The following is a 107,240-nucleotide window of genomic DNA, read 5'->3' on the forward strand; positions in this document are numbered from 1 at the left end:
CATGTCTATTTGTTGGTATTTCAATAGCCATTTTCATGGAAATTATAACTCTTAGAATAACAAAAGTAATTTGAGATCATCTAAGTGAAGAATATGCAAGAGATAAAAATAAATGAAAACATACATGTGTTGAATTTTTAAAAGAATTTGAGTAGTAAAAAATGGTTTTGATCAATTAAAGAATAGTTAGAGTACTACTAGAAAAAGATTATTCTAAATTGGTTAAAACACACTTTTTACAATGGTGATTAACCTTCATCGTAGACAATGTCGTAAAAAGTCTTCACTTTCTACGATGATTTCATAAAAAATTGTCTTAGAAGAAGGTATATTTCTAAGACGGTTGTTAGTTAAAAACCGTCTTAGAATGATATCTTTCTAAGACGATTCTTAGTTAAAAATCGTCTTAGAAAGATAAATTTTCTAAAATGGTTTTCCAGATAATCGACTAAGAATGTATTTTTTAAAAAAATAAATTAAAATATATTTGAGAATTCTAAGACAGTTTTGAGAAAATTGTCTTAGAATATCTACATTCTAAGGAATGTATTTTTTTTTAAAAAAATTAAAATATATTTGAGGATTTTAAGACAATTTTTTAAAAGAACCATCTTAGAATATTTACATTCTAAGACAGTTGTTTTTCAGAAAATCATCTTAGAATGTATTTTTTTTATAAAATAAAATAAAATATTTTGAGGTGCTTTACTTGGTTTATTTTCTCTTGTTGTTCAAAGAAATGAAATTTCTTCATCTCTGTCACAAAATCATCTTAATTAATTAGTCTAAAGACAAATATAAGGTTGATCATCTGTTTTGTATCTAACCATAAAATATTTTGTATCTAACCATAAAATAACATCTGTTTAAGTTAAAAAGTTTTATTAAAATCACCTCAATTTTTGTCCAATTAATATATGTTTTTTTGTAAAAAAATGTTTAATAATGCAAAATTTTGTATTGCAGAGATATGTTTTCTTTTCTCTCTCTTTTTTTTCCTTTCTAATTTTTGGAAATCATCCTTACATTTATCCTTAAGGATATTCATGCTGTTGATAATGAGATTGTGAGGCTGATTCTCAGTTTGGTTGGCTGAGTTGAGTTCGTCTTGTAGTGCCTACAATATGCAGGATTCACAAGTCACAACACTCATTAAACGGGGGAAGTAGACTATGCAAACTTGTGACAAAAATGTTGTTCTCATGCAATATTCCACTTCAAAATTCTCCCTTAACCTAAGTCACGTAGGGTCTGCAAGCTTCATACTTAACTGGTAACCTTTCCGATCGATGAAGAGATTTAGGTTCTTAGGGAAATTTATTTGCATGGTCAAACCATCACATATTAATAGTCTCCATCAATTTTCACGTACACGACATGTTTAATATTTTAATTTACCCAATTACATTAAATTTGATCAAAATCATAGACACACGAACATATAGTAATTTATATATCTTCTCTTATCAAGTAATCAGTGGAGTTAGCAAAAGAGATTTCACCGACCATGTGATTCACAGATTCACCGAAATATGATATTGAGTTCGATCGGAACTTTTAAAAAAGTAGCAAGCAGTGTACGTAATATTTTAGTATCTGATTATTTTAACGTTTAAAAATTGTTTGAGAAGGAATTCTATTATTTTAACATTCAAAAATTACATCAAATGTACTATTATATTATTTTAATTTATTTTAATCATTTTTTTATATATTCATCGTAAAAATATTTTTTTAACTTAGAGAATAATATTTTAATATTTATAAAATACTTAACGAAGAAGTCTCCTGATTATATCTTCTCGGTCAATGAACTTAAAAAGTTGAATTTTGAAAGAAAAAATTAAATGAATTCGAATATACATACTAGTATACTGGTGTTCCTAATTCTCAATGATATCATATATAATCTCTTGGTGAACTAGGATGTTACGTGATTTGGCATCTGCCAAGTTTGATTATGAGATAAACTTGAGATGTCATGTGATATATAATCTTGCATTTACAAGTTAACGTTTACAAAACTATTTTTAGGGAAAAAGAAGGAAATATAAAAATAAAATAAAAAATTTACTAGCAACGAATAATTATAATTTGTTTTATGCAGAAGTTAATATTTATATTAATTTGTGTGAAGTAACGAAAAAAATGTTTAATTTGGGAAAAGAAGCAAACAATATAAAAAAATATGCAATCTTTATATGTTTGGCCTTGATAGAATTTGAAGATAGACCTTTTCAAAAGTTTATAACTATTAACTAGTTTGGTCCTTGGAGAACTTAAGAAAATATGCTAAAAATATCTTATGGACCAGTCATAAGATATTTTATAAGTTCTTCCAAACACTAGAGCATAAGTTCAAATAAGTTATTTAGAAGCTGTTCCAATGGAACATAAGTGTTGTTCAAGCTAGAGAAGACCTTTAGAGAACAATTTGAAAACTGTTTATCCATGTCCACTCAAGTTGTGTTATGTGTGTGACTGCTTTTAGTGTGGGAAAGGCTTGTGGGTCTTCCACATGGGAAACAAATGTGGTGCATAGGATACAAATTATTTTTGAATGTGTTTGAATGATAAAATTTAAAATTTTGAGAAATTTAAAATTTTAAAAATACTTCAATTGAGATTCTTTTATTTTCAAGATTTTGTGTTTGAATAAAAAAAGTTAAAATTACGAGGGTGAAAGAAAATGAGTCGCGAGTTCGAGAACGAGATTTTGAAAAATTTTAGATGGAAGAGAGGATGAATGTTGAAAATACAAGAATGTTTTGGGAAGTTCTTTTGTCAAGAAGAAAATTTCAATTTCTCACATTTTAGAAGAAAATTAAAATTTCACATTTTTAGTTATTTAAAATTTTATTTTAAAATTTCAAAAATTTAAATTTTTCATTAAAAAAAATCCAAACAAAAATTTTAAATTAAAGAAATTTAAATTTTCTGAGTTTGAGATTTGTGTGAGAGCATAGTAGGGATAGTCACAAATCTATAACATCTGATTTAAATACAACCAATTAAAATTTTGCACATCATTTAAAATAAAAAATAAAAAGAAATATTTTTTCCCTCTCCAATCCTTCCCGTCTCTCTCGCATGCGCTCTCCTCTCACCACTTACTTCCACCATGAAAGCAAAAGAGAAAAATTGTGGTTGAGGCATTTTTTTTAAGGCCAAAAGGCTTCAATGATTATAAATAATTGTACATCAAATATGAGGTCCAAGTATAAGAAGAAACATATTCTCAAATATTCTTCGTGGTCGGCACACACTGCTTCAGTGATATCTCAATAAAAGTTTCTATCCTATGTATGCATCACGTTCGTTTGAGAGACCCACGAGCCTTTCCCACGCTAGAAATAATCTACGTTTGTTTTTGTGGTGTAAAAGATTAATACTCGCTGCAAGAGATGGTTTTCTCCATCATGGGTGACTCCATGAATGGTCGGTCATTCCTTTCTCCTTTAGCCATCTCCAATCTAGCTACCAAATCATACTTTGAGCATGATACTAGAGTATTTAGGCCTTATTTGACCAAGAAGTAATATTTTTAGGACACAAAGTTACTCTAAATTCATAAGAGAGAGTCTCATATGAGATTAGAGTTTTCTTATGAATTGAAATTAGTCAATGTGTAAAAGATTATAAATATATATCTTTTCGTAAAAAAATTATTAGAAGATCCTAAATTATCATATATCTATGATTATGACCAATTCTTACATAATATGCAAGTTTTTTTTTTCAATTTATTAGAAATAATTAATAATATTTAATTGCATGTTATATGGAAGATTAGTAGTTCATGTTATATGGATGATTTCTGCCTTTTATAATCCTTTTTTGTTTGGGTTAATCTAATAATTTCTGTCTTTTATAATCCTTTTTTGTTTGTCTAACATGCTTTTTTCTACCTTTCCTGTTGCATTGGCAAAGCGTGACTACCCCTAAACAAGTTATTATCGCTTGCACTTTGGATCAATCACATCTTGTTCTTATCACTACTACAAAAAGAGTTATTTACGATGTTGTTTCTAAGACGATTCTTAAGGACCGTCTTAGAACAGTAGGCAGTGACAATTTTATAATTCGGAGAATAAATAACATTTTTTACGTCACACATTCTAAGGTAAGAACCATCTTAGAATGTAACTTGGTGGCAATCTCATAATTATCATAAATGAGACAACGACGGGTATAGGCTAAGCCCGTCTTCGTATACACTATACTAATTTGCGTCCCCAGCCCTGGCCCACGTAGCTACGTCAACTTTCAAAACACTCTAGTTGCAGTTCCACTGTGTTGTGCCCTAGGTTACGCCGTTAGCTATCTTCTCCCTCAAACTCTGCTCTCGTCGTGAAGCACTATAGTCCCGAGGCCTCTGTCCCTGAAACCCCTCTCTCTCATTGAAACTCGTTAGCACTGTCTCCGTCAAAGTGAGGTCGTGTCGTGAGCCACTGGGCCCATTTATGTGGTTCTCAATCACTGCCCTAGGTGTGCTTCTCTTTCTCCCCTCTTAGCTAATTAGATTTTGGATTCATTTAAAAGGAAAAAAAATGGTCATGGCCATTCCGTTGTGGAATTTGGAATGGCTTAATGAGGTTGTTTACCAGTATTTGGTACATGAGTTGTCAGATTTCTTATATTGAGATTTTGTTTTGATTTTGTATTTAGTTTCTTTAGTTTTTCCACTGATTTCTCACGATATAGTTAGACCCTAAATAATCTCAAATGTCAAGTATAATGTGCAATGCATAATGTAACATGTTATAGTTATGTGAAATGTAAATGTGATTGCCTACATGATAACTTGGTTGTATAGTGTGCAACAAGTATGATTGCGTACATTGCCAAGTGAATTGTGAAGCCACAAAACTTAGCTATATATTTTGTAATTAAAATTAACTTTTTACTTCACTAATTTACTCCAATTATTAATATTAAACTTTTATTTTTTGAATCATCCTTAAAGTTATAATATATTGACCAAAATATATAGCTATGAGAAGTTTTATCATTTTTAATTCATTTAGTCCTAGTTTTAGTGGTTTATACGTGATTTAATTTATAATATTTGTTTAAACTCTCAACTAGCAGATATATTAAAATATATAGCTATGATTTAATTTATAATAAATTGTACATTAAGTCTCGTGAGAACTAAGAAGATTAATGTAGACAGACAGCCAAAGACCTTGTTACCCTTGGATAATGGTGTATGTTTTTAAAAATAATTTACATAACTAAATATGAAGAGCAGTACGTATTATATGTCGACATTGACATATTTGCCAATTCCAGTTATAAAGAAAGCATTTGCGCATCCTCCTTTCCATGCTGTTGCACTCAGAAAAATATTTAGTTATCTGAAATCAGAATTATACACACCTCTAATTTCAAGCTAAACTTCTATTAATATTTTTTTATTTTCAATGTTTTTATCTATTTTTCTAGTAGAGATCACATAGAAACACAATCTTAATTATTTGAGTATGATAAGATTGTTATGAACTATCAAAACTCTATTCCTAAATATTTAACATATGCTACTCTCCTTAACACTCTATTTGTCATTTACTAATTTATTGAATCTCATATCTAAGTAGATTTCATTAATTAATGATTTTCAATAAATTTAAATCAATAACAAAAAATATATTAAAGAAAATATGTTAACATTTCTCTATTTAACATACTATATACTAATATCATACTCGAACTCGATACCCACGTCAATTATGTTAATTAGTTCTTTCTCTACTTACCCACGATAACCATCGTCCTCATCTATAGTAGTCACCTTTGCAGGAGATGACGGTGACTTTGTTTTGAGTTGTGACTCATGTCACCAACTAATAACCATGTGTTTTTACACTTTGATTCACGTATAGGAAATTTCTTACAAAAATTTTTAAAACAATTTATTATTATTTTTTAATAAAAAAAGCTAATATTATTCTACATTTATTTATAAAATGGAGAGAATCTGAAAATTGCTATGAGATAATCTTACAAAGGCCATAAATACAAAGAAAGAATTAATGTTGACAAAATACTATTTGACATATATTGTATAAGGTAACGTTATATCTTTCTATTAATTCTTCTAATACTTTATAAATATAGTATTAAATAAAAAAATATTTGGATTTAATATTTTAAAAGTACAAAAAAATATTTGTTTCTCATCTCATAAATAAGGAGATTATTTTTTTATAAGACATTATATAAGAATGCTTATTTTTTTCAATATATATATATATATATATATATTATTTACGTGAATGAATTTTGTGTAAAACTTATTAAACTAGACAAGTTTTATTTCTTATAAAAAAATTTACCAAATTGAATATTAATAAAAATATATTAAAAAAATGAAGCTTTAGACAACAGTTACACCCAATTTATGTGATGTGGGTTCCTTTCTTAGGAAATGTTGTTCTTTTCTCACACTGAAAGTATTTACACATCCACATGGCACTAACCATTAAATTAAATAGGTAAAATTATAAATTTGATTCCTTAGTTATCTTCAATTTTGATTTTGATTCCTCTTTAAAATTATTTATGCATTTAGTTCTCCTTTTATATTCAATCATGTAATTTTGGTTTCCCAGTTCATATTTAGACGTTGACCGTTACAAACAAATGTTGATTGTCATGTGTCACGTTCTAATTTGTTCGTTAATGGGTGCACCATTTTAACTAAGCGTGGCAATTTTTTTTACCCTAACCCTGAAAAGAGAAACAAATAAACAAAAGTCCATCAATGGTGAAACTCTTGCAAGAGATGAGAACCAAGACTTAGATGTTCTTAAACGATTTGGCGATGAGTTTTAAGCATTCGTTGGAGATAACCATCCTCTTGAGCTTGATCTCCTAAATCCAGGGGTAGGCAACAACCATGGCCTTGATCTAAGGGCCCACATAAATGCCCCAACCCTCAGGGACCAAATTGAAGTCAGCGAAGTGCAGCTTCCCCTTGATGGTGATGGATCTAACCTTGGGGAAGCGGTTGACAATGGTGGCCGGAGAGATTATGTAGCAGTTTTCAACAAAGACTCTCCGGCGACACCAACGCTCGATCTCGTACCAGGACTTGCAGACGAGGGAGATCAAACTTCAATCCTTGTCACAATCGATGAAGGAGAACATGTGCTCCAGCACCTCCTCAGGGAACGAGTAATTTACTCTCGACCGCATGTCCAATGGAATACAACAACCCTACCCAAAACGTTATCGTTTTCTGAATGAAGCAGTAGTGAAACTTGGCAGTATAGTAGTAACGCTTAGATAATTTGATATGAGAAGACGACATTAGAAGAGCGACGAGGTTGTGTTTGTGTTGTGAAGTAGTTGTTGTTGTAAAAAAAAAAAATACCACACTCGATTAAAATGGCACGCCCATTAATGGACGAATCAAAACGTAATATGTGACCGTCAACGTTCATTTGTAATAGTCAACGTCTAAATCTGAATTGGGGGATCCAAATTGCGGGATTGGATATAAAAGGAGAACTAAATGCGCGAATAATTTTAAAGAGAGATCAAAATCAAAATTAAAAAAAATTAAGAAGACCAAATTTATAATTTTATCAATTAAATATATCTTGTGAGGTTCACTAGAGACGAATCATGCTAAAAAAAAAAAAAGCCGTAAGCCTTTTATAATCCTTTCCATGCTAACCATCGTCCTCATCTATAGTAGTCACCTTTGCAGGAGATGACGGTGACTTTGTTTTGAGTTGTGACTCATGTCACCAACTAATAATCATGTGTTTTTACACTTTGCTTCACGTATAGGAAATTTCTTACAAAACTTTTTAAAACAATTTATTATTATTTTCCAATAAAAAAAAGCTAATATTATTCTACATTTATTTATAAAATGGAGAGAATGTGAAAATTGCTATGAGATAATCTTACAAAGGCCATAAATACAAAGAAATAATTAATGTTGACAAAATACTATTTGACATATATTGTATAAAGTAACGTTATATCTTTCTATTAATTCTTCTAATACTTTATAAATATAGTATTAAATAAAAAAATATTTGGATTTAATATTTTAAAAATACAAAAAAATATTTTTTTCTCATCGCATAAATAAGGAGATTATTTTTTTATAAGACATTATATAAGAATGCTTATTTTTTTTTCAAAAAATATATATTATTTACGTGAATGAATTTTGTGTAAAACTTATTAAACTAGACAAGTTTTATTTCTTATAAAAAATTTAAAAAATTGAATATTAATAAAAATATATTAAAAAAATGAAGCTTTAGACAACAGTTACACCCAATTTATGTGATGTGGGTTCCTTTTTTAGGAAATGTTATTCTTTTTATATCCAATCACGTAATTTTGGTTTTCCAGTTCAAATTTGGACGTTGACCGTTACAAACAAACGTTGACTGTCATGTGTCACGTTCTAATTTGTTCGTTAATGGGTGCACCATTTTAACTAAGTGTGACAATTTTTTTTACCCTAACCCTGAAAAGAGAAACAAATAAACAAAAGAATGAGTGGTGAAACTTGCAATTGGTGGCAATGGCAGCAAGTCCACCAGTGGTGAAACTCTTGCAAGAGATGAGAACTAGGAGTGAGAATAGGACAGGCCAGCCTACAGGGACCTACGACCTGACTTACATAAAGTCTGACCTGAATTGGCCTATTTAATTAAAATGGTAGGCTCAAGCTTTTTTAAAAGCCTATTAAATTAAATAGACTAGGCTTAGGCTTATTAAAAAGCCTTATAAGCCTGATAGGCCTATATATATATAATATTTATATTATTTTTTGGGTACCAATATATAATATTATTTTTTGGATACAATTAATTTTTTTTTGAAACTATCAGACTTTGATTACACATTATTGCTCCATAACTTTTATTCCTATAATCAAGGACTTTAATTACAATTTAGGTGTAAGTCATGTGTCTTTTTATATTCTTCATTATTTTGATTGACTTTCCTTTTTCTTTAACTTTCCTATTACGTTCCTACTCCATAAAATATTAAATATTTATTATGAAGAAGACTTTTAAAAAGGCTATCAGGCCAGACCAAACTTTTAAAAAGGTCAGGCCGAGTCAAAATAAAAGTTTTTGATAGGCTATAGGCCAGACTCAGACCTCAAAGATTCATCGCAGGCTAGACTCAGGCCTTTCAAAACCTGGCTTGACCTATTCCCACCCGTAATGAGAACCAAGACTTAGATGTTCTTAAACGATTTGGCGATGAGTTTTAAGCATTCGTTGGAGATAACCATCCTCTTGAGCCTGATCTCCTAAATCCAGGGGTAGGCAACTGCCATGGCCTTGATCTAAGGGCCCACATAAACGCCCCAACCCTCAGGGACCAAATTGAAGTCAGCGAAGTGCAACTTCCCCTTGACGACGATGGATCTAACCTTGGGGAAGCGGTTGACAATGGTGGCCGGAGAGACGATGTAGCAGTTTTCAACAAAGACTCTCCGGCGACACCAACACTCGATCTCGTACTAGGACTTGTAGATGAGGGAGATCAAACTTTGGTCCTTGTCACAATCGATGAAGGAGAACACGTGCTCCAGCACCTCCTCAGGGAACGAGTAATTTACTCTCGATCGCATGTCCAATGAAATACAACAACCCTACCCAAAACATTATCGTTTTCTGAATGAAGCAGTAGTGAAACCTGGCAGTATAGCAACAATGCTTAGATAATTTGATATGAGAAGACGACATTAGAAGAGCAACAAGGTTGTGTTTGTGTTGTGAAGTAGTTGTTGTTGTAAAAAAAAAATACCACACTCGGTTAAAATGACGCACCCATTAATGGACGAATCAAAACATGATATGTGACCATCAACGTTCATTTGTAACCGTCAACGTCTAAATCTGGGTTGGGGGATCCAAATTGCGGGATTGGATATAAAAGAAGAACTAAATGCATGAATAATTTTAAAAAAAGATCAAAATGAAAATTAAAAATAACTAAGAAGACCAAATTTATAATTTTATCGATTAAATATATCTTGTGAGGTTCACTAGAGACGAATCATGCTAAAAAAAAAAAAAGCCGTAAGCCTTTTTGAATTATTCACAGCAAAATCTGATGTTGACATCAACCATAGTATAACACACATATATATATTTAACATACATATACAACTTCGCCTTAAAATTCAATTCCACGGACCACATTCAACAAAAATTATTAGCCATCTCTGTTCTCTACCCTGTAGGCCTGTACGAAGTGAGGCTGCGGAGAGAAAAATCTAGAAAGTATACAGCATTCAACTAAATTTTGTCAACCAGGGCGAGCCAATAAATACGATTAATGACAGCTACAAGAGATGCATATTTTCTTCTTCACAAACTATATAAAATGGAAACAAATAAAAAAAAAAAGCAAGATACCAAACCGCAGATAGAGGAAAGATTCAAGAGAATTATAAAGTAGAAACTGGCTAAACTAAACACAGCTCTGCATTAAAATAAAAATAAAAAGTAAACACGGCTCAATTATTAGACGAATTTTATAATATACCGCATGAATGAATTGATTCCAAATTATTCTAGATTAATCAGTGGTTCTAATCTCAAGTTAGAATGGATACGCAATTGCGACAGAAAATTTTGTGACTCGGGTCTTATTCAATTTGAGCAAATTTATTTCTGGTAAAAAAAATACTTATGCTCTAAAACAAAAACAAAAACAAATTTTATATGAGACTCTATAAGCCCTAGTTGATCTTATCTATGTTGTGGGAGAAATTTGGGTCTAAATTCTCCGGGCATCTCTAACACTAACCTCCACCATAACTGCCAGTGCCAACTATATATGATTCGCAATTGTTTATAATAAGATAGTGAGAACAGTTTTAACTTGAAACAATTTTCTGTGCCCATCTCCACCGAGAATCTAACTTGCTTCTTCTCCCTTGTATAGTTTGCAGAAAAGATAAAACGCTTACTTAACATGAAAGAACTTCACTCCATGCAAACGTGCCATTTTCATTATAATTGGCCCAACAAACAAATAAAAGTGCCGCAAACTTGAATAGAGACCATGTGAGCGGTTGGAGAATTTGATGTCTACATTTATTAGTTCAGTATGATAGTCCTTAGAGTTATTATCATAATGACACCTCCCTCTATATATTTTACCCATTGACTATGCTTAATAATTAAATTTAATACAGCAAAGGAATGCCAGATAACGAGACCAATAAATTTATCATTTTAGATTCATCCATCATCTCTATATATACGCATATACAAGTTTGGCTCAAGGCAGCTTCAATTTCCATCATCTCTATATTCACACACAGAATTGTAATTTAGAAGAATGGAGTTAAAGGGTGCTTCATTGAGGAGAGGGTATGAGTTGTTGAAAGGTCAGAAGCAAAAGAAGAATAGATTAGCAAAGGAAAGCAATATTGTTCCAAAGGGAAAGGGAAATGGAGTAGTTTCATGCACAGAGGAAGTTGGAGGGGTTGTGAGGATGAAGATTGTGGTGAGAAAGAGCGAGTTAAAGCAGCTGGTGGAAGTGATGAATGGTGGTGTCAAGTCAACTATGCATGTGTCTTCAGTGGAACAACGATTGAATCTGTTGTGGAAGAAAAAATATTTGTCCAGAGCCAAAGGAAACCCCCAAAAGTGCTGGAGTCCTGTCCTACAAAGCATCCCTGAAGAGAAATTAGTGTAACTGTGTGTGTGGATTTTTCATTATTATTCATTCTAGTTTTGATTTGATTGGCTAATGTATAAACTCCAGTCCTTTTCGCAACTCCAAGCAAAATAAGCAAGTTTAGGTTATGCATTTTTTTTTTCTTTTTTGGTGGTCATGCAATGTTACCAAAAGAGTTTGATTTTGATAGTAAAGGTCTTCATAGTGTGATTAAGTTATATGTGTATCTATAGTCGGATTTTTTTTTTTTTTTTATCAGCATTGATCTACAATTGAATGATAGTTCTATCATTTTTTTTAATGAGATAGTACTATCATTTGGAACATAGACTGTAATTATTATAAAAATAATAATTATATGTGTATCTATAATCGAATGATACTATCAATTATATTATAAGTACTTTTTAATTAAATTTTTAAGGGGAAAAATTGCCTAACTTTAACATAATGTACATATGCGAGGAAGTGGATCGACATTGAACATTTGCACTTAATTCTTAGTGTAGACAGTCGAGACCCGTATGTATTTGGTTACATTTACAGGGGAACTTGATTTTTATCCCCCGAGTTTTTACATATTTACTTACAAGAAGTACAAAAAGGCGTCACAACAAGTACAAAAAGGGTTATGGGATTAAGACGAACAAGGAACAACATAATGATGATTGTAACCAAAGAATCATTTTCTAACGACTCTATATGAACTTGTGCAGCTCATTTGAAGGAAAGTTAATTATAAAAAGCCAGGTCATATATAAAGTCACAAATAATGAATTTAGTTGAGTTGTATTATACCAATAATATACTTTTATAGCTATTTTTTAAGGCGATGGGTTTGGTTGATTCGATTACCTAATTAATTTGAATCAAATTAAAGAGAGAAATTTGAATTAGTGTGGAATCTCGTTTGTACATGGAGAGACTCACTTTATATGTGCAGAAATTCACTTTCCTTTTTACAAGTTAATTTGTATATTGTTAGATGATAAATAATAATAAAAAAAAGGCTTAGAGGGTGTCTATAGTGTGTAACATATAACAACAGAAAAGTAAGTGTGTGTTTGAATTACAGTTTAAAAAGTAATTTTTTTTAGAGTTAAAAAGTGGAGTTTAATTGAACTTAAATTTAGTTAAAAGTATGTTTAATGTAACTCTCTACGTTTTGAATTTTCTATGTTCTTCAATAGAAAAATAAGAGAATAGATTTGGACTCAATCTCAGTTTAGATGTAAATCACATTTAACTCAATCAGAAAAAATATTTGTCAAACATACAGGTAGAACTTTTAATGAATGTCAAACCTTAGTTTCAATGTCCAAATATCAAACCAAACACACCCAATGGTTAGTTTAGTTGAGTTGGGAGAGAACCTGTATTCAAGTAATCAAACAAGTTTTCCTTTTGTGTGTTGTGTACTACTACTTGATCAATAAAAGAGGTTTTCTGCCTATCAGGAAAAAAAAAAAAAGTTGCTGTAGTTTTCTTTTGTTTTCTGTTTTTTTTTTCTTGCGGTAAATATTATACTAATACATTAATGTGTTTGATAAAAGATGGAAGAAAAACTCAAATTCAGTTCAATAGGGGCCAAATTATTTTTAGGATTTGAATTTGAACTATAAGGAACAGTTGAATAGAAGTAATAAGTAAAATTATTTGCAATTTGTACAATAATCTTATAGGTCTGACAGTCTCAACATAGTTATGTTTGAAAACTCATCCCCATATCTCTAAAAATACCTTCAATCTAAAAGTTACAAAAGAGTTGCTTCGATAAATATTGGTTGAACATCCCATGAATGGAGACCCAAACATATGAAGCATAAATGTCATTGATGCCTTTTGTCTCGTAATACCCTTTTACAAACAAAAAATCTACTTAAATTTAATTTTAAAATTATGGCCAGGTTTTATTTTTCTCAGATTAATCATTGTTGAAGATAAATTATATACTAGCTCACTCTCAGATTACTTAATCGACTGATCAGCAGAATCGTACAGAGTTGATATTGAAAAACAAAACCAAAAAACCTTTAAAGTCTTTGAATATTTATCTTCTAAATAAATTAATCTTCATGTTACAGATGATGAGGACTAATTTCACTAAACTTAGTCATAAAGTAAAGAACCATCATAAATTCAAAGATTGATGATATGAGCTAATTAACTTGCATATATGCTTCTGAATTAATTTGACTGTTTATGTAAAAAGAATGTATTTACAATTTACAACAGATTGAATAAAGTAAAAACTGAACTCATGATCTGGTATATACTGGTCAGACCAAGCAAAAGTGTGTTTTCTTGTTGTCAGTCAAACTAATCTTCTTCTTGTTTCTGTTGCTGATGAGTGGATTTTGTTAGAGAAAAGAAGGCAAGAAAAGCGTGGAAAAGGGTGGCAGCGTTGAGGCAGAAGCAGTTTTGTTGATGTTTGAGAAGGGGATTCTTGATGTTCCACATCTCATTATCACTGTTAGCTTCCAATCCCATGATGTCCCTCAGACTCGTGTACGACACCCTCACACTTCCCATCTCCAATTCTTTTAATTTGGATTTCTATTCTATTTAATTCACCACCTAATCTCTAATATTCAGTTGATGTGGATAGTTATGCTCGTGTCTTATCTCACACTCTCTAATCCAATCTTTCTTGGTAGGTAGATAAAAATCAATCCAAATAACTAACTTTATAAGATTCAGAATCAGAATCAAGAGGGTACAAAGATTCTGGTGGCTAACGATTCTCGGTTGAAGTAGAAATTTTAGAGGGGGACATGTGAGTGTTTGGTGGTATTTTGAGAGGTGTGTGGATTGCCTGCAGCAGTGATTTTGACCATTGGATTTGAATCTAATGATTATTAAAAATAAGAGTACAAAAATATATTTATATGTTTAATTATGAAAGGTTAATATGCTGCTGTAGGACCTGCAGGAGGTTGTTGTGCTGTAGAGAATCTAAGTCCATTTTGAAGTAACCATATTTTTATTGTTTTTTCTACTGATCTTTTTCAATAGCAGAAGAATAACTTTAGTTAATTATCGAGATTAATGGCTTAACTTATATCAAGTTTAAGCCAAGTTAATTTTACTAATTAAAATTAAGTTAAGTTTTTTTTCCCTTTAAAGGATACCATTCTACGAAAAGTTGTCTATGACTTATAAGTCATTTTATTGTAAATAGAAAAGGATAATTAGTGAATTAAAAAAAATTACTAGAAGATAATTTCTAAAATTATTAGGAAACTTTCATTTTTATTAATCTAAATTTTTTAAAAATATTTTTAATATATTTATCACAATTAAAATTATTAATAAATAAGTAATTTTAACTTATAAATCATATTTTCGACTTAAGATAAATAATTTATTTTTTGTTATTGTTAATTTCTTGAAAAAAAATATTAAAATTCAATTAAAAAAATAAAGAAATAATTAAAGACGTCTTACTTTCATTCTTTTATTTATTTATTTTTTCTTAAATTTAAATGGCTTGAGATATGGGCATTCCACAAGTGGTGGTAGTAGAAGTTGGTAACAAGCAAAAGAGAAGAATTGATGAGAAAATGAACAAAAGTGAAAGAGCGAGTACAAGTACAACCTCAACGCCACGCTAATCAAACGCGACAAAAGTTGGTAATAAGATATAATTAATTTAAATTTATTTATATTTGAGAGAAAAAATACGACATTTTGTTGTTTATATTCACAACTGAAGGAAGTATTGTTATATTTCCTCTAATCAATTCAAAGTATGACTTTACCATGTTATAAGGTTCGATCTAAATGTTTCATGCTTTAATTATTTTTACAAAAATATATTTAATTAAAAGTCAGTTTTAGAATGATATTGCAATGAGACTCATTAATTAATTATTTTGCTAGAGTATCAAGATCCATTTGATTCCACATTATATGAGACACTTTTTGTGTTTATGTCTTGCGGGAAGTTAATGAAGTAGCCAATAGAATCATTAATTATGATTTGTCGTTAGATGGTCAGCTTAGAGTTTTTTTTTTTTTTTTTTATGTTATTCCATCTTGTATTTCCTATGTTATTATTTTGACATGTTTATTCAACGTGTTTTCTGGCAGGTCTCAAAAAAAAAAACTATTGAGACACTTCTTATTAATGAAATGATATAAATATTTTTTCTAAAAAAAAATAGTTTTGTTTACCGGAATAATTTTAAAGTAACATTAATCAATTTTCTTAATGTTAATGAATTAATTAATTAAACCTTTAAGAAATAGAGGAAGTCATAATTTTTTTTTACCAAACTCCACGATTTTATAATATAATTTTAATCTAAACTTGCTCTTACAAACTTCAATCAATCCAAGTATTATAATTAAGATAGAACTCACTTTGGTGGATTGAGGAAAAAGACAGAAAAGTTGTTCTGATCTTCAAAGCAAAGCAGAAACGTGTTTGGCTTACTCAGACACACTCTAGTGCACATTTTGACACGTAATTAGTTAGTTTAGTCATTAGTCACTACACTAACCTCTATACAATCGCTTCTTATTCTCCCTTTCTTCTTTCACTCTTTCTGATACACATTGTTGCTACTAATTCCTCAGACAGGTAAAATGCATTCACTCTTATTTTCTTTTTTATTTCATACAATGTTCTTCGTTACACGCTTTCAAGTTTCAACATTTTATGTTCTGGCTTTGGCTCTCCTTAGATGCTCATATTGTTCTGTTTCATTCAATTGTATCACATGAAGCTATTAAAGGTTTTCTTTTCTTTTTTTTCAAATGAAATTTGCGTGAGGAATTTAAAGTGGTGAATAAGCTTGTTTAAAGATTGAAGGAGCTGAGCTAGCTTGAATTCAATGGGCATTGAGGTGGCAATGATTTTTGGGTTGATTGATGCCGTGGTGCTCTGTCCTGAGAATGGACGAACGATTAGGACATAGGAAAGGAAGGAAGAAAATTCAATTTATTGGAAAATGAAAATGTGAGGAAGACTTTTATTTTAAAAAATAAAGAGGATATGCTTGGTCATAATTTCAACATTAATTAAGTATAAACTGAATACATTTTCGCTGAAAGCCTTTTTTCTAAAAAAAATTAAAGTCTTATTTGTTCGTTGTTTTAAAAACAGTTTTTGTTATATTTCTGATTTTTAAAAAGTTGTTCTCCGAACACTTGAACATACTGTGACACTAATAAAAATTCAAAACTTAATAGATTGTGGAAAATGAATTAATTGATGAGTTGTGTAAAATTACTTTCAGAAAAAGTGAGAAAAAATCTAACTGCTATAATTTGTTTTTCATTATTACGATTTGTGGTGATGTGACTTCACTTATACAGATAGCACCCATACGCAAACGTATGAATTCTAAACCAAATTTGAATCAACATCGTGGTTAAGAGATGTTTTGTTTAAAAACACTACTCCTTTTTTTAGAATTGGGTTTGGTAAATAGCACAAAAATATACACTTTAAAGTCTACAGCAGTAGACAAAATACACAGACATAAAGATAAACTGATAAACACCTAAAAGAATCATAAAATATAAAAATATCAACAGGCTTTTTAGTTGTTTGAGGGCGGTGCGGTTAAATTTGGATTTGTTGCACTTTTGTCTTCTTCAGTTTATTTTCTTCATACTTGTGTTAGTTGATATGTTTGTTACTTGTTTCATTTAATCTTTTGAATATTTTAATTAATTAACTTCAATTTTATATAATAAAAAAAGTGACTTAACTTGCACGGGATAAGAACGTGAATTTAAGTGATCAATAATTTGCATGATTAAAAGTAACCAATTTAAAAATAGATGTATCAGGGTGCAGTAGGTTAAGTTTATATCATTCTATATTCATAATTGGAATCTCAAACCAGTTTTTTAAAAGTTTTCTAATTTTAAAAAATTAATAGCAATTCCATGATAATGGTCTTTTGGCAAATTTCTCTGTGAAGTTGTAAGCTGACAAATCTCCATACTTGATGAATTGAAGTTGAAATGCAGAGTCACTGAGAATTATATAGCAAATGCCAAGTGAAATGGAGTCCAATAATGCTGAATATGTGACACTGGGAGGAGAAGGTTCAACTCCAAAGTTAGAGAAGATGAGCAAGGTTTCAATTATGCCTCTGATGTTCTTGATCTTTTATGAGGTCTCGGGAGGACCTTTTGGTGTGGAAGACACTGTGAGAGCAGCTGGTCCATTGTTGGCTCTCCTTGGTTTCTTGCTTTTCCCATTCATTTGGAGTGTTCCAGAGGCACTCCTAACTGCAGAAATGGGTACTATGTTCCCTGAGAATGGTGGCTATGTGGTTTGGGTTTCATCTGCACTGGGTCCTAACTGGGGTTTCCAACTAGGTTGGATGAAATGGCTCAGTGGAGTCATTGACAATGCTTTATATCCAGTTCTATTTTTGGATTACCTTAAGTCAGCTATTCCAGCTTTAGGAGGTGGTTTTCCAAGGATAATAGCAGTGATAGTTTTAGTTTTAGCTCTCACTTACATGAACTATAGGGGGCTAACCATAGTGGGGTGGGCTGCAATATTGTTGGGAATCTTTTCATTACTTCCTTTCATGGTTATGGGAGTTATAGCAATACCTAGAATAAAACCAACTAGGTGGATCATGGTTGATTTGAAGAAAGTGAACTGGGGTTTATACTTGAACACTCTCTTCTGGAATTTGAACTACTGGGACTCAATTAGTACCCTTGCTGGAGAAGTGGATAATCCTGGTAAAACCCTCCCAAAAGCTCTTTTATATGCTGTTATGTTGGTTGTTTTGGGGTACTTTTTGCCTCTTCTGATAGGAACTGGAGCTATGCCGGTTAACCGTGAGCTATGGTATGATGGTTACTTCTCAGAAGTTGCTAGAGTGATTGGAGGGGTTTGGTTAAGGAGTTGGGTTCAAGCAGCATCTGCTTTGTCAAATATGGGGATGTTTATGGCTGAGATGAGCAGTGACTCCTTCCAACTTTTGGGGATGGCAGAAAGAGGCATGGTTCCTGAGTTCTTTGCGAAAAGGTCACGTTATGGGACCCCTCTTGTTGGCATTTTGTTCTCTGCATCTGGGGTGGTCTTGCTTTCATGGTTGAGCTTTCAAGAGATAGTTGCTGCTGAGAACTTCTTGTACTGTTTTGGGATGCTTATGGAGTTCGTGGCATTTGTCAAGTTAAGGAGGAAACTCCCATATGCCGAGAGGCCTTATAAAGTGCCTGTTGGGAAAACGGGAGCTATATTGATGTGTGTGCTTCCAACACTGCTGATATTTGTGGTCTTAGCTCTTGCTTCTTTCAAGGTCTTCATTGTAAGCTTCTCAGCTGTGATCATAGGGCTTGTATTAAGGCCTTGTTTGAAATATATGGAGCAGAGAAGATGGCTTAGATTCTCTGTTAATCCTGATCTTCCAGATATTCGTGCTACTTAGAACTTGTAGTTGTATTTATCATAAAGCTTTTGTAAGAACTGAATGCAAGCTAACCTTTCTCTTTACCTCCCCCTCATGCATCTTTCCTGTTTTTCTGTTCAATTGTATCTCTGATGCTGCTATGTCTATGCCCCTAATACGAGTAGTTTAATTTCTAGACACCGTGTAAGAAATTTTATATTGTCAAAATTCCTAAATTTTTTTTGTTATCACTTTTAATCCTTGATGTCAAGTATCAATGTTAGTTGATGACTTAACAAGGACATTAACAATTTTAAGGACTTGTCGAATTTGACAAAATAACTAGGTGTAATTTTTTTTGTAATTTTTTTTTTAAATTTTTTATCAACTAATCTAACATCATTTACTACTCATAGAGTTAATTTTGATTAGCAACTTTTTACATTATTAAAGAATTTCGCAGGATATTCAAATGTAATTTTTTTATAAACTTTTTTAATTATTCATGAATTAGTGATAACAACTCTTAATAGTTAGTTTTGATTAATACATGAATCCTGATAGATATTTATGCTACCTAGAACTAGTGGTTTTGTATTTATCATAAAGCTTATCATTATTTCTTTATAAAATTAGCAAGAAAGACAAACAAGTACGATTTGTGGGCATAACTCTGGAAATGGAAAGGATCATGGTTCCAATACAAGATTTGTTTTTTGTCCTTTGCCATCCAAACACAACATTATCATGTGTTCAAGGAAAAAAATTTTACTCAAATCAAATCTCTTTATTCTCAAACATAATCCATACTGGTGGCCGGTGAGGCACATGCAAGACACATAAAATAATAGAACTAAAAAAAAGTGTTCCTAACTACAAATGAATATGCCGAACATTGCACGTGGCAAAATCCAAATGGAAATATCAGAAACAATGAGGATAGATACCTTCATAACACAAGAATGTGACAGTTCTAATGATTTTGACAATAGATCGGCATTCCAACGCTTCTTGTGCAAAGGCATCGCCGCTTTTGGCTTTTGTATGAACCAAAACAGACGTGTTACTTACTATAGAACAATATTTCCATATTTTCTCCATCACCATAGCTTTATGGTGGAAAAGATATAACCAGAACAACGTTGTGAAACAACCCTACGAGAGAAAGCAGCAGGTTTGGTTCGTCGGTAACAGCGAAATTTCTTGTAGTGAAAAAAAAAATGGTCAGCCAGAAAGTGTCACCAACACCTTCAACAAGCAGCCCAAAGAAAAACCCAAAAACACTCCATGAAATGTTTTTGCAGGAGAGTCCTCATTTCACCATCCCATCTTCTCCTTCAGGAAATGAAGAGCTTCTCTCCACCATTTCTTACTGCACCTTTGTTTTCACCTTCACTGACCCTTCAGAATCTCCTGCACAAAGAGACTCAAAGAGGCTTCAACTCACAAGATTAGTGTCTATATTGAAGTCCTCCAAGAAGCCAGTGCATGAAAAAGTTTTGGGGGCCTCTAGTGGCCATGATCTCAGCCAACCTCTTCAGGCCACTCCCTCCACCTTCCAACCCTTCTTCTTCCCTCACAGAATTGCCAGAAAAAGAAGACCCCATCTCTATATTCTCATCCCTATGGTCACATCTCCAAATAGTTTATGAGATACTTCTCAAGCTTGTTAACAGCACCACAGGAGACATAACAACTACAGACCAATAAGGAACCACACTAAGCCCACTTACCGGAATGACTATGCATTAGAGGGGACAGCATTTGTGCTCACCATTCTGTTAGGGGACAGCCATAGTGCTCCCTCAATTCTGTTACAACAGAATTGTTATAGTTTGTTAAGTACCAATAGCAATGTAAGCCTATAAATATCAAGCAATGAATGAGAAGAAGGCAGATAAGAATTATCAAATATATGTTAGTGTAGTTAGCATAGTATAATTAGTCCTCTGTTCTTAACAAAAGGATACTAAGAGAGGGAATTGATCATTCTTTCCTCTGCAACCTCCAAGCACTTTTCCAGCCTGAGGATCCAATGGAACGCGAGAGTTTGAAAAACGTGTACCACAAGATATACTCCGAGTTCATTTCTGATCGTTCCTTCATGAGGAAATCGATGACCAAGGTGCTCTTGAACTATGTGTTTGAGACAGAGAAGCATCTGGGGATTGCGGACTTGCTTGAGATATAGGGAACCATAATCAATGGCTTTACCGTGCCACTCAAGGAAGAGCACAAGCTGTTTCTCATGAGAGTGCTCATTCCTCTACACAAGACCAAAGGGATGCAAGTGTACAATAGGCAATTGGCTTATTGCGTGTCATAGTTTGTGCAGAAGGAGCCTATGCTTGGAGGGGTTGTTAGAGGAATTTTGACGTACTGGCCTGTCATAAACTGTCAAAAAGAAATCTTACTAATTGGGGAATTGGAAGATCTGGTCGAGAATTTAGACCCTGACCAGTATCATAAGTAGGCCTTGTCCTTATGTACCCAGATCACAAAATGCATAAACAGTTGGAATTCCCAGGTATAATAACTCTTAATAATGTCCATAATTTTACTCTACTGAAAATTATATATGTTCATCATGCTTTGTGCTCTTTATTCAACTGCTAGGTATTTGTATTTTACTAGTTAAGCTCACAATTTACTTGACTGTATATACCATCATGTCTTTATTATTCCATTGTCAGTTTTCTGAATTTTGGATTTGATAAACAGAGATTTCATTTTATGATACATAAATTTGGTTTAGGTAGCCGAGCGTGCACTCTATGTGTGGAACAATGAGCAGTTCGTGAAAATGGCATTAATAGGAACGGTAGAAGTATTTACTGTGATTGTAGAAGGCATGGAAAAGAACCTGAAGTCGCATTGGAGCAAGAGTGTGAGGCAACTAACAGAGTGTGAAAGTGATGCTGGAAGACATTGATCCAGATATGTATTCAAAGAGTCTCATGGACATGGAAGCTAAAGAATCAATGGCACATCAAGAAGATATCAAGAGAAAAAAGAGATGGGAAAGAATAGAATTGGAAGCTGCCAAGAATCAGTTTCTCAATCCACAACGTTATATACGTGTCTCCTACTAAACACTTATGTTAGCAAATTTGTGCTGGCAATACCAACTTTCCCACCTACGAACAATAATAACTGCAAGGTCAATTGTTTAAAACTTGCTTAGTTGTTAACAATGACAAACATCAATATATCAAACCAGAAAATGGCAGCTGGTGTTCCTGATATATTCAATAGAAGACCAAAATATAAAGAAACATAGAATCCTAATAAACCCATGTGAACAACTGCTGTGAATTAGCCTCTATCTTATGACTAGATTATATTAATACAAAAATATGATCATATTATACTAAATACTATCAATTAAAAGTGTATGTCGAATAATTTTGAATGAGTAAATTTGTAAAATCATTAGGGGATAAAAGGAATCTCCCTTGCTGCTCAACAGAAGTAAGGAACTAAACACCTTTCTAACCTTTAACTTGGTCAATTGGTGGACGTGCTCACGTATTTTATATATCAATTTTAGGTCTCAAAAATGACGTATTGCCAGCACAAATTTGCATACATAATTCACTATCATTATATCACTAAACAATTTGTGTCATGGTTTTTTTTAAATATGAACTACATGATAAAACAAAGTACTTATCTTATAGTAAAAACAACCATATCAATCGCATAACCGTAAAATTTTAGACCTACAGTAAATCAAAATTACACTGAAAACTATATATCACAGATTTTTATTTTATTCATTTTTCTAATGAAAGCCACTGTAGATATGAGCTATTGTTAAGGGGCACCGACAGCATAAAACATTTTTTACTCTGGGCCGAAAGTAAAAAAAAAAAAAAGCCAATAAGCATACATAAGTTTAACTAATTATTGTCTCAATCAAAATTTAAATGATGCGCTGCCTGAGGCAACACAGTTGAAATTGATTTTCAAGTTACGGCTCACAAACAATTTAACAACTAAATACGCTGGAAAATACAAGTCAGATCATACCCCCCCCCCCCCCCCCCCCTTCTCTCTCTCTCTCTCTGGTGGTACAAAACTGTGTAACCAAGACACAACCTATCAACTTGTAAAAATATTGGAAAACTGTGACGACGAACACAAGGGTCGAATAAAACTCCTAGCTTTTAATTAAGGCTTCAACTATTAAGACAAAAAAGAATCAAGCATTTCTAAAGGCTGAAAGTCATTCCCCTGTACATTTCTCATGGGAAACTCCATCAAGTGAGATCTTCAAGGCTTGTGGAACTTCCTGTAATCATCAAGCTCAAACGAATTGTTTAAGTACTGGTACCCTGTCTGAAAACTTGGACCGAGACTCAGCTCCCACTTAATATGAATCGTGACTCCAATATTGCTTGACAACACACAAAATGATTAACAAGATCAATGCAGATACAATGCTCACGCAATTGAATTATACTTGATATTTCGAAAGCTTTTCTTTTACTGGAGGCTCCAAAGCAGACATACACTGGTCCCACGCTCCATTGCGCAGCATCTAAAGCAAAAACATGGGATTATAGTTTCATTTCCATGAGGAACGTATTACAGCTATAACATAAACATGTAATTCCCTAGGCAGATGCACACCCGAAAGTGAAGCAACACTAACCTGCTTATACCCATGTAAGACCTGGCAGACTTCATTGTGTAAATCTTCACTCCTTATTTCCTATAGACATTAATAAAAGCAGTTATATTACAGAAACCTTAAAGCACTTCTAACTTTTAAGATGGACAATGATGATTGCAAAACATACATGCCAACTTGCAATGGCTTTGCACATGTAAACAAGCGAGCTTAGAGCTCCAGAAGGATTAGCCTTAACCTGAAAACAAATGTAAAATACAAATTACTTTACAAGTCTACATGTAAAAAAAATTACAGAGTGAATAGGAGCATACCATAGCACATAGACCTCTAAAAGCATCCTCTTTCTCAACATCATCTCGTATCCTGCAAAAAATCATCAAAGAGAAATTAATATACAAGATAACCAGCAATGAAACAGTGGACATCTAATATTATGATCAATTTGTAAAGTGAAGAGGTTGAGATATTGCTTTACTCTCCTTTATGTGTTACTATGCATGAATTCCAAATATTTAAATAAATACAGAATTACAGGCACTACTATTGACTATTCTAAGTTCTCAGAAGGCATTATCTAAGATTTTATTACAAGGCAGAGGACTCTCAGCTTCTTAAGAGAGTAAATGCCTTGAACACAAAACACATTTTTTGTGTGATTAATACCATTTAGACTCCCAAGGAGATCTCAACTGCTAACATCTAATGTAAAAATGTCAATATTAAGATATTAAATGGGGATCCTCAATGTACGAATTTCAAAGTAAAAAATTACCACAATACGTCTTGAATTGAGCCTAACCTTTAACTAAACCCAAAAAGCTATTGCCTAAAACTTTATAAGCTCTACTTTAGTCATATCTATAATGGATATGGGATTTCAACAGCAATTAATGGTTGCAGTATATTGCACTGTTTTATTGTAAAGTCTGTTCAACATGACCCAAAGTCAAGTTTCAGAGAAACAGAACGCAAAACCAACCATATTTTCATTTCGTAAAAGCAAAGCAATGTCATTATGAATCTAAAATGCTTTTTAGGCCACTCAATCAAATATTCACCATCTTTTTTTTCGAAAGAAAAACATCCATCTCTTATCTCAGCCACCACCATTGAAACTGAACTGATTACACTCCCAAGGAAACAACACTAAAACCAATTTCTCATCTTATGTTGAAGACAAACTTCTATAATGATGAGTAATTTATTCACAAAATTTATCATGCACCAAAAATTGCAAAATCATCTATGAATTTCAAAACATTTTCTTATAGCAGCAAACTAAAGAGAACCAAATATATTTGTTATGTGCTCATTGTGGAAGTCATTACTATATAAAACACATAAGTGGTACAACTTACATTGACAAAGCAGTGCACCAAGATTGCATGAAATGCTCCATATGTGGTGATACAAGCTCCGGACAGACCCATGCAAGCCTCCCCAATGTTATTGCACTATTTTCTATAAGTGACTTGTTGAGTCCCTATAAACAGCAAGACAATCAGCAACTGAACATGACCAAAATTATAATTCAAGAATGTGACGTGATAATGACCTCTGCATGCTGAAGAATTGGGACCAGGCATGAAATTACAGTTAAAACAATGGGAGAAATTTCTTGACGAACCTGAAATTCAAAATTCATAATTCACAGTGACTGATTTTATATAAAAATGAATAAAATGTGACACGGAATAGTTAATGTCAGAAGATATTCACACTAATAACACATCCAATACTCAGTCAGAGGTGGAGAAAAAATGAATTGTGCTAGAACATCCAAAGCCTTAATTTAGATTTCTCCATTTCAACTCTGGTGTTGGTGAAATTAAGACTGAAAAACATGTATTCAAAATTTAATGTGGAAGCCATCAAACAAAAGCATCAATGAATCAATATATAAAGCTGTAATAATATATTATTAGCATATCCAAAAAATTATCTGTCAACAACCTATCCTAAGTATTTCAACTAGGAGTGTTTTTGGGACAGTTTTATCTGCCCCTACTGTAAAAGTTAAAACATTATTTTAGTATTTTACAACTTTTTAGCATTTTTTTTACATGATTGGAGGGAAAGTGACACAATGACAATAGAAACCAAACAGAACACGGCATGGCAAGCTAGAGTTACAGTGCTGAATCTTTAAGATGAAGGGCGTGGTTGTCAACAACAGTATACCATCCCAAGACCCAATATAAAGCATCTAGCTTAAAACAAAAGATCAATAAATGTCAAAAACCTGAACCATACAATACATCTGTTACTACACAAACAAAACAAGCACTTGTAGGGGTAAGCATGCTTGAAGGAAGACAAGAGTGCACTATAATGAGCCATGATTTACAGTGTGTTTGGACACACGTCTATGATCCATGTCTTGCTCATTTTCACGTCAGTTTTAAAGAAATGTAGAAGCTCATGAGTGTTGCTTCTGCGTCAGACGTGGTGAGAGAGAATTATACATGCATTATAAAATCTTTTCCAAACATGCACTTGAATTGGTTGGACCAGCCAGATGCACTTGGTCCAAACATTGAGTATGGTAGTTAAAGATTTATAATCAAAAAGAGGATTTAATACTAATGATTATTATAATCCTAGCGTACCCCATTGCCCAGAGGCTCTTCGCTATGCGAAGGTATGGGGGAGGGATATTGTACGCAGCCTTACCCTTGCATATGCAAAGAGGCTGTTTCCGGATTCGAACCCATGACCAACAGGTCACCAAGGCACAACTTTACCGCTGCACCTTATTATAATATTTTATAAAAAAATATTTAGGCATTTAATATTTTTAAAATAATAAACAAATTAATTTGAAGACTTTTTATATTTTTAAGTAGTTATACAGTTGAATTTGAGCAGTCACTTTTTGTTATTGTCATTGATATGAGCTGTATATTGGTCTATTTGAAGTTTATCTTTCAATTCAATAGCCATACAGAGCTATTCACAGAATTGTTAAATTCACAATTCAGAAAATATGCCTTTTGATTCACAATTCAAATCAGGATTTGATAACCAAGGTTGTTACATGTTAGTTATAGCCTGATTTCATTTGTGTCTCAGCTAGGCATAGTTAGTTGCGGTTAGTTTCCGTCACTAATAACAGAATCAAATCAGTCTAACTCTGTAACGGAGTTCAATTGGGACAGTTGTCTCGGCTTGAGTCTGTAAATAGTAAAATCTATTAACAGAGTTCTTTCAGTAATGAAAATATATAGATTAATAGATTCACTCTGATATCTTCCTACTCTCATTTTCTCTTCCAATCAAAGATTACAATATGGTATCTAGAGCTTGAATTTGACCTGAACTATTGCCTCACCATTCAGTCCTTTCCAAATCCCGGGTGATTCTCACCTTCCAACTTCATCTGTTCAAACATCAATCCCAGTTTCCAGAATGCCACTCAGTTTCCGTTTCTTTGGATGAAAAAGTTTCTCATCTGAAACAGCAAGTTGAAGCTGATACCGAGGGACGTTATCTTCATCACTTTGTGGTCAATCCAGAGATTCAAAACCAGTTTCTCACTAAAGATGACCGAGACAGCAGGCAAAATTAGTGATGACTACCTTCATTATGAGCAGAAAGACTAACTGATCTTTCCGTGGCTTCTCTACCACATATACATCATTTTTAGCATATGGATGGCTATCATTTAACCATCACAGTATTCATTACTGTCTAACACAGCTTTTGAAATTGAAAGTATCCTAATTCTTAATTATGACAGTATCCATCAATGCATATTAGTTTCTAGCTTCCATACATTTCTATTATTTTATCAGAAAGCATCATTAAAAATTGCATACCTTAACTGCTAATTCTCCAATTGCCCAGCATGCATTATTTGCTACTGAAATAGCCTCCTTTACCTTAGAAATCTCCTGTACACCAGACACAGTATAAGAATAAAATGACCAAATAAATGCAACCCTTATGGATAAGTTTATATCAGGCACACACATACCAGTTGCTTGGCTGCAGCCTCAAGAAACTCAGACAAACGAGGGTGCAAATGAACCGGGCACACCTAGCCAAATTACCATTGTTAGAATCCCATCAACTAAGATACAGTCCACAGAACAATCCCTGCTCCTCTACAAAAGATGTAAAAATAACATGTTTGGGTAGACCCAAACTTATTTTCACCCAGTCCCCACCCTCGCCAACCCCAAATAAATAAATTTTTGCTTTCAAAAGGTGGATTTACTTTCAAAAGACACCAGGGGCAAGGAACAACTAATGGCTACATGGTCTTAGGTATAATGTATGCAGTATTACATGCAACTTACTCGCGCAAGGTCTCCAAGTAAGGCAAAGGCACTTTGTCTAACATCAGGAGCATCATCCACACAACAATGCAGAAGTAGGTCCCTCAAAGAACATTGTGCAACCTGCCAAATAGTGTATATCAAGATCAATCACAAGAAATCATACAATTTCTGGTTTAATTAATCTCAAGCAGATATCAAGATCTCAAATAACAAAGGGAAGTTCAGAAGATGCAGAATTGCTGTCCATTTCAAGTTTTAAGTACACAAAAAAGAATTGAAGGTTTGGAGACAAGGTAAAAATAAAAGGGAAATATGCCTTTTAGGAATAGCATTAGATACAATAATTTTTTAAAACTAAAGAAATTAAAATAAAATCCAAATTAAGGACTTGTCTGCCATTAAAAAAATTTATAACAGCTTTAGTCATGGTTGATTTTAGAAAGAATTCACTGACCTCTCTTACAAGGTTTGAAAAATTAGTTTATCAATGATTTCTCCACTAAAGAAGTAAATCTTGTAGAGAAAAAGGATAATATCATGTTGGAACCTAAGAAATAATCTAGGGTTGATGCCTCCAATCTTGCAGATGAAACCACCAACATGAATTCACAAATATGCTAATTACTGAAAGGCAAACATTATGGTCACATTTAATATTATAGATAATCCACAAAACCAACTTCTATCCCCAAAATATATTAACTCCTTAATTTTAGAAAACTGAGCATAATGTTGACAAATATGCATCAATATAAAAATAGATCTTTCTAATGTTGACAAGCATATGCCTGAACACAAGCCAACATATCTAGCAAAACAAGAAGGAAAAAGGTGGAATAACAGTCAACCACAAGACTATTTCAGTATTAAAATTTACAGAAACAGTTCAACAAATACTGCACTTATTTCTTGATGTAAATAAGAATATCAGACAGATTTGCACAATGATCTATGCTTAAAAAAACTCCCATTTTGTAAATGAACACATATTTCAGGGAAAATAACATCAGAGATGTCAAATAATTTGCTAACAGAGAAGCATGATCTCATATCTAAAAAATACAAATTTTGGATGAGTACCAAACTCTCTATTCCACTGCCAAGACCCTCTGCTAGTCCAGAAAGCAAATCAAGAGAGCATACAATAAACTCCTTGTCATACTGAACCCCTGTGGTGGCGGCAGGATCAGCCTGAAATAGAATGACACTCAACTTGTTGGAAGATAAAATAAAATCTCAAAAACAGCCCCTATTGGTAAGTGGAAAGCGGTAATACAGTAGTCTGTTAGACAAATCATAAATGATGCTAACATAGTGGTCATGGAAATGAACCTTTTAATTCCAAATAGGATGTGCGGACATTAATAATTCGATAGACAGATAGTAATAAAAACAAGCACATACAAAGCATAATAACACTTGATATTTTTTTAGGCTTTTACGTATTTCAGAGATCCACTTACAGATATAGCATGACTGTAGCACTTAGTGATCAATAAAAGATAAATATACAGAAGAGATGACAGTACATTCTAGCAGTATTCATTTGATTAGTTCACACTGTTAGAATATCATGTAATATCAATATCATATCCTAGAATAATTTAGAGTATCTTGGAAATTAATTTAGGACTAGTTTCTCCCTATTTTGTCAGTTTCCATGTTTCTTGATATCTAATGATTTGTTGCCTTATTTAGTTAGGATTATTAGTGTAATTAAGGCCTAACACTTTAGGCTTTATCATCGTACTGTACTACAACACCTCGTAACAAGTCTATCAATTCTCTAATATTCAGTCTCTATTCTCTCCATACTAAGTATGTATACTAATAGTCTAATACTAATCAGAAAACACATAGTAGACAGTCGTTTGAATGTAAGATAAAAGGAGAAAACTTGTAGCACTAACAAGCTGAGTGATGCTACAAAGGTACATTCTAAACCCTTAATGATTCTTGTGTAATGTGTGGTCCATGGGATGGGGTTTTTTCTGCTCATGGTCTCTTAGAAAATTCTAAAATTATAGACCATGAAACCCCAAAATGAAATATTAGGCAATACCTAGGAAACAACCAAAAATTCGAGTTTTCTAAGAGGATATAGTGCAAACTAAATTTTGAAAGATCATTGAGTAAAAGTAACCAGAACCTTAGCAAATTGTTGGGTCTGGATTATATTTATGCACCTCCTAAATACAGGTTCAGCAAATTGAGCAAAACCAGTACCCAGAGCCTGTATCAAATGGAACACCATCAGGAGCAAGAAAATAGATATGATGTACAGTTACAGTCCATACAAAAATTTCAAATTATATAGATCATTGCCCCCAAATTCCATGCATATATTAACATATAGTCTGTTGGAAAAACAGATATCCGTACATGTGCTATAGATGTAAAGCATTCCAGGAGCGGAAAAAGATCTTTGTCTGAATTTGAAAGTTGCTGCCACTTCTCAATTAATGGTGGCATGAGAATGTCAAGATAAACAGGCTGCAAAACAAAGAGAGATACAGTAGGTGAAGAAAATAAAATTTTAGTTCGAGGATATTGATAATAAATCATGAAAAATAACTTGGGAAAAAAATAAAAGTTTAGTTTGAGGAAGAAGGATGATTGTTCTACCATGCAATGGATTAGTAATAAAAATAGCATACCTGATTCAGCTCTCCTCCAACAGCTTCAGCTAGAGTTCCAATAGCATCATATACAATTCTGAGGTTTCGCCTCTGAAATTAAGAACAAAAGACTACAATTAAAGATGTCTGAGCATACAAGTAATGACAGGAAATGAAGCACAATATCATAACAATAGAGGTCATCCAAACATGATTCATTTTACAGGAAACAAAAAACATATATTATGTATTAACTATTAAGGTCAGAAAATCACCTGATATTTCCCAAATGCAGTCATCAGGTGCTTCAGTATAATTTCCAAGCGTGGAGCCAACTCTTCAGCAGCCTCCTATAATAAAAGTTTAGTAAACCAAAATTGAGATTTATATAAATTTAAAATAAATCGAGTAATTGAATCAATTCACTAAGGGTAAATGAACAAAAATTGTAGTCAGAACCTCTTCCAGAGTTGCAAAGGCTGAACAAGCAGCCTCTTGGACCCGCTTATTATCATCCAAAATTCTTCGTAGAAGACCCATAAGAACATTATCAAATTGTTCATAGCCTTTAGGATGCCCAATACCCTAAGACACACAAATTCAAAGAAGACAGCCTTGAAATGACAATTATACAGCAAGTTCTCTTTATTTAACTATGAATTACTAAACTTAGATATCAGTCCATATAGGTGTTGTATATAATATTTGCTCCAGGTTGTCATTTTCCAATAATCTGGACAACATACAATATTCCAATAGATCAAGATCCTTTGAGACTGATGCAAGATTTGGCAACTATCTATGAACTCCTCATATAAAGTGATTTTGATCAATCAACTATTTAATTATAACTAATTATCAAGCGGATCATCCATGCCAAATTTTATAAGCACAGTATGCATTAGGGAGGCAAGGCAAGCCTGCAACCCATTCATGATTTCAGTGAAATATTCACCCTGTGAAGCTTTTATTGGTAAAAGATTATTTTCTATTTTCACCTAGGTTAACAGATTGTCAGTCTGTGATGCATATGCATTCTTTAGTTATATTATAATTTATAACATCTATAAGCTCAAACTTGAGTGTTAAATACTCTAATATAAAAGTGATGGAGAATATTAAAATAATTAGTTAAAATAATATCAATTATCAGGAATAGAGAATATAACGTATTTATATACATTAAGAATATATATTAAATATTAATAAGATATTATTAAATTTAATAATTTGGAATTTCAAAATAATTGAGATTTAATATTGCCATAACTTTGCAGGGATCAAAATCTTATAGAACTGTAAAACAATCGGTAGTGCAAAAATAAACACCCGTGCAATAGCAGATGAGGGGACAAAATACATTCATACCTGAACAATAAATTTGCTAAATCGTGATAGTGTCCAGCATGAAATACTTCGTATCAGAGGAAACTTATCATCAAGAAGAGGGATAAGAAATGCCACAATCTATAAATGCAAAACAATGAATTGTTTAATATTCTGAATTAGTAAGAAGCAAGGGCCACATAATGTAGATCACAAAACCAGACTCAGTAAAATAAGAATGACAGTGACTAAGGTTAACAAAATGTTGTCAAAGAAACATTTTCCTTCTTTTAATATGAACAATGTTGTCAAGATCGAGATCCTACTTGAGATTGGTAGGGGAGTCCAAGATCATAAAACGTAGGATTGTAACAATGTTCATAAGATCCTACCAAAATGTAAAATTATACTAATATATACATGCAGTCAAGCACATAGAAAATAGGAGCAAAAACCTATAATTAACAATATTAAAGCAAACTCAAAACTGAAGTTTCATCACCATAACATCCAAAACAACTCATAATTAGCGCATAAATAACCACCAGCCCCTGCCTCACTATCACGTTGCCCAGCAGAAATCATTTTTCAGTGATTACAAAGCAAACTAAAACATTAAACCGAAACCAGAGATAGGGAAGATGTGTGAAGATGTACAGGGAATCAGCAAGGCAGCAAAAGAGAAGGTCAAGAGAGATGGGGAAGGAGGCTTCAAGACAGCAAAGGCAGATGTGCAAGAGAGATAGCATAGATGAACAGAGGTTCAGAAGAGATGCTGTCACCTGCAACAGGCTTGGGCACAGATGTGAAGGGCTTGATTGAGAGATGGAGTCTGTTATGGAGGGGGAAGTCACAATTTTGGGCACAAATATGGGTTTGTGTGAATCAGGTTGTGCAACCTTACCCAAAAATCTCTAATTTCAGGATTGACAAACTCAAACAATCTCACTATGATCCTACCTGCTTGCGATTTCAGGTGCAGTCCAGATCAGGACAGGGCAGAAGGATTGTAAGATCATGCAATCTTACAATCTAGATCACAATTTTAACAACATATAGCATGAATTTCAAATTTCAACTCGTCCAGAAAGAATCATATGTAACAGTGATCGACTAACTGAACATTAGCAAGAATAGATCAGTACAAAAAGAGATGTGTGTGTGTGTGTCTTGTGTGGTGGGGGTGGGGGGTTGAGCAACATTTACAAAGTATAAATGGATGATTCTAGAAGTAATCATATATAAATGAAATTAACAAGAAATTGTGTAGCCAGAGAAGAAAGACACAAACATGCACAAATCTATAGGGGTTTAGGTATAAAGGGAGTGAATGCAGAGAAAATATACTTTGGATAACATTTATTTGTGTACTATGATGTATGCCAAACTTAGAACACTAACCCTAATTTTGGTCCTAACTATAATAAGGAAAAAATAATGACATATAATGTGGAAACTAAGAAAATAGAGAAACTGGTCATAAGTGATAAATATTCTAGGATACAATTTAGATATATTGGATAATCTAATTATTTCTACAATACAATATCGATAATTATGAGATATAGCAACACTACGTTATAAAATCATTCAAGCGCACTTTAATCAAATTTTAAAACAAATTAAACTATTTTTCCCACAATTAGGCCATTTGCTTTTGGATTAAATTCACCAGAACCAAAGAACAGAAAATACCTCCAACAGATGCGGATAAAGACCATTGATGCAACCTTCGCCTATAGCACCAAGAGCCAAGACAGCAGCTTCCCTATCTTTCCAAGCATCATCCCCACCAGCAGATAACTTAGCCTGCAGAAATTTTAGAATGGCCTCATAAAAAGAAAGGCTTGCAGAGAAATTAGCGTCATAATATAGTTTTCATAGATGTCTTACATATATACACCTATGTTAGATCCACTATCATTATGCATGGTCTGCCTTTAATAAACAGAGTACCATTTCAGCGTGTACTCATCCTTAGCCACTATGATAATTAAAACGGAACATCATCACAAAATGACCACAAGAAGCTTAAGTTAAATCACCTCAACAATAGGCATAAGAGTTGGAAGGATCTCATCTCCAAACACATTTGAAAGAATATCAAGAGCAGCTGCACTGCATTTCCGTAAATTCCATGTGTTGACAACATCATCATCCTGTAAATATGAAAAATAAAATTTGACTTCAAATTAGCAAAGCATATTTTTATCATTTCATCTTTCAAAAGCTACACAAACCCTATTAAATAAGGGCAGGAAAATTAATCAAATAATTAGAATAAGCAATCAATAGAGTAAGTACAACATACATCGTCTTCTACTTCATCTGATCCATGAAACCTTGATACGTGAAATCGAGGTTTAAGATCCTGTGGTGCAAAACACACAAAATTAGAAATATGATGGTCTCAAATTAAAGAAAACCCATTAAGTCAACTTAAAAACAATCAGACCTGATCTCGATCAGGCTGAGAACCATCTTCCTGGGAAAAAACATTGCACAAACAAATGAAATCATATAAACAAGAAGTAATTGAAATCCAACTATAACTACTAATCAATCCAAGAGACAACCTCAGCTTCAATAACTGATTCATCATCATCTGCATAAGCCATGTTTGACAGCAATACCTACATAGATGCAACAAATAAACCTCAAATTCCAAATCGTAAATGGTAAAACAATTATAGAAGAAAAATCATATAATTTGATTTACTGGAATAAGACGGGGCAAGAATTCTCTTAAGTTTTCAGGTGGCAGTTGAGCATCACAATAAGCAGACCTGCAATAGAAATTATTAAAAAAGAGAAAGATGCTAAATAGCCAGGATATAAGAAAGACAAAGTTTAAGTACAGTGTAAACTTTAAATACACTTAACAAGAAATATGTCATCACTGTGTAATAGAAATATCAAACTCCTATTTGCATCAGCATGATAATTGTAGAAATGGGAAATTGATAATGCATATACCATCCTAGTAACTAACGACAAACAAAATGAACCCCATTATCAATCTCAGTCAGAAGTATAAAATTAATATACATAGCTGGACAATAGTATGGCTTGGAACTTGGGTGTTAGAATAATTCATCAGGCAGGCTATACCAGAGCAAATTTGGGGACAAAGGTGATTTGAAACAAGTACCTGATCAAGTTCAAAACTAAATGAACTTGACACGATGGTCTAAAATTCTATACATCCTGGGGAGAGATATTTCTCGAATTAGAATATATTACAACAACCTAAAACCCCCCTCCTTAACAGAAAGTGACACAATAAAACAAAATACACATAACTAAGTTTATTATTTTCCTTGTGATTCAATAACAATATCTAGAAGCTAAATGATGCACTCCAGCTACTAGTTGTAACATTAAGAAAATAACATCCCAAACAAATAGTACCAAAATTCACAAGCTTCAAGGGCTACTTCATCATCTGTATCCTTGTTGACTTGTAACATGTATTCAATAACATTCCGTAAATGTGGCTGCAGCGTGTTAACAATTACAATAGATAAGAAAGAGAAGATAGAAATAACATTAATTTTTAAGAAAGCACATCAGCAAGAGATTTAGTGCTTGCTGATATAAGTAGTTGGAAAATTAGAAATGCAGATAGATATAATAAAATGCAAGATATTCTGATTTTAATGTTTCCAAATGAATTTTACTTACTCAAATAAGTAAGCGCCTATAGTGTGATGGAAAGAATAAAATAGATCAACCACCTCAATGTGCAACATTCCAAAAACAATAAGCATATTCAATTAACTTAAAAAACTCCAAAGAACCAGAACAAGGCGCGCACCTCCAAGAAAGATGGGCGAACTTCAATTAGCTGAACAAATGCTGCACAAACCTGGTCATCAATAGCAACTAGGATGGTATCAATTGATTCCAACATTAATAAGAAATAGTAATAGCTAATTTCAGTAAAAAGCAGTTAATAAAATTCCTTGTTGTGAAATATCAGAAATTAAAAGATAGAATACACAGCGAGCAGAGGGCAGGGTCAAAAGACCAAAGCCTTCAACTACTAGCAATTCAAACCAGCAAAAATAAGCTTGATTTGGAAAAGAAGCATTAAGTAATTCAGCAATAAAGCAATATTGGGAAACATTCCATTGGAGTTATACATCAAATACATGCACATAGTTCATTAAGAACTCACCAACTTCCGCACTTCAGCAGCAGCGTCATTAGCGAGAATAAACAGACCTTGAAGATATTGATCCATGGATACGTATAAGGCCTGTACAAAACCAATGAGACTATTACTATCAATTCCAAAACTTCAGTAATACTTTAATAACCAGACAACTGAGATGATAGAGTCCCATGATACACTTACAGAAGGCATTAACATAATGTATTGATTTACAGAACCCAGTGATAATTTTCTCAATGAAGCATGAGGAGATTGGAAAAACTGAAACAAAAATAAAAGAGGAAAAATAAACAGTTGAGGATACAGTTACAAGAAATGAAAGAAAACAATTATAAAAAGAAAATACTGATGTTACCCGAAATAATCTGGGAAGAAATATGTTAATAGGGCGTTCTGCTAACCCTGGTACATCAGAGTCAAGATATTGGGGAATATCCTCACAGATCTGCATGCACAGTCAAACATGAAGTGTTAAAAAGGTATTACTGGAAACAAATGTATGAAATATTAAGTATCAGTTGCTGAGACTAATGTTTCCAGCCAGTTAAAATAATAGTACATATATGACTTTAACTTTTCAATTGTATGTGTTATATATCAGACTTAACCAAATCAGAGATCAAAGTCATGAAATTATTTGCATGAAAAAATCAACAAAGGAGATTTAGCATCATGGGAAGAAGGAAGAGAGATGATCAGCAAAAGGAGATCGGGAATGAAATATATGTCACTTTTTTTAATTTTTTGGCTTAATTACACTTTTGATCTCATTAATTTTAGTAGAGTTCACTTTTGGTCCCCCCTTAGTTTCAATTGCAACAATGTCATTCTTATAGTTTCCAAAATACAATTTAAGTCCCCTATCCCTATCAGATTGATATTGATGTGGCACACTCTTTGGCCAAGGTGGCATTGGGTGGGCCACATCACTCTCAATTTAGCGAAATCATAAAGAAGAGGTGTCACATCTTCACATTTTATGTCTTGCAAGCATCAGATTGACAAGGAATTTCATTGAATCAATTCGAGAAGTATGAGGATAACATTGCTGCAAAAGAAACAAGGGATACCAAAATCAAATTTCAGTAAAAACTAAGACAACCAAAAGTATAATTAAGCCTTTTTATTTTTCGGCACCCCTGATGACAATGTTTTCTGGAATTCCATAAAAGATAGTATACATGCTAAATCCACTGTATCAAAGCTCCCATCAAACCCGAAAAAAAGAATGGATTTGGTACAGAAACACAGACAAAGGATTCCCACAAAAGCACCCAAAAAATTTCACTTTCAGTATCATATATTTTTCTTCCTCATAGATGTGTGCTCATTTTCTCATAACATGTAGACAAGAGATGTTTTGGGAAATGGGGAGATACACCAAAATGGATCAAACAGAAGCTGAAAAGAGGGAGGGGATGTTGAAAACATCAACCGTTCTACTACCAAACAGTACATGAGAGTTGCAGCATTAATGACCCAACCATTCGGTCACTCTTTGAGAAAAATCCAAATCACTGCATTTGGTATTTTGTGTGGGTCCATGTTGATGTGTAATTTGTGTTGATTTGAATAGTTCTGTTGCCATCATCTAATCCCCCTTAGTCCTTGCCTCTTTCTATTCTTTCATTTCTACTAAAAAAAATCTTCTTTATCAAATAATAATAAACTTCTCTTCTTTCTCTACAAGGGTTCTGAGTAGCACCAATCCATATAATGAAAGTACTTTCATTTTCTTTGAAGATTTGATTTTAGCCAGAACTACAATTTAAAAACATTATTGACTCTAAAATGGAGAACATACCTTGGATAACGCATCCATTGCACCTTCCATGTGATTTAGATCATTACTATCCAAGCAATTTACAAGGGCTTGCAACAATTCAGGCCACCCAACAACTCCTCCTATTTGAACAACAACACTAATAATAGTTCCTGCTGTAGACCTTATGTGCTTATCTGTTGCACCAAGACAAGGCAGCAACTCTGATTTCACATACTGTTGGTATGCAGGCTGCATAGATTTGAACGTGTTTCTGAGGTTATTCTTCAGATATAACCCTGCAGCCTGCCGAACCTCCACCGACTTTCCCTGTTCAATATAAATCACCACAGCAGCATTAGTATCAATGCAACATCAGTATCACTTGAACCATAACCGCCACAACTGATGCACTTTTGAAAATAAATAAACAAATAGAAGTCTCAAAATGTTATTCCAGGCAAAACCATCCAGGTTAAACTTATTTCCATGGACCACTAGAATAATTCAAGACATCTGAGAGACGCTAAACTTTTTAGATGTTATTCCAAACACTAAATATTATGTTTGGTTTCGCATTGAAAACACAACTCGCGTAAAACACGTTGATAAGTGAAAGCTACATGAAGTTGCTTAGCTATGAACGTGATGCGATTTTCCAAAAACTTGACACGAAACCAAACACACTATATAACCTATCTCAAAACAAGTTAGAGGAAACTAAAAACAAATCAAAACAATAGAGTTGACTAGTGCCATATTATCATTAACCTGTTGGTGCAAATTGATGAAGTAACGGTAACAGACAAAATACCAGAATCAAAAACAGAGAATAATAAAACATAGTCGCTTTCTCGCTTGAGCAGCATTACCTTCATCAAGTTGATTAGATTTCATTCAGAACAACAAATCAAGCACAAATACACTACGACAAGTGTTCCGCATCATACAGACTTAAATCAAACCAAAAAAACGCAAGGCGATCGTCACTATTCTAGATAGAAGTAGCAGTAGCAGAAGAAAGTGGGAATTGGCGAATGAATACCTCGGCGCGGGAGAAGATGAAGGCGAGGTAATTGTTGAAGTCAGGGAGATGCGAGTAGCGCTGAAGGTGTTGCCAAATCTGAGCCTTATCGGCGGAAGAAGAATGCGAAATCTGCTGCTCAAGTAGGCCGCAGATCTCCTTGAACCCTTGCTCCTGAGGCTGCCACGATGGAGTAGTCGCCGCTGCCGCCGCCATCGTCACCGGATTCCAGCCACGCGAACTGGGTTTGTGCGGTGCTTGCGAGAGGGAGGGGGTTTTGGAATATTTGTGGGCGCAACACAGAAGAGAGAGAGAGAGAGAAACGACACCGCTTTTAAATGAAACGCGACGCAACGCAACGCAACAGGTTCAATCAAGGTTCCGCTCTCGAATACACTCGCAAGCAAAACAATACAAATAACTTTTTGTTCTGCCAGCAATGAAATGAAACAACCCTCGCCTCACTCACTCACTCTTCACAAACATCAATTATCTATCAAAACACTGTTCGCCGCTTGCGTTGCGTTTAGGTTAGGCCTTTGCTTCGTTGGGCTATAAAAGGAAACTAAAATAAAATAAGTTCAGAAATAATAATTCAAAAATCATATTCACCTTCTCATCATCGTTTTTTCACTTTAGTCCACCACTTATGGGACCGTCCAATTATAATTTTACGCCATGTTTTGAAAATATATATATATTATCATTAATGTTAATGCGCATTAGTGAAGCTTCGTAATACAAAAATAAGCCAATCCCTTGGGGCAGTGATTGACTCCACGATCTGGCTGTAATTGTAGATAGATAGTATGGTCATTAGGTGAATAAGAAAAAGGCGTGTTTTGCAAAATATACTTTGGACCCATACAGATTGGGTCCTTGCTAGTTGCTGTGTTGGGGGAAGCAATAAATCAAATCTAATATGCCCTAATTGATGTTTTATGTATTTTTTTATCATAATATTACAAGACTTAAATATTAAATTTTACTTAAAAATTAAATTCTAGATCACCCATATTAACATTAACGAGGTTTGGTTGAAGTTTTATGTCCTTAAGCAAAGAGTCATGGAGGGTGGTAACTTTCATCCGTCAAAAACATACCGCTTAGGTTTCTTATGTTTGGGGAAAAAAATAAAAAATTAATTTGCTGGTCCCCGTAACATTTTCCTGTAAAATTAATGTATCGCCATCTTACCTTTTGGTTGGCAATACAAGATAATTAATTGTTAAGTCATACTTTTAAATTAATTATTGCATAATGGAAAACTGATTTTTTTTTTTAATGTAGACTACATGAATATGGCAGGTTGAAAAAATCAATATGGCAGGATTACTCTTTTTTGACCAAAGTCTTTCGTATTTACCTTTTTTTTAAGAAGAATGGAATAATATATACAACCTGAACTAATCACCCGTGAATTGTGATTAGAAAAAATCGCATTTTTAATTAATAAATGGGGCATAAAGGCCGAAAAAAATAACAAATCGCCATATTCCATAGGAAAACATTAAATGCCATAGAATCTGAAAGAGCTTCAATAGGTTTAGCATATACACCATATTATTGAGAAGATCCACGCATCTATTAGCCCTCTAAAATATGATTAACATTAATGAACATCCTATTTTGTAACATAACGCATGGTGAGAAGAATCACACAATCTGAATTTGTAAGATGAATTTTAATATTTGAATCCAATTCAATAATCTACCTATGAAGCTTCATGTCCCTTAACTTATAAGACGCAAGCTGGCAAGAGAGCCCACAATTCTGCTTTTACAGATGAGCAATTTCCCAAATTACCTATAAAACATGCTATAAGAACATCTTAAGACTCATGGACAAGACCACCCACCACATGCATGCAGTAACATCACTAGGCTTGTAAGCAGGCCTAACTACAATAAGTTTAAGGTAGTTATCCCGTTTGAGGCTTCAAGGCAATGAAAGCTTCATTCCAAGACGATTCTTTAGATGAGGACATAAAGTTATAGGTGATCATATTCCCGTAACGCAAAATGTGATGGGTAACAGTCTCTGGCATCTCTAATTTAGATTTATATTGCAAAATAAAGGAATTTCTATCTTTCAATAACATTCAGACAGTAACACAAAAAAAAATTCTCCAATAAACAGAACCTTGATCCACATTTTCAAAAACCATATTAGAAAAAAATTCTAAGTTCCACGTTAACCAGAAAAAATGCCAAAATATATCAAAATCTTAGTAAATATTTGACATTTAATTTCATCAATTTTTTTTATCAACAAATATTAGTTGTTAATTTTTATTAACCAAAAAATTTAAATCCATGATCTCTCCTCAGTTTTCTTCTCCCTTCACCACTAGATTAACTTTAAATTTCCTACTCATCAAGTTTTTTAGCCTCTACATTTTTACCATTGTTATGACATGAATTTCTCTTTTGAACGCACAATGACCAAACTCACGCTTTGTCTCTAGCTTCTACCTCAACTAGGATTAAATATTTGTAAACATTTAACCAGGCAATATTCTTATCAATGTGAGTAGCATAAGAATATTGCTTGTTTACTTTTTTTTTTTGTTGAAAAAAAAAGATCGCATGTTTACTTTGGAGACATGAATTAGATAAGGACCAATATTATAAGTTACCTAAAAACCCAATGCATTACTTAGAAAGCTATGTCTGTCCTGATCCACATTTTCAAGAAAAAGAAATAAAGTTTGGATTTATTATTATTAACTTTTTGTCCAGATATAGAAGGAATGAAGCATATCCTTAAATTAATCACACCCACATGATGCTCAAAGCCTCTGCCACCAATATTTTAGCATCAACAAAAAAATAAAAGAGATCTTTGGTCCATTTCTACCCATAGATATCGGAATCCAATTACATGTATTCCCCTTAGCCAACATGCAATGTGCAAATCTTTCAATACAAAGCACTTGTTTAGTACACTTTTATCAAGTCTTGTAAGACTTCAAACCACTCTTTTAAAAATCAGATTGATCGTTGAATAATAGGTGAAATACTAATTTCCCTTACATTGGTTTAATTGCAATTCAACTCACAAAAATTAAACATTTTTAATATTAATTATATAATAGGCTGGCATAAAAAAAAGATATAGGTGAAATCTTCAAATAATGATATTAAATTAATATTATTAATATACTATAATGTCATGTAAGTAACAAAAATAATCTAAATAACAAAAATTCATGTGTGTATTTATAAATTATAAATTAGCATTAAGCATTATGTGATCTAAAAAAAATATTTCTAGGTTAAACATATAATTTAATCCCAATACATGCCGCAGATTTTCAATTTGGCCTCTGTACATAAAAATTGAAAATTTATGACACGTAAGAGAAATTATAATTTTAATCATATTTTATTAAATTAAAATTTATTGAAAAACCATGTCCAATTAATTATCTACTTGGACTAAAAAAGAACTAGTTTTCTCCAAATGAATTTATACATGTCTTACAAATTGAAATGAACTAATTACCTGATTTGTTCACCCGTTCGTTCACCAAATGCTTCAAACAAACATCGATACTTATCACTGGTTCCTGGTCAATATCAACGCCTAAAGATCTAGACACGTACGATTTTAGTAATTGATTGACTGAAGTGTAATTCCCTCCGTTATGTCCATTTTTGCTTTAGTTTCTTGGTTCCAATTCCAAAGGTTATTGATTTGGTATTGCACCTTTCAGGTTTGTCTTTCACTCGTCAATCCATGGATTATTTGATATGTAAACCAGAAAAAAAAAAATAATGATGATGATACAGAGTCATAATCACCAGTATAAATGGCACTTTTAGAAAGCCTCGCAGCCGACACAGATGATCGAACAAGAATGAGTAGTGACGATAATTCTACAACCATGATACTTGACACACGTTCTAAAGCTATATATACAACTATTTATTGTTCTTGCAAAATGCCAAATATTCCTGTGTCCAATTAATAGTTACTATCGTAATTGCACTATATAGCGCATCGTCCAGCACATTGAGAGTGAGCTTAGCCAAATGCGTGTTCTTAGAATTTGGGCTTAATCCGAGTTCCATTCCCATTTAAGTGCTGCATGCTGATAGCAGAACGAATTCCAAACTAATAAGCAAGCACACAGGACTTGACTGAGACTAAAATTTAAGCAATCGTGGGAATCAATGGTCTCTGACTTTCCATCTGCTTGCACAGTAGTATTGGTTTTCTCTGTTAATAACCCAACAGCATTTGGCATAGACCCCGGATGACATTAAAACCAAACAACTGATTCAATTTTCAGTTTATGGTTTTCATCAAAAGGAAATTTCCTTCAATTATATCACCAGAGGTTGTAGACTCCTGAGAATAAATCAAGTAGAACAAATCAGCTAAAGATCAGTTAGTACTAACATATATAATCCTTGTCAAACCTGTGACACCCTCACTAATACAGCGGATTATTAAATGACCATTTTATTGATTCCAAGGCATGCGTTTTTTAAGCAGTAGCATTCGTACATAGATTGTAATTAAATGGAGTTAATCTTTTGGTCATTAACTCTAATAACAATCATTATTTCCTAAAAGAGAATTGGTTAAAGTTTATTGGAAATTACAGAATTGTGGGTCTCACATCTTATTTAATGAATTACTTGCAATTTGTTAATTGTTAAATACAATGTGTTACTAGCACTCCTCAATCTAACCTATTCCTACAATTCAACTCTACCTCTCTCTCCTGCCTATTTGGAATTGAAAATGTTTTACAAGGCTTTTATACTTTTATTAGTCAGATTTGATTTATAGACCCCACCATTTGATTTCACATAGCAAGAGTTATAAACAGTCTCCTAAGCAGTCAAACCTGAGAATCATACCAATAAACACTACTAATCAATTGTCCTACTCCTAAGGTAACAGTACCACAATTGAAACCAGTGTTATGACTTAAAACATTACAAATGTTCATTCTTAACATCATGCAGAAACTTAATAAAAATTTTCTCATTCTTACAAGTTATGACTAGAGAAGGATTAAAATAATTCTAATAAATAGAAAGCTGAAATCCCGAATCCACAGGACTCAGTCTTCTAACCATTCTACATCATAGTTAAATCAAATTTCTATAAGCCCTACTTCTATTAGCATTCAATATAGCAGGAAACTCATATTTATGCTGCAATTTCATTCATATCCACATTGAGAAATTGGAACGAGAACTTTCCAAGACTTAGTTAAAATGGAGGACTAATCCAACTGTAATAACCTCAATTTTCAGCCAACTTAACTTTTTCATTGATCTTTAACAAGAACTTTCCCAAGACTTAGTTAAAATGATGGACTAATCTAACTATAATAACTCAATTTTCAGCCACCTTTTTCATTGATCTTTAACAGTCTAGCTAGAGAATTAAAAAAAGATACATTATAAACACCAATTCGTGCATATGAAACAAGACCACTCAAGAACATGTCAACCCTTTTCAACCAAGTTCACAACTTTATTACTATCATGATTTATGGCCAAACCAAGTTCCTTAGCTTAAAAAAAAAACAATAAGATTCATAAATATAGATTCTGCAGTACAAAAAATAATACTTTCTGTCAAACAACAAATTATTTCACCTACTGAGTAATGAATTTTGAAGCTCCAGCTATTCTATAGAGACACTTTAATATCTTTCTATTCATTCTCACACAGCATCATCAGATCTTCAATTAATTTTTTTCACCTTGAAAAACCATGCTTGCAGTGTAGCAAAAAAACATTTTAATGCAGATCTTACTAAATTTCAAGTTTTCAACCAATTAACACAACAAAAAATACAGATAAGATCATATCAAACTTCAGCCTTAGGCCAGAGAATGTACAGTACTTGAAATTTTGGATTGTTTAGTAAACTTCTGCACCCATGAACCATTTACAGTTCTGCAAGAGAATCATAAAGTTTGTACCATAAAATATTATTTCATTGAGCAAGGTGGCCAAGAACAACTAAAAGATGACTTAAAAAATCCACAGTAAACATACATTCTCTAGTATACTACCCCTCAATTAGTATATCTGGATACAAAGACTCCGGTTGACAGATCACTAATGATGAATCATTAATGACAATGGTAATTTCAGTACCTAATAAATAGAACTGGGGATGACCATGCCAAACAATTGAATCTTATGATTATCATTCTGACAGCATCATCTTTGCTTTTCCGCAGCCTGCACAGAGAAATAAGTCAAGAAAACAGGTACGATATCAGTGACAGGTGTCAAAAAATGTTGGGAGGCATAGGAACACAGATTATACAGAGAACAGTTTATTCATCAAAACTAAAGGAAAAACATTCGGAACTGATCTCTGCCAAGTTCTTAAGCTTAGAGAATAACTCATTTTAAGTTGTTACTCTCCTTTGCACTTATCAGGGTCCAATTATGCCTTTCTTAGGTTCAATTGAACTTCATTACAAAAGAATGGCAACAACTAATAAAACTAAATTAGAAAAGTAGAGATATAGGATTTTATCCGTGAGTAGTTCCATCATCCAAACATCATAAGTACTAGTGTTTCAGATTTGGACTGATATAGGCTTCAGGTAATAAAATTGAAGACATGGCGTCCATTTCTGCAGTGGTCACAGATCCGAGGAATTTCGCAATGCAATAGCACTGTAGCGGCTATTTGACAGTATTGAATGAGTCAACAAGATAATTACCTAAAAGAGTTTAAATTTGATGCATTGTTAGTGTGAAAGAGTTTCAAAAATAAATTTAACTAAATGATGTGGCAACATTAAATGACAGCGTAAAACTGTCTTGCACTGACGGTGCATTAAATTGAACTTAAAAAAACTATTAGAAAATCACAACACAAGATACTTGGATAACCATTTCACTATACAAGTAACAGAAAAGACAAAAAAGTTATGTAACAGGAAGCTGAAATCCAACTGCAGTAAAAAGATACCAAACCATAACTTTTCACATCATAAAACTATGTTGAAGCAATTAACTCAATAAAAGAAACAACGGAGCAACATCTTAAAACAATTAAAACCGTGAAAATGGAACAAGCAAACGACAAACCTTTTGCAGTTTCTTCAGAACAGAATCCTCAAAAGCTTGATACCCAGCACCAACCAGATTACTCATCCTGGTGGTTTCAGCAGATTTTGGAACGCTCGAAGAATCAGCCACAGATGCTGGTTTAAGAGGTACAACCAGCAACGGATTGGCAAGATGACCAATCACACTCCCAGTAGCAGCAACCTGGATAAGGACACAATTACAAATTATATGCCACAGATAATTGAATGAATCAACACAATTGGAATAAGCTCTGTTTTCAATTATTTCTCCTAAAAATTCCATCTCTAAAAAAAACGTTTAAATTGCGGACGCGATTTAGCCACGATTTTTTACAATGTGGGAAACTACAGTACAGACAAATACAGCCCCAATTGTGGATGCAAACACCCTAGAAAACTTGATATTGCTATCCAAATTGTGGCCACGGACGGTTTTCTAAAACCTTATGAAATAAAGATTGAAAGATAGAAACTTACAGCTCCTTCTTTAATGGCCATAACAACGAGAGCAGAACCCTTCTTCTTACTCCCCTTGATGACAACATCTTCCACTTCACCAAACTTGGAGAACAATTCCCTCAACTTATCAGCCGAATAATCCTCACCCACCTTCTCCCACGAAACCTTCAGAACCTTCTCTTGATCCACTCCACTACTACCGCCACTATCCTTCTCCTTCGCCGGCGCCGCCGCCGGTGCCTCCTCCTTCTTCCCGTGCATAGCACGAATCCTCGCGATCTCCTCCTTGAGTTGCCTCGCAATCCTGGCCTCCTCTTCGCGCTCCTTCGCGGCGGGGTCGGGGGCGTTGGCGTCGCGCTCCCGGCGCTCGAGATCGGAGACCATCTTGCGGCGCTTTCCGTCGCGCTGCAAATTGCGGAGCTGGCGCTCTCGCTTGACGCGCAAGAGGTCGTCGAACAACTTGCGGGCCTTGTCGTCCCTGAGGATGTCGTACGAGGTGCGGAGCTGTTGGAAGTTGGCGGCGGCGTTGGGGTCGTCGGGCCTCTTGTCGGGGTGCAATTCGAGAGCTTTCCATCGGTAGGCCTTGTTGATTTCTTTCTCCGTTAGTTTCGCGCCTTCTTCGCCGGACGGTAACCCTAGCACCGCGTAATGATCCATCTCTGCCTCCATTTTGACCACAATCGATGCGTCAAAACCCTAACCCTAACCCTAACCCTATGTTGCTGGTGCTACGACGCCGATTTTTAAATTAAACACCAGCGTGGCAATCGTAGCCGGAATGGGATTTTGGGTTTTGGAACACAGAGAGAGGGAGAGACACGACACCGTTTTCTAAATCAAATGAGTCATATCATCTCTTCTTGGGATCGGGAAAACAATTTTTAAAAACAATTTCAGGAATGCATAGATTTTTATATGTGTTGTTTTTTTGTTAGTTCAAGTTCAGACCGAGTTTGATTTGGATAAATTTGTGCTATATAGTATTTGAGGTTTGATGTTTTGTTATTGGGTTTGAATTGAGAAGCACACGAGTTTGATTTCTGTTGTGTTTCAATTCTTTGCTGCTTTTAACTCTCATAAAATGATTTTTATAGGGTGTGATTCACGTTTTTATTAGACAAAAATTAAATTGATTTTGAAAGAAATTAACTTTTTACTTTCTCCATCATCTATTATTATATTTGTCAATCTTCGTTCCCAATATCCTAAAGGAAGCCTTAGTTTTGTTTTTATCTTGTTATACCGTAACTCTGAGTTTTTATATATTGAATAATATTTTCAAAATCGGATTAATTATTGAACCGAATACGACACGGGTTCTAAGTTTAATGATTCAAGTGATATCGATATTAATTAAATAGTAATTTATTAATTTTATATAATATATTAAATAAGATTTATAAAAAGAATAATATTTATATAAAAAACAAGAGATCATTTTAAATTATCGCCTCATTCAATTTATATGTAACATTTTCAAATGAAATGCCAATATAATTGATAATTTATTTCTCAAAAAGCATTAAGTGCATGTTTGGATTAGTGGTCATAAAATTAAATTGATTTTGAATGAAATTAATTACATAATTGATTGATTATATGGTAATGTGATTTTTGTTTAGGTAACAAATATTATAAAATTGATTTTTTTTAAATGTTGTTTGGATACTTTGAATCAAAATTGATTTTAACTATGTAATTATTAAAATGGATTTTAGTTATTTGTACATGCTTGGTATATTCTTATTTATTATTTATTGTTATATTGACATGTTGCTTATTAATTTAAAATAAATAGGTAGGTTTATAATAAGTTTTTATAATAAAATTAATAATTAAAATATTAGCTTGTGAAATAAAATGCATCTCCTAAATAAAAACTTACAATCTAAATTAACATAACAATAAAAAAATATAAAAATATATCAATAATTCTTACTATAATATAACTTTGTTTGACCACAATAATACTAATTTTGATTTAAGATTTGTATAATTTTATCTAATATGAATCTCAAACACAACCATTTGAGGTGAAGAAATGGTGTTTACAACTTGGGTTTGGTCAAGTTAATTGCACTCTAGTAATTATCACCTTAGTCAAGACTTATGCTTTCATCTTCATAACTGTAAAATCAATATTACTCTCAACATTCCTTCTAATAAATTTATGTATAGTCATCGTTGCACAAACTATTTGCACTTTTGTTTCAAATTTGTACTTAAGCATGCATTACAAGATTGCAAATATGTTCTTCCATGCTCAAAAAGTTCTTTCAATTGTGCACCTTAAATTGGAGTGATAATAATTGAAAAATTCATTATTATTTACAAACCTAGATCTACGTCTAAAATCAGGAAGGTGGTAGCATTCACATCCGTAAGGACCAACAGATCCCATTGGTGTTGGATAGCCAACATCTACCAAATAATATTTACATGTTGAGAAAGATAAAAATCTGTATAAAAAAAATTAAATGAGAATAAAATTCAATTACAGTGATACAAAAAAATAATACCTTGAGGAGGATGTAGAATATTCATGTTAAAAGTCGTGAGAGCATGATCAAAGAATCAAGCATCGTGGGCAGTACCTTCCCATCCAGCTAATACAAAAGTAAAACACATGTTTCAATCACATACAACCATTATATTTTGTGTTGGAATACCCTTTTTTCCAATAAATCTAGCTTGACATTCATAAAAAATAGTCAATATCATGTATCATTTTCTATTTTGGCATGACTGTCACGAAACAAAGGATATAGTGGCCTAATATATTCCATAAACAACTTAAGGAAAGCAGGTAATACCTTATGGAGATGTCTGCTTACAGTTTCTCCAGAGTATCGAAACCTATCTTGAAGGTTCCTATTTCCTTCCGCATGGCCAACCATGTGTTAAAAACATTGCATGTGATTACTTGGCTTTAAACCATGATCAACCAATTTTGAGGAAAGCTTGTAAAAAAGATGTTTTTCCATATGAAACATCTCATAACAACAAATATGATGACTTTGTAATACTTCTTTCCCCCATGCTTGGCATGTTTGTTTACTGGTTCTACATGGCTATTTACATAGATGTTTTATTGCATATTCACCAATAAACATAGCCACATAAGATGCTTGCTCCATAAGTTTATCATCTTCATTGGTATTTGATTCAAATTGTTCAAGCAAGTCAATCATTTTTTACTTGTATAGAAACAATATTACAAAATATATAATATATCAAGATACACATGATAAAACATAAGTTCATTACCAAACATTATGTGGTTTGTTACAAGCCAACTAAGAAACATAACCAAATTTGATAGCAAAACATAACATGAGTTCAATAGAACATGACTCATACCACCACAAGCAAACATCCAAGCACTAGTACATAATAGTAAGGGGGTTTTAATTGCATCCCTAATACACACATCTAGTTAGTAATCTTGAATGGTAAATGGTTTTTAACTGCAATCCTAAGTCAATGCATCCTTTGCCCATCTAAACCTCGCATGACAATAAACATTTCTCTTGATGACTTTAACATCATCAGGTTACAACATTGTGTATGAAGTAGTAAATCCTTTTGTAATTCAGGTAGTGTCTTAAGCTCATTCATCACTTCCCGAATAGATGCATTTGCCCCAACTTCATTGCGTGACTTACATGGTTCGACAATCACACTAACTGCATTTGGTATTCTTAAAGAGGTAATTTCCTTCTTCTTGTTTAACTTTGCAGTGTGATTAATTATCTTTCTTTTTGCCCTACTCATTTGGCTACCAATTCCTTGGCTAACAGTTCTTTGTGAATCATTCAAATGAATTCCCCCAAAAGTATACGTTGCACCAACACATGCATTTTCACTATCACATAGTCTTTCTCTAAATCTAGGCCAATGCCCTTAAGACTTGATGATACCCATCATCCATATCAACCTTAACACCAGCAGGCAATATCCCAAACGAGAGAGCCCATTGGAACTTTCCATTAGCAACTACATCCTTAAAAAGTTTAGTCAACTTGTGAGCAAATGGAAGTCCTTTGATCTTAAATTTTCCATATAAAGGATTTTCCTACACATTCAGAATTTATCATAGGATAAATACACTAAACAAAAAACTTAGACTTACAACAATACACATTTATGTAACACATACCAATTGTTTTTTCTCCCTTTATTCATCACTTTCATCAACAATATTTTTGGCATTATCCCCTCCAAGACTAGTTTCTTTACCAAATAGTTTATATCATCCGCATGATTCTCTTCTAAGGTTATCAAACATGTTCCTAAACTTTGGTTTGCATAATTTTTTCCAGTCAACTCCTTAAACCTGGATGCAATTCCATTCCACCCATTCTTGGTAAAACTTGTACCGAGTGGTTCTCCTTTGGACACTTATTCCTAGCATGCTATGATAAAGCCTTCAAGTGTTTTAAGGTCCCAAGAAGATTTTTATTTCTCAGAACTTATAATTCTACATTAAAGAATTTTCTTGATGCATGTTTAACAAAACTTTAACATGCAGAATTAATAAGAGATAAATGTCAATGCAACAATACTATTTGGTACATTCTTAGTATGATCACCCCTCCAAAACCATAAAGATTGTTAATAACAAGCCAATCATCACACTAACCAAATGAAGCTACTCCATTATTAATTGTTAATAATATGGGTATATTCTTTATTAGTGGAACAAGTATGAAATCCATTCATCAATAAAAAAAGGCAGAATTGATAATATCATTTTCGTGACTTTAAGGTTGCTAGTGAAGCATTCACCGACCACCATAATGCCTGAACTGAATGAAATGCAATGCATCATTTTTCATCTGTTTAGGATTTGAAACTATAATTTGCTAAAAGTATCAATATACAAACCTAGCTTGTTTATTATGAAAAGCGTTAGCGATGTTGGTATTTAATTGTGTTTGTGTCTTTAGTGATTAATTTATTTTAAAAAAATGAAAATGATTGCTATTAATTTATTTGAGGTTAACATGTATGGCCTTCGAGACAATACAATCTCAGAACACTGGAATGCTATTAATTTATATAGTCCACTAAACTTTAGCCAAAATGATTGCATTGTTTCAAGTGCATGAGCGCTAGTATACTAATAAAAAAGTCATATCCAATTCTATATTATCTCTTTCTCCTATAGCACTATACAAAATACCAAATGATATTCTTTATACACTAATAAAAAACCACATCTTTAAAATTCACATCTACATTAAAGAATATATAACAAAAGCCATATCTTTAAATGTCACCGCTTCATGTTTAAAAGCCATTGAATCTTCTTGGAGGCTAAATGCACGGTAGCACTTTTGGTTCATAATAAAAAAAAAACATTTCTATAAAAGTGACGTCTTTTTATACATAAAATCATCACCAAATTTTTTGGTTAAAAACAAAAACGGCCAGCCACACTATCAATGACAACAATAATTCAACATCATAGTATAACAACACAAACTAGTCAACTAAAACAAAAACCAAAGTTGCTAGTGTCATATATATAGTATCGATGATACTATCAGAGATATGGGTCAATGCTTGTGACAACACAAAATAGAAACCATGTATATATTTATCAAAATAAACTTACATTGTAATAGTTTTTAACTTACTTTTTTTTCTCAACCTCAACAACCTCTACACCAAGTTGAACCTAGGTAACAAGTTGAAACCAATGCAATAAAATGACACTCACAGAACCATAAAAATTTAGGAAACACTAGAAAATAACAAAAAATATCAAAGCAAAGAACTACTAAAGAGTCAAGAGAAAATGAGAGTCTTTTGTAGAGACAAATGAACATAAGCAAAGTTAAATAGACTCTAAGACAAATGGTAGTTGGTTACCTATAAATTGCAACATGAACAATCTGTTTTGATTCAAATCATTCGAACAAAAATATTTAACCATTTTTTCTCTCCCAAATGTAACAAAACACGTTGCAACAACTAAGATAGGTTGCAATCCATGCTACAAAAGGAATTATCAACATTAATTGAAACAAATTTTCTTAACACTGTCCAATACGAAAGGAACTAAACTAAAATTTAATGTCCATTAGATGCGCAAGTTTGCAATGGTGGCAAAACACAGACACACAACATCAAATGCCCATCAACATTAATCGGTGGGTGAAAAGTTTAATTTGAATGAATGATAGAGATTCGTTTAGACAAAGGTTAGGTGAAGAGCAAATAAGAGAAATTAGAGACCCAAATATAGAAATCGATTTTACCTTTATGTAGAAGCAATCATGACCCTACTTCGCTTCAAAATCGACGAGGTGAATCACGTACAACGGAGAAGCCAAAAATCCCGATCAACTTACCTTCCCATGTTTGACCATAAAATACGTGCATCCAAGGGCCTTCAATGCATATCCAAACATGCTCTAAGATGGATACATCATAAAGGTTACATAAATTTTAAAAGAAAATCAATTTTTCAATTATAAAACATATCTTCCAACTTCCAAGGTGTGCTTGGTTGAATGCACATCCAAGAAAAAGGCAAAAGCAATGAAGTATAACATATTTCAAGGTGATGCATGACATGACATTTCAATCAATTCTCAAGCAATAAAGTATCCCATTTCAATTTATAATAATGAAAACCAATAAAAGTAACAAACTAACAGGGATTGAGACTCTTAATCTTTGAAGAGAAGCAATAGGTATCTTTGCAAATGACTAGAGAATTCTCAAGTAGTTGGTTGGCAAACACTTAAGTATCTGGACAACGACTTTGTGGTGGAGGCAAGACAAACCAATGAATAAAAGGAAAGATTTTGAGGGCAAAGATAATAATAATGAATAAAAGAAAGAGAGCATCATATTTGTCACATTTTTTTACGTGTTTGAGAGAATTTTTTCCCAATAATACAAAAAAAAAATCAAATAATACAAACTAAAAAATGTTTACACAAATGATATATTTTATTGTATTAGGAAATTGGTTTAATTTCATACCCAAGAACCGATTTCTTAATTCATTTTTTTAAATTCATAATTTTTTGTTTTGATTTTTTTTAATTATTTTTTATTTCCTTTATTAGTTATTCTTTGTATTTTTTTTCTTAACTCTTTTTTTTAAATTGATAATTGTTTTTGTTATTGTTTTGTAATTATTTTTTTATTTCATTTATTAGTTATTCCTTTGTATTTTTTGTCTTTCTAAAAAAGAAAAACTAATTTATTGTTAATAAAATTTGTATTTAATCCACAAATTTAGTAGAACTACAAAAGGATTTAAGTTAACATGAATTAGAATAGAATTACAAGCAATACAATAATTTGTTTTTAATTGATTTTGTTTTTTGTTTTGTAATTTTTTTTATGTCTTTTATTAGTTATTCCTTTGTATTTTTTGTGCCTTTATAAAAAAATTAATTTGTTGTTAATAAAATTTGTACTTACCCCAAAAATTTACTTGAACTAAAAAAGGATTTAAGTTAACATGAATTAGAATAGAATTACAAACAATACAATAATTTGTTTTTAACGTTGTTGGCTTGAGCTTCCAAACGATGAGGACATTTATTTTTTTAGTGACCTAGGTTGCGACACATAAAACATCTTTTTGCCTAACTAAGTTCTTTGATATCCATTTTGGTGTGTATATGAGAGGATACTGGACAACCTTTAGAATTTTTTAACATTGTTTGGTCGGGCTAGATTAGTGGTTTGTGACATTGTGGCCAATACGTTTCATTGCACAATTTGTCAAACAATGCTCAGTACACATTTGAGACACTTTCCAATGTGTACACAGGATCTATGTAAGTCCTATGCTCATGGTGAGTATGCTTACAAGCAGCAACGACATGCAAGCAAAGTATGTGTATATTTTGGAATTTACTACAATCACAACACTTTTGATCTAGCCTAACCGTAAAATTTCTAGTTGGTTGCACCTTTCTTGTGTTAATTGCCTCTTATACTAAGAACCGTGTATGACATCGATCGAACTCAAGAACATGATGAGAGTTTGTCTTTCTTTGTGCATCTTCCCTAGCCATGTTTAGTAATGCAGTATAAACATGGTCAGATCTAATCATTGCTTCGACTTCTCTCCCACTTTGGTTGAATAGGTTATTACACCTTAGATAAGTCAATTGACCAATGCACTTATTGGAAGATTTCTTGTTTTCTTGAGTGCTGAGTTGATTGACTCAGCTAGATTGGTGGTCATGTGTCCCTATCCTCACCCTCCATCCCATGCAAGAGTCTATTTTTCTTGCAAAATCTAGGTAAGCCCATTAATGACTAATTCACTATTTACTTCTTCCTTCAAATTGTTATACTAGTAGTTGAAAGTAGGCTATGTCCTTGCATATGCTAAGTAGTTAAAAACATATAATTTTAATATTGTGAATAATACATAATTAAGTGATATTTACTATGAAGAGAAAAAGTTTGACATTCACCCATATTGATAATCAGTTTTTTATGTCACTATTTTTGTTCTTTCTTATGTAATTTTATGCAATGTTATGCAGAATACATGCATAGAATTCTCCGATGTCCACCCACTAGCTCATCTTGAGTAAGCCTTTTTTATTGATTCATGTTTGTCTGAAATCAAACAAATACCATTTTGTGGTGTGACATGCCTCTTCAAATTGCTAAAGAAGAATAAGAACCAAGTTTCAATTGTTTCACCCTCGACAACGACGAAGGCTATTGGTAGGATTTTGTTGTTTCCATCTTGTCCAATTGCCACAAGAAGAGTCCCTTTGTACTTTTTGTACAATTAAGTTCCATTAACTTGAACAAAGGACTTGTAATATTGAAACCTAACGAAACATGGTCTAAAAATCCAAAAAAGATGATGGAATTTGACAACACCCTCTACTATTTGACTTTGTTCGGAGGGCATTGACATTGTTTCCTTCTCTTCGACTATACCAGGAAGATATGTCTACATAGCTTACAACAATCTTAGTAAATCGTGGTATGATTATTCCAAGTTGCCATAAATGTTTTCAATGGCCTTTTGCTTTGCCACTGATGCTTTCCTGTAAGTCATAGTGTATCCATCAGTACTTTTGATATGTGCTATCAAGACTAACATTGAAGTTGAGGAATCATTGTCGATCAATGTGTGAATATTTTTACTAATGAGCACGTAAGATAACTTTGTATGATCTTGTGATATGACAGGATTTGAACATGTATGAGGTTCATGGAGCTTTCTAATTTCTTATTTCTTACTTGTAGGGATGTATGTTGCTCTGCACCTTTAAACACATCCATTATCATTACATTTGAAAATTAGCTTTGTCAAATTTCAAAGTTTGGTATTGTAATTAGCTCCTTGATTCACATGATATTCTTACAAAGCATGTTAAACTTCTTCTTTGGTTTCAAAACACATCCTTTCAAAGACGGTTCCCATCTAATGTTAGACTTCTTTACAATCCAACATATGACCGTATTCAGAATATTGAAAATTAAATTCAAGGTCAACATTATGCATGTGTGCTGGCATGTGGCATGGTTATTGATGGAGGTATAGGATCTGCCTCTTCATCACGTTTTTTCATGGGTTGGTTGCATAAAATTTCATCTTTATCATCGCTAAAGTGGCCAAATTCTTGTTAGGTAACCCAAAGTCTACAAATTTACTTGAGTTGATGGGATAGGCTCTGCTTTAAGGGTACTCAAATATGCATGAGGTTGATCCTCAGTAAGACCAAAGGATTGTGAGGCTAACGAAATGGTGAAAATGGTGTGGAAAAAAGTTGTGTAAAAGATGTGGTTGGTTGCCATTCATATACTTGTGGTTAGGTTAAATCTAATGTCGGCTGGTAGAAATCATCATGAGTATATCATGGGGTTGCATCTGATACATGAGCAAAATTGGATTGAGGATATGAATAATAATGGAGTTCATGAGGTATTGTTAACTCGTTGGTAAGTGTACCAAATTTGTGAGTAGTAAAGTACTCGGAAGTCCGAGTGTCGAATCCACATGGACTTTGTTTGTACTTAGATTAATGCAAACCCAAATTAAAAACAATAGATAAAGAATTTAAAATAAATATAAAGAAATATAGTAGATAAGATAAATATTTAAAGATAAAAATAGAAGATAAAAAATAAGATAAGAAGAGTAAAAGATTAAGATAAAGAGATAAAAACAAAAATTCAAGATGTGATAATGTTGGGACCTAGCCTGCCTTGTTTACCTAGGATGTATGATTTTATGATTTTTCTTTATCAATTCAGGTGAATTTATCCTACCCACATCTGTTAGAATACTTGCCCCTGATATCTCACGATAACAAGCCTATTTTACCTATCTATCTCCCAAATGTCTATGCAAAGAGTCAATAGATAAAATGCATGAAGTTCTAATTCTAAATGTTTGCTTTGATGCATGGGTATAATGCAATCACTCTATGTTTAACAATGATTTTATTAAGATACCTCTTCCTTTTAGTTATATTAGAAATTACCCTCTCTCGAGCGACTAATTCCTAAAACAGATGCATGCAAAACCTTCCTTATTTTTCTATTAACGATTACCCTCTCTCGAGCACCTAACCCTTAAAGATGATGCAAGGATGAATAATGCATGAAATTAAAAGGAAGAAAGGATAATAGGAAAGAAAACACTTGTTTGCATTGATAAATATAAAGTGTACAATACATCTTTTGGCTTTTTAGGCCAGTCAGACCCAAACTAAGGATTTAGCCTCTTATAGTCATAAGAGTCTTTTACACTTTAAGGGTTTGAGGTGGATGGAAGAAGGTGATAACAAGGAAAAAGGGTTTCCCCTAAGGAATAGACCCAGTGTGTGGGTTGTGAGACTCCCCTTTTCTGTTTGGCTTGACTCTCTTCTTATAATTGTTGGAGTGGACTTGGGCCTGATGCTGAAAATCTTCTTATTCATATTTTTGATATCTTCTTGATTTTTTTCTCTTTTAATCCATCCTTTTCATATATACAAGTCAAAAATAATAAAAATATCAATTCTTATCATTTAAGCCAAAAATAACTGCTAAATAAATATTTTAAAGATATTTTCAATATATTTTTATTATAAAAAATAACTCATATTTACTAGTTATCAGGTATTGGCTGAGAAATCAGGGTAGGGAGCGTATTTAGTTCAGTATTTATATACAATTCAATAGATGAAAGAACCTTATGTTAGAAAATAACATCAACCATACCTTTAACGTCGTTGTCATCAGCAATTTTGATTGTCATAAACTTGAGCATTTTGCGTCCAACTAGTTAGGGGTATCAAAAAGAGATATCACCGACTCAGTCATGTGGTTGAAGTTCAATCTTTTTGGTGGATTCTACTTCTTAAGGATTTAAATGTGATGTCTCGTTTTGACGTAAACACTATTGGATTGGGGCATTCAAATGTATCTCATTCATCTAATTTCATTATTTGACCATTTTAGTGCATTAACCAATGGGTAGATGAGGAAGACATGTTGTGTATTGTGTTTGCAAAGTTGAAAGTAATTAATTGAGAAAGAAAGTATTGTGTCAATATGTAAATGAAAGTGAATGCGCGTTATATATTTAGGAAAAATCTTAGACTTGATGTTAACCATTTATTTTTAAGATACAATCTGCATCGTTTGTTAGATTTTGAATTAAAGCAAAGGATTCCCTAACACTCTGATGCAAAGCATAGAATTTCCTGACACCTTGATGTAAAGCATTAGATTCCCTAACACCCTGACACAAAGAAAAGGATTCCTTGATGCACTCTCACAAAACATTTTTTAAATATCACAACTATTTTTATTACAAAACTAAGAAATTAACAACAACGAAATAACAAACTTGACATAACTCTCTGCAAACACATAGTAATACAAAATGAACAACACACATGAAGACTACAAATCATGAAATAATAAACATAACAATCAACTTATTTAGGAGGTTTTTTCTTCAAAAATCGATTCAAGGTTCATTGCTTCATCAAGGTATTCATCTGAACCCTCCAAATTCCAAAAGCTTGCAAAAATTAGTGGTGGTTGTGCATATGTCTGTATGGGTGTATCCTCAATGGTAACATATAACTCAATGCATGTAAGGTCATGGAGTTCCCAAATAAAGAAAACATAGTGATTATATCATCATTATCTTGCAACTTGCATGCCCTATAATAAAAACAATCACTAACAAATGATATTGGGTATCGATAATGGATGTGCTTGACCACTTTACCATATGGTAGACTAATCTTGTTTTGAATAACTTTTTTCAAGGAATCAAGTGTCATGTTTTTATTAAGTGGAACTATCTTTGGTTCATTGCTTACTAATGTTGACCCATGTTGAGTTGTTGTGATAACACTATTGTAGTACACAATCGCAATGACTGGTAATGAAGTCATGGTTTGGATAACAGTAAGGTTGAGATCAATTATTTTTTATTGAGGTGATGTTTCAAGTTGTGTCAGGGCAGACTATACTTATAATGAGTAATAACTTGTCTCATACACTTTACAAAACTACAGTCAAGATCCCATCGACAAAATGAACACTTATGATAACATCGATTGGATCACACTAATAAAGAACGATTGAGATCAAACTAACAAAATTAAACGGTTACGATCATTTTGACATAAATTGTGTTACTATTCATGAATGATTTTTTATATAAATACAACACATGTAACGACCCGGACCCCATATGCATGCACACACTCAGTTAAATTTTTGTCATATATCCCTCTTTAACATCTTCTTTACGTTAGTAACAAACCCTAAACCATGAAACCTGCAAATGCACATTTTCTTTTGGAAACAACACCTTAATAGATTTGGACAAATATGTAATACGTTAAGTCTTATTTAATGTTAATTATGTTGCCACTTTAAAATATTCATACCATAATGTTAGTGTATATGTTGTTGTTATTTTCATTTCTGCAGGCAACAAATGATGTTATCCAGTCATATGCTCAAAGTATGTCTGCTTCAAATACTAGTATTCAATCTTTGTTGGTTCAAGTTGGGTTTTTTGATGTTGCAAAACTTGGACATTTTAAAATCAATGACGCTTTGTAACTACTTTGATAGAAGGTAGAAACCTGAGTCACACAAGTTTCATCTTCCAATTGGTGAATGTACAATAACTTTGGAAGATGTTGTTCTTCAACTAGGTTTACGAGTTAATGGAAAAGCAATTACTGGCTTAACTTATTTTGATTAGGAACAAATATACGTAGAATATCTCGGCGTCATTCCCTCAAAGGCTGCATTAGTGGGATCAACGCTGAAACTTGAGGGGTTAAAAGAAAATGTTTCATCTCCCAGAAGAACCCAAACAAAAATAATCAGCATCCCATTGTAGAACATACATTTTAGGGTTGATCAAGGGGTCTTGATACCGGACAAGTTAGAAAATAGAGTTCACTTAATGCATTTACTTTTATTAGTAGATCTGAAATAAGTTGAACGGTACAATTGGGGTTTTGCATGCTTAGCACATTTGTAGATAAAAATGTGTAAAGCAATATTTCCATAATCCAAACAATGGACAGATGTACATTGTTGTTGTAGTCTTAGGCATGGTATCGTATGCTATTCATTCAACCAAAGGTTGAGCGTCAACCATTATTACCACTTGTAAATAGGTAAATAAAGATTCCTCACTCGAAATAACTCATTATTGGTAAAGTATTTAACACTAATGTATTACATATTTTACTAGATGGAGTGGTAAAGGGCTATGATTTTCTAGAATCCCACATGGTGATGCTATAGGCTATAGGTTAAGATTGGAAAACATGCATAACGAGGATGTTAAAAATTATATTTTTATGTGATCTATTGAAACACCAATTATAGTGTTTTATAAATTAATAACCCATATTGTTTTTTCAGTTCTATTGGATGCCTTACAAAGAGTATGAGTTAATTTTGCCAAAACATTCAAGGATTCCAAAATATGGAGTGCTTGTGTTGTTTTAATTTGTTTCCCAGTGGTAATATGACATCAAACGACAGGGTTAAACTTCAATTTGGATTTTGGCAAAACATACCAAATCCACCACATAATCTTGACAAATTCCATCAAACTGACATGAGAGGACATTTGCCTAACAGAGCTTGCATGTAATCCACACGTTGTCAACACATCTCGATCAACTCTAGAGATGGCAACTGAACAACGTCCTTTTATCCATCTCAATACACATCTCCCACAAAACCCACCAGTTGTTGCCAATGTGAAAGATGAATGACTAGAACCACCTCTTTAATCATTTGAATTCACTCCACAACAACCTCAACAACATTATGAGTACAATCCACACTTATCCGATGCTAGCAGAGAAGACTTTATAAGAAACCTCGTAGGTACAAATCTTTGAACACCAGAATCAGCTTATGCTTACATACAAAGTATGCTCATTCACTCATTTTCATCCTTTAACCTAGCTGTAGTCGGAAGTTCTTTAACATACGTTGTAAACGATCTTAATTCTCAATTAACAAATCAAACAAATTTTTATCCAAATTATAATGAGTTCGTCCAGGAAGAGCAACCTGTTGCTGGTGATGAACAACTTCAACCACATGAGCATGGACGAGTCGAAATCCGACAAGAAATAAGCCAACTCCTAGATGTGGAACTGGTGGACTAGACGACATTAAATAAGAAGCCTAGACTTTGTGACACTGGCTTTGGTGATTAATTGTGTATTAAGAAATTATTGTCAGTATTTTGTGTTTATGTAATTTACTTATATCGATATGTTAATTTGTTGTCATTAACAATTTATTATCGAACTTTTGCTACCTATATGGTTATGTGTATCGATTATTTTAGTTCAAATAATCATTCATTCCAATAGTTTTCATGTCGGGTAAGCCAATGATACAATTTTCATGATTCCAATCGGTCTAAAAATACATAAAAAATGCCCAAAAACAAGAAAAAAAATCATTTTTACTTCAAAATCTGACGTAAATGGGGTTACTATTCACTCGTCAAGAATCTTATAGAGATTTATCTTTTGTGGCGGAAAAGCAGTGGTCGATAAAGCATCGACAAAAATAATGACCTAGAATGCATTGACGTAAACAAGGTTACTGTTCACCCGTCAGGAATCCTACAAAACTTCGTCTTTTGTGGCAGAAAAGCAGTGACCGAGATAAATCAACGACAATCAACAGTCCATAATGCATTCACGTAAATGAGGTTACTGTTCACCCGCCATGAATCTTGCAAAGCTTCATCGTTTGTGGCAAAAAAACAGTGGTCGAGATAACACCGACGACAATCAACGACTCATAATGCATTGACGTAAACGAGGCTACTGTTCACCTGTTTGGAATTCTGAAGAGCTTCGTCTTTTGTGGTAGAAAAGTAGTGACCAAGATAACACTGATGACAATCAATGACCCATATTGCATTAACATAAACGAGGTTACTGTTCACCCATCAGGAATTTGCAAAGTTTCATTTTTTGTGCCAGAAAAGGAACGACCAAGATGACAATGAATGAAAAGACTCGACAACATATTTGTATAAATATGTGTAATATATGGATGCTAACTTCAATATCTCATCATCTTCAAACCATTTATTTTTCTCACATACTCTCATTCATCATGGACAATACATCGTGAGAATTTTTTGACATTAACGACTTAGGGGCAAGTAGAAGAAGAGGGTTTGAGTTTTAATAATAATAATAAAATAAATAAAAATTAAAAAAATGGCTAAACTTGCATAATTGGTAAAGGAGTTTAAAAACTTGTGACGTGGACTAATAAGATGAGATGTGTTTAAAAGAGTATTGGAGGGTGTCACACTATCATCTCTCTTTCAACAAGTTTATTTGTATATATTTATCAAATTAAATCAAAATTGAATCTTATCCGGTGTAATCGAATCATATCAAATAAAGAATACTTTACAACACAAATCAAATCTTCCATTCCTGTCTTTGTTTGATCCGAATTAAATACCAACAATTAAAGGTGACCAAAAAATTCCCTCTTTATTTTTCTTTTTAACAAGTTGTTAGGATTTAATTGGAAGTTCAATTAAACAGGATTAAAACTAGGGAAGAAATTGGATCCCCGATTCTTGTTCTTGTGTGTGGACAGCAACAGCATCATTGAGTCAGCCAAAAGCAGGGAATAAAGCTGACCACGTGGATCATTCCAAATAGCCAGCCAGCCAGCCAGAAAAGTAGTATCATATCATCAATGACGAACAACTGGATTTACCAAGCACGATGGACATATATGGCTGATACCCAAAATAATTGTTTTGAGTTTGGGCCTACAACGATAGCGACTAGTGCAAATATTGCCAGACTATAAATGCTTGTTTGAATTATTCATAAACTCATGCAGATAAATACATCAAGGATGTGTCCAAAAGACAACTATCCTGATTATGAATATCCTAAAGTAAACAATCAAATTACAAGATAAATAATAAAAAAAAATTATGAAACAAGCAACATACATTGGGAAGGCAGTGTCCACAAATTCAAACAGCAGGGAATATGAACTTCCCACAATGCAATCGACGCCATCCCAAACTAACACAACTCATTTTCCCCCACCAAAAGAAAAAATGGCTCAGGAATCATATAGCATCTATGGCGTCTACTTTCCGACTAACCGACCGACTCAAAATATGAGGCCCTCAAACAGACTCAATCCTTTTATTATATTTATGCTGCATAGAAGAAATGTGGATTTGGGTGGTGGGGGGGAGAAAGCAAAGAAACAAATAAATTGCCGATGACAGTAGGCATTGGTTGAGCAGGAGACCAAGGTATATGAACTTGCTTGCTTAATCATCAATTACCAGCATCTCTGCTGTAAAACTGGTCAAGAGTCTTGGCTGGTATACGATGAAGAAGTTCACGAGGGAAAATCCGGAGTAAAGTCCATGCAAGATCAAGTGACTGGAATATATTGCGGGTGTCATAGGCTCCCTGGGCAACAAACTTCCTCTCAAACTTCTCCAAAAATTCCAGATACAGCTGTTAATAAAAGGGGAGGGGGAGTTCCATTAGTACCATTTCAAGGGAAATTTCACTTGAAGAAACAAAATATAGTACTTATCAAGATAGAAAGTTATTAGAGACCAGGTCCTCAGATGAAAGTGCTTCTTCTCCAACCACTGCTTTCATTGCCTGGACATCCTTTCCAATAGCATAATTTGCATAGAGCTGAAAAAAATAAAAATAACATGAATGAGATAGTCTGTGTGATAAACAGAAAAATAACTGTGATGAACAAAACATGATCAGAGACCTGGTTGGACACATCAGAATGATCCCTTCTAGTCATTCCCTCACCAATAGCACTCTGCAGAAGTGACCAATGATGCACCATTAGAGCGTGAACCACTTTGCATTAATTAAGAATCAGAAAATATTTATCACTTTAAAGCACCTAGATATCAAACAAACAAGATTATCCTTACCTTCATCAACCGAGATAGTGATGGGAGGACGTTGATTGGTGGGTATATCTGCCCAGTTAAAAATAATTAGAATGTTTAGTTTTGGCCTCAATATTAAATCTACATAGTTAATCAACAGTAAATGCAACTATTCAAGCAATTAACCACCAGGTCATTTTGACAGCTTTATAAACAAAAAACTCCAACAATCTAACTGGTAAAATATTTTTCACAGCATTCCACCTTGATTTGTAAAAGGAAAATAAAACCTAAACAATTCAAACTTATATTCAAAGGCATGAAATGACAGAAAAATTAAAAGTTGGGAGAAACCGACAAACTTCTCACAGGGAGACAAATTTTCATTGAATAAGAAGCCAGTAATTGACTGTTCTTATAGTAATATGACATTAAATGTTAGGATGCGTTCTGTGCCAAATTCTCTCTTCTAATTAATTGAACTTGGTGTAAAATGTTCATTACAGCTGAAAGCTTCAACATAACCCACCTGCCTATTATACAGCTGCCTGTCGATGTATATCTGCCCCTCAGTGATATATCCTGTTAGATCAGGAGTTGGGTGCGTAATATCTGTACAGAAGTTCAAAATATAATCATTCAGTGTTAAAACCATTATGCAAGATAGCTGATTAACTTCTATATTTCATTACCATCATTGGGCATGGTTAGAATTGGAATTTGTGTAATAGAGCCTTTACGCCCCTCAATTCTCCCAGCTCGTTCATAAATTGTTGCAAGATCTGTATACATATATCCAGGATAACCACGTCTACCCGGCACTTCTTCTCGGGCAGCAGATACCTATGGGATCAAGTGTCATGCAAATTGTTTGAGAAATATGTTCAGTTATTTCTCATACTCCAAAAATAAGTCATATTGGAAAAAACTCAAGTCCCACATTGGTTAGGGATAAGACCAAGATATAATATATAAGTGAAGGACAACCCTCACCTTATGAGTTAATTTTTGGGATTGAGTTTAGTCTAAACCCACATTCTAAGATGATATTAGAGCCCATCCTAGATCCACTAAAAGGGTCACCCACCATATTATCCACACACCAAGCACAAAAGTGTCTGGGTGTGAGGGGCAACCCTCACCCTGTGAGCTAACTTTTGGGGTTAAGCCTATCCTAAATCCACTTAAAGGATTATCCACCATGTTATCCACACACTAAGCCCAAAAGTGCCTGGGTGTGAGAGGGTGGATTGAGAAAAACCTAGGTCCCACATTGACTAAAGATAAGATCAAAATAGAGTATATAAGTGAGGAGCAACCCTCATCCTATGATCTAGCTTTTGGAGTTAAGTTAGACTCAAACCCACAATCTAAGAAGCCAAAGGCATAAAAGAAAGTCAATTTCTAATTATCATTAAATCCATAAAATGTTTCAAGTCTCCTATCTTTTTGTTGCTTCTTTTCCAAACTAACAACAGTTAAAGGTAAATTACCTCACGAAGAGCATCAGCATAAGAACTCATGTCTGTGAGTATCACAAGAACGTGCTTGCCACATTCATAAGCCAAATATTCAGCAGTAGTAAGAGCAATACGAGGAGTGATAATACGCTCAATTGTAGGATCATTTGCCTGCAGTAAATCACATATTCACATTAGCAAGAGAACATTTTAGGGATTAGCTCCTTCATGCAAGTCAGGAAATCAAAAAGCCTCATTTAAATTTTGCTTTTAATGGGGGGGGGGGGGAGGTCATTCTCAATGCATCACACTATCACCTTAAGTTCCACATATAGAATATGATGGTCGATTTTAAATATTTTAAGGTCATATATTCTTTTATAAGAAAAAAACCACCTTACAAAGCCATCATTTAAATATTCACCAGCTTGTACATCCTAGAAATTTTTACTTCTTTTCTTTTTCACTTAAAGTTTTAAAGGGTTTTACTATCTTTTTGGTCCCTAAACTTTTTCAGATCTCTGCTTTTAGTCCCTAATCTAAATTTTGACCGGTCAAAGTCCTAAACATTTTCTTCGTCACCGCTTTTAGTCTCTGCATTCAAATAACATTAATTGATGACGTAACGACGACGTTAACAGATTTTAATTTTTAAAGAATTACCAAATTAAGGAAAAGAGTCACTCTCTCCATTGATCCATTCTCCTCAAAGTCACGCTTGAAAAACTGTGCAGTCTCCATGTTAACTCCCATAGCTGCAAACACAATAGCAAAATTGTCCTCTTCTCCACCCTACATAGTATTTGTGAAAAATTACTTTCATCTTACAAGAAGTACAGAAGTAGAGAGTTTAAGTAAACGATTAAGCAAAAATAAATCTGAAGGAAATAAGAAGCAATAGATTTGTAAGAAATAAAACAAGTGAGATCATTTCAAATTAAACATGTCAGCTTGTTCAAAACAGTGAAAGAGATTAATAAGTCATTGGGAATTATTGGAGTTAAAGAATCACTGGAAAAGTTTTAGTCATAGGGAATAGTTTAATTTTATTATTGCACTGGTAAATGTTTTAATGTATATTCTTTCTATGATTATAAAATATCAAGGATGTTGAGTGCTCCCACTCAAGCAATTCACAGATCTTCTGTCTAATTTCTACAAATCTATTATAAAGTTTCCAAAATTTTGAGAAATCAAAAGCTATCCTTCCCATCTAATATTGAAATTTAATTTTCAAGGATACATAGATAATGGTAATGTTTTAACTTTTAATGGTATAAATTTCAAAGACCTGTACTCTAAACAACCAGAGATTAAACTGTTTTACAAGTCATATATTTCACAGTCAACTAGTAATACATATTTGACAAAAGGCACCATAAGCAATCCGCTATACCTCAAGAAGATTATCAGATTTCTCTAGTCGCTTGACTAAGCCAGCCTGACGACAGATCTGTGCAGCAATTTCATTATGGGGGAGACCAGCTGCTGAGAATAGAGGGATCTTTTGACCTCTAGCAATAGAATTCATGACATCAATTGTAGATATTCCTGTCTGTATCATCTCCTCAGGATAGGTTCTCTCACTAGGATTGATGGAACTTCCTGAAATATTGGGAAGATATTAGGGGGAAAAAACTCACACATCAACATACAATTGTAGAACACTGCAAAGGAATTTAAATACCAGAAATATCCAGGTAAGCCTCAGGTAAAATTGGTGGACCATTATCAATTGGTTTTCCAGAACCATTAAATATGCGTCCAAGCATGTCCAGTGAGACAGGAGTTTTTAACACCTGTGGACAAACAAAAAGAGAGGAAAAGAGGAAGTCAAAAGGTGGAATAAACTGATTCCAATACAATAAAAGTAACATGTAAAAGAAATTCAAAGAAAAAATTTAAAGGAAAAATTTTAGTTTCAATTCAATAATCAATACTCATGGCTAAATTGTAAGCAAACTTAGGACAGACTAAATCATGTGAAATTAATCACTTGAGGAATCATCCCTCAGCAGCCAAACCTTTTGCATACTACAGCTTCAATGTTTCACAGTTCTTCCTTTATTTTCTTATTAGAAGTTGGTTTATAACAAGTACATTTGACTGTATTATATCATAAAATTGAAGTCTCCACTTTCTGCTACAAATGTCAAGTAAACAGGTGAAAAACAAAAGCATAATGTAAAATAAGAAATTAATCAAGTCAATTGATACGTAGTGTAAATAATATTGATACTGGTGAAACTCAATTGTCCTTTTTTGAAGGAAGGAAAAGTTGCAGCTTCAACAAGCTCTTGGAATAGTTATAATTGGATTTGTCTTATGTATCCACTGGGATAATTTAGAAGAAAGCGCATTAAAAAAAAAGCCAATGATCAGCTCAATTATGTATTTTCTACTAGAAAAATAGGTCCTACAGAATTGAAATTTCAATGCTACTGAGACAAGTCACAGGCAGCAGATAATGATGGGAAAAAGCAATAAAATGTGAATGCATCATTATACATGAACTTTTCCATATAGAGAACAGTAATAACTGAATTTGTACCTCTCCAGTAAATTGCACAGTTGTAAACTTATTGTCGATCCCAGATGTGCCTTCAAATACCTGGTCAAAAGTTAAAAAAAAGGTGAATAAACTTTAAACCATTGATAATGGTACTAGCAGAATAGCTAAATTAAACAGTGACAAAGTTATTTGCTATTGAAGTTAATACAGCTACATCCCCACTCGGTGGGAGATTCCTGCACTGGGCAATCCTTTTAAAGTCACTGCAACTACATTAGTAAAGTAGACAACAGTGAAAGCATTTCTAACAAAGAAAACTGTTCACAAAGTAAACAACAGGGGAATTTATAATGTGTTGGTTATGCCTAAAAAATAAGCACATAAATCTCAAGTCATCAACTCAAAGACAAGAGGCAAGTACAAAAGAAGATTATGCATGCAATAGGCTATAACCTGAACAACAGCCTTTTCGCCATCAACCTCTAGAACTTGTCCACGCCGAGTAGTTCCATCTCCTAAACGAATATTAACAATCTCTTGAAATTTGGGTCCCTGATGCAGTTTATCAGTATAAAATATAAACTTTAGTCACAGCAGAACATTGAGAAAATAAAAAACCCAGAAAATTCAATAACAATATCAGCAAGCGGCACACCATCATTACCTTAACTTTGTCAAGAATGACCAATGGTCCAGCAACTCCAGATACAGTTCTGTATTCTGCAACATTAGTATGCAAACAAATAATTTAGGGAGAAACTGAATAATAATGGAATAAATACCACAAGTTATCAACGTTGATTGATCAAGTATTAACCAAGTAGTCAATTAGTCTTGCTTGCAAACTCTCTTTCATGCATAATGGCAAGCATTAAATATTATCAATGACTGGTGTATACACACTCACAGGGAATCCAATCACAGTAGAAAATTATTAATTAAGAAAGGCAAACCAATACTAGTAAGATACATACCCATTCCAATCTCCAAGGTACCCTCCTCCATATCGGGAATGTTCTCAGCCACACCCATCTTGGAACTTCAAACAAGCACACAAAAGAAGAGTTGAACAAAAGTCAATTTATGCCAACACAAACGAGAAGCGATACTAAAAAGGCACTGCTCTGATCAAATAATCAATAATTAAAGACAAAGCAAACTCCGAAAATACAATCCAAAACAAAATCAATACAGACACCATAACAGTAAAAAAATTTGAAAGTAAATAAAAACTACTGTATTAAACTATTCCTTGAAAGCTTAGTGAGTTACCACCAAAACAGTCGAAAGATTTTAACCACTAAATCAGTGCTTCAAATATACTTAGTTCCTCGAATATATAATTAAAAACAAACCTAATTTTTTGAAAATCAATTTAGCGGTTCACTCTAACAAAAACTTCAGCGACAATAACAAGACTCCGATCCAAATTGCACTTCATTTGTATGTTTAAAAAATGGATTGATCCGAACCAATCGCTACTGAATTAAACGACAGAGCTAAATATGATGAACAAATAAAAAAACAAACAAACATATGTGCACAAACATAAAAAAACAACGGTAATATTCAAAATTAAAGTCACTGTAGTTTTTATTCGAGTAGATAAGTGATCGAACTGTGAGCTAGTTTGTTCATACTTTAATTATTCAAAAACCTTAGGAGCAGACAAATGAAGAAGTGATAGTAAGATTTGGGCGAAACAATGAGATCGAGAAACGCAGAATTGAATGGAGATTGAAAGATCGAAGCGAAAGGAGTGAGGAAATGGATCGGAAGAGAGAAAAACGCACCAGCGAGACGTTTACGATCTGAAGCGGGAGAGAGACGTGGGTGAAGAACACGGATCTATTGGACCAAAAATTTTAACAAAATATCAAATTATTAAATTCCAATTATTTCGAAAAATAAATGAGTAAAATCTCTTGGAATTTCAACCTTGGTTTGAAGACGGAGTGTGCGAACGTTAAAGAATGAAAGAGTAACTGTATTTTTCTCGGGTCAGGTGGAAAAGAAAAATGAAAGATGACCCCCAACACCACTCCAGTGTCAGGTGGCAAGGATGGCACACGTTGCAGTTAGTTTTGTCATTTTCCGCATTTAATTGATGGGAAAATTAACAATTATTGCAAAGACAATGCCTAATGCACAAAATTATTACAGGCATAAAGACCATTGTGGTCTCCAATAATTTTTACATAAAATATGATTTTTAGTTATAATGTTATTGATACAAATTATTTATGTAATAATAAGTAATCTTTACCAGAAAATTTAATTATTCATATTTAATGAAATCTTTGTTCCTAATTATTATATCATTATTTTCATTTACATGATTTAAATTGGATATTTTACTTAAAAGAGACTTAATCCTATATAATTCAAATCAATAACTAATTGATAGATAAATATAGTTTCCTTAATTCTTTTTCAAAAATTAAATTTTTTGGTTGTGTCACGTCAAAATTGATTATACCATGACATGTAATAATTTATCTTCTGATACATTTTTATTATTACATTTTATTTGGCTAAAATTTATTTATTTTGTCTGATTATTGACTAAACTTTATTAAAAATTACATAATGTTGTAAACCTCGTCTTTGTTTATCATTTCATGCACCACATTCAAAATTTTGTAGTGTTTAATAACTTTTAACACATAAAAAAAATGTGATGATGAAGTGTTTACTACTTGTCTATATTGCAATCATTCATTCATTTCATGATTTTTTAAAAATGAATAAACATAAAAAAAAATAACTAGAAAAATAATAGTATTGATTTTGGGTCGATCCTCAAGGCCTTGGAACTATACACAAATCCAGTAATTTAAAGTCTAACAATCCAACTCCTCAAAGGAATCAACTAAACAATAGAACAAGAAGATGCAAATAATAATAATAATAATAATAATAATAATAATAATAATAATAATAATAATAATAATAATGTGAGAATTATCTTTAATGGAATATGAAAATCTCATGATACAAGTGCAAATTCAAACTACAAACACACACAAGGATTACGCAACCTAGGGAAAAAATATTAAAGATGAAAAGGTCAAAACGGAAGAAAAGAAAGCACACATTCATATACTATGCACCTATGTTGATTGTCAAAATCCATACTTTCTTTTATTCTTTAAAAGTTTTAATGAGGAGAACATAAGAACAAGATTATAATTTATTCCAGTTCATTGATTTATTTAATCAGTTTTATGCACTGACCATTTAAAATAATGCATATTTTTTTTTCTTATTTGATAACAGAATCCAAATTTTATTCGATTTCATTATAAATATTTAAATAAGGAAATAATATTTTTTATTTCATTTTGTATCAATCTATTTCTTTTCATTTACCATCAAGTGTGCAATGCATACTAATATTTGTCTCTCTTTTAAATTCCATTTAATTTCAAATAATTGCATTATAAATTACATTCTAATTTTACCGGTTCTACTCTAATTAATATCTATATTTTTTAGTTGAAATTTTCTATCACACACTAAAGTAAGTGTATATGTTTAGATGAATATTGATAAAATTGATTTTAGTTAAAATTAATTTTAAGAAAGATATTAAAAATTACTTTTGCTCATTTATAATCAATTCTAAAATTTTCTCACTAAATATATAAAAATACATTCAAAATCAATTCTAATCTCTTAATTAATTGAATTTTTCAGCTTGAAACCAAACTTACACTGCATTCGTCAAGTTAATGGTTGAGTTCTTTATGCAAAACAAAATGAAACAAGAAATGTATTAAATAATCTTAATCGATCAAATTATAACAATCAATTCATCCACGAGCACATAATAACAATAATTAAAAACATGGTTGTTAAACTCTCGGTTTAAATCGTAAAATCTTACGATTTTACGATTCTACTAAGGATTGGTGAGTTAAATCGAAAGTAGAATCGAAATCAGAGTAGACTCGTCCGATTTTGTATAGACTCGAACGAGTTTGGGTAGACTCACGAGTCTACTTCGAGTCCACGAGTTTATGAAAATTGAAAATCTGAAACGGCGTCGCACAACAACCCCCAAAAATGACTTTCACGACTCTCTCTACTCACTCACTCTACCTTGTTCAAGCTACTAACCCCCCAAAATGACTCTCGCTGAGCTACTCGCGTGGTGGTGGTTGTCGTCATCGTTGTCGTGCTACTGTGCTGGACTGCTGAGCTAATCACGTTGTGGTGGTCCTCGTCATTGTTTGAAACTTGAAAGCCCTCACTTGTCGAAAGCCCTCATTTCCTTACCTAGCTCCAAGCTTTGCTCCACGACGCAAAGTTGTTTTCTTTCTTAAAGCTTCTTTGTTAATTCATCTCTGTTAATTGAAAGTTTGAAACGATGCTTATTATTATTAAAGGAGTATCTGTTAATTGAAATTTTGGCAAGGCTATTGTTAGCTTCATTGTAGTGTTGAGTTTTGAGTTCTGTTGCTAAATTAAGGGAGTATCTGTTAATTGAAATCTCTGTTAATTGAAAGTTTGAAACAATGCTTAGTGTTGAATTCTAACAACGCTAAGGTGGTCTCCCCGAACATGGACAAATTATCTGTTAATTGAAATTCTGACTTCATCAAAGGTGGATAATGGGTTTTGTTGATGCCTTTTGGGTAGTGGGTTTTGTTGCTGCCTTTTGAGTAAACTCTTACGAGTTTACGATTCGATTCTACGAGTCGAGTTTACGGAACCTTCACGATTCTACGTAGAATCGCGAGTTTAACAACCATGATTAAAAACAAGAGCCAAAAAAGCATTGTTATGCTGCAAACAAGTGTTACCAGGGTATGGATGGGAGATTTAGAAATTTCTAGGAAATTTAAATGTATAACATTTTAATTGTCTTGATTTGAATTCCTCTCATTTTGTAAATATTTTATTTGGACGAGGCAATTTAATTACTTGTATTTTAATTCCCTTGTTTGGATAAAGTAATTCAATTTCAATTAAATCCAAATTTTTATTTTTAAATATTTATTTAAAAATTAAAATTTTAATATTGAATGAAAATAAATATAAGTTATTTTTTAAATAGTTAAATATTCAAAATAAAAATATTGAAATTCATTGAACTAAGTCATGAAAATGCAAAAAACTCTGAAAGCAGGATAAAACAAGTCGAGCAAAAATCAACCTCAAACGAAATCTCAAGCACGAATTCACGATCCCTAATAATTAAAGATTGCGACAGTAAGAAACCACATGAACATGAATCCCCAAAACACAGGAATCTCAACCGAACGACAGAAACAAAAAGCATGGTGATAAATTACGTGAATGTGTTAAACGATGCACACCATAAGAGAGGAACTTTAAATATGAAACAGAGCAAAGTGAGAGAGAGAGCCTATGGTATGCTAAGAGAGGGAGTTTTTAAGACGGATGAATTTTAATTTCCTTTCTTTTAGTGAGAATTTGAAATTATGTGATTTTAGTAGATTAAAATGCTTTATAAGAATAATATCATTTTAATTACTTTTAAAATATCTTATTCAAACAGGTTATAATATAAAAAAACATTTTAATATCTTTATTAAAATACTTTACCTTATTTAATTTCTCTATCCAAACACATAATCAGTGTTCATCCGTCAAATACTAGTATTTCAATAATGTGAATGAATGTTAATGTGGCGTAGAAGAAAGATAAACATAAGATGATGATGATTTTTCAAGTTTTGCATCAAATCGACGGTGGTGAGACAAGGAGAGTGGAACAAGACAAAAATGTGGCTGTTGCTGTTGCTGTTGCTGTTGCCGTTGAAAGTAAGTATTTGAAACACTTCATTCCAAGCCTCATATTCTTTTATTTTTTCTTTCTCTAACTCTAAAAAAAATAATTAGTAATAACATCATCATGGCAGCAGCCACTCTCTCCGTCCGGCCCGACCGTCTCTCGCCCGGTTCGGTGTTTCCCAGACCACCGGTTCAGCCTCCGCTGCGAAAACCAATCGCGGCGCCCGAGCCGTGGCGCGCCGCGGCGCCGCGGATACGCATCAGGACGGTGGCGCCGGTCCAGGCGAGCTCGCGCGCCGATGACTCCGCGCCGTTCGAGATGTCGGTGGAGAACGCGCTGAAGCTGCTGGGCGTGTCGGAGGGCGCTTCCTTCGACGACATACTCCGCGCCAAAAACGCAATCGTCGCCAATTGCAAAGATGACCAAGATGCCATTGCTCAGGTTTAGTTTTCTTCAATTTCTGTTCCAATTTCCAACGACAAACAAGTATCTATGAGAATCAAATTCAGCTTGCACATGCTTGTTAGAATTGAAGTTTCACTTTAGGAATCTATGCTCAAAGTTAATGTAAACATTCATTACACGAATTCACAAGGTGAAATTCCAATTTTAATTTTAATAAGAAAACAGCACCAAATATACTTAAAGAACTATATCTAGGTCATTCCTCTAGGTGGTGATTGGTCAGTAGTGAAGCTAGGTTATGTTTGGATAAACTTCTCAATAGATATTATAGACTGTGTTGGTTATAAGGTATCAAAAAGGATTTGCAAGAAAGTGAATATCACATTTCTTGGTTTGGTTCAAGTTTTGACTTTTGAATAAATACTATTCTCATAGTTGTTGATTCTGAGGAATATAAAATGTTCATATTTCTCTTGTTTCTTATTCCCATGGTGAAAGGTGGATATTGGATATCTTGTATTTCTATGGAATGTAAGATATTTTCTACTATAACTATCTGTTCCCATTTCATTCTTTTACTTTTCCTTTTCAACTTTTTAATTAGTAACTAAAGACTAATTCAACATGATCATAGGAGCAATATTTGTGGGCATAATATTCATGGAAATGTGATTTCTAGGCATACATATTATACCTTGAAACAAACATCCCGTAATGAAAACAAAAATTAAGAAGGCAAGTGAAATGAATTAAGTTCTTTTCACAACTTAAAATTTGCTTATGGATAAATTAAAATCAGCTTTTAGAGAAGCTAAATGAAAGAAATTCTATAAATTAGCTTATAAATAAACTAATTTTCTCCTGTAAGTGCTTATTAAGAAGTTTATGCTTTTCAGTTTTCAGTTACCGGTTAACTCTTTCTGGAATTCTGGATAAAGTGGACTCTTGTATTGATACAATTAGTGGGTGCTTTTTAGGTTGAGGCTGCATACGACATGTTGCTTATGCAGAGCCTAACTCAGCGTCGGGCAGGGAAAGTAGTGAACAGTAGTGTTCGTTATGCTGATGTCAAACGTGTGAAGTCCCCTGCTGGGGGATCAATGCCTCAATGGTTGAAGAATTCACCTGTATCTATTGAGTCACCTTCCACTAGTGATTTGGGTTTACAAGCTGGAGTGTATGGTGCATTGATGGGTTTAACTTATCTTAATGGGGCTTCTGCACCCGCCGCAGGTTATGCTGGGGCTGATGTTCCTGGACTCCTCTTGGCTGGTAGCTTTGGAGCTTCCCTGTACTTCATGACCAAAAAGAATGTTAAGTTAGGTAAGGAGTGTTATCGTGCATATTGTGCACTCTACAATTAGTTCATTGCAATGGAAAAGGATTTTTGTTTCATGGCTGGTGATATGCATATTGGCTTGTATGTTGGAAAGAAAGTGAGAATTGGAAAGGCCACTGTGAATGGGAGAACTAAAAAAAAAGGGAAAACTGAATATGATGATATTAACCTTCTTGTTTTCCTTTGTTGAAACTTAATATCTTGATGACATATATGGGATGAAAACTGATATGTATTAACCTCAACTTTTGGATTCTCTAAAAAGAACTGTGTTGTTTGATTCATGTGACTAATCCCAACTAGTGGGATGAGACTTGGTTCTTTTTGTGGTTGTCTATGACTATAAAAACCTATAGATTGTTTTATGAGATAATGCAAGATTTAGGTGCGTAATGAGACTTTGCAGCATAGTCTTTCACAATAGCATTTTGCGTGCTGGACTTTCCACTTGCATTGTAATTAGACAAGGAGTGCACAATTAGTGGCTGCTTTGTTAACTAGTTCACCAGACTATGTCAGAACATTGAGGCCAACCTATTGACTCCATTTCTTATGTTCTCCCAGACCCAGACTCCCAATATTAAAAGTTTTTGGTTATGGGTTTATAGAAAAGACTTGTAATTCTAATGCTGCTGATTTGGATACTACTGCTCGTGTCTCTGGGATGAGGGCTTAACTTATCTAACATGAAGATGATGTCTATGTAAATGGCTGTCTGGAAGGAATAAGAAGTATCAAATAAAGTATGGCACTGCACTGCAGTTGAAAAAGTTGACCTACTTAACAAATGGAACTTCTAGCTATTGGTGGTTGAGATCTTTTTCACTTGTCAGACCTTTTGCCTTTCTTAAACTCTGCTTTATTCTTTTGGATTAGTATAAAACAAGTTTCATTCCTTTCTCATTTTCCTATCCTGCTTATTTTTTGCAGGGAAGGCCACTGTCATAACCATAGGAGGGCTCGTAGCTGGTGCCGTTGTAGGGTCAGCTGTAGAGAACTGGTTGCAGGTAGATATAGTCCCATTCCTGGGCATACACTCCCCTGCTGCTGTTGTTAGTGAAATCATTATTATATCTCAATTCTTGGTTTCTCTGTACCTAAGGTAAACAGGAAAACATGGGGATCTTACATTAAATTGTGAAACTTGTAATTATTCATTTGCATGCAGCATGACCTAAGGTAGTCAGGGAAGGCTGCTGTTATAACTTATAACCATAGGACTCGTAGCTGGCCCCCTGTGGTTGTGTCAGCTGGAGAGAACTGTTATACCATTTCTGGGCATACACTCTCCTGCTTCTGTTGTTAGTTTAAATCATAATTCTCTCTCATTTGTTGGTTTTCTCTGTACCTAAGGTAGGCAGGAAAATATGGTGATCTTATATGAAAATGTGAAACTTGTAACTATTCATGTGCATGAAGCATGATCATACCCAAGCTTTTTTTTAGGATGTGAAATCATTGCATATTGTACAAAACTTTGAATAGAATGTAGTTGTTCAATGGGCAAATTAAAAGTGTGGAACTTACATTGGAAAGGTGTAGATTCATGTTCACAGTTGGTGAGCAATTGAGCATATTGCAATCTCAATAGTAAAAGAACACTGGGGGAGTTTTGTTTCCTTTCTTTAACCCTTAGCTTTCTTATTTGGTTTCAAAATTTGAAACACACTGCCTCACGTGGAAGCGATTTTCCTAGTCCAAAGGGCAAATTAGATTTGTGTTCATCTTTACGTGTCATGGGTCCTCTCTCATGATTGATGCTGTGGATGTGCCTGTATGTTTATGATGGATATCAAACCATGTCACTTTGGACCTGCTACATTTTGGCGTTTTGTTCCAAAGCTTTTATCATGTGTTTTACCGGTGGGTCATAAGCACTTACCTTTTGTACTAGTACATCTCTCACGCAAAGACTCACCTCACCCTTTTTAGCATGCGACACACAACTTGTGTTTAGATTAAAAAAATAGAATAAAGAAATCAAAAGGGCATGAATTTCACTTATTTCATCAAATGCTAGGGTTATACGCACACGGGTGCACACACAAACTAGAAGTATTTTTATAAAAGTTTGCGTGGTTAAGTGTTTGTTTGTATTTTGTAATGTCCAAAATTGAGTCTGGGAAATAATTTGTAAAGAAATGCAACCTCGCTGATCCAGGCAAGTTAGACCATTAGTTTCAAAGAAAGAAAGCACAAATATATTTATGAACGATCATATATCAGTAGTGTGATGAATTAGAGTATGTTAAGATATTACTTCCAATCAACTAAATTTACATTCTAATACCACATTATTGCTCCTTCGTTTATTCATTGGAAAGTAATTTTCGATCGATGCCCATTTAAACAGATTTTCAAACACATACTTAGCGTGTGTTTGAAAGTGGTCAAATACCATGGAAGAGAAGTGATGCGGAGAAAAGTTATGTTTTTCAATCAATTTCAACGGTTTGGCAAGCATGAAGTACGGAGAAGTTAAAAAAAAAAAATGAGTGGATCCCTAAAATCTTCCACACAAAACAGAAGAGAAATGTGAGTTTTTTTTATTTACGTGTTCTGTCCCTGCAGCACAGTCCTAAGTCCCCAATTGCTCTCTTTACTCCATTTCTTTTTTGAATTTTTTACGAGCATTCTTGTTTTGTTTCAATATTTTATTCAATAATAAGTTTTTTTCCTTTTTTTTTATTTAATCAACTTTAATTTAAATATTTATTTATTTATTTTCCTTTATTTTTTTCAATCAAACAACTTCTTTTTTTCACTTTATTTCTCACCTATTTCTCTTTTTTTATTTTCTCACCTACATGCTTATTCTCCCTCTACCGAACCCACTCTTAGTGACTTAGTCCTATGTCTAATTTCAGCTGCAATAAATTGAGATTTCAATCTGTAATAAATATGGTAAGTACATAACTGGCAACTTCATCCAAATTAATGTAAGATGAGACATTGAAGTAAATATGTCATAAAATGAATACGGTTAATGCTATTGTTAGTTTATTAGTAACTGATTTAATTTTAACCGAGGTATAATATTATTACGGATTTAAGGTGGTTTAACTAAATACATTGAATTTGGATTTTTAAGAGTATGTTTGATTTGATAAAATATTTTTAATAATGTAAATAATTATAAATTATGTTATTTTCATTTACCCTCTGTTTCTATAAGTTAATTTTTTTTCTTCAACTAAATAAAAGAAAATGTATCATTATCTATGTTTTGAAATTACCATTTTTCAGAGTAATCAAATTATATTTCCTTTTGAATTCTTGAAATTACCATTCTTACTCTCAAAGTAAAATTGAAAATATCTACACATTTAAGCATTCTAATAGGAGGCATTAATAATAATTGTTTCAAAGTAAAAATTATAAGAATCCACACAATTAGCTAATAGGTTTTTTTTTTTGCTAGAAGTGAACACATTTAGGTAATAAATTAAACGTCTTTTGAGCATAAAAAAAAGTCTAACGTCTTTTTGTAGAGTTTTTTTTTTTTTTTACTGAAAGTCTTTAGGTAGAGTTCAACAATAGCAATGCTTACAAATTAAAGTGCTTCTTAGTACAATATAAAAATTACACGTGACTTCAATTTTTCTGATAGTTTTAAGTTTTTCTTCCTTCTTTTATGTTTTTTTTTTTTTGACAACCTTCATTCTTCTTTGTTAATTACCTCTTAACACGTACCATGTAAGGTCAGTAAAAACACTTTTGTCATGTCTATCTTCCATTACTCGTGTTAACATTTGTTTAATATCGTTACAACTTACAACAGACTCAAACAATAATGACAAATGTAAAATTAAATTCCTAAAAAGACCAAAAGTTAAGGATAATTTTATAAGGATTGATTGATTGTCATAAAATAAAATGGATTAAATTATTAATTTAATCCCACACACAAAACAAAAGAGTCAACAGTCAAAGAAGATATTAAATCCGGCAACATGCGAGCACCAAGAGAATGCAGAATCTTATACGAGATCCCTTACTAACAGCCTTACCAAATCCTTATTACATTAAGGATATGATTAACCAGGGTCCTTAGAAAACATTAAAAAAAAAATCATAAACAAGTATTTCATAAAAATCTTTTTCCTTTTGGTTTATTAACCAATACCCAAGAACACTAATTATTATTTGTCTTAAATTAATTAAACGGATATCACAAGTTTAATTCCCAAGTGTTACCCACTAGATCATATTCCCAGATTTATCTTACTTTTTACCTGCTAAACACAGAAAGCTTTAGAAAATATTCAGAATTGACAATCAACATAGTGGACAGTCAGCAACAGTAGGTATACTAATACATTAGTGCACTCCGTCACCTAACATCTTAAAAATTGATGCATGTCACACAACACAACACAATACATAATAATAACATAATTACTTACATAAATCACCCCCAAACCCTCTCTCACTAACACTATTGTCCGTTTTGGCTGTTGCAATTTTCAACATTGCAGCCACCCTCTATATACGTAATGTTCCCAACCTTGTCACTATTTTCACTATAAGTTACAAGGCCATTGTACATTTTCTGTGATGCTTTGGAGAACTCTGTCAATGATTCAAACACTAGAGAAAACCCAGACTGCAATCCATGTAAGGTGATCCTCTGTGTTTCTTGCATGCTACTGTGGTGCTTCTCCTTCTCCACCTCCAGTTTTCTTCTCAGTGTCTCCAAATGATCACTCTTCTCCATCATGCACTCCTCCTCCTCTTGATCATTTCCCACCTCTAATTCGTGGTCCACGACGTGAAACTCGAGCATCTTAGTCTCCACCACTTTATGTGACGTTGAAGAATACCTTCTCTCCAGATCTCTTGTTAACCTATCTACCCTCCTTTTCTGCTGTTGCTCTTTGTTTTGCTGAAGCCACAAAGCTCTAACATCCTTCACAACACTTTTCAATGCAACTGTTACCATTTTATCGGGTAGCTTTTGCAGTGAAGCCAACCAGTCGTTGCATATCACAAGCAGCGGTGGCCCATTGAATTGGTATGGCATTGTGACATTTTTGCTTCTTGAGTAAAATTCAACTTCAGGGACTATGAACTTACTGAGCCATCCATGGAGAGCTTCAACATATGCTTTTTGCGATGCAGTGTACTCTTTAAAGCAGTCGCGCCAATTATGAAGCTGAGCTTCAAGCTGAAGAGTTGCAAATCCATGAGATTGGTTGCAGAATTTACCATATGTGGCGCATGTGAAGTACTTGACTTCAGATAGAATCTTCTTCTGGGTTTCATGGGACTCCAACATGATTTTCCATGACTGAGTCAGGCTGCATTAAGAAAATGGAGCATGAGAAATCAATGAAACTTAATATTATTTAGTTTGTTTAGTTTCCAGTGGTAGAGTTATCCCACCCTTTTAACAGTTCAACAATTTGAGGTTGTAATTCTTCATCTCTCATTTTCTCAATTCTCTTTGAGATTGACTCTGCACGTCGAATTGCAACCAAGATCCCAGCATACAGATCTTTCACTTCAGCTTTAGTTTTGTCTGTGCTTAGTACATCATCTCCTCTAACATTCTTATTTCTCAACTGCGTGCATTTTTTTTCGTAATTTTTCCGTGTGTTATCTCCAGCCTAAGGTAAGGAAAATTTTCAAATGATAAAAGCAGGATGAGAGAAGGAGTGAAACATGCACGCTTGAAAATTACAAAAACTGATAATAATGAAATTAAAAAAGAAAGGAGTCTAAATATTCTAAAGGAAGTTAATTTCATTCATCTTCTCAGTTTTCATCTTTATCAAGGACTGGATGTTCTGAAGTTTGGCAGTTTGCTTATTGACACATGGAAATTCATTCAATATAGGGCATATATAGAGACATTGAAAGAAATTACTGAAAAGACATCCACATTGTGTTCTACCTGCCACATGCAGTTGAAAGATTCTCCTGCATAAGTCTAAAACCATTCTATTGTACAAAACAATCATACATCTTAGAAAAATGAAAAGCCATGACTGTCTTTAATTAAAATTGAAGGTCAAGGTGATTGACAATCCCCTAGTAAAACTTTTGGTATTTCCAGAAATAAAACTAAGTTATATTTCACAAGACATGACATGCAATGTGATTGCAACTCTCCAAATAGACATTTGTCAAATAGAAGTTGGTGTAAAATCCTCAAATGAATACCACTCGGTGACTCAACATTTCATGCATCAGTGACTAGGAAGAAAGATTACATAAGTAGGTAGAAAAATGTACCAAGTATTTCAAAATTTCATTTACAAATTATTTTGAATATGTTCCATGTTCAAATCATTCTGGATATGTTTTCATCACCAATCTGAGTTTGTCTACAACGAAGCCTTTAATAAATAATAGATTTTAAAGATATGACAAACAGGATAAGATAACTTATGGGTGATGCCAAACAATACTACAAGTTAAATAAATGCCCCTAGAATTTATATGTAGATAGATGCAAGGTGTGAAAAAGTAAGCAATGGTATATGGCTCAGTTATTTTGATCCATTTCAAAATAAATGTTGAACAAGTACCATTACATGAATTAAAATAAAACGAAATTAAATAAAAATAACCTACCTTAACCTCCTCAAACAGTTTCTTTTCCCATGCATATAACCTTCCTAAGGTTAATAAATGACTTCCCGAATCCATTCCTCCATAATCATCAAACAGATCATTCTTATATTCCACCCAAGTTGAAGAATTTTTCACATTTGGAACCGTAAGACTCTTGCATGATGGTTGCCTAGATGAAATGGACTTCCATGTTATTGCATGAATGAGTTTAGTTGAACTTTCTGCATTGAGATCAGATGGTTCAAATTCTCAAGGGTTGAAACTTGAAACAGAAGCATATGAACCCATGCAGAGATAATCAAATGCATATAAATTATATACAGTACATTGGCATATAAAGTATAGATACATGAAATAGATATCACAAGATGGGGCATGCATAATATCGATTTTCAAAGCATGCAAAAATAACACAATCGCATGGCTTTGATTAAATTTTCAGAGCGAAATCATTACTATTTATTTTATCTTCTTGAGCTCTCTCATTATGCTTTTAATCATAATAAGCTATTTTGAACCTAAAATAAACCAATTCAATGTTCAAACACACACCAAGTACTCAAACATAATAGCACTTCCTTTGAGGTGTTCAAATAAACCTAGCAATTATACTAGGGCCATCCATAAGTAATTAACAAATTTAAAGTTGTGTGGGCTATGTAAGAAATGCAGCAATCAGTAAAAAAAATGCCTTTACAAGTGTCAACCGTTGATTTGAGAACCTATAGTAGACTATACCCACATCACATTATCTACTTAGAAACTCAAGTGCCTATTGTCACATGGATCAACACGTAGAGTGTCAGAAGATGACCTTTGCAAAGATATTAGGAAATTTAAATAACATTTAAAAGATGAACTAAGATGTCCAACAGACTAAGATAGAAGTATATACGAAAATATCCAAAGTAGGACTGAGAAAAGGACAGTCCATAATGGAAACAGAAACAAGTTAACGGAGACATGATAATCATACGTTGCACATGCCGAATGTTGAGGCTAATAATATGAGGCAGAACCAACACAACACAACAATGTACAAGATTTCATGAACCAATTACATCACATAGGAATTATTATTTCCACCAGTTAATAATTCAAGAAACTCAACTACAAACATGAATTTGATATTTGCAAAATAATAATTAGCTCAAAAACTTTCCAAGATTACAACTTGAAGAAAATAGGGACCCACCTTTTATTTCATCCAAACTAGAATGAAGGGGGATTCTATTGGCTTCCAGCATTCTGGTTACCTCCTTACCAGAATCATAAGCCCTGAGAAAATGGTCCTCAATGTCTTTCAAAGCTTCAAGCAACTCTCTCCCCTCTGCTGGTGTATCAAGAACTGCAAGCCCCCTTTGCTCCCCTTGGTTTTCAGTGGCCACATCTACCACCTTCACTGTTTCAACACCACTCAGCACATGCTCAACAGCACCTTCATTATTACTATTATTATTATTATTCTCTTCAACACTCACCACTTTGTGCTGAATCTCTTCTCTCTCCACTTCTTCCTCTAACTCAGGAATCCCCTCCTCCTCTCTCACTGCCCTCAAATCATCATCCGAGTTCCTGTGGTAGCCACTCATAACCTCACTCCTCATACTGTCAAAAGGGTAGAAAAAGTCCCATCCAAAATCTCTCTGAGGGGATGGCATTGAAGGTGGAATAGGCATAGACATGGACATAGGCATAGGCATAGACATAGACATGGACATAGGCATAGTCATAGGCATGCAATAGTACCCACAGGGTTGTTGATGTTGATGTTGCTCTTCCTCTCCGTTACCTTCTTCACCCTCTCCTTCCCTTTTTTCTTCACTCTCTTCCTCAGAAGACTCTGAGGTTGTTGAAGAGATGCATGAGTCACAAGCAATGGCTTCATGCTTGGTTTCTGAGGGTGTCTGCTGGAGGAACATGGGGTTGGTTATGACATTCTCAGTGGGATGAGAAGGAGAAGGAGAAGGAGAAGAAGGGCAAGGAGGAGGGAAAGTTATGAGGAAAGGTGATGAAGGTGAAGAGTGGCGTGCAACAAAGAGCTTAATGGCCGCTGCTACTGCATTGAGAGAGTGGAAATACTTACAATGAGCCTCAGCAAGTGCATATCTTTTCTCCACAGCTTGCTTTAACAGCCGCTTTCTCTCTCTACAAATAGCCACCACTTCCTCTTCTTCCTCTAGTTTGGAGGCAACACATCCCATCTCTCTCTCTCACACACACACACACACGCACAAACACTAATGTATAATGTAGTGTAGTGAGTGCTCCTTTATCTTAACAAGGGTTGGATGCTTTTTGAAGATGGAGTAAGAAAGGCTCTTGCTCTTTTCTCTGACAAAAAAGGAGGGAGCTTTCCCAGGTAGAGAGAACCAAACTTTCAACTGGGTTTAAAAAGAAACAAACAAGTTTTCAAAAAATAGCCTTTTTCCTAAGTTCTGGAGTAAAAACCATTCCTCTTTTTGAGACCTAAAAAAAAATGCAGCAGATAATGCTGAAGAAGAAGAAGCTTTCTTTAGAAATAAAACAACCCCACAAAGATTTCCATTCCCTCAGTCTCACTACCTAAGTAGCCAGCTACAACAAGTTAGAGATATTAACTTAATGTTAATGCCTTAATGGAAATACTAATAGATATATAGGGTTACTAAATAAGTAAGTATAGTTTAAAAAATATTACTACAGGACTACAACACACAAGTAGAGAGAGAGATAGTAAAGAAGGTAGGGGCTCGAGAAAGAAAGAGAAGACAGGGTTCTTTCTAGTGTTTTGCAATTTGCACTTGATGGTTGTGAGTACGGTAATGGTGAAGCATTCCTTGCTTGTTAAAGAGTAGTAGTAGAACCTAGAGAGATTAAAAATAATGCAAAAAACAAAAAGAAAAAGCATATCAGAGAAGAGTGAGAGAGTGGTGACATGTGAGGAAAAAGAGGAGTTCAACAGAGAGAGAGAGACAATAAAAACCGTTCCACTCCACCAGAGGATGGTTTTGTCAATAAAAAGCATTCCTTTCTTGGTTGTTTTTCAAACTCTAGTCTGTCTTATACTAATCCCTCCTATAATGAGAGAATAATTGTGTTTATACCATCAAAATTTAAAACTACTAACCAAATGTCAATTAGTACTTAGTTACAAAAATAAAATAGAATACTACTACTACTTTATTAAAAAAGTATTATTAGTTCAGTTCACTGTAATTTTCAATTTATTTTTTACATGGTTTTTAATAAAAAAAAAATTTGATTATTATTATTAATTGTTTGTTGGATATAACTGATAAGAAGATGGTCAACAAGACCAGCCAAGCTACTAAATACTACTAATTGGGATTGAGTGTGGGGTTTAACAGAGCAGATAGGTGTCAGAAGTGTGATAGTGGTATTTACTTTAATGACGAATTTATCCCGTGGATTAGATGCCCTGCCCCACTCTAATGTACCGAATGTATTGCCACTAGATTTTGGCAGTGTTTTTTCAGGTAGTGACCCAACACATTTCTGTGCTGCTACCTCGGTCCCTCCTAAGTAGTGCAATGCAACCCTGATTGACAACCTCAAGTTTATGTCACACGAACAATTCTTCTTAGGTTGCCTTTTTTATTAAAAAAATAATTGTAATTTTGTTTTTTTTTTTTTTTCATTGTGATACAAATGCTTTTGGGACTCTAAATTTTCCAATGTTATAAGTGGATAATTTAAAATTTAACCTTCAAATTTATTTTTTTTTTATTTAGATAAGTAGATGATGTATACTAGTGCATGTTTACATTTACATTGATTGTCTAAAATTATTCACGATGGACCAACTTTCACATAAGGTTCATCATAATATAATAATAATAATGATAATTTGAAACATTTTTATATTATTAATTAAATTAGTAATTATGATTGATATGATTTTTAAGATGATTATTATAAAAATTAATTTTTTTATTGTTTGTGATTAATAATAATATAAAATTATTTTATATTAACCTATTTTTTCATTAAATAATCCTATGTGACATTGTCATTTTTCTAGTTTTTATTAAAGTTCGTCATATGGGTTTGAGGTCTATGAATTACCTATTATCGCTTGTAAATTATAAGATTTCATTTAAGATGAAAGTCTTTTCATTTTGGTTCTCTAGATGAAAGTCTTTCCATTTTTGTTTGTTTAGCTCGTGGTCTAAACAAAATAATTTTTTGTGATTTGTGAGCTTGTTTGTGGACTTTTATTTTATATTTTTAAAAATAATCCTGAGTGATTTTTTATCCACTCCCCCTCCTCTTTGTATTTTTTTTTTGTTTTAGGTATTTTTCACTCGAAACAATTTTGTTGGAGGCAAAAAGAATCATCATGAACGATAAAGTTTTTTTATTTTTTATTTTGCAAAATCTTTTCTCTTTGCACTCAATTATATTAGAATTTTATTTGTAGATCTTATTATGACCATCCTCATTGGTTGTCCTCGGATTATTTTATTTATATTAAAATTTTATTTATTTTGACCATCTTCAATTTCATTATCAAGAAATGTATTCATAACTTCTTTAATCAATTTCTCCTAACACCTTAATTACTAATTCTTCTAAAGTATATCTACTTGTTGTGAATAGAACGATAAGAGTATTATTCCAATAGATAACTCTTCTATATAGTTTACCTCTATAAATTTGAATAATAAATCTTAATTCTGAAGGAAAAACTAGTAAGAGATATAAAATCATTCATTATGTGATGAATTTTTAAATAGAGCAATAACAAATTTTCAATGACAAGTTATTTAACATAATTATATATGCAAGACTCGAATTCAAAATGTCTAGTTTGTAAAAAAATATATAATTTATATATGGAATCAATATGGCTTCGAGAAAAAGGAAAGTTTCCAAGCACACAATTGATCCCCCACTGCGTTGTTACTGCACCCTTTTGTAGTATTACTACATTTTTTCTCGTTATAGTACAACTACAATTTTTTCCGATAACAAAGTTTGTTTGTTATGCACATAATTTTTCACCTCTCTAAACCCATTCCAATAGTTGGGGTGGGGAGATGCCTAGGCCCCCACCCTAGCCACTACCATAATTCAGGTCAATGAACTTTAAGAGTAACCAACAAACAGATTGTTGAATTCATAATGCACTTGAGGTATCAAAATAAATAATGAGGTTCGTTATAATATCCCATAATCAAGCATCAATTTGCCTCCAAGATGGTTGATCAATGATGGGAATATCTATCACAAGAGTTTGTTAAATAGTCCTTTAAGCCTTGATTCTCAGACTACGATTCAACAGAAGCATACCAAGATATATAAATAATTAGGCCCCGTCAATTTTTCATCACTCATCTATAGCAACATGAAGCAACACAAAATCACGTCCCTTGCGTTGTGTCATAACCAGAACCATCATGTATCTCTATCTCTATTGCAAACCCAAACACAACCCCACAACTCAATAATTACAACACTCCTATTTTCAGAAATCATACAACCATGCATGGCTCTCCCATCAACAAACCATTCCACCTCAACCAAACCAATTACTAATGTTTGCATTTACTTAGTATGAGGATAAATAGTTTAAAGTTAAGACTAGGAGAACTAAAAAATTAGTGTAATTAAGACAAATAAAGGCATGCATGGTGCACCCAAAACTAGATCTAACACCTTAATTCTATGCCATGCATCTACGACTTGTTCCAGTTCACATATCTTGCCCTCATCAGCTAGGGCAGTATCTGTTCACTAAACTAAGGTGATGTAAAGATGTTCATCATAGACCACTTTTGTCTAGATTTGTGTTAAATGTTATATATTCTTTTATTATAATTATTAGTTTTTTGAAAAGTTAACGTAAGAGAATTTTTATAAATTAGCTTATGGATTATGAAAAAATATATATTTTATTTTATCTTTTTATTTTCTTTTTTCTATTAATAATTTTAGAAAAAATCATTCAAACTATCGAACGCGCGCACCAATTAACTGACATATGGACTATTCAATATAACCAACGGCTCAATGAAAAGGATACTTGCAATCAATTTTTAACATGATGTACACTAATGTGGTGCATAGAAATTAAACAAAATAATAACAACGGTTTTAAAATTTAAAAGAAATTAAAAATAAACATATTTTATCTCAATTTTAAAAACAAAATACTTTACAGAAATTTCATGTAATTTATTGTATCGACTTTTCCAAGAAAAGTTCATATGGTCGGAATTTCACGCGTGGGAATCCCTGAACCGAAAAGAGGATTTGCTGAAGTTTAGAAATGATCATACACGTAAATTCTGTGCACATACTTTCCTGAATATCATCATTATTTTATATTGAGGAATTTTTCGGAGGGAAATGAGAGAAGATGAAGGAAATTGATGTTAAATGTTTTGGCCTATATGAAATTAGTTTTAACACCTGTCTCCGCTTGGCTTTCAAAAGAAAATACGGTGACCATGAACTGTTTCATTTCATTATTTCAATTTGCAACCAAATCCATAAGGTATGATCGCAAGTGCAACTCATGTCTTGCATGGAACCTAATAGGCCCCAGTCGCCCCGCCTTGATTGCAACTCTTTCTTCCACCCAAAAGGGAAAGTAAAAAAACTAATTCTTTTTCTTGCTCCTATCTTTTTGCATGCCTTACTATTTTTTTTTGAAGAAAAGAAAGAAACAAACAGAAAAAACTAATTCTTAATGGAGGGGTTTTTTTCTTCTTCTTAATCCTCCTGCTGAGGAAAGAGATTCCGATTAATTCAGAGTTTAGTTAAAAAATAGATAAAATTTAATCAAAAATTATTTTCGTCAAAAATCAAATTCACCAAGAATTATTTGTATTCAGTTATTTGATTATCGTGTTTGGTTTAATTTTGTTTAATTTAAAAAATTACTTATAAAAATTATCTATTTGATTTTTTTATTATATTATTAATACATAATATTTATTAATTTTATCAATGATTAATTTTAATTTAAAATCTGAGGAACGACTAATTTTTATTGAAATTTTGACTAGTCAATGACTAATTTTTATAAAAAAAATTGATTAACTTTTCATGTGTCTATATTATTCACATACCATAAACCACAATTCCCGCAAATAAAATTTACATATTGAGTCAAGTTATTTGGCACATAATTTTATCCTTAAAAATTATTTCTTTAGAAAAACTAATTTTATATGGATCATAGTTTCTAAAAACATTTATGTCCACACTTCAAAGGTGATTTAAGTTTGTCATTCAAACAGGACTATTTTTTTTCTATATGGTAAAATTTTTCTCTTCCATCTCTTTCCAGTTCATTTTTTTTATCTCCCTTTCTTTTTATTACATGATTCATCACATCTAATACTTTCTCTTTTATTTTTTACTCGCTCTCTTTCACTTTCATCCACTCTATTTTGTGTATACAGTTATCATATCTCTCAAAAGATATTTCCAAACACAAATGTTTTGTTCTCTACTCTTTCAAAATAATTTCTTTGAACATTAATTATTTAAAAAAAATAATTTCACCAAATCTAAAAGATTCGAACAAGTTACAATTATTTCATATTGGAGAGAGAAGACGTGGGCGTCTATGTGAGATTGATGGGTTATGTTCAATAATATGACAATGAATACACCTTTAACATTACATCATGCATAATCTACATCGTGCATTTACATGGTGATTTTCCTCTCCACTCTCCAACACCTAAATGCATTGATTGCATTATCTATGGACTATGGCTAAGAATAACATCCTCAGCAATACAGCAACACTCCGCACATCACAATTTGTAAGACCAAAGTTACCAACATAAACAGGGAAATAAAAAAAAAATATATAAAATGGTGCCGAGGCAACTCTTATAATGGTCATCAGAAGATCTCTTCTGTTCTTTTGGTTTTGAGGGGAAGGGAAAAAAAAAACCTAAACATGAGTATTAGTATCCTAGTAAGTTACAGTTCACATTCAAAGAATTGAAGTGCTGCTCCTCTCATTGCTATTTGAAGACAACTGGTATTCACACAAGAAAATGATACAACAAAGAAAAAGATAAAAGATACAACTTAGATCAGTTACCACCAATCTCTGTTGGTGTGGTACAAGGTGCCAGTGTGTTATGAGGCAGGTTAATACCACCCCCTCTAACAGAAATGCCAGGGAACTTCACAGTGCTTTCCCTACTCACGAGATTTGAGTCAAGATACACAACAATCACCGTGGTATCATCATGGAAATGACGACGAACTCCGCGATCAATTTTCTTTAAATCTGAATATCTCATTTCTCTCTTCTTTGCAGCTTCTTGAAGCGCAGCTTTTACCAGCCTCCTAGCGCTTCCCTGAAAGAAGGATAGAAGATGAAACATGAATCCACTGACAGAGTTCTCCAAAAACAGATTATTTGTTTTGCAAGAGTTATCCAACTCAAGGGAAGGCTTTATATTCCAGAACAAATTTCTCCATGCAAAATTCTATCAGACAACTTTTTGGTTAGAATTTTAAGAATGTTTCCACTTAATTAGACTGTAGGCACGAATCCACTACTTTAGATTAATTCCATTTGCAATTGCAGTAGAAAAAACTAAGATTGGTTAGCTGTATCTGCTGATCTGCTCACATAAATGTAACATGCTCAAATAATATAGGTGTACATAATAAGCTTGTGGTCAAATAAAAGGCCACTAACTTTCACTTAAAGACTGGCAACTTCTTATGACAAAGATGATCATCTCACTGGACATTATACATAACAAAATTCAATCTCATGTCTATGGATAATGGAACGTAATGCAATATTACTGGTGCATACCAAAATTTCTCCATCAAATTCTGTACACAAGCATCATTCAAGCACAACAGACACTTGAAATAAATTGTGACAAAAAGAATAATTAGGAAGTGTGAGAAATAACAGCATGCCAATTTCAATTACATATTAAGTACTAAGCAGTAATAATAGGAATACCACAAAACCACAATAATTTCTGAAAGTTTTGAGTCTAATCCATAAATGTATCCACTTTAATCTTTCTGTTAATGACATAACACAATCTAGCAAAGTAGAAAAATATGTATCTTACACTGCGGGGACTGTTTTGAACTATATCAACTGCTTCTTGATTGCTAAGGTGCTCCCAGAGTCCATCAGATGCGAATATAATAAATTGATCATGTGGCTGCAAATGATGCACTGATATTGATGGTTCTGAGCTTAGTATTGGCATCTTGTATGGTTCACGAAGTCGAAACTTAGCATATAGTGGTTCTCGATTGAACTCGGCCTTTTTCAAATATACATCACCAATAGATCTAGAAACCTGCAACAGAAAAACAGATTTTAAAATATATGATGCATCTCAATTGAGAAAGCAAGAGAAGGTTCTACGTTTGTTAAGATAATAATAATAAGCATTGAATTAATTAAGTCGAGGCATCTCTAGTACAGTCAGTCATGACAAATGACAGAGCTCAAGGATTATCTCGACGTACCAAGATAAAAATTAGATATGACAAGCCCAAGGCCAACTTTCAACTTTCATGGAACAAAATAAAGATACAACAGCACTAGTAACATTACCATTCACTCAATATTATAAACAAAATAAAGGTAATAATAATATTTGACTCTTTCTACTCTCGTAAATTGTTGTGATGAAAATGATCCCATTTGCCCAGCAGCATCTATATTACTGCATCCTATGTTGTTGCACCACGACAACTTCAACCACTATTCATTGGAAATGATAGTTTTCTGGTTATATAAAATCATAAATGTATATTGTGGTATTAATGCTATTCAATAACATAAACTCTGGTGAAGTTGAGAAAAATAAGCCTTTTCCACAAATAGATTTGATATTGACTTTCTCTCTCTCTCTCTCTCTCCACCCCCACCCAGATCTGTTTTACTATTGCTCAGCATAGCTCTGTATTTCTGAAGTAATTCTTCACATCCAGAAAACACACTGTATATCCTGAAAATTTAACTTCCAACATGGGAAGATTACAAATTTAAAATGATATTAAGAGGTGTGAAGTGTTTATAGAAAAGATAAATAACCATCTCTAGCAACTAGAAAAGCAATATTATGAGCTACAAGTGACTTACTTGAATAAGGCCCTTCACACGCCATACATTATGCTTTAAAACCACAATATTTGGGTCATCAGGATGTGAAGCATGCAGCTCCTGTCTTACAGTCTCTATCGATGCATTGTGCTCTGCTGATAATTGCATGGCTAAAACCTCGCCAGTTGCCTTGACTGCTCTTCCCAAAACTGCCCGGGAATCCCCAAGGTTTGCTATGTAAAGGGTTCCATTACAAATAACACCAACAAGACAGCATGACCCGACAGCCGCAATTTGTGGTGACAGAGAAAACTGTCTGGCAACCACCGAAATAAACCCCTCTTCTGTTGCTTGGAGTGCCTTGCGAATTACATCCACCGACATTGATTGTTGCTCTGAAGTGAATCCTGAAATTTAAAATAGAGAAAGAATATGTTTAATCAACATTCATTATGCAGTAAATCATGTGCAGAAAAATGGTTCAAAACACGAGTACATCCATGAATGACACACATGCAACAAAACAGGAACTGAAAACCACAATTTTCTTAGTCTCAATTCTGTATAATCTGAGAGTTTTTATAGCCTTAATTCATTGTATAGCTGATAGAATGACAGACAGAAAATAGTGGGAAGGAAACCATCTACTATCACCACTTCTGGCAGACTGGCACCAAAAGAATGAAACCTCACCAGCTATGCTCTAACAACTTATCTGGTAAATAAGAAAAATAAAAGAAGAAAGACCGAGTCTCTTACGGGCATATACTTATTTCACAAAGTGGAAAACCTTGTCTCTTGAATATTAAAGCAAGCAACAGAATCCAAACTATTATACTCCCTGATCTTTCTAGCTAAACAAGGACAAGGTAAAAATGAACTAGATAACTGTTTTTCTTCCCCTCGATCTATCTAAGACAATTCCCTGTATTTTATTTTATTTTTGTCCAGATAAAAGGCAAAATTGACAACAAGAGGCTTGGAACTGGAAGGCAGAGAAAAATACAGCAAGGCAAAAAGTAAAAACCATTCCAATGCAGAAAAAACTTGAAGAATTCAGTCATTTTGTTGCCAACTTACTCTTGAGATGGTGAAATAGGTGATCATTGATAAACCGTGATGTCTCGGGCCCTCCATGGCCATCATAGACACCGATGAAGGTACCATAAGGGCCGGATTCATTGGAGCTCAAACAGCCTGATTCAATCTGGCTCTGATCTTCCAGCAAGTTATTGGCTTGGATTACAGCCATTGAAAAATCCCCATTCAAGTGCTGCCCCGAGTCCTTGTACCACAATAGTCCATCCTGTCTACCACCGGCATCCGAACCTGCACGTGTAAATCCATCCGAACCCGGCCGAAAGCAGGCCCTCAATAAGTTCATCAACCCCGATAACATCCCTCATTTCACCAAACAACCGTCAAGGATTTCAACATCTATCAACTACCCCAAAAACGACTTCACCCCCCAGAATTTTCATACACTATATAGATAGGTATAGTCCTGCACTCCTCACTAGTCACCACAACGACGAAGATGATCCACCACAAACTACAACAACATCAACAAACAAGTACAGTTAAAATCAATTGTGGTTCAACACCAACAAACAAACACAACCTGAACCTTGTATGAACTAGAAAAGCGCAAAACAAACTGCTTTTCACAGGTTTCTGAGGAATGAATGAAAAAATCCAACTTTTTGGTTTCCTTATAACACAACAAAAACTATGACCATGCACAGCAGCAGCCGCTAAAGATGAAAATTTCAACAAAGAAAAAAATCTTTTTTTATTTACCCCAAAGGTCAAAACTCGCTTTTTTTTTTTCTGAGACAAACTTTTTGGTCAGCTGATTGGAAATCCCTTGTTCACATTTACATTGAAAATCAAAGGTCCAAGTTACACCAATCTCCATAAAATCAAATAACGGCAACAAGCTAGCTTTTTTCATCAGGCACAATCATATATTGTACGGTTTCAAGTCAAAGTAAGATAAAAATTCTGGTAAGAGATCTCACCCAACAAAATTTGACTATCGATTAGAAGAAGCTATTGGGGTGCCCCAGATGAAGAAGACAATGATCCGTAGTGAAGAAAGTGTGTGAAACCATTAGATCTGCGGATCCATCAAATCAACAGAAAGAAACAGAATTCTTGTGTGTGTAGTTTTTGGAGCTAAGCGGTATGCAGATGATGAAGGTGTCTGAAGAAAAAGAAGAGTGGTGCATGAAAAAGAGAATTGAAAATTGAAGAGTTCAGTGTGAAAGATTGGACAAAGTGTGAAACCCTTTTTTTTCTCTTGTTTTGTTCTGAACTCAGCGGAGAAGCCCCATAAAAAGACTATCAATGAAGAGCTTGGAGCCAGCAAAGCACAGGTCCAGCTATGGGCTCCACACCACTACGAAGAACTAGTTAGAGAGAGAAAGATATAGAGAGAGAGTCAATGAAATGAAGCATGTCATATTTTTGACAACGATAACTTTAACCGCTTATATTATGAGCATTTTCCGAGGGATAATAAGTTTACAGCAAAGAATTTCTCAAATTCACAAAATTCCTTGGTGCTAATTTATGGACCATGCTCTATTTGATTTAAACCTTAAAGGACTTGGTATTAAGAACTATATATGTTTTTTTTAATAACACTACGAGAAGGTAATTCTATTATTACTAGTGAGGCGTCATTAACATGTTAAGATTATTAGTAAAGATTCATTTTAGAACTTGTGGTCTCATTCAACTTGCAGTTACACAATTTGTATTATAAAAAAATCATACATAATTTTATTCAAATGTTAAGAAATTTTAAAACTTCTATTTATATCTTTTCTATACTTTTAATATTTTGATATTTCTTTCTATTATTTTTTTCTGCTCTATTTTATTCTTGGTCAAACAATTTAATAATTAATATGTCTATTCACATGTGTTCGTTTCCTTATTTGCATTTCAAATAATTTTATTAAAAGTTAAATTAACTTTAAATATATAAAAATTAAACTGTTCTTATTTTTAATATTTTTATTAGTTTATATGTGTATTCACAAACATTATTTTATTTCTATTGAAATCTAGATATGCACTCTTAAATTATTAGCCATTCATTGAAAATAATGTGTAAAACTATCATCTCACAATACCAACATAAAATAATGATGGGAGGGAGTTATCTTTATTCTTATCTGACTGAAAATTTATTCATAAAAAAAAATCTGACAGAAAAGTTTACTAAAATCAATTTTTTGAATTTGCATTTAAATTTAATCAGATCGCGACTCTACGAGATAAAATGAAATAATCTAATTTATTATTGTAATACATAAATTTTAATATTATATAGTTAAGCCATATAACTATAAAAAAAACTGCAACTTTTACTATTAACATCACTAAAAAAAGAATAGAATATAATTTTTTAACCGTAAAAATAAAAAATATGTGAGATAGTTACACATCATAATCAATTAATTGAATTAGATTTCTTAGACAAAAATATGATAGATGAAAATAAGTAAGATAGAAATGAAGAAGAGAAAAATAAATATGAAACATGGTAGAATTTTATATTATTTGATTTGAAAGAAACATGAGTGAATTTGAAAATAAATAATATTGTGATATAAGACGGAAGGAAATGAGAAAAATGAGATAAGAAATAGAAATACTATTTTACCCCTGTATAACAAACAACGTGTCCTGTATAAACAACTCAAGCTGAAGAAAGAAAGAAAAAATTGTTTTCATTAGTAAACAATGAATTATGTATCCATTCAGTGGCTAAAAAAATTGAATAACGGATTATGAGGCAAGGAACATCGATTTTCAAGTGAAGAAATTCCTGATAACTGATTGTATTGCGAAACAATGGATCATTTAAAATTAGATTACATTAATGGCTTCCGTTGCTCTCAAATATGGCTACGAAATTGGCATCTTGAATATGAGCCATTGATGGCTCTGGAATATCACACAAACCACATTCCTCAGAGAAATCAATACCAGCAGCTTTGAATGAAGTGTCTTGGCGTTCTACACAAGGCAAGAAATTGTCTTCAAAATCCAAGCATTCGTCTTATTTTGGATGTGTCACACTATCTTTCAGTCAAGGGAAATAAAAATTAAATAAAAAACTAAAAATTTGACGATCAATTTCAAAAATCGAGAGAGCGACCAAGAAAGAAAATTGAGGGTTGTATATTTTGTAGTTCAAATTTCAGGAAGCATTTCTATATTATTATGTGGTTATTCCTCCCCCCATATGAGAGTGAAACTTTTTTGTTTTAACTCATTACTTTTTTTTTAACATTACTTCTATTTCCATTTTCTCCTCTCGTTTTTTTTCATTTATTTTACTCCTACAAAATAAAGTATAAAAGAATAAATTAAAGTAACCATGTAATTAATATAAAATAAGTAAAAAAAATATTCTCAATCATATAAATATATGGTTTTATCTCTTCTTCTTTTTTACATAATATATGTTTATCATAAATTAAAAAATTAAAAAGAGTTGCTGTAAATGGAAAATAAGAGAAAGGATGTGTCTTATATTATTTTAGGTTTAGGACTAATTCATCTCTAAACCTTAACTTATAAGATAAGAATTATCTCCTATTATCTCTAGTTGATGAGACTTGAATTTTTCTTACTGACACCCTTCACGTTTACTAATGGTCATAATAATTGATTACAAAAAAATTAACTATATATCTAAAATTTGTTATATATATCCAAATATAACAAAAATTGGTTATAGCATGTTAATTATATATCTTAAATTAGTAATTAAATTTGGCTTTTAGAAAGCAATTTTAACCTTTAAAATCAATTTTAATTAAACTTGACACAATTGCTAGGGCATAAAATCGATTGTAAAAATATACTAAATATAAAGAATTTTTTTTTTATATTTCTAAAGCCGGCTATATATCCATAACTGATTATATAACCGGTTTTGCATATGTACAACTATTTTTTCATAATCAGATATGTTTTGTTTATACTAACCACGTGGTATGGGTTATTATACAGTAATGTTCTGGTTATTTAAGTAAATAGGTGACACAATAAGATTTGATCGATATCATCTTATATTTTAGATTTAGATTTAACTAAACACTACAAACTAACTCAGAGTGAAAGTTGTCCTCCAATTTGTATTTTGGCACTTTCTTGGATAGTGAGAGGCATGGATTTTTCTCAATAATATGCATACAATGAATTTTTGTTAAAAATAAAATTTGCAACACGTAATAAATAAGAAATGATCTATTTTGCATATTTAACTATATAAAAAACAGTCTTGTAATATCTCACGCGGCATATGAGTAGGCATATTCCTACAGGTTTGTCTTAACAATAATAATTATCATAATCATAATTATATTTTATTTATTCCCTAATACACTTGATTCCTTGATTTTTCTACAGTAATACCCAGAGATGAGCCCAAAGAAGTGTCTCTGGACTTCAGGAATGCCAGTTTCTCCCACATATAGAAGTAGAACGTAAAGTGACATTTTTTTCACCTTTCTATGGTTATTCATGTTCTCTGTGATCTTTATTCATAATCTTCGTCGTCGGGGTTCAGATCCTGTGCGTGGTTTTTACTTAAGTTCTTTTCATTATTTCTACGTTGTTGTACGTGAGTTTAATTTGTACAATATATTTAACCCTATATCATCGCATGGGAAATATTAAGATTAAAATATCATAAATTTAAATTTAAATTTTATTTAACTATAAAATCTTTATAAGATTTGTAAAATAAAAAATCAAATGTTTTAAGTAAATTAAACTTTTAAGATATTTGATTTTCTTTTTGGTAAATCTTATAAAGATTTTATAGTTAAATTGAAATTTTAATTTAAATTTAAAATATTTTAATGTTCTCATTCCATTTTAATCTAAAAGTTAAAATTAGTCATTTTTTATTTATTTTCAGATGAGATGTTCTCGTATAGAGATGATAATATTAGACTTATAAAATGATTTTAAATTCATGTTATAAACAAAATTCAATTCAACCGACTTTTACTTCTATTAAAGATAAAAAATTATCATACAAATACATAAAATAAAATAAAAAATATTGAACAAAAATGATTAGATTTTATTTAAATATCATGCAAATATCATATATATATATGTATATATATATATATATATATATATATATATATATATATATATATAAGATTACAGGTTTAAAAATTGATTTTTTATTTCTTGTAAAAAAATATTTTAAAAAATAAAAGAGAGAGAATGTGAAAGAAGAGTTGCGAAAAAATCAAAGCCTAACAAAATATGTACGGTACTGATTAACAAGAAGCCAAAAATAAAATATATTTCTAATTTATACTTTGCGAGTTTCTTTGATTATTCAACCATGTATTAGAATGACTGTCCTTTCTTTTGTTTTTTTATTTATTAATATAACGAGAATAATGGATTTCTTACCGTGGCAGATTTAGGATCTTAGGTCAGTAGAGACAATTTGTCTTTTCGTATTTTTTTTTGTAAATCTTATTTATTCAATAAATACATATAATTAAATCTGACTCATAAAGATTAAAAAAAAGAGTAAAATATATTAAAAAAAATAGTTCAAGTAAAGAGATATATTTGCCTACCCTCACATCAATTATATGTAGGGACCTATGATTTATTACATGACTAATTCAGGATATAGTCTCTCTCATGTTTTTAGGTGAATGAAGAAACCAAACAGGCAACATTTTCTAATAAAGTCAAAGACTTAAATTCCAAATGAGGAAGAAGAACGTAACAAAGTCAGCATAAGATATTATTAGGTGTAAAAAAAATTGTGAATAGTAATTGTTTCGAAATCAAACAATTGACTTTATTTTTCAAAAGCATTGACAACAATAGCTTCATGTACGGATAAGTATAAACACTATCAAGCACAACAATGCTACCAGTCCTACACAGTGTCAGTTTTTCTTATATATGTTTGAAAACAATATTTTGAAAGGTCTTTATCTTTTTAAATGTTTAAGTAGTTTATTTACATCATCCAAATCTTTTCTGTATAAAAGCAATAACCCATTTTAAATTAATTCTCTCAATTTATATCCGTTATTATTTTAAAATTTTAATAATAACTTACACAAACACTTGAATTTTTTATTTTTTACAACAGTCACACTAATTAAAGTTAAAAACATGTGATCTCATGCTTATTATTCAAACGCCGATCATAGTGGTACTTGAAATATTTATATAAAAAAATCTAAAAATATGCAGAAAAGGAAAAATCCAAATCAATTTTGAAAAGATAATTAACTTGTAAATTGTGTCTTTGACCATACATGAACTTTGTATTTTCCCGGCATGTACAGGAGGGTTTATGAAATTGAATGAAGTTCATTAATAGTCATGTTAGTTTATAAACTTAGTCATATACATATATGGAGTCTCCAGTTGCATGAAGTAGCTGCTATTTAATTATTTTTTTTCCGATACTAGCTGCTATGTAATTTAAACTTTGATCATGATAGGGAATATAATGAGTATTAGGTATACAGATGGCGTGCACTGTAATCAATCTAGCCACGAGATGCGGGCATAATCCATCAGCACCACCCGTGCTTATTGAAGTGAACAAAAAAATCCTTTCATGTCCATATTTAGTGGAACTTATAGGTCCTTCATCAACGAGGATCACATGAGATATCTTACTTATGCAAAGCTGACAATAAGCATTAGAAAAAAATCTTAAATGCTTTCGATTTTCATGCTGAGAAATTTTTTTAGGTTAGTTGTATTTTAGGGATTTATCAAGATCAACACAAGTCTCGAGATTCAGTAAGCGTTTAGAGATGTATTTATAAGTTATTTATCAACAAGATCCTTACCCAAGCAGCGAAAATCAAACTCACTTTATTGTGAAATATGAATTTCTTTCTTACTAATTAAATTAACTTTTATTAATTGCTTTCGATTTTTTTGGTGTGGTATATACCACCCAGATCAAACAATATATTAAAGGTTTTATATTATATTTTACTTATCACATATATGAAAAAAGTTTAAAAGGGGTAAACAATCACATTTATATATTAACATATTCATTATAATTTTTATTTTTTGTTTGTCTACAAAAATTTACAAAGTTATTTTTTTATAAAATAAAATAATCAAAATATGTATCATATTTAATTTACTTGAATCAATTGTTTAGTATGTCAATATATGATAGTCTTACTTATATTATTAGTCCAATATGTTTTTTTATATACCGATGAAAAGTTAGTTTAAGAAGCAACAAAATAAGATAGAATTTATCTTCTTTCCCTCGTCACTAGAAAATTGAAACATAGCGACCGAAACATATCAGTTGCTAACAGCGACGAATTAAGCGACCGAAAAGGAATTTGGTCAATAAATGAAAGTGCCGGCAAAAAAGCGATGGAGGTCCGTATGAAAATTAGCGACTGAATTTCCAACTTAAAATAGCGATGCATCATATTATTTTATATATATTTATAATATTTTGACATAATATTTTTTATGTTTTAGACTTTAATTAAATCTTGTATGTTGACTATTAAAATATTATATTTATTATAAATAAAATATATTTAACATATTATTTTATATATATTTATAATATTTTGATATAGTATTTTTTATGTTTTACACTTTAATTAAATTTTTTATGGTAACTTCCAGAATCAAATAAAACATATGTAAACTTGAAAATAAGAGTAAAATTACAGATTTTTTAAAAATAAAAAGACCCAAATCTTAAAAAAATGAAAAACTAAAACCACGGATAAAAATTAAAAATGAAGTAAAATTACAATTAAGCTTTTTTTTAAACCAGTAAATGGAGAACAAAATATTTCTACAATTCATTCTTTAAATATAAGGAAGTATTATTTTTTATAATTATATTGCTCTTATAAGAATTATAAATGTTTATGAAATTTAATTTAATTAAATATTTTTGGTAATGTATTTTTATATCTATTATCAATATATTATTTAGAGCTTTAACACTAAAATCAATAATTCAGTTAAATGACAAATAAAAAAGAGAATAATTTTTTTTTAGATATGATCAACAAAAAGAAACACTGAAATTAATGATGAAAGAGGAACTTCAGTCCTTCTATTGTTCAATTGTTTGGGTGAACTGATTAGGTAAGAAAGGGTTTTCAAAAAGTATTAATCAAATAAATGAATCTTTGTTGATCTATGTATCCCACAACATGCTTAAACTTGAACCCTTAAATAGTTACCAAAATTATTATAAGAACGCCAAATAACTAATCAGGCTATGAAGAATTTGACGTATGAGAAAGATACTATCATTTAAGCCATGTTTTAAAAAGATTTGTAAGCGGAATTTCCCGCGAGATTCTTAATCATTAATCTACATTACAGGGAATGGTACATAAAATTATTATTGGAAAAATATACAAAATAACAAACAGTCATTAGGCTTTATTTTCAAAAAAAGTCAGCAAAAAAAGAAAAGATCATACATGATGATTCCTCATCATTTTATATAACTTGCGCAATGAGCATGAATCAAACAAACCGAATGTAATTTTATATAATATAGAGAGAGATATTCTACTGTAGAAAAATATCTCCAATTCTCTTTCAAAGTTTATAGAGACACACTTAAATGCACATACAAGTTAGGGTTTTTTTATAACTATTTATTTATTTTTTTAGAATATAGGAGTGGAAATTTTATCTCACGTTTATTTTGAGGTAATAAAAAAATTATTATCGGAAATGTTTTTCTCATGAAATTTTTAATTCTAGCTTCATCCAATATTTATTCCAAAAAAGGTAGATAAAATTTACTCCCATGTTACTACCCACTACTTGATACCTTCACACGTTCCCCAGAATAAAATAATTAAACCAAACATATATTTTAATTATTCTTAAAAATATATAAAAAACATTTCCAACAAATTTTAATAATTAATCAAACAATTTGTTTTTAAATATCCAGAAACTAACCCTCACATATTATATTCCATAAATAAATAAAAAATAGTATGTGAAACCAACTGCCTAAGTTATTATGTAATAAAAATTATGTCACAGTCACTATTTATGTTATAAAAATTTATGTCACAAGCTATTGTTTTAACTTTATTGAAAATTCTCTAAATTTTTTTTTACTAAAAAATAGAATTTTAGTTTTTGTGTCCTGTATAGAATTTTAACTAAAGTCAATGAGAGTATAACACAGTTGACAATAGAGTTAAGTTTATAGGAAGGACTTATTCGATTTTTCACATAATTTATTATTGGAGAGGGAAGTGAAGCTTTGATTGTAACTAAGTTTTGGATTAAGATTAATCTCGTAATCTAATCAAAAGATTGAAACTTGAAAAACCTTGAGAATTTACCGAGAAATAAAAGATCTTAATTACAATTTTTATTATTATAATTGCTTTAGAAAGATTATTTTTATAATTTAAATCCATATCAAATAAATATTCTAAAATATATAAATTATATTATAATTAAAATTTATATTGAATAAATAAATTATGTCTTAGGTATAAATAAATAATTTAAATTATAATAAATAAATTACTAACTATAGATATTTTTTTGAAAAATATTGAAATATAATGAAAAAAGATAAAAGTTTATATATTAAAAGAGATAAAATATTGAATATACATATAAAAAAAGAGTAACTTCGATGATGGAAAGAAATTGTTTTTGCTATCTGTGTAGTTCAAATAAAGATTGATCTAATAATAGTATTGATCGTTTAGAGTTTATTTAGATGATCATAATTTAGTGAATAGAATAAAATATAATAATTGATTTTGCTATCCGTGTATTGATTTTTTTAAAATAATATTGAAATATAATTTAAAAATAAAGATAAAAGATGATGAATTAAAAGAGATAAAATATTAAACAAAAATAAAAGAAGAAATCTTAGATGATTGAAAGAAACTGTTTTGCCATCCGTGCGGTGTGTAGTTCAAACAGATTGAACTATTATAATATTAATCATTTAGAGTCTATTCAGATTATCATATTTTAGTGAATATAATAATTTTTTTAGAATATTGAATAACACGTTTAATATGTTAAATATTTTTGAGAAGGTCTAGTTCGATTTCTTTAGTAGAACGTGTGTGAGTATTTTAAATCCCATGATACTATGTTTGATTCTTACATAAAAATAATATGTTAAATACTTATTTGATATTAATTGTTTATTTGGAAAATTTATAATATCAAATAAATTATATACTTACTACTATTATTATATTAATGAACTTTATATATAACTATTAATTTTTTATTTGTTTGTAATAATATATAATGGTAGTAAAAAGAATAATTAATGCAAAAATAATTAAAAAAATTCTTATAAAAAAAGATAAATAAATTTTAAAAAAATCTTATATTTAGAGGCAGAGGTAATAATAATCTTAAAAATTTAATAATCATTGATAGTATAATTGAAAAATATATAAATTGTTACTACATGATAGAGTAAAAATTTATGTGATAAAAGTCATAACTTATATGATTAAATTGATAGATAAATTTTTTATATATAAGTATTGATAAATTCAAACAAATAGATATGTGCATCTGTTGAAGAAATTGAGGACTTATACAATAATGGTATTACAGTAATAACATTTTTAGTCTTATGGTGTGTTTGTTGATGTGGAAATGAAAGAAGGAGGAGTAGTAAAGAAGAGAACAATAATCTCTCTTGTTCAACAACTGTCAAGAAATTAACTACAAACTATAAATTAATAAATAGGAAGAGGAGAAAAAAAATTATGTATTTCACGTCTTTTTATTTATTTTCCTACTCATTATATAAATAGATTTTTAATAATACTAATGTTTTTCACTCAAAATAATCATGCATTTTTACATAATTGTTTGTTAGTGTATACAAAGAAGGAATGAAATATTACAAACAACCGATTATTTTGTATTTACTTTTTTTTTTCTATTTCTCTCAAACTGAAAACCATTAAAATTTACCCTAATTTTCACTAACCATTTTCTTCCTTATCCTCATAGGATTTGTCAAACTAATCCAAGTAAAATTGGGGTTAAACAACCCCATCCTATGTGGTTCAATAAAATTAAAACAACTGCATTAAAAGTTAAACCCCCTTAATTAGATTTTTTTATACACAAAATTCTGAATAATTATATATTCCTTACACTAATTTTTACTAATTTTAAATTCTGTCCACTTTTAGCTTTAGGGTTTTTAGCAAAACTACATATTAAAGTGAATTGCTCTTATTGATCCATGGTAATGCAATTGCAAAAGTAAATTGATCATAGGTATCCTAATACCGAAACTACTGCTGCCAATATTCAAGTACTTATATGTGGGTGTGGGATACTTTTGTATCCTAATACCACGTGACACAGTAGATTTTTTGGGGGGGTTTGTACACGTTCATACTTTGGTGGATGGACAATTCACTTGTAATATTTTTTAGCATTTCTTGTGCAGTTAATGAAATTTCAATTGCAGATAAAAGAAAATAAAACGAAACTACCGCTGCACTACTATACGTTTGATCGACAATAGATATTTTGCAACAATGACAATTAGCTGCATTCATGTATAACTTAGCATCTATTGGATTATATTTTTTTCATTCTTTTGCAGAAGAAGGAGAAAGGTTATTTAACCTTATAATCATGCCAAAACAAACATCACACAGAAGCTAAAAGTTATATCTATTGGGGAGATATGTAATTTGTAAAAAATAATAGGAAGAGCATAAAATTAGTCAAAATTTGTGTATAAAAAAAACTTAAAAAGTAGGTCCATCTTATAATATAATTATTCTAATTTATTGGGTCACATGAGATGAGATTATTTAATCCTATTTCTACTTGGAGTTCTTTAGACTACCCCTATTTTCATACATCTTATTTCTCTTCCTCTTGCACCAAATAGAACGGTAAAGATTAATATATTCTGACCACGGTACTGATTCAAAATTACTCATTCACACGAATTTACGTATAGTCCAACAACTCTATGTTTGTTATTACATGTATTACCTACCGTGATGTGCACAATTATTTTAACATTAATGTCACTCTAAACTGCACGTCCCTTCCAACAAGCTTCCTTTTTTTTCGCTTTCAATTAATTAGACAAAATAAGCTCACAGGAATTAAGTAGCTAGTAGAAACCTAGTCACAATTCAAAAGATGCAGCAAAATAAACCTTCCCCAGAAAATGTATGTTCAAATACATATAATATACATATATATACTCCTCTATCTTCTTCTTTTTTTTTTTCTCACTAATTAATATTATTATGCTATTATAATTTGTCAGCATTGTGATGGCATGGCGCATGGGTGGATAGCAGAAGTGACAGTGAAAGGAAGAGAAAAAATGGCAGAACCAGCAGCAGATATGCCCCTTTACCTAACGTATAGAATTAAATGTGTCACAGTGACAACCCAATCTCATAACTCATTGATTGGATATACTTGTCATTTTGTTTCATATATCATAAGAAAGAGAAGAGAGAACCCAGGCTTGCAAGTAGAAAAAAGAAAACTTGGGCTGAAAAAAAATAAATTGTGGTGGTGGGGTAATGCTACTGATTAAAAGTACTGCACAAATCCAGCATTATTGGCACTGGATTGAGTTGAGTGTTGAGCCCCCCTAAAGTGCGCCACGTGAACAGAATAAGACATCCCTTTTATTTGATTTGTTCCCTTCCCTTCTCCTATGCTGGCTCTTCACTCTTTGGGGTATTGGATAGTCCCAAATCAAACACTTGCTCATAAAAACAAGAAATGAAAAGGAAAATTGTAAGTAGATGGATGTTTTTTTTTGTCCTAAAACAAGAATTATGGGTGTTTTTTAACCAAACTCACTAAATCAGAAATTAATTTTATCTATGATGTGTGATTGTCGTTGATTTAATTAAATTTTATATAAATTTTTTCATTATTAAATATTTTTTACATGTAAACGCAATAGAATTTTGGTCTAACATTATGTAATTGGAATATGCATATATGTATATATAATAATAATAAGAATAAGAATAAGAATTTTTAGTTCAAGTGGATTCGTTTTATTGGACTATTATATTCATGAGTACGTTCGTCCTCACGTGAGAAGAGTCTAGCTTGGTGTTACAACTACCATTTATTATATCAGATATGATTAAGCAAGTTGGAACTTTGATTTCTCTTCTTCTTATGATTTATGAAATGAGTGGGTTTGCAAAGGTACGTGGGCCATTTTTCTTTTCTCTTCCGACTAATAATTTGGCAGCTAATGTACAAAACAATCAATTAATTTTTTCTTTTCTTTTTTTCTCCCTAGGGTTTGTGTGTGTATACAATCTGGAAAGTGATAAACTTGTACTTCAATTTTATAAGCAAGTAGCAAAAGATGCATGATGAGCTGAATATATCGAGATGAACACGAAACATGGAAAGTTCGTCGAGGCCTCGTTACACCGACAGAAGAAGAATGGGAATGGACAAATTAATGTATCATGTTCTTTCAACTCAAATAGAAATAGTCATGTCTCGACTGAGGAACCAATGTACCTAGTCTAGGTTAAGCTTGCTGCATTCATGAAAATGGTCCACAACATACAAGGACTACGTCGGTTTTTGTTTTAGAATACTAAACAAGAATAAATTAAATTAGTCTTTTTCTTATCAGAGATATGAGTATGATACGTAAATTATAATAAAGTTTATACTAAGATTTAGAGTATCAATAAACTATACAGTACAGATTTTAAAATATCCTTCTAAAAATGTAATTGATAACCATACACTCTTAGGTTGGGAAATAAGATTCCACGCTCTCTATAGAGTATAAATAAATAATTATTTATCATATTATTTCTTTTTTTTTTCAAACTTATTATCCCTTCCGTCCAATAATAATTATCATGTAAAAAGAAAAAAATTATCCCAAAATAATTATTATTTTAGTTTTTTAATATAATATTAATTTATTTTTTTCATTTATATTTCTTATAATATTAATGATATGAGTTAAAAAAATTAAATTAATAATAATAAAATTACTATTTTTTCTTTTATTTATTGATCTAGGATGATAAGTATAATGAGAATAAGAAGAAAGTATATTATTTCAATTTCAAAGTTATCAAAATACACTTCTTTTAAATTTAGTACCATTTTGATTCTCCTCCTTGTTTCTGCAAATGCCTCTTTCTACCGAGGAAGGTACTGAAGGCATCG

General features: G+C 32.3%; 7 protein-coding genes across 10 annotated transcripts; 2 read left to right on the forward strand and 5 right to left on the reverse strand.

Moving 5' to 3' along the window:
• The first annotated feature begins 16,183 nt into the window (after positions 1-16,183).
• LOC114402721 (probable polyamine transporter At1g31830) lies at positions 16,184-19,248 on the forward strand. Its single transcript, XM_028365383.1, has 2 exons — positions 16,184-16,267; positions 17,657-19,248. The coding sequence occupies exon 2, from the start codon at positions 17,691-17,693 to the stop codon at positions 19,089-19,091; it is 1,401 nt and encodes a 466-aa protein (XP_028221184.1). The 5' UTR covers positions 16,184-16,267; positions 17,657-17,690; the 3' UTR covers positions 19,092-19,248.
• Positions 19,249-22,935: 3,687 nt separating this feature from the next.
• LOC114401529 (transportin-1-like) lies at positions 22,936-39,417 on the reverse strand. Its single transcript, XM_028364052.1, has 29 exons — positions 38,903-39,417; positions 37,900-38,187; positions 36,451-36,540; positions 36,279-36,356; positions 36,099-36,179; positions 35,736-35,786; positions 35,330-35,415; positions 34,638-34,704; positions 34,495-34,551; positions 34,374-34,403; positions 34,230-34,289; positions 33,964-34,077; positions 33,614-33,727; positions 31,961-32,059; positions 31,052-31,177; positions 30,868-30,942; positions 30,632-30,703; positions 30,357-30,467; positions 30,124-30,207; positions 29,055-29,165; positions 27,993-28,094; positions 27,668-27,730; positions 27,510-27,584; positions 25,247-25,318; positions 25,050-25,174; positions 24,003-24,054; positions 23,858-23,926; positions 23,710-23,769; positions 22,936-23,595 (listed from the first exon to the last, which is right to left on the reverse strand). The coding sequence occupies exons 1-29, from the start codon at positions 39,095-39,097 to the stop codon at positions 23,512-23,514; spliced, it is 2,691 nt and encodes an 896-aa protein (XP_028219853.1). The 5' UTR covers positions 39,098-39,417; the 3' UTR covers positions 22,936-23,511.
• A 3,223-nt stretch (positions 39,418-42,640) lies between these two features.
• On the reverse strand, positions 42,641-47,479 carry LOC114403358 (dnaJ homolog subfamily C member 17-like). Of its 2 annotated transcripts, XR_003664641.1 has the most exons (4): positions 46,445-47,479; positions 45,966-46,148; positions 45,015-45,101; positions 42,641-43,238 (listed from the first exon to the last, which is right to left on the reverse strand). XR_003664641.1 is itself a non-coding variant. In XM_028366275.1 (3 exons), the coding sequence occupies exons 1-3, from the start codon at positions 47,093-47,095 to the stop codon at positions 45,081-45,083; spliced, it is 855 nt and encodes a 284-aa protein (XP_028222076.1). In that variant the 5' UTR covers positions 47,096-47,479; the 3' UTR covers positions 44,706-45,080. The 2 variants fall into 2 exon arrangements, 1 of the variants encoding a protein (XP_028222076.1); XM_028366275.1 differs by lacking the exon at positions 42,641-43,238 and having other exon boundaries at positions 44,706-45,101.
• Positions 47,480-62,762: 15,283 nt separating this feature from the next.
• LOC114403177 (V-type proton ATPase subunit B 2) lies at positions 62,763-69,905 on the reverse strand. 2 transcript variants are annotated; one of them, XM_028365966.1, is made up of 16 exons: positions 69,765-69,905; positions 69,620-69,674; positions 68,801-68,865; positions 68,491-68,546; positions 68,280-68,378; positions 67,866-67,925; positions 67,002-67,113; positions 66,711-66,919; positions 65,978-66,106; positions 65,348-65,485; positions 64,547-64,697; positions 64,384-64,466; positions 63,897-63,944; positions 63,725-63,778; positions 63,556-63,639; positions 62,763-63,450 (listed from the first exon to the last, which is right to left on the reverse strand). In XM_028365966.1, the coding sequence occupies exons 3-16, from the start codon at positions 68,856-68,858 to the stop codon at positions 63,265-63,267; spliced, it is 1,467 nt and encodes a 488-aa protein (XP_028221767.1). In that variant the 5' UTR covers positions 68,859-68,865; positions 69,620-69,674; positions 69,765-69,905; the 3' UTR covers positions 62,763-63,264. The 2 variants fall into 2 exon arrangements, with proteins under 2 accessions (XP_028221767.1, XP_028221768.1); XM_028365967.1 differs by lacking the exon at positions 69,620-69,674 and having other exon boundaries at positions 69,765-69,885.
• Positions 69,906-73,660: 3,755 nt separating this feature from the next.
• On the forward strand, positions 73,661-76,907 carry LOC114403631 (protein CHAPERONE-LIKE PROTEIN OF POR1, chloroplastic-like). 2 transcript variants are annotated; one of them, XR_003664683.1, is made up of 4 exons: positions 73,661-74,031; positions 74,973-75,318; positions 75,899-76,162; positions 76,265-76,402. XR_003664683.1 is itself a non-coding variant. In XM_028366719.1 (3 exons), the coding sequence occupies exons 1-3, from the start codon at positions 73,711-73,713 to the stop codon at positions 76,438-76,440; spliced, it is 843 nt and encodes a 280-aa protein (XP_028222520.1). In that variant the 5' UTR covers positions 73,664-73,710; the 3' UTR covers positions 76,441-76,907. The 2 variants fall into 2 exon arrangements, 1 of the variants encoding a protein (XP_028222520.1); XM_028366719.1 differs by lacking the exon at positions 75,899-76,162 and having other exon boundaries at positions 73,664-74,031; positions 76,265-76,907.
• Positions 76,908-79,587: 2,680 nt separating this feature from the next.
• Positions 79,588-84,862, reverse strand: LOC114402388 (nitrate regulatory gene2 protein-like). The gene is made up of 4 exons (XM_028364932.1): positions 83,109-84,862; positions 81,914-82,134; positions 80,720-80,943; positions 79,588-80,634 (listed from the first exon to the last, which is right to left on the reverse strand). Exons 1-4 carry the CDS (start codon positions 84,115-84,117, stop codon positions 79,773-79,775), a joined length of 2,316 nt encoding a protein of 771 aa, XP_028220733.1. The 5' UTR covers positions 84,118-84,862; the 3' UTR covers positions 79,588-79,772.
• A 4,664-nt stretch (positions 84,863-89,526) lies between these two features.
• Positions 89,527-94,432, reverse strand: LOC114402518 (probable protein phosphatase 2C 64). Its single transcript, XM_028365122.1, has 6 exons — positions 94,266-94,432; positions 93,998-94,182; positions 93,057-93,528; positions 92,016-92,383; positions 90,988-91,224; positions 89,527-90,246 (listed from the first exon to the last, which is right to left on the reverse strand). The coding sequence occupies exons 3-6, from the start codon at positions 93,373-93,375 to the stop codon at positions 89,977-89,979; spliced, it is 1,194 nt and encodes a 397-aa protein (XP_028220923.1). The 5' UTR covers positions 93,376-93,528; positions 93,998-94,182; positions 94,266-94,432; the 3' UTR covers positions 89,527-89,976.
• Positions 94,433-107,240: the final 12,808 nt, after the last annotated feature.

The sequence above is a fragment of the Glycine soja genome, chromosome 20 (genome assembly GCF_004193775.1).
Source record: "Glycine soja cultivar W05 chromosome 20, ASM419377v2, whole genome shotgun sequence".
In the NCBI taxonomy this organism is placed as follows: domain Eukaryota; kingdom Viridiplantae; phylum Streptophyta; class Magnoliopsida; order Fabales; family Fabaceae; genus Glycine; species Glycine soja.

Excerpts from the sequence above, each read along its gene's own strand:
- LOC114402721 (XM_028365383.1), top strand. The coding sequence starts at position 17,691 with ATGCCAAGTGAAATGGAGTCCAATAATGCTGAATATGTGACACTGGGA.
- LOC114403358 (XM_028366275.1), bottom strand. The coding sequence starts at position 47,095 with ATGGAGGCAGAGATGGATCATTACGCGGTGCTAGGGTTACCGTCCGGC. Across the intron at positions 46,149-46,444 it reads TGGCCATTAAAGAAGGAGCT|GTTGCTGCTACTGGGAGTGT; the intron begins GTAAGTTTCTAT and ends GTCCTTATCCAG. Across the intron at positions 45,102-45,965 it reads TTCTGAAGAAACTGCAAAAG|GCTGCGGAAAAGCAAAGATG; the intron begins GTTTGTCGTTTG and ends TTCTCTGTGCAG.
- LOC114402388 (XM_028364932.1), bottom strand. The coding sequence starts at position 84,117 with ATGGGATGTGTTGCCTCCAAACTAGAGGAAGAAGAGGAAGTGGTGGCT. Across the intron at positions 82,135-83,108 it reads TAGTTTGGATGAAATAAAAG|AAAGTTCAACTAAACTCATT; the intron begins GTGGGTCCCTAT and ends ATCTCAATGCAG. Across the intron at positions 80,944-81,913 it reads AACTGTTTGAGGAGGTTAAG|GCTGGAGATAACACACGGAA; the intron begins GTAGGTTATTTT and ends TCCTTACCTTAG.
- LOC114402518 (XM_028365122.1), bottom strand. The coding sequence starts at position 93,375 with ATGTTATCGGGGTTGATGAACTTATTGAGGGCCTGCTTTCGGCCGGGT. Across the intron at positions 92,384-93,056 it reads CCTATTTCACCATCTCAAGA|GATTCACTTCAGAGCAACAA; the intron begins GTAAGTTGGCAA and ends TTTAAATTTCAG. Across the intron at positions 91,225-92,015 it reads GTGTGAAGGGCCTTATTCAA|GTTTCTAGATCTATTGGTGA; the intron begins GTAAGTCACTTG and ends TTTCTGTTGCAG.
- LOC114401529 (XM_028364052.1), bottom strand. The coding sequence starts at position 39,097 with ATGGCGGCGGCAGCGGCGACTACTCCATCGTGGCAGCCTCAGGAGCAA. Across the intron at positions 36,541-37,899 it reads CAATGGATGCGTTATCCAAG|ATCTGTGAGGATATTCCCCA; the intron begins GTATGTTCTCCA and ends CTGTGCATGCAG. Across the intron at positions 33,728-33,963 it reads CTCTTATGCCTATTGTTGAG|GCTAAGTTATCTGCTGGTGG; the intron begins GTGATTTAACTT and ends AAATTTCTGCAG.
- LOC114403177 (XM_028365966.1), bottom strand. The coding sequence starts at position 68,858 with ATGGGTGTGGCTGAGAACATTCCCGATATGGAGGAGGGTACCTTGGAG. Across the intron at positions 65,486-65,977 it reads TGACTCTTTTCCTTAATTTG|GCAAATGATCCTACAATTGA; the intron begins GTAATTCTTTAA and ends GATTTACTGCAG. Across the intron at positions 63,640-63,724 it reads ATTCTGATGTGTCCAACCAG|CTCTATGCAAATTATGCTAT; the intron begins GTCTCTGATCAT and ends TATTTTTTTCAG.
- LOC114403631 (XM_028366719.1), top strand. The coding sequence starts at position 73,711 with ATGGCAGCAGCCACTCTCTCCGTCCGGCCCGACCGTCTCTCGCCCGGT. Across the intron at positions 74,032-74,972 it reads ACCAAGATGCCATTGCTCAG|GTTGAGGCTGCATACGACAT; the intron begins GTTTAGTTTTCT and ends GGTGCTTTTTAG. Across the intron at positions 75,319-76,264 it reads CAAAAAGAATGTTAAGTTAG|GGAAGGCCACTGTCATAACC; the intron begins GTAAGGAGTGTT and ends TATTTTTTGCAG.